The sequence below is a fragment of the Schistocerca piceifrons genome, chromosome 7 (assembly GCF_021461385.2).
Source record: "Schistocerca piceifrons isolate TAMUIC-IGC-003096 chromosome 7, iqSchPice1.1, whole genome shotgun sequence".
Taxonomy (NCBI): domain Eukaryota; kingdom Metazoa; phylum Arthropoda; class Insecta; order Orthoptera; family Acrididae; genus Schistocerca; species Schistocerca piceifrons.
In genome coordinates, this window is record NC_060144.1 from 230,991,197 (window position 1) to 231,135,375 (window position 144,179).

The following is a 144,179-nucleotide window of genomic DNA, read 5'->3' on the forward strand; positions in this document are numbered from 1 at the left end:
GCCACATGTCGAGAGTGACCGCGAGGGACTGGTGAGGTCTGCAGCCGTAGAGGAGTTGGCAGAAAAACAGCAAGGGGCGGACGGTGGCATGACCGTGCCGCGAGGCGTTCGGCGGAGCAGTTGGCCGTTTAAAGACGAATGTGTCTTCCCTGCAGATGGATGGATGGAGGGTGGCAGTGGGGCGGGGAGGCGTGAAGGGAAGTGAGAGGGCCTTGGTTTTCGGAAGTTTGTGATTGTAGATTGAGGAGAACAGACTTCCAACCTCCGCTCCCTCTGCAGTCTTTTAGGACATAGATTTTCCCCAGTACATATGCTGCATTATGGTCCGTTCATTACGAGTGCTGGGTTTTCCATGACAATTCCGAAGTGTTATTAGAACTGTTACCCTTTTTGTCCATCAGTTGTGGTAGTGTGTATTGGCTTCCATTGCGTGGGCTACAGTGTGGCCTTTGAGCAGACATCTATAGGGAACTCTGATGTTCAACAGCAGTAGATACTGTATGCTTAAAGGTAATAGTTCTTCTCTGTACAACCCCAGCATCTCATCAGTTGAACGTATTTCCCACCACTAATAATAAAGGTAGTATCTTACATCACTACCTTTATCCTGACAGCTTGTGGCTGTAGGGTAAAGTGTGAGTGTGTCTGTCATTAGTTTCGCGTAGTGTGGTAAGATTTTTTCCCTTCATGGTAACACCAGTTCTATTGCATCGTCAGTTTTTGAGTTTTATTGCGATTTTCTGCCGTAATTGTGTAGCCCTATCACATAGTTGTGTAATTAGACCCGATATTTATGATTAATTACGTAATTAGGGTCGATCTTTCCTTCAATATAGTACACTAACCTAACCTTCCTCTCCTGGATCTGGACAGTTTCCATATGTTGGGGTGTGCACTTGGACTTTCCGTCCAGGAGGACAAGGGTTCGAGTCCCAGAAATGGCACTGCCATATTTAATTTCCCATTAATTCCAAGCGCCTCTGACGGTTTAATTGTGTTAAGGGGGTGCACTTGGACTTTCCATTTAGTAGGACTGGGGTTCCAGTCCCAGAAAGGGCACCACCAATTTTAATTTTCCGCCAATTCCCAATTCAAAATTTCCCCCTATAGCATAGGTTAGCAGATGGGGAGGGTGGAGAGGGGAAAGAGGTGTCTGGAGCCCAAGTGCAGGCTAAGAAAAACGCATGACGTCATAGGGGAGTACGGAAGTTCTTGGTTTGGTACGGGGGCCGGCGGGGGTGGGTGGGAGTGGATGAAGGTTACTGACTGATCAATTTAATTAATTTGTATATCAGTCTGATATAAAATTGCGCTGCTACCCCCATTTCCCTACTACTAACATGTACTGTGAGTATTCGGAATAGATTTTTAATTTCATCATCTCATACTGAGATATTCTAAAATTGAGCTCTGATCATGGTTTCTTCATTGACAGTAAAAATTTGTTATAGGTGTTGTATCTGAAGTGAAGACTTTAGGATTTATTATGCTTGAAGTATGTGAAGCGGTAATTTATAGATTTTTATAACGAGGTTATCTTGAGACCATAAGAACAGAGGACAGCTAACTTTTTATGATTGTCACCCAGACACTATTGATTTATAATATGAAGTATGGAATATTGAAGTCAGGTATTGTTAGGGATTATGTAATGATATTACCATCAGGTAATGCCTTTATTGATTGTGGTTTGGTGTGTTTCTCTGATGGGTAGTATTTCTAATGGTTTGCGACAAGGTGTCATAAAACGATATTACAAGTCTATGAATTTACAGGAATATAAATACTTTGTTTCAAAAATATACATTTTTTCTCTGTAAATAGCTACATGAAGGACTGTACACGCTTAGTGTCATGTACTAGCGACTTTTTATACAAAAAAAACAATTGGGTAGAAATTGCTATTAAGTAAGAAGACTTGTGGCATTGTTTGCCTATTAATATTTTCACAATGCATTGTACATGTACTGGTTACTATATTTTAATGTTTCTATCCTCTCACACGTTAAAAGAGTTTTCGATTGTGATTATTTTCTTTTAGATGTCACTACCGACACATCTGTATAAAATGTAATGTCGATGTTCTTAAGAAATGTTTGTTATTCTTTGTCACGTGATTTGATAGCTTTCCCATACGTAATTTTAGATAAATCTCAGCTTCATTTTCTTTCACTGTACTGTAACAGAACATGTGTGTTCTGCAAGAGCAACACATTTATGGATTGACTTAGAGTTACTCTCTGCACTGTGAGAAAGTCCGACGTGTTATGAATGTTTTAATTACCACGACATACCACATCCGTTATCATTATTTTAGATTACTTGACAGATATTTGGTAGTAATGACAATACATTGTCTTTTGTGGGTGGTCTGGGTCTGAGTTTATTAGTTTATTATGGACAAGCACTGCATCCACTGAGTCTGCTCTTGGTCGCCTCACAAACTGTCATGATTCAAGGCTTTCACTTGATAACCTATGATAAAGTGCTAAAAGACACTTCAACACGTGCTAGGTACAGCTTCGTGTACGAGATCCACGAAAAGACAATGTTTCCATACACATTTGCTACGACTAAAAGACAATGTAATCACAGTCAGTGTCACAAGCTTTTGTGCGAATAACTACAGAAATAACAACCCTAAAATATCATTTTTCCGCAACTGATCACTTCGAATGCGCCTGGGTACCAATGTAAACAACATTTGCAACTTTCCTTGGGGTGCAGCTGAACACGAAATGTGCAAAGCTTTTTGCATAACAATTGATGTGCGACTGAGCACCACTGCTTACAAAACAAAAGCATTTTTCATGACTTCTTTACAGTGCGTAAATGCATGTCACACAAACACGCACACACACACACACACACACACACACACACACACACACACACACACCAATATAGTATATTCCCTAATCTTCTCATGTTTATCTACGATGTATTGTAATACTTCCTAGATTACTACCGGTACTACTTTTGTGTAATATTATGTAGTTGAATTTTTCAGTATAATTGTAGGTGTTGGAGAAAACAATTCCTTTATTCCCACATATATTTAGCAATAACTTAACACTAGACGTATGAATGAATTGTGCAGACATGAACAGCACGGAATAACTAACAAAAGCTAAGTCAAAGAATAACTATATCACTGCACGTAATTTACACTTCACGGAATATTTATGAAGCACTGTACACTTGTAGGGATCGATTGTCAGAAATAGGGCACTACATAATCTTTGCCATATGCAAAATTCATCCTGCAAAACTATGGCCAGAGAGGCCGGCGGATACCGAAACAGGTCTATTGGGAGTTTGTTACTTGCATTTCTGTAATCTTTACATGCTTTCGAAATCTTAAACGCTACACGAAATTGTTGAGTTGCTTATTATTCGCGCAGTCTTTGGTCAGAGTAGCTACGTCACTGGAAGATGCGCTTCTTTTGTCATCGCTGCTCGGTAGCGAGGAGCGTGGGAGTTCTGCCGTTAGAGGAGTAGTAAGATATGCGCCGAGCAGAGGACTCGTTGCAATGTAGACGTTAACATAACACATCTGTGTTTAAGTTAAAAGATCTGTGTCTTAATATTGTGAAACAAAGGAGAAAGATTCGATTAGTGCTCTAGAATGAAATCAGACGTAATGAAATTAGAAAAGCATGTGAAGAGGAATGAAGGGAATATTTTTTTATTTAGTTGCATCTCAGTCGCACGTAGTTGGGAATCGTCGTTGACTGAGAGATCCATATCAGGGACCTTCAGATTTTTCGTTCAGGATTGCGCAATTTTCACTGTAAGGTATTTCTCATGTTTATTAATTATTTGTCTAACATTTGTGAGACAAAGAGTTTGATCAATGTTGCCCTTTGTCAGTGATAATGAGTGCTGCAACATGAATTTCAGACTAGTAATAATATATCAGATAACTTAAAAGCAGTTTGTTAAATAAATATTTTACCCCTAGCGTCGCCTACATCCTCGATCCAAGTAATTTTTATTTAAAAACTCTCTCTCTTAGTGGTATATATAAAATAGTTGTTTCCTAGAGCATTGCACTAAGCTCTCAGCAACTGTAGTTAAAAATTTGCACCTGACGCACAGAGAGCAGCAAACATCGCGTTTCCAAGCGATTAAATTACGAGATAAGAAATTTTCGTTTCAGGATCAGGTTGCTACGAAAATGCTAAACGAACAGGGACCATTTCATCAACAACATTATTAGGGCAGATCATTGTGAAAATACATTCACAGTAATTGTTCAAAAATGGTTCCACCGAGTTCAGTGCATTTAGTTACATGTGTATGAACAGATTTAGATGCTCGTTTCAATTTCACAGGGTTTTCTTAATTTCGTATGCTACATTCATAATGCCAGCAAGTAATGCCTCACGTGTATTGACTTCATCCTCATAAACTATATCATTCATCCATCCCCATACACAAAAATCCATTGGTGTGTAGCCACAGGCGTGTAGCACCATGACCAATGGGGGAAAAGTAATTAAATGTGTAGTAACGGCGTTGGTGAAATGTGGAGGAGCGCCGTCATGTTGAAAATACTTTTGCCATCACGTAGCGAGTGGAACATCTTCGAGCAAGTGGGTCATTTCTTCTTGAAATAATCGTAAGTACCTCTCGCCAGTTAGACGTCCTGGGAAAATGAATGGTCCAATAAAGTGTGTGCTAATTACACCACTCCACACATTTATGTTAAATCGCTGCTGAAAATTGCGTTGCACTGTTGCCATGTGGGTTTGCTTCAGACCATATGTGCTCGTTATGTAAATTGTTTATGTCTCTCGAGTAAACTGTGCCTCATCAGTAAGTAAAATGTATTTGTGTAACTGTCGATTAGTATTTAACCAGTTGCACATTTCCGAGCGAAGGGCAGGATCTGCTGGATGTAAATAATGCACATTTTGTTTATGCTAAGGATACAGATTAATGTACTTCAGTGTACGCCATACCTTAGATTGTGAAATGCCCAATCGTTGATACGTCTTGTACTGGTACCCGGGATACGTTAAACAACGTCCACAATATCGTCTTTGTGGTGTCACCGCCAGACACCACACTTGCTAGGTGGTAGCCTTTAAATCGGCCGCGGTTCGTTAGTATACGTCGGACCCGCGTGTCACCACTATCAGTGATTGCAGACCGAGCGCCGCCACACGGCAGGTCTAGAGAGACATCCTAGCACTCGCCCCAGTTGTACAACCGACTTTGCTACCAATGGTTCACTGACAAAATACGCTCTCATTTGCCGAGACGATAGTCAGCATAGCCTTCAGCTACGTCATTTGCTACGACCTAGCAAGGCGCCATTACCAGTTACTATTGATATTATGAATAATGTACCGTCTAGAGCGACGTTCACCATTTATGGATTAAAGTTAAGTATTCCACCAGCTATGTCCGTTTTTTCTAAATTCTAATTTCCTTGTCCTGTTCCAGACCTCACGCCAGCCGGTGTGAGCTAAAACGCGTGCCTTTCGGCTTCCTCTTGTAACCCGGTGTTGGCTCTCCTGCCAACCCACAACAGTCTTCACGTAACGAGCGTTAGTATTGATTATGAACGCTAGGTAGAGAACCTGTCTCTCATAACATTCGAAATACTCAACTAATGGTTCGTGCATTCGGAATCCTCCGAGTTGTATAACGTACGCGATAGTCGTTAACTACAGCCGTAGTATTATCACCACATTTGCCATAAATAAACACCATATCGGCTTATTCCTCTGTCGTAAATTTGAAAGTCATTCCCATTTCATAAATAATGTACAACTACAAAAGTAACTATGTGCTTTCACTTAAATACATCGTTGTTATTATGTTCTTTGACTGAACAATACAGAACACTAATTCGTTTCGTGATTCGGAAACGACTGAAACAATTCACTATTGGTTGCCAACAATGACATGAACGTTTCTACATTCTTAATGGAAAGTAAACAAATTTTACCTGCATAATAATCTTTGCTTCTCTGGATGTTCTGGAAAACTACTGCAGATAGACGACTGGGACGTGTTTTATTAGATTCACCAGACTAATAACAACTAAATAATGGAAATCGTGCTTTACTTTTGACTTCCTACAGTTTTGCGATGGCTTCATATTAGTGAAGTTTGCTAAGTTTCAGGTAAAACATTTTATTAGCCGTAACTCTGTAACTAAAACTTTGCAGACCTATGTTTATGGGAACTTTCTCTTTAGTTTAGCTTGTAGAATAACATACCAAAATATCTGAATATCTTCATGAATAACCCTGTTGTTGTTGTTGTTGTTGTGATCTTCAGTCCAGAGACTGGTTTGATGCAGCTCTCCATGCTACTCTATCCTGTGCAAGCTTCTTCATCTCCCAGTACCTACTGCAACCTACATCCATCTGAATCTGCTTAGTGTATTCATCTCTTGGTCTCTCCTTCAACGATTTTTATCCTCCACGCTGTCCTCCAATAATAAATTGGTGATCCCTTGATGCCTCAGAATATGTCCTGCCAAGCGATCCGTTCTTCTAGTCAAGTTGTGGCATAAATTCCTCTTCTCCCCAATTCTGTTCAATACCTCCTCATTAGTTATGTGATCTACCCATCTAATCTTCAGCATTCTTCTGTAGCAAATAACCCTGCATAAGTCCGTAAAATTATTTTTGTCGTTATTGTCGTGCTAACTAACCGCTACCGATGACAAAATGGATACAACGATTAAATACTATTACACGTACACCAATATCCGTTTGAGATGAGAGATATCATCGCCGGGTGTAAGACTGGTTCTTGTAACTACAGAACGCCTTATGCAATTTGTCTCTTAACACGCAATATGAAATTAAATTAATCCTACTGGAGCACTTAAACTGTGGAACGAATGGTAGCGATGGAAAGGGTACGTGCCTCCTTTATAATGTGCAGATCTGAGCAATGGCTGTAACAACATACAAATTCAATTAAAGAGAAACAAAAATATCTGGGCAGACCATACAGTCTACGCGATCGAAACAGTGAACGCTGATATAAACTTATTGTTATTTAAATTGAAGGTGGAAGGGGATACAAAGGAGAGGGAACGAAGTGAATCAGCTGGATAGGGGCTTCATGCGGAATAAGCAGCAACGAGTGAAAAGTTTCGGCCGGCCCGAGTCTCGAACCAGGAATCTCCTGCTTACTGGGCATTTGCGTTAACCACTGAACCACCCGTCAAAAATGTGCCGACTATCTCGGCACACTCCCCGACAACCTCACGTACCCACCAAGCTCCACCAATCTTCAGTCCCATTGGACATTCTGCATGTTTGCTAATTTTAGATTTCCGTTGGAGGTCGAACGTCAATATGCATCTCCACTGAAGTTTGTGCTGTCATTGCCCATCGAGATAAATCAGTTATACCAAAATGTGGCGTCTGTTCTTCCCGACATGTCTGAAATAACAGATACCACGTGAAATCCTCAGTTGTGATACATACTGTGTAAACTGAAGGCGGAGGGCGGAGAAATGAAAGAAAAGGAAAGGAACAAATGATGAGGAATCAGTGGCGACGAGTGAAAATGTTTGCTGGCCCGGACTCGAACCTGGGAATGTCAGAAACAACAGACACCACGCCTTAATATAATAATATATACATTTCTTTTGTAATGTATATTGTGCCCCAATAGTAAACATAGCTCTGAATAGAGCACATCTAGTAGGCGAGAGTCGTATACCTACCTCAAAAGCGCAAAGCATCGAGTCATTTAGTATTTGTACTAAAGTGGCAAAATTTGGGTCAGACGATTAACGTGCCTTTGCTGTATTTCTGATGCTCTGTAATCTCCTTGAAAGAAATTTGCTGTCTTGGCTCATCTGTCTCTTTGCCCAGTTATTCCTCGAGTGCTTTGTACACTCTTTTGAAACAGATTCACCCGCTCCACATACCGTTGTATTCTGAAACATTCATCCGAATAGAAATTCTAATTCGACTGTGCGTATCGATCTCTTAGCAACTGCGGTATTTCATGTGTAAAATCTGCAAAAAGGCTAAAGATAATTATACAGAATGCTGGTACCATGAGAAATGTCATTTCACTGCCTTCGAATTAGCACAACACTGCATCTATTTCGGTTGTTATTGGTTGGAGGAAATGCATTACTACAGCAATTTTGTTACTCTCACTGTCTGTACTTTACAATAAATATTCCTTGGACGAGAAAACTGCTGCAAAAATACTACTATCTAATAGAGCCAGTTTAAATAAAGTAATGATTTTTTTTTAAATGAGAACTGGCTGTCCATGGAATTATATTGATTTATAAGCCTATATCAATCATTCTTTTAGCATTATTCTCTTTGTAATTTGGAGTATTTAGCTAAGCGATGAGTAACATATAGCGTTGCAGTCGTTGACAACTATCCTTTTCATCAGAACCAACGTTGCTAAACATCCGACTCAAGCGTTTACAGCAGTTTTCGAGTGGAACAGGCGAGAGTATCGAAACGCAATGGATAAGAAAGTCACTACTGATACCATTGTATAAAACGCACATACTCACGAAGTTTGCCTCCTTGAATCTCCGATAATATCTTTGAGTAGCACTTGTACGATAGAACAGAGGCTATCCCTAATGAAATCTATTGATTAACTGATGATAACAGAAGATAATCTAACTTAATTTTTTTGATGTTTTGTAAACATCTTATGAAACTACATTATATATAGATGTAAGTCTGGAACAGGTCACATAGAGGCATTGGACATTGCCAATCATGAGGTTGCTGATCGCCTTTGCGGCTGTGCTCGTCGTTGCTTCGGCACAGACAGCAGCTGACAGATTCCCAGATGACTTCATGTTTGGAGCTGCGACAGCCGCTTATCAAATCGAAGGAGCCTGGAATGAAGATGGTGAGTTCAGAACGACTAACAGTATTCCTCAGCAAAGTAACGAAGAACAAAGAAACTGTGTGTTACAACACGTTCCATTATTATTTTCCTGTTGTGGATTCACAGCCTCGACGCAATTGTTGAATGTTAAAACAATTTTAAGCATCTACCAAAGGCTGCAAATTTCCTTATACTGTATGACATTTATTGTATCGTATATTACATTACATTATTAGCCAGTTTCGGCCCGTACCTATTTTGAAATGCAGGTCCTGTCTAGTGCGACACTAGTATGCGTCTGTGTGTGTGTGTGTGTGTGTTAGTGTGTGTGTGGCTGAAGGAGGGGGCAGGAACGAGCTTCTCTTCTCATGTAGAAAAAAATAGTTTTGAAACTTGAAACATATGCGAGTATCACGGACGCAAGTGCCTTTGAAAGTGGTCACACGCCGGAACTGACCAGCGAATGAAAGTAATACACGATGCAACAAAGGTTATCTTGTGTAAAGAATTTGGCAGCCTACGCTGAATGCTTAAAAGGATTTTTACCATGTAAAAGTTCAGTTAAACAAGTCATCGTGTTGTGTTACATACTGTACTGTTCTGGCATATCTGTATAGGGAAGGGAGAGAACATTCAAGACTACCTTTTCCACAACCACCCAGAATATACAACAGGAGACACAGGGGACGTCGCTTGCGATTCTTACCACAAGTACAAGGAGGACGTGCAGATGCTGAAGGCCATCAATGTAAGTATACTTTCCAAAACAAAGAAAACTATCTTCTGGATTACGAAAAACTGGTGATTTATTCACTCTCCTTATGTGCCACAGAAAGTGTTCTGTAGCTGTATAACAGGGCAGTTTTTCTGGAAAACGGTTGTCAGTTAATTTTCAGGTGAAGTTCCTTTGAGTAAACATCTAACGGCGAAATAAATGCTGAACCTCAATTATGTGGAAACTAGTTGAATCTAAGAAAGTCTAATATGAAGGGGGACTACAGTTGAGGAGTGATGTGTTCTCTAGAGCTACATGAGAAAGACCCCTGGATAATATTATCCAGGGGTTAGACGAATAAAATGAAATACAAGCAACTTTCCAGCAGCAGTTTCCAATTTTATAAACTAGACAATGAACAACAAAGTAAAAAAATCGGTAATACAAAAACGAAAGGACGGAGGTTTATGATATGTCCCGTCAACGACGAGTTTATTATACTTCGGGGTAAATCCAGAAACGGTGAAGGATGCTGAAGCAAAACTACCGCGTTCTTTCTAAAGAAACCATTGTAAAGCACTAATTGATCGATTTGGGGAAACATGGAAAACGTAGTTTCGCAGAAAAGGGTATTTGAATCCCGCTACTTGTACATACGAGCCAGAGCTTCAGACAGTGTGTCACAATCCCTTTCTTCCGGAACTTCGTACTCATCTTCATAGGTGGTCGCATTAAGTCTACAAAAATGGAAGTACAGTGCTTCTGCATTCCTCACTGTGTCGAGTGTGTGCTTCTGCCCTATAAGTGACAGTGATGAGGGCTTGTAAATTGTCTTGGTTTTTCCTGTTACTACGGTCGATTATGATAATGAAGAAATGATAATCGAGTAGATCAAATACTGTCTCACAGCCTATTCCTATTCCATATTGCCGAGGAAGACTAGGAGCTTCAACGTCTCCGTGAGAATGTCGTCGACCGTGAACGTTCAAATGGCAGATACTTGAAAAGTTAAAAAGAATGCTTAAACACGAAACGAATTGCAGTGAACAATTGAAATTAGGAAGAATTTCGAGCACGTATTGTCGCTGGAATATTTAGGGGAGGGGGGGGGGGAGAAAATACTCTTCAAAATAGCAAAGTAAACGGTTTTCGCGAAGAGATTCTCTTATACTCAACAAATCTCAACTATTCTTGTGAATAGGGCTTAAAATATGAGAACTGTTATTTATCGGGAACAACGTAAAATGCCCATGTGCAGACATAGAAATGACAGGAGCGGAAATTCGAACTGCATATCTGATTTTCTGTGATTCATTTCATTCTTACAGTAACAAATCCAATATCATTTTGAAGCTGCCATCGAAGCCTATGTCTTCTACTGAATGTCGTTCCCAGATGAAAACACAATGGAATTACAATTAGCGTTATTCACCATTATTTCCACGTTTGTTTAGTGGGTCGGCAAAATGGAAATGTAACTTACATCCATTACCTACCAAATAATGTGGTTGCCTTCAACATTTTCTTTTCTCCGTTTCATTCTTCCACATTATTTTATGAAGCTCCACACAACCTGAAATTCCTACTGTGCTGTAAGTGTTTTTAACTTCTTCCGTTCTATTGACCTTCATTCACATTAAGGATAGATATATTTCTTTTTTCAGGTCGTGATTGTAATGTATTCCACATAAATTGCTCCTCATCGACAGCTTCTTTCATTCTGCAGAAGAACTGCTGTTGTAACTGTAAAAGATTGTGGGTATTAATTACCAATCCACGTCTGTATATTAAAAAAAGAAGAAAGAGAAGTGTCATAAATGTTCGTCGTGCAGCCATATTTGCAAATAACACTGTGACTGTAAAATGAGTCGTTCCAAATCATTACAAGTTATCACGGGACATGCATCTAACTAACTATGCCTGTCTTTGTATGTTTCTTCCATCTGTCACGCCTTCCTTTGTCGTTTCTTAGAGCCAAAACGTGACTTCCACACAGCACGACAGGCATAGTCATTACTTTGTTCAATTTCATAATAGCCTTTCTTCTTCCTTAGTTATCATTCGCTAACAGCGATGCATTTGGTTGCGTTAGTCAAAATGGTACCTAGTTCTCTGCAAAAGTTCCCCCTGAACATGTACCGAGTGATAACTTATTACGCATACAGTGTCACCTAAGCTGCGTACTTCGTTATTAATTTTGTAATGTTCACTTCCGTATCCACTAACCAATTTGATATTTACAAGGTACCCTTCTTGTATATTACACAGCTCAACCTCTCACATTTTTCGTTTTTATCGCCGTGTATTTCTAAATTACTGTTCATAGTAAATATAGCTTTCCACAATGACAATCAGTTTTGTGAGGTCATTTCATCGCATATTACCAGATATACAAAAATAAAAGCTGAATTTATCTTAAATGTTCTGGATTTTTTTGCGTTTCTAAGAGAAAATGTTAAAATATTTTTCACGCCTGACCAAGTTCTGTGAATACAGTTTATTGCACTATGAAGCTGCTTTCTCCAATACTGGTTAAACTGTTACAATCTTAAATTATTTTTATTCCGTAGTTTAACATTCATATATAAACTAACGATCAAATACTAGCTATTAATAGATAACCTTTCTTTGAAGCTGATAATACATTGTGATTGAACAGGCGAACGTATACCGCTTTTCGATTTCCTGGTCACGAGTGTTGCCTACCGGGGACGTTGACGTTATCAACCAGCCTGGTATCGACTACTACAACAACCTCATCAACGAGCTGCTTGCCAACGGAATTCAGCCAATGGTACGTAATAAATAATATTTTACACAAAGTTAATGTCGTAGAATAAACCTCTGTTGTGCATGCAAACACTTCCAAATACTATAATGTAATTGGTACTTGGAATCGATGAAACTATGAATAAAGTGACAGTTTTTAAAGAGCTACACTACTGGTCACTAAAATTGCTACACCAAGAAGAAATCCAGATGATAAACGGGTATTCATTGGACAAATATATCACACTAGAACTGACATGTGATTACATTTGCACGCAGTTTCGGTGCATAGATCCTGAGAAATCAGTACCCGGAACAACCACCTCTGGCCGTAATAACGGCCTTGATACGCCTGGGCATTGAGTCAAACACAGCTTGGATGGGGTATACAGGTACAGCTGCCCAAGCAGCTTCAACATGATACCACAGTTCATCAAGAGTAGTGACTGGTGTATTGTGACGAGCCAGTTGCTCGGCCACCATTGACCAGACGTTTTCAATTGGTGAGAGATCTGGAGAATGTGCTCGCCAGGACAGCAGTCGAACATTTTCTGTATCCATAAAGGCCCGTACAGGACCTGCAACATGCGGTCGTGCATTATCCTGCTGAAATGTAGGGTTTCGCAGGGATCGAATGAAGGGTAGAACCACGAGTCGTAACACATCTGAAATGTAACGTCCACTGTTCAAAGTTCCGTCAATGGGAACAAGAGATGACCGAGACGTATAACCAATGGCACCCCATACCATCAAGCCGGGTGATACGCCAGTACGGCGATGACGAATACACGCTTCCAATGTGCGTTCACCGCGATGTCGCTAAACATTGATGCCACCATCATGATGCTGTAAACAGAACCTGGATTCTCCGAAAAAATGACGTTTTCCCATTCATGCACCCAGGTTCGTCGTTGAGTACACCATCGCAGGCGCTCCTGTTTGTCATGCAGCGTCAAGGGTAACCGCAGCCATGGTCTCCGGGCAGATAGTCCATGCTGCTGCACACGTCGTCGAACTGTTCGTGCAGATGGTTGTTGTCCTGAAGACGTCCCCATCTTTTGTCTCAGGGATCGAGACGTGGCTGCACAATCCGTTACAGCCATGCGGATAAGATGCCTGTCAGCCTGTCATCTCGACTGCTAGTGATACGAGGCCGTTGGGATCCAGAACAGAGTTCCGTATTACCCTCCTGAACCCACCGATTCCATGTTCTGCTAACAGTCATTGGTTCTCGACCAACGCGAGCAGCAGTGTCGCATAAACCGAAATCGCGATAGGCTACAATCCGACCTTTATCAAAGTCGGAAAAGTGATGGTACGCATTTCGCCTCCTTACACGAGGTATCACAACAACGTTTCACTAGGCAACCCCGGTCAACTGCTGTTTGTGTATAAGAAATCGGTTTGAAACATTCCTCATGTCAGCACATTGTAGGAGTCGCCACCGCCGCCAACCTTGCATATATGCTCTGAAAAGCCAATCATTTGCATATTGCGACATCTTCTTCCTGCTGGTTAAATTTCGCGCCTGTGGCACGTCATCTTCGTTGTGCAGCAATTTTAATGGCCAGTAGTGTATCACAAAATCTATAAGCCATTGCCGACAACTGATTTTTCCCTTCGCTCAGACAGGTATTGAGGCTAAAATTCGTCATTCTGTCAGATTATCTAGTTCACTATCTAATTGGACATAGCGAAAATTAAGCCCCATGCTTCTTGACAGAGCGTAGGGGGACGATGCGGGAGACCAGCACCGCCGTACTAGGCAACGTCCTATTGGAGGAGGTTTGCCATTGCCTTCCTCCGACCGTAAAGGGGATAAATGATGACGATGAAGACGACACAACAACACCCATTTATCTCGGGGTAGGTGAAAATCCCTGACCCCGCCGGCAATCAAACCCGGGACCCCATACTCGGAAAGCGAGAACGCTACCGCGAGACTACGAGCGACGAACATTTGGGCATAACACATATGTAACTCATTTCTTTTAAATAAAAGACTGAAAAACTATGGATATGATTGTGACACTTAAGACTCTTCGGACCACACGTCTAGAACAGCACATCCCACAAGAGTTCACAGGGTCATGGTCAAAATTAGGGGCGACTGTTCCCAAAAATACTCCCAGAAACAAATTACTTCTGCGCGTCTTTGACAGTACCAGGAAAATCACAAGCGTTTCAAACCATGTGGATGTATGTTACCTTCTAAGCAAGTCAACAATATACCAATGTGAACAGAAAGTAATCAATCTTGGCAACCATAGAAGAAAACGGTACTGGATAGTCCATCGAATTAGTGAGAGTGATATCAGAAATGTAGTTTCTGTTATTTCGTGGGGTAAAGTTGAATGACACTGACTTCCAGTACAGTGCTCAATGAATCCAACCGAATACAATAGCTGAACGGATTATTCTCAAAACTGTTCTAGAGGATAGAAAACAGCAAAGAAAAATGTGTACGCATTAGTTCCACTATCAAACGGATGGCACAATTAGTAAGCAAATGAGATGGAGTAAACTGAAGGAAAATTATAGATTAAGCATCGTCGTCGACGAGCCGTGTACAGATATGACACCAAAATGAAATATGGAGGCATTGGGAACGATTGAAATAATCGCTGCAGTCGATTTACGGAAACGCTGGGAAATTTAACGAAGTCCATCCCAATCCTGATTCCAATATCTTAATCAATGATCCTTCGCCCATGACGAGTGTCATTGTAGTGTTAATAGTTAGGTAGTGGGGCAAGAGGTCCGTAGTAGTCTTGTAACAGCAGCAAACAGATTTCTTAATTGTCGGGTCTAACAAGGAGTAATAATCAATGTGCGGAAAATGATGGGATTAACTGGCCTTATACAATCTTATACGAATAAGAAATGGGCAGATGTAGAAGTATAGATAAGCAACACAACATTTAATATTCCCAATAACTGTGAGAGCTATTTTAATTTTGTGTAATTTACGAATCTAGTGTATGGACATCCTCAGAAGAAGAGAAAATGGTATCACGTGATTTTAGTTCGTATTTTGACTATGGTACTTTCATGTAATGTATCATCAGTGACTGTTTCAGATGAGGTGTTTTGACGAAAGCGTGTTTGCTTAATGAAGGCTTTGTGTTGCAGAAGTCAGTCAGAGAATGTTTGTTGTTGTTGTGGTCTTCAGTCCTGAGACTGGTTTGATGCAGCTCTCCATGCTACTCTATCCTGTGCAAGATTCTTCATCTCCCAGTACCTACTGCAACCTACATCCTTCGGAATCTGTTTAATGAATTCATCTCTTGGTCTCCCTCTACGATCCTAAATTGGTGATCCCTTGATGCCTCAGAACATGTCCTACCAACCGATCCCTTCTTCTAATCAAGCTGTGCCACAAACTTCTGTTCTCCCCAATCCTATTCAATACCTCCTCATTAGTTACGTAATCTACCCACCTAATCTTCAACATTCTTCTGTAGCACCACATTTCGAAAGCTTCTATTCTCTTCTTGTCCAAACTATTTATTGTCCATGTTCCACTTCCATTAATGGCTACACTCCATACAAATACTTTCAGAAACGACTCCTTGACACTTAAATCTATACTCGATGTTACCAAATTTCTCTTCTTCAGAAACGCTGTCCTTGCCGTTGCCAGTCTACGTTTTATATCCTCTCTACTTCGACCATCATCAGTTATTTTGCTCCCTAAAAAGCAAAACCCCTTTACTACTTTAAGTGTCCCATTTCCTAATCTAATTCCCCCAGAATCACCCGACTTAATTCGACTACATTCCATTATCCTCGTTTTGCTTTTGTTGATGTTCATCTTATATCCTCCTTTCAAGACACTATCTATTCCGTTCAACAGCTCTTCCAAGGCCTTTGCTGTTTGACAGAATTTCAATATCATCGGCGAACCTCAAAGTTTTTATTTCTTCTCCATGGATTTTAATACCTACTCCGAATTTTTCTTTTGTTTCCTTCACTGCTTGCTCAATATACAGATTGAATAACATCGAGGATAAGCTACAACCCTGTCTCACTCCCATCGCAACCACTGCTTCCCTTTCATGTCCCTCGACTCTTATAACTGCCATCTGGTTTCTGTACAAATTGTAAATAGCCATTCGCTCCCTGTATTTTACCCCTGCCACCTTCAGAATTTGAAAAAGAGTTTTCCAATCAACATTGTCAAAAACTTTCTCTAAGTCTACAAATGCTAGAAACGTACGTAATGCCTTTCCTTAATTTAGCTTCTAAGATAAGTCGTAGGGTCAGTATTGCCTCACGTGTTCCAACATTTCTACGGAATGCAAACGAATCTTCCCCGAGGTCGACTTCTACCAGTTTTTCCATTCGTCTGTAAATAATTCGCGTTAGTTTTTTGCATCCGTGACTTATTAAACTGATAGTTCGGTAATATTCACGTCTTTCAGCACCTGCTTTCTTTGGGATAGGAATTATTATATTCTTCTTGAAGTCTGAGGGTATTTCGCCTGTCTCATACATCTTGCTCACCAGATGGTAGAGTTTTGTCAGGACTGGCTCTCCATAGGCTGTCAGTACTTGTAATAGAATGTTGTCTACTCCCGAGGCCTTGTTTCGACTCAGGTCTTTCAGTGCTCTGTCAAACTCTTCACGCAGTATTGTATCTCCCATTTCATCTTCATCTACATCCTCTACCATTTCCATAAAATTGTCCTCAAGTACATTGCCCTTGTATAGACTCTCTATATACTCCTTCCACCTTTCTGCTTTCCCTTCTTTTCTTAGAACTGGGTTTCCACCTGAGCTCTTGATATTCATTCAAGTGGTTCTCTTTTCTCCAAAGGTCTCTTTAATTTTCCTGTACGCAGTATCTACCTTACCCCTAGTGAGATAAGCCTCTACATTCTTACATTTGTCCTCTAGCCATCCCTGCCTAGCCATTTTTGAGACGTTTGTATTCCTTTTTGCCTGCTTCACTTACTGCATTTTTATATTTACTCCTCTCAGCAATTAAATTCAATATTTCGTCTGTTACCCAAGGATTTCTGCTAGCCCTCGTCTTTTTACCTACTAGATCCTCTGCTGCCTTCACTACTTCATCTCTCAAAGCTACCCATTCTTCTTCTACTGTATTTCTTTCCCCCATTCCTGTCAATTGTTCCCTTATGCTCTCCCTGAAACTCTGTACAACCTCTGGTTCTTTCAGCTTATCCAGGTCCCATCTCCTTAAATACCCACCTTTTTGCAATTTCTTCAGTTTTAATCTACAGTTCATAACCAATAGATTGTGGTCAGCGTCCACATCTGCCCCTAGAAATGTCTTACAATTTAAAACCTGGTTCCTAAATCTCTGTCTTACCATTATATAATCCATCTGATACCTGTCAGTATCTCCAGGCTTCTTCCATGTATACAACCTTCTTTTATGATTCTTGAACCAAGTGTTGATTAAGTTGTGCTCTGTGCAAAATTCTCTCAGGCGGCTTCCTCTTTCATTTCTTAGCCCAAATCCATATTCACTTACTACGTTTCCTTCTCTCCCTTTTCCTACTACCGAATTCCAGTCACCCATGACAATTAAATTTTCATCTCCCTTCATTATCTGAATAATTTATTTTATTTCATCATACATTTCTTCAATTTCTTCGTTATCTGCAGAGCTAGTTGGCATATAAACTTGTACTACTGTAGTAGGCGTGGGCTTCGTGTCTATCTTGGCCACAATAATGCGTTCACTATGCTGTTTGTAGTAGCTTACCCGCACCCCTATTTTTTTATTCAGCATTAAACCGACTCCTGCATTACCCCTGTTTGATTTTGTATTTATAACCCTGTATTCACCTGACCAAAAGTCTTGTTCCTCCTGCCAGCGAACTTCACTAATTCCTACTACATCTAACTTTAACCTATCCATTTCCCTTTTTAAATTTTCTAACCTACCTGCTCGATTAAGGGATCTGATATTCCACGCTCCGCTCCGTAGAACGCCAGTTTTCTTTCTCCTGATAACGACGTCCTTCTGAGTAGTCCCCGCCCAGAGATCCGAATGGGGGACTATTTTACCTTTGGAATATTTTACCCAAGAGGACGCCATCATCATTTAACCATACAGTACAGTTGCATGCCCTCGGGAAAAATTACGGCTGTAGTTTCCCCTTGCTTTCAACCGTTCGCAGTACCAGCACAGCAAGGCCTTTTTGGTTAGTGTTACAAGGCCAGATCAGTCAATCATCCAGACTGTTGCCCCTGCAACTACTGAAAAGGCTGCTGCCCCTCTTCAGGAACCACACGTTTGTCTGGCCTCTCAACAGATACCCCTCCGTTGTGGTTGCACCTACAGTACGGCTATCTGTATCGCTGAGGCACGCAAGTCTCCCCACCAATGGCAAGGTTCATGGTTCTTGGCGGGGGGGGGGGGGGAGTCAGACAATAGCGCGGATAAAATATAGCTCTAAGACAAAGCGTCCTGCACAGCAGGAGCCTAACGTTGCTTTCCAATCAACGGATCATCTCAGCTCTGCGCTATGTACATACCCCATTGTAGAGTGGAGATTGAACCAAAAGTAGCACATAATCTGGTCAACAGGACCTGTACACCAACAATTCTTCTCCTGTTCAAGAGAACTATTTGTGGCACTAATTTTCTTGACAGGCTAAATTTGAACAGATACCCCAGTCCGACTCTGTTAAAGGGGCGACAACCTATTTCTTTACCAGGTTTTCTCAACACTTGTTACCCTCTCTTCCCAGTCTTGGAACTTGGGCAACAAGTACACTAAAAGTATCAGAAAATGAGCCAAGGTTACAGATTTAGGATATACCCCGTAATGTTAACCACTGACCCTGAGACATATTACACACTGAAATGACATTCTTACATCGTACCCTACCGAAAGTACACTCACTGGGACAACGGTGGTTACTTTGGTTTGCTCTAGGAGCACATGAAGTGGAACTGTAAAATTTTAGTTCACTTAATTACAATATAGATGTGAAGATCTACCTAACATGTATAATTCATTTCTATGGGAACGTTCTGACTATTTACAACTGTCTCTGAACTGTAAAGAATCTCTTGATACGCTCACTTTTACAAGTCTCTTCACTGGAAGAATGACCGACCTAATGATTACGCAAAATTCATCCTGCGACATTTAATACACAGATGGCATGTCTAAGACGACGCTGTCGTCTTGATCGTTGACTGCTAACTTGGCCGAGCCATAAGTAGACCATCGATTACGTCAGCCTAGCGAAGCCCTAACAGACGTACCTCCGACTGCATTTCTCATGCGTCATGCGGCATGCAGCAATTACACATATCTGTGGTTGCCAACCTTGCTCTAGCACACCGCTCTTCAGACGACACCACACCTGTCAAACAAGATTCTGGTCCGTAAAGGGAGGTCCATCTGGGAAAAGTAAAGATCTAAGATGATTTCCAGTCTAGCACAAGATTTTAATATTGAGTAGGTAAATATACGTGCTATGGTAAAATCTTTTTCTCGTAGAAACATTCCAGGCTGATAGTAACTTGAGCTGTGAAATTTTTTTATGATACCACGCCCATCTGTGTAGGCTTCGGGAACGTAACCGACTATATGGATGCATTACAGAATGATCGACGAGATTTAGTGTTCATTTATGCACATTTACGCAGACTGTGAGCAGTTTATAGGTGAGCAGACTTTTTTCCATCGAGGAGAGCTACACCCTCTGAATTCAATACAGTTATATAAATGGCATCAAGACGGAGCTGTTTCGTAGATCTATTTGTGCACCAGTACATAATGGATTATGAAAGCTACACAGTGAAATGTGTCCGCACAATATTTATCCACCATTCATTGCGCTGTTAAACTCCATTGATCGTTCTGGTTACCTCATCTTTGCACACAAGACTACGTTCTGCAACGATTACGAATTTATATTTAGAAAAATTCCCTTAACTGCCATTACTAGCCTCATGTTTCAAATCATTATATGCCCCTCCTTATCGAAGTCAGTATCCTCGTTGCTATTATAACATCCGTTAAGAATCATCCCAAATCTCTGAAACACAACTTATGAAGAAAAAGACATAAAATCCATCAACAAACTACCAGCCTTAGTCACTTCTCCAGAATCCCCAACACTTCAGGCATAATTACATGATTCTTATTGTTGCTGCTGTTGTTGTTATTATTTTTGTTGTGGTCATCCGCACGAAAACTGGTCTGATGAATTCTAGTCCATCCCATGCAAGCCTCATCATTTCCGAATAATTACTTCAACCCACATCTGTTTGAACCTGCTTATTGTACTCATCTTTCGGCCTCCCTCTGCAGTTTCAAGCCTTCACACTGCCCTCCTGTAGTAAACTGACGAATCCATCCTTAATGTCTCAGAATCTGTCATATCAATCGATGCCTTCTGTTACTCAAGTTACGTTACAAATTTCTCCACCGAGCGAGGTGGCGCAGTGGTTAGACACTGGACTCGCATTCTGGAGGACGACGGTTCAATCCCGCGTCCGGCCATCCTGATTTAGGTTTTCCGTGATTTCAATAAATCGCTCCAGGCAAATGCCGGGATGGTTCCTTTGAAAGGGCACGGCCGACTTCCTTCCCCATCCTTCCCTAATCCGATGAGACCGCTGACCTCGCTGTCTGCTCTCCTTCCCCAAACAAGTGGTACTGGTACAAATTTCTCCCCAGTTGTGCTCAGCGTCTGCTCGTAATTTCCGCGATCTACTCCTCAAATCTTCCTCATCCTTTTTCCTAATGACGTCATTCTCCTGAGTAATCACCGACCCGAGATGTGAATGAGGTTACTACTCTACCTTCGGAATATTTTCCCTAAAGGTTTCCATCATTACTTACCATACAGCATTTCACAAATTTCACACTGCAGTATGCCATCTACAGGTAACTATGTACCATTGGGATCTTCCTCAACCGCTGCAGTACATCGGAGGCTGGCCTAACGAGTTGCTGGCAGACTACTTCGTTGAATACGCCAGGGTACTGTTTGAAAACTTCGGAGACAGGGTAAGTAAAATGTTTCAAAACGTTTATGTGCTAGTCTCGCATTTACTTCGCCTAGGAGCATAATTGTAGTGTACGGTTCCTTAGGTGAAATGGTGGGTCACGTTCAACGAGCCAGCTACCTTTGTGCACGGCTACACAACTTTGAGGATGGCCCCTTCTCAGCCCGCCAAAGGAATTGGCGACTACCTGGCGGCACACACCATCATCAAAGCCCACGCTCGCGTCTGGCACCTGTATGATGAGCAGTTTAGAGCTTCGCAGAATGGTCAGTACCTGAAGACAATTGTAATATCGCTTGAGGCTCTTAAACATTACATTATCTCATCAAATGCTGCCTATTAGTAGACATAAATATAAGTGGGTCGACTCTTCATCTTTATGAGGGCTTCAACTTTGTTATGGTCACTTTCAATGAGATCTGTGAGTGTCTATGGTATTACAGTAACATATCCCAACAGACAAAACCTGATAAGGTAGTGGTGGTGGACATTAGGTTATGAAGTGAAGCCCACATTCTGACTCATCCAAAAGAGTTGAGGACAAAACTCTTGGTGGGCTAATCCATTGCACGAATGTTATCGGTCATAAACCATTCCCACAGAGATGCGGCGTTTTGACATGGTGCACTGTCAAGCTGATACACTCATCGTCTCTGAACTATTTCTCTACTGCATGAAGTACACAATACAGTAAAATTTGTTCATATCTCTCCGCGGTTGGCATTTTATTAAGTGATATTAATTGGACTGCACCAAAACCACAAAAAATATTCCTGTACGCTAACAATATCCCCTCCATAGTTCACTTTTAGAACCACACATATTTATATTTAAGTTTCCCCAGGTATTCACCAAACCCAAACTCTTCCATCAGATTGCCGCTGCTTACAGCGATTCATCACTGCAAATCACTTGCTTTCACAAAAAATTGTGGATTATTAGGAGCTACTTTGCCATTGCAGACCACGCTTTTTAACTCACTCTGCAGTCATGGTCCTAGATGGACTGATGGTAGCAGTCTGGAGTGATTACATCCGCTGATTTCTTTTCTTTTTTATTTCAATTTATTTTCATTCCGTTCGTGCCCGTTGGGCCATTTCAGAATGAGAAAGACGGTACGACAGCGTATTGGAAACCAAGTTCTGGTCAGGTACAGCGATACGAACATTAGGACAATGGAACAACCAGTGTCCGATCAGAGAAAATCTCCGACTTGGCTGATAAACGGGCCAGGGGGCCATCGTTTAGCATCCCCTGATTTCAAAAGTGGTTCAAATGGCTCTGAGCACTATGGGACTTAACTTTTGAGGTCATCAGTCCCCTAGATCTTAGAACTACTTAAACCCAACTAACCTAAGGAGATCACACACACCCATGCCCGAGGCAGGATTCGAGCCTGCGACCGTGGCGGTCGCGCCGTTCCAGACTGTAGCGCCTAGAACAGCTCGGCCACTCCAGCCGACCGGGCATGGATGTGTGTGATGTCCTTAGTTTGAAGTAGTTCTAAGTCTAGGGGACTGATGACCTCAGATGTTGAGTCCCATAGTGCTCAGAGTCATAGTTTTCTATCATTATGGGGGGGGGGCTGGGTTTCCATCCAGTACATGACAGTAAATTACGTTACAGTGATACTAGTGGACTACGTGAACGTTCTTGACGATCACCTGCAACTTCTCTTTATCCAAATCCATGATATGCAGAAACGGTGCTCTGTTGCGTTCCAAACTTAAATAGACACGCTATTAAGCAGATGGTTATAATGTATAGCCTCGTCAGAGCCGTGCAGATCATGGAAGGAAGAGTCGTACGAGAATGTACCCTGCTTGATTGTTGTTAAAGAATACTCACGTGCTCCGTCGCCGGTAAAATTAGAGTCGTTTATACTGAAGTGTTTCGTGCTGACAACAGTGGCATCGTGGCACATGGCCTGCTCGCGAAAATGTTAAGTGATGGGTAGCCATATTGTTCCATTATTGTTCGATCGTTCCCCTTATGTCGAGGAGATTTGTCGGGGCCTGGTCAGTGGCACAGACATCTTGCTCGAATGCGTCTCTATAGAAGCCCCTACTACACTGAAGGTAAAACTACTTGTATCATTACAATCTTTCCACATACGTCAGTCATGCCTCAGTGAAGTCTCATTTAAGATGGAGATGGTAGCCAGCATGCTGTTTTGCCATCTGACCTGCTCACATTTAAATGGGTTGCCGGACAATACTTTTAATCGATGGCGTGTGTAAACTGCACTACTCCATGTCAAGGAGTGAATTGACACCCCACTGTGAGCAATGATTGGAGGAACCAATTTCTGTGGTGTGAAGAGTTAATTATCAGTTACTTTTAGTCCTATTGTAGCAACCTAGTGTTCGTGTAGCTTTCCTCACAGAATTATAACTAAAATCTTGTATGAAGGGGATGGAGCAACCACTTGACACGGTGAAGAAACGTATATGGACCAATATTTACGGTACGTTAACATTCCTACCAGGCGAATATGGTGCCTCAGTTAGCTGCCAGAACGATGTGAGTTTGGTATTTATTGCCCTACTTTAGCTAGACGAACCCATATCATAAAGTTGTCTTGTAGCAAACGTGTAGTGCAACTCATCACTACAGTCACCACTGAGTATAAACAACGGTGGCATTTGCTTTTACTGTCAAGCATCCATCAGACAGAAAGTATGTTGGGACAGTACGGCTACCCACCAACTGCTGGTTTCCGTCACTAAATCTTAGAGTATGTTGCAGCACTTGAAGCAGTCTATACGGTGTTTCAGTTCGCTGGAAACAATGACGACGCATGTCATCAACAATTTCGTGCCCTCAGAAATCAACATCTGATGGCAATTTGCTTCGAATTAAGGCACTGACAGTATCTGCTAGACAAAGTAAGACGTGGAACAGATACTGACCGCCCAGTCTCGAAGATCGGACAACCACGGAATGGCGCTCGTTAATTTCACTGATGTCGGCATGTTGCACATTCTGCGCGCCACTAAGACGACATAGGAGTGCACGAAGTATCACGCCGTCGACGTCATGCTAACATATTCTAACTGTCGTGGCCAAGGAGACATCTTTTTACAAACGAGAAAATATCTCTATCTAATTTTTAGTAAGTCTAAATATCAAACGAATAGCAAGAAGGTGTTATAATTAATGCAAAAGGCCAGGATTTTTTGCAATGGATTAAAGAAAGTGAAATCTACATTTAAAGAAAAAAAGATGGCGATGAATATCATTTCTCCGTGAATAAAGTTCAGGTCAGTTAGGCATATGCTCCACGGAGAATAACATGCATGAGCTTGGTACTTTTTATGCTCGTAGTTACCTTAGTGTTCTCCCATTCCTCCATCTGTGTACTTTACAAGTTTCTTTCTATACTGAAGTGCCAAATAAATTGGTATAGGCATGCGTATTCAAATACAGAGTTATGTAAGTACCCGGAATACGGCGCTGCGGTCGGCAAGACAACAAGTGTCTGGCGCTGTTGTTAGATCGGTTACTCCTGCTACAATGACAAGTTATCAAGATTTAAGTGAGTTTGAACATGGTGTTACAGTCGATGCACGAACGGTGGGACACAGCATCTCCGGTGTAACGATGAAGTACATTTCTGAGGTAGCGATGAAGTAGGGTTCTTCCCGCACGACCATTTCACGAGCGTACCGTGAAGATCAGGAATCCGGTTAAACATCAAATCTCCGACATCGCTGCGGCCGAAAAAAGATCCTGCAAGGACGGGACCAACGACGACTGTAGAGAATGGTTCAACTTGACAGAAGTGCAACCCTCCCGTAAATTGCTGCAGATTTCAATGCCGCTCCATCAGCTCGTGTCAGTGCGCGAATATTCAAAGAAACAACGATATGGGCTTTCGGAGATGAAGGTCCACTCGCGTACCCTTGGTGACTGCACAACACAAAGCTTTACGCCTTGCCTGGGCCCGTCAACACCGACAACGGACTGTGGATGACTGGAAACCTGTTACATGGTCGCACGAGTCTCGTTTCAAATTGTATCAAGTGGATGGACGTGCACGGGTATCGAGACAACCTCATGAATCCTTGGACCTTGCTTGTCAGCAGGGTACTGTTCAAGTTCGTAGAGGCTCTATATTGATGTAGAACGTGTGCAGTTGCAGTGATATGCGACCCGTGATACTGGTGACACGTAAGTAAGCATTCTGTCTGGTCACCTGCATCCATTCATGTCCTTTGTGCATTCCGAGGGACCTGGGGTATTCCAGCAGGACAATGCGACCACCAACATATCCAGAATTGCTACAGACTTTTTCCAGGAACAAGCTTCCGATTTTAAACACTTTCGCTGTCCATCAGACTCCTCTGATATGAACATTATTGAGCATATCTGCGATGCCCCCTCGTACTCTTAAGAATTTATGGACAGCCCTGCAGGATTCATGTTGTCAGTTCCCTCAGCACTACTTCAGACATTAGTCGGGTCCATGCCAAGTCGTGTAGCGCTACCTCTGCTTGCCCACGGGGGCCCTACATGGTATTAGGCACCTGTACCAGTTTCTTTGGCTCCTGAGTGGAATATTGAGTATGGAGTCATTCTCAAAGATATAATGAAATATCAAGTGACTTGGAAACACTGTCGCATCATATTCTAGTGTATTCGAACACTTGTACGCAAAATAATAGTTCGTTAAAATGATAATAGAAGAGACAAAATGGTTCAAATGGCTCTGAGCACTATGGGACTCAACTGCTGTGGTCATAAGTCCCCTAGAACTTAGAACTACTTAAACCTAACTAACCTAAGGACAGCACACAGCACCCAGCTATAGAAAATCCCTGACCCCGCCGGGAATCGAACCCGGGAACCCGGGCGTGGGAAGCGAGAACGCTACCGCACGACCACGAGATGCGGGCAAGAAGAGACAATTACAAGACAAATTTTGTTCAACCTGGGTTATTTAAAAGTTTCACTGGGTAATATTCAAGCTTATAATTTGTGTCAGATATCCAGGCTGTATTCGTAAAGTAATCATCCTCTCCAGTTTGAACTGCTTGCTGGGCTAAACAATAAGCAGAGGCCAGTAGGTACAATATTTGATTTAACCCAGCTATTACGTTCGGATCTATATGACCTGAAATGGTTATAATTTTCGCTTCTTATTATTTAAATATCCAAATAACCTTGTGAAATTTTGTAACTTTTTCTGAAAATGCAATGGCAGTATGTGGTTAAAAAAGTTTTAAAGCGTTTTAAGCCATCTGGTCATAAACCTCGAGAGTTGCACTCAAACTGTTCGGGTCATTGTGACCCGACATTAATATGATTACTCTAAATTCAAATACTTTCTGGTAGTCTCTTATTTTATAGTAGTAATGACTTTCATTGTTCATACATACTCTCAACATTCAACAAGTCAACAAAGGCACTGCGTTTACAACAATGGAAGTGTCATTACGACTTGTCAACTGTTCGAATTATCCGTTTTCTCTACTCAGTTTGTATTCTCCATAATTTGCAATGAGTCTGAATTGTGACATAATAGCGATTACATCAGTTACTGGCGCTGAGTTGGAAGAATCGATAAATATCTCAACAGACGAAAGACATGTTCTCCATAATTTGCAATGAGTCTGAATTGTGACATAATAGCGATTACATCAGTTACTGACGCTGAGTTGGGAAAATCGATAAATATCTCAACAGACGAAAGACAACTTTCCGAGTTCGAAGATTATGTCAGTAATGCATCAGAAAGTGCGTGGTCCGATGACATTGACGACAGGCCTCAGCTTGTTCAAAGTAGTGTACAGACTTCTGTTTTTAAAAACTGAAACCCGTAATGGCAGTTGCAACCACCAGCACAATACAGCCGTCTGCCTGCTTCGAACTTCGTCGGGAGTACCCCGGGAGTTATCAAGTATGTCAGCAGCAGAATAAGTGACGTAAGAAGTTCATTTGGAGTATTATTTTCTACAGCACATCACAGTGTAATAATAGAGATGTCAAATACTAAGCAGCAACGAGTTATTGTGAACAATGGAAAAACATTGATGATTATCTTTTTTTCGCATACTTAGGACTCCTGCTCCTTGCTGATCTGTATCCCTCACATGAGAAATCTACAAAAAGTTTGTGAAATAAGAATACTGGGTGGAATATATGTCGAGCAACAGTGTCCCTAGGAACATTCTGTAAAATATCGTTCGCCTTGCGAATTGATAGGAAATCCACAAGAGAGGAAAGACGACATACTGATAAACTCACCGCAATTTGAAGCATCTCGAAGAATTGGTTAGAAGTTCTTCCTACACAGTATAATCCAGGGGAAAATGACAGCGTCGACGACCAGCTTGTAGCATTTACAAGCCGCTGTCCATTCTAGCAGTACATCCCATGCAAACCGGCAAAATATGGGGTCAAGATGTGAACTCTGTTTAGCGACAAATCTTCACGTATACTAAAAGCCCAAAGGAGAGTGGAGTGCCACCAGAAAAAAATCAGGGAATGAAAGAAGTTGCTGATCTTACCTGTGATTCGCGAGGTCAGAATGTAACACGTGACAATTCTTTTACTTTGTACAATTTGGGACAGCTGCTCCCGAAAAGGAAACTGACAATTTTATAAACCATACGTAAAAGCAAGCCAGAGACTCCACAAAATATGACCGACAAGGAGGTTCATATCTTCTCATTTTAATTCGCAAATGACGCTACGATGGTCAGTTATATCCTTAAGAGAAATAAGAATGCCGTGCTACTGAACACTCTCCACCGTATTGGGGAAATAAGCGCAGGGCTGATAAGAACCCAAGAATGGTTTTAGATTATAATTCAACAAAAGGGGCTGTAGACAAGCTCGATCAGCTAACAGGTACATATATGTGTAAAAGAAAATATAATGGATGGCCTATGACAGTTTTCTACAATATTCTTGCTGTTACTGCTTATAAAGCAAATCTCTTGTGGACTTCGATTGACCCGTTGAGAATGGTCAGAAGCATCCAAGATCCTGAAGGAGTGGCATGTGTGGCTGAATAAATATCAACAAGAAACTCAACTAAAAGTGCACGCTGTATGTTCTGTCCTTCAGGCAGTGACAATAAAATGAACATGTTGTATGGAAATGGTAATAAACATTATGCAAAATACACGTTGATTATGGCTCACAAATGTTCTAAAAATAAGCATGAGTAGGATTTTTTTTACCATTTTATTATGTCGCGTCATACTGATCTGTAAAGTATCTTTGTGTAGTAAAAGAACAGCAGAGTTAAAATGTTCATCTTATCTTATGCGTATGTTGGATACTTTAGAACCAGGGAAAGGTCCCCCAGTGGTTCATCAGATATCTAGCAATCTGGAAACAGAAGGTAGTGCTCAATAAATGTGGAAGAGCTCTGAACCTCACTAGAATTTCAGGCTCGTGATTACATCTATTATTTCTTTTTGTACATGAAACAAGTTTCGTTCTCATAGATGACAGTCGCACCGCAAATAATTTAACTAGTACTATAGTAAGTAGTTGATTATTTGGAATAGAACATGTTGGATCAGTTTCAGTCAATAAATTCTAGAAAAAGTGAAATGTTAGTATGTACTTAGAGTTTTATGTAAACAGAACATTTTAAGTTCCTTTCGGTGTAAAATATAAATTTTTACGAAACATCTTGCATTATATAGTAATGGGCAGAAATGTCAATCATAGAATAGTGTCTTCTTCTAAAGTATGAACCGATAGGAAGTAAGTAATCTCTCTTGAGCTTACAAATGAAGCATAAATGTTCTGAGTAAATTATTTGTTAAGGCACTTTTTTGAATTACCCTATAATACTTATACACAATAATATATATATATATATATATATATATATATATATATATATATATATTGTAATTATGCCAAGAAACACACACGGTGTCTTATCCGAGAACTCTGAATACATAAAAGTTATATTTGACACACTAGCTGTACTATTTTGTGCATCATGTCAATGACTATACATTATGGTCTATAGTAATATAATCTGATAGCTATATAAGTCATTGTCTCGATATGTTTTACAGGTAGCGTGGGAATTACGCTTAATATGGATGGGCTTGAGCCAATGACGAACTCGACAGAGGACGTAGAAGCTAGTGAAAGAGCACGACAGTTTCAGGTGGGTACTGCAACTCTGCCGTCAAGCATTTGCGACTTTTCAGTGTGTTGCTAGCCGCTTAGAGGTTGCAAAAGATACTAATCACTTCACATACATGGCCTATAAATAAAATAATGATGTCTGTTAGGAAAGTTAATGTGTAATTTGTTCTGCAGCTGGGTCTCTACGGACACCCTATCTACACTCAGAGTGGTGATTATCCGGCAGTGGTGCGACAGCAAGTGGATGGCAACAGTGAGGCTGAAGGACGACCCCGATCAAGGCTGCCAACCTTCACACAGGAAGAGGTGGAGTACATTAGGGGTGAGTATCGAAATACATAGCACTTGATGGGAATCGAGATCGATAAATGTTATCCCGCACTGTCCAGAAATGATTCTCCAATAAATTGTTCTCACATGTTCTTCATCTTAGATCATTAGTACCAGCGACATTTTCTGAGTGAATAATGTCACATCCGAAAATGTACGGTAACAGCTACTGCTTTCCGAAACTCTGGAACTTCTCAGAACTCATAGGCATCTTTGATACCAATATACTGAGTAGAACCACGCCCGAAGAGAATAACAATAGATTATTCGTTAAAACTTCGAACAATAATCAATTAAAGGAATTTGTTTCACAGTTTGAAGCTGTATGATGAGAAAGTATTCTTAATAAATTTTAAGTGCCAAGTAAAAGAAAAGAGAAGGACTTTTAAAATGTCTCCAAATAGCTTTCGGGAAAGTAGCCGTTCGACACCATCAATAGGTGCCGATATTTTGACAGGTGAAGACCTCGTGATCCTCAGGGCGCAAATACTAATAGAGGGAGCTGAGCAGCGAAGTTAAAGACATCGGTATGCGGGGCGTATGCAGTAATACAACAAACAGGAACGGTAAACACTAGCGCCACTACCGTGAAGCTATCGATATTGAATATTTCTTAACAGCGGGAGAGCAAGTAGCGGGATTCCCAGCAGAATGATAACGGAATCGCCCATGTCTATTCAATTCTATCTCTATCGACTCTGTGCCTCTCGTTTTGTGCTGTGAGACGTGTCATTGTTTATTGTCCAGTTGGAATAACGTTTCTGTCTAAAGTTTTGTTGCGTAAAACCTCTTTTTTTGTGAATAGTTGGTTAGTATTTAGTACAGTCTTCTAAAGAATCACGTACACATCGTTGCCTTTGTGCAGTGGCGCCGCCTGATGACTAAAACTGAAATCACCCTACATGGGCGCTAAAGCGAACCGGCTCAGCCGTCCTGAGTTGTCGTTGACGCATCTTCTTTATTGGTCGACTTATATCTGCTCCTTATTGATGCTATGGATTTTTTATTTTGCACGTTTTATATATATTTGACAGACGAGTTGTGTGATAACCGTCTTTCTTGTTTGCGTCTTTGCCCTGTCCTGCTGGCCTGCTTGGTTCTTGGTGCTCATACAGTAGTATGACACAGTATTCTTATCTTCCCTACTGAATGATGTGGTTGAATGTGCGTGATAACATTTCGTGTGATTACGACCCTGATTTTTATTTGTTGATGGAACACTAGCGCACGCAACAGATGACAAGATACACACACAGGACCAACACACTCAGTAACTGCTAGCTTTCTTTCAGGCCTGCGACCATATCCCTAATGAGTTATCAAAAGAATGGAAGCTAGTTGATTTGTCATTACTTACTAAGATAATAAGGGGGTTCTTACTCTTACAGTTATGGATCTCAGCTTTTGAGACGACAGGTAATTGTGTGACTGAAATTTTACTGCAAATTTTGATCTTATTATTGAACATAATCTGGTATCACTGGTCCATACTATTATCGATACTGACAAGTATTGAAGCAGCTAATTGCTCTCGTATTATCAGCCGATCAGGTTTCACACTATAGGGAGGCTGAAGGGAATTCATTACGACAGACCAGGGCACAACCCTTCCATTCATCGCCACGCTGAAGTACACCGCGATGCACAACGCGAAATGACGCTGCTACACAAATTAATGCACAAGCGCGACGGCAGAGAGCTTTGAAGCTAACCATAGAGATGTTTGAGCACATAATTTTCAAGTACGCTCGTGAGACGAGCGAAAGAGGTGAAGTTTGGTTCGCGAACTGTATCTAGTACGATATACAGCATTTCACATGTTACCACCTTCCAGACGGAGCGTCTACGCACTGCGTCCTGTCCTCAGCACGTCCCAGCTACTTACTACCCGACACGCTACCGGCCGACCATACTGATCGTTGTTCGAACTGCCACGTTCCTATTGGGTGAACGCCAGCCTCCGCCCTCTGCAATCCTCAGAATCGATCTTTCCGAAGTGCCTCAAGCAATCCCTGTGTTTAACATCCTTAGTTTCTCTTTTGAGAAGCGTTCTGCATCTGCTGACAATCCTTTTAAACATCCCTTCACCTTTCTAAGCCCAACACATTCACACAGCATGCCCTCATACGTACTGGAAAGATACAGGAAGACGAGGAAATGTGACACATTGAAACGCACTTGAAATAAAAATATTTAGTTACGTCCTAAATGTCCTTTAGCTGTGTTATTCATGAAGAGTACTCACACTATCGCTTCACAGTGTGGAGAGGCATTATTATGATTGGAACAAGTTAACAATATGTCGATGAAACTGGTGTGTTATTATATTTTTGGGAAGTGTGTAATTTTTATTATTCAGATAATACTGCTTCTTGTATATAATTGTTGTACGATCACGCAGATTACTATATGAACGATATTCTATCATTACAATATAGATCTGATGACGGCAGCTAGTTACTATCAAAACTAGTCATGAAATAAACTTTTGAGATCAAGCGATCTTGGTTTCTAATAGTATAAAAGACTGACTTCTTCAATAAATATCAGTGAGTAATAGCGCACACTGTTCAAGAATCACAAGTGGAGGAGGTAGACTTGGAAAAGGCCGGTAGTTATGGCAATATTTAAATTAGATTACGTCGTAGTCAGACAGTGATTATTGAAACAGATACTGGACAGTAAGATGTCACAGAGCAGATAATGACTCAGATCTCAATTTAGTAATGATGATGGGTAGACTGAAGTTTAAGAGATTAGTCAGGAAGAATTTACCTGTAAACAACAGAGATAAAGAAGTAGTAAGGAACGGAGATATACGCTTGAGTTTCTAGATACTGGGATAAGGAAAAGCACAGTAGGCAGTTCAGTTAAAGAGGAATGGATATCCCTGAAAAAGGCAATCATAAGAGTTGGAAGGAAGAACACAGGTATAAGGAAGGCAACAGCGAAGAAGCATGTAAACCAAAAGAAATACTTCAGCTGATCGACGAAAGAAAGAAGTACGGAAATCTATAGGGAAATCCAGGAATAAGGAAATGTAAGTCACTTATTAACGAAGTAATTAGGAAGTGCAGAGGCGTTAAGGTGGAATGGCTGCCTGAAAAATGTGAAGAGAAAGAAGTGATGGTCGGAAAGACTGACTGGCATATAGAAAAGTCAGAACAACATTTGCTGAAATTAAAAGCAAAGATGGCAACATTAAGAGCGCCAAGGGAATTCCGCTTAAATGCAAAATGGAGGGGGAGGGGGGGGGGGGGAGGAAACGGATAGTTGGAAGGACTAGATTGAAGCCCTCTATGAGGGGTAGGACTTATCTTATATGGTAATAGACGAAGAAGCAGTAGTCGGTAGGGATGAGATCGAAGATCCAGTACTATAATGAGAGTTTAAAAGAACTTTGGACGACTTAAGATTAAATAAGGAAAACGGGATACATAACAGTCCATCTCAATTTCTAAAATCATTTGGGCAAGTGGCAACAAAACGACTATTCACGTTGACGTGTAGACTGTACGAGACTGGTGATATACCACAAGACCTTCGGAAAAGCATCATCCACACAATTCCGTAGACAGCAAGAACCGACAAATGCGAGAATTATGGCACAGTCAGCTTAACAGCTCATGTATTTAATTTACTGGCGTGAATAATATACAGCAAAATCTGCAGTTGAAGATGTTTTAGATGATGATCGGTTTGACTCTAAGAAAGGAAAAAGCACCTCAAAGGCAGTTCTGACGTTGCAGCTGTAATGGAAGACAGACTGAAGGAAAATCAAGACCTTTCATACGATTTGTCCTTCTAGGAAAATCGTTCTACAGTGTAAAATGCTTCAAGATGTTCGAAATTCTGGAAAAAATGCAGATAAGCTATAGGGAAACCAAATAATGTAAAATACGTACAAGAACCAAGAAGGAGCAATAACACTGAAAAACCAACAACGAAGTGCTCGGATTAAAAACGGCGCAAGGCAGGGATGTTGTCTTAATTTTCAAGAGTGTATTAAAATTTAAAGGATTTCAGTAATACGATTCGCTGATGAATCATGAGTGAAAGTGAAAAAAATGCCATGATCTATTCAATGGGACGAACCGTCTAATAAGTACAGAGTACTGAGAGTAAATCGAAGAAAGGCGAAGATAATGAGAGGAAGCAGAAATGAGAACAGTGAGAAACGTAAGATTAGAGTTGGGTAAAGGAGCTCTTGTGATAGGCAGCAAAATAACCCATGATGGACGGAGCAAGGAGGACATAAAACGTTGACTAGCTCTGGAAAAAAAGGTATTCCTGGTGATGAGAATTCTATTAGTACCACACATAGGCCTTAATTTGAGGGTTTCTGAGAATGTACGTTTCGAGTACAGCATTTTATGGTAGTTACACATGGATTGCAGGAAAACCGGAGCAGGAGAGAGTCGAAGTATCTAAGATGCGCTGTTGTAAATGAATGTTGAAAATTCGGTAACTGATAAGGTAAGGCTTGAGGACGTTCTTCGCAGAGTCGGCGAGGAAAGGAAATTATGGAAAACACTTACAGAAACAAGGGGCGGGATGACAGATTACCTGTTCAGACATCAGGGTAAACTGTCGTGGTACTGGTGGGTGATGTAGAGGGTAAAAGGCGTAAAGGAAGACAGAGATTAGAATATAAACAGTAAAGGCGTAGATTGCAAGTGCTACCCTGAAATGAAGAAGTAAAGAAGTTGGCACAGAAGAGGAATCTTGGCGGGTGGCATCAAACCAGCCAGAAGACCAATGACACAAAAAAAAGGATCTTGATAATTCAGTCTCAACGGTTTCATTAATAATTCTATGCCAGTAGCTGGAACTGCATTTTACAATCTCTGTACTGTTGTGTTCCATAGGAATGCCAGTGTCAAGGAAATATTCATCAACAGGACATATTTTTCGGTTGTTGTTAGCGCATGTGACACACATGCTAAGCACCCCAGTCCTCCGCTATCCTGATGGTCCGACCAATATATGACGTACCACAACTGCAAGGGGTACTGTAGACACCCGCATTACGCAAACCAAGATCGTCGCTTAGAGATTTTAAAATGGGCCCTAATGATGGGTGGTGGTCGAAAAACACAATCCACACTATGTTTCTGCAGAATATGACCAATCCTGTTGGGAATAGTAGCTACGTAAGACAAAATTGCCATAGGTTTTGCTGCCACCTCGTTCATTTCGTCACCCATTCTACTGACTGTCGGCTGTGAGAGCAGTCTACGACCGTTCTGGCGTAAGGTGACTTCTAGATGAGATAATTCAACAGACAAACTTTCAGCGTCTGAGACAAAGTCGGTCTTGTTGCTTTTGTGGTCTTCGGTCTAGAGACTGGTTTGATGCAGCTCTCCAAGCTAATCTATCCCGGGAATGTTTCTTCATCTCCAAGTAAGTACTGCTCAGTGTATTCATCTCTTGGTCTCCCTGTACGATTTTTACCCTCCACGCTGCCCTGCAATACTAACTTGGTGATCACTTGATGCCTCAGAACATGTCCTAACAACCAATCCCTTCTTCTAGTCAAGTTGTGCCACAAATTCCTCATCTCCCCATTTCTATTCAGTACCTCCTCATTACTTATGTGATCTACCCATCTAATATTCAGCATTCTTCTGTAGCACCACATTTCTAATGCTTCCATTCTCTTCTTGCCTAAACTATTTATCGGCCATTTTTCACATCCACACATGGCTGCACTCCATACAAATACTTTAAGAAAAGACTTCCTGACACTTAAATCTATACTCGATGTTAACAAATTTCTCTTCTTCAGAATGTCGGCCTTATGACCCAAGAGACAAAGTTTCACATCACGATGATCAGGGTGGTGACAAATACGATGCTGAAGTTCAAAATTTCCACACTCTCTTATTGCATCTGTGCCTTGAAAAGGAGAGTGTGTGCATCAGACGAAATGTCGGCGTTTTTCGATTATGACGCCGGTGAGCGTTCCAGTAAGTTGTCCGAATATTTCTCACGCCGGAAGAATCCTCTACAAGGAGGAAATGTATTGTCGCTTGAGGAAGGATTGGCTGTACTAGACTGATATTGCAAGGTGTTCTTCAGTTATGTTACCTTATCGCGACCTCAATGTTGATCCAAAGTTGTGCATAACACTAATATCCCGGCGCTAATAGCATCAAGCAACGTGTTCGGTCAGATCTTGTTCGTAACACGATCCATTATGCTGGCCGAGAGTCTGTCTCTCTCTTTCTCACCGAAGTAGTTGCTTTAAAAAAAAGGAACTACTTCGATGAGAAAACTGCGGCATTTTCCATGGATTATCTGGCCTTTGTTTCTTGGTCCTAGTGTGACTGGGAATTCCGTTCTGTAAGTGCCTGGCATTGGTCTATGTTTGAACGTTTCCATGTCTCGGAATTTAATACATCTTGACGTACTGTAATCAGCCTCACAGAGAACGCTTTGGACGAGTCATCTTTATCCGTACCAGGGGTGTAAAAATTTGCAACGGTAGCTAATCGTTTACCAGACGCTTATTAAACAATCTCCTCAGGCTCCAATGTCATTTGTTGATAAGAGCACGTTCGTCCATGAGTATTATAGCAACACCTGAGAGGGCTTCCTTTTGTTCACTGACGGTGGTCCTGATATTATCTTGCCCTCGAACGAGAGCTATTCTACAGTGGCACTGAACAAGAAGGGTTACGGTCAGGTGACGCAGTCTTTACTCTCTAATCCAGTGAATCGCCGGCTTGTGCAGACCCAACAAAAAAGGAGGAAGACTAACAGCCTCCTGAAGAAAAGATCCTTGTCGCGAGACACTATCCGAAGTCTTCACTGTTATTGTGCTTTTCCCCGCCAGACCATGCACCCGCGTGAAGATCAAGGAGCAACTGGTTATTTTCAGCTCTATTCTCAGTTACACTGGTACTGCAATATACCGTGTTGCAAAACACCTTGTTAATCTGTTGAGTTCTCTTAGTAGTGCATCATATCAAGAACTCGGCGGATTTCTTTGGTCGATTGGACTAATTGCTTATGAATGAAGCTGATATTTTCATATGTTTCGATGTGGATCTCTTTTCACTCCGGTTCCTCTGTTTGATTCGTTACAGCTAACTGAGGTAAAATGCTGTGTGGCTAGGGCCTCCCGTTGGGTACACAGTTCGCCTGGTGCAAGTCTTTCGAGTTGACACCACTTCACCGACTTGCGTGTCGATGGGGATGAAATGATGATGATAAGGACAACACAACACCCAGTCCCTGAGCGGAGGAAATCTCCGACCCAGCCGGGAATCGAGGCCGGGCCGTTAGGTATGACATTCCGTCACACTGGCCACTCAGCTGCCAGGGTCTGACAGCTAACTGAGGTTACCTTTAGTGTTGAATTAACTATCCTACATCGACACGTGTTGGCTTCCACTTACCTTTAGGGGTTTGGTGCCTCAGTCTACAAAAACGCAACCCTTACAGCATCGCTTTGTTGTGAGTCTGTCTGTCGTCTTGTCTGTCCGACTCTTAAAAACCCTTTTTTCTCAGGAACGAGCAGCCGCATCAAGTTCACATTTATGTCCCACATTGAGATCGATGGCCCCTCGGTGGAGGAAAAAATTTAAGCATTTAAGTCAATCAAAACATACAGCCATTTATGTCACAAAATTTGATACTCGATAACTCACCCATCAAACTCTATAGGGTACTTCCCGTTGACCTATAATTATGAAATTTTGCGAGAAACAATGCTCCACAGTACAAAAAATGAAAAATCACATAATTGTTAATTTATAAATATATAACAGAAAAAATATTTTTGTTTGTTTTTTAATCCGTCTGTGTTTGTTTGTCCGTCTGTTGGGACCCTTCTTTATCTGGAACAATTTTGTGTGTCAAGCTCAGGTTTACGTCAGTTACTAAGGTTAATGGTCCCTTGGCGATTTAAAAATTGTATGCTTCTAAGTCAGTGCAATCAAAATAATTTTTTTAATACTCGAAAACTTACTCATCAAAATCTATTGCGTATTTCTCGTTGACCTAGAATCATAAAATTACACATGAAGCTGGGTCCACATTACAAGTATAGGAAAAAATCCGAAATTGTTAATTTCTAATCACATAACACGAAAAAAAAAATTTGTCATGGTTTATGTCTGTTTGTTTTTTCGCCAGTTAAGACCATTTTACTCTGGAACAGATTGGCGTATCAAGTTCATATTTATGTCTCATGTTAAGGTCTTGGCCTCTTCGCGCTGTGATAAATGTAAACTTCTAAATCAGTTCAGTCAAATGATACAGCCCTTTATGCAATGTATTTTGATAGTCGAAAACTCATTCATCAAAGCCCGTATGGTACTTTCCGTTGATCTAGAATTAAGAAATTTGGCAAGAAGCAAGATTTCACAGTACAAGTCAAGAAAAGCTCCAAAATTGTTAATTTTTAATTATATCACACGAAAAAAAAACATTTTTGTTGTCATTTGTTATTCAACTTCAGACCGGAAATTGCAATATTCTCAGAAGTCTATGTATCCGTGGGACCGCTATCTTGCCAGGATCATATCATGAATATTCTGAATTCTCTGAATGGATAAACTGCCTCTACAAATAATTAAGTTTGTACGGAACTCTCAGTGCACTTGCCCAATTTTTGTTCATTGACCAATGCTATGAACAGACAATTAGAGATGCAATGGGGAGCACTTTGTCTCCTATTATTGCCAATCTTAGAAAATCGAGGAACGTGCTCTTAAGCCGGCAGCACTAACACATGTGTGTTTTCTAAAATACGTGGGCAATATTTTCGTTGTTTGGTATCATGGAACCGCGATTTTACACTACCTTTGGGAGCATCTGAATTCAATCCACACGAAATTCACTTCGCTATGGAGATGGATGTCTTGGTAATGAGAAATGCTGACGTTATCTTGGGTCGTGCTGTACACAGGAAGCCAACTCACACTTTTTTATCTTCTGGCTGGCTGTTGTCACCAGCTGCTTCAGCGTAAGAGGGTACTTGGTACCTTGATCCACACGGCCCTCTTCATCTCAGTTTCTAAAAGCCATATGAGATATACTATCTCTAAGTCACCTTTCACCATAATGGTTATAGTGACAGATCAGGAGCACTTTGTACTATCGGCCAATCGTGAATTGGCAGAACGAAAACAATAACGAGGAGACAACAGATCGGAGGCATTTTTGGTTCTGTTGTGTGCTGTCCTTAGGTTAGTTAGGTTTAAGTAGTTCTAAGTTCTAGGGGACTGATTACCATAGATGTTAAGTCCCATAGTGCTCAGAGCCATTTTTGAACCATTTTTGCTTCACGCACAGACTTTCCTACAGGACTGGCCATATTCTGCTGGCACATGATGTTAATTGTGCTTTGACCACCATCTAAGTTTAGGGACCTTTTATGATCTCGTGATCTTACTTTTCATAGGGCGGGCATCTACCACATCCGTTGCAGTTTATGTCGTACACTGGTCAGACCTTCAGGACAATGTAAGAATAGTGAATTGAACATAAGCGCCACACACACTTATAATACTCGATTACGTCTTCTGTTGCAGAAGCAACAGAGGGACAGATATGAATGCTACTTGCTCACCCGTTGGGGTGACTGTTGATAACATCCGACGTGTGTCATCTTCAGTTGTGTGGTGGCGTTAGTGCCCCCCCCCCCCTTACCGAGGTTTCAAAATTCCTTTTCCAACTCTCTCTTGTTCCATCTGTGCCTTGAAAATGACAGGGAAGAAATTCAACTTCCACTTAAAAAAATTGGAGCATTATGTTCTTGCAGTCTATCAACTTCCAGGATGATATAAAATTTTTTGGAGTCTGTCACCATAATGGTAATAATGGCCTCACATTTCCAACATTATCGTTCTTCTTGGGATGTTAGGTATGTATCCCATACATATTTTTTTCTAATTTCAGTCATTGTGCAAAATAACTTTAGTAGCAGTTAGCCTCATTGAGGAAGGTAAACTCTACACCTACATTTACGTACACACGCCGCAAGCTACCGTACGTTGCGTGGCGGTGGGTACCCTGTTCCACTGCTAATTATTTCCTTTCCTGTGCCACTCGCAAATAGAAGGAAGGAAAAACGACTCTCTGTGTGCCTCTGTATGAGCCCTAATTTCTGGTAGCTTATCTTCGGGGTCCTTACGCGAAATATATTTAGCTTGAATAGTTCTGTAGCCAGCTTGGAACGCCGGTTGTCTAAATTTTTTCAACACGTCTCCTCGAAAAGAACTCGTCGTCCCTCCAGAGATTTCCATGTGTTGTTCGAACCTACCAGTAAGAAATCTAGCAGCCCACCCCCGAGCTGCTTCGATGTCTTTGGTTAGTCCGACCAGGTACCGGTCCAAAACATTCGAACAATACTCAAGAATAGATCGGACTAGCGTCCTGTATGCGGTCTCCTTTATAATGAACCACAGTTTCCCAAAAGTATTCCAATAAACCAAACCCGACCATTCGCATTTGTGTTCCATTCCATATCGCTTTGCAGCGATACGCCCAGATAATTTAACGAAATGACTTGTGTCCGAAAAATACGATTTAATTTTTCCTACTCATCCTCATCACCTCTGATTTTCCACATTTTAGAGCTAGCTGCCATTCATCACACGAACTGCAAATTTTGTCTAAGCCGTTTTACACAATCCTACAGTCACTGAACTTGCAATCCTTCCCGAACATCACAGAATCATCAGCAGATAACCGAAGATTGTTGCCCACCGTGTCCGCCAGAACTTTTACGTATATAGAAAATAATATGGAAATGCCGTGTGCCTAGGGCCTCCCGTCGGGTACACGGATCGCCTGGTGCAAGTCTTTCGAGTTGACGCCACTTCGGCGACTTATGTGTCGAAGTGGATGAGATGATGATGATGATGATGATGACAACACAACACCCACTCCCTGAGCAGAGAAAATCTCCGACCCAGCCGGGAATCGAACCCGGGCCCGCTGGTACGATATGCCGTCGCGCTGACCACTCTTCAACCGGGGGCGGACGTAGAAAATAATAGAGATTCTATCAGAGTTCCGTGGGGCGCTCCTGACGATAACCAGCAATTCTGGATGTGTAATATGCTTATGTACGGAGGGTGAGTTTCTACAGGATCTGGATTTTCAAGACCGCCGGTACGTCATAAAATATGTCGCCCCGAGACGGGGAATGTATGTCAGTATAAGGATAGGTTCTATGAAGAAAATTTAACGGAGGAACTGATCATAGATGAATTTTTCGATTATTAGGATTGAAAATCAAATAGTTTAGAAATAAGAGGCAATTGGTGACGCTCTGCCATTATTTGACTAACATACAGAGACGAAAATTTTGTATACAGGACAATTTTGCTAAATAGGTATAAGCTGTTGGGAACAGTCCATAAACGATAAGAAGTATAATAGATCACATGAATGTATGGCCGCGAGTGCATTCGAATGGAGGTACGTGCACTTGAAGATGAAGTTTTTTCACAGTGTAAGTTTCCATGATTGAAAACACACATGAGAACTCACCAACTTCGTCTCAACTAGTGTGGTATTTCATCCTCCTGACAAAGATGAGTTGGTCGCAGCACAGTTTTAGATGTTTCAAAGGCATTTGATGCTGTTGACCATATGATTCTACTATAGAAGTTAGAAGGAATTAAGGGGCGTTGGTAGGATGGTGTGGGTATGTGGATCCGTGCCGGAGGTGGGTGGATATGTAAACGATGTAGACAGGCAACTTCATGTTGAAACCTTTTATCAACAATTGTAAACAAATTTAGAGCAGTGTGTTCGCAACAGGCAGACAGCAGGTCGTGGACAGTGACCCTCGGACCCAGGCGCGGTCCGCGGACGCGCAGACACAGGCGTTTTTCGATGCGGGAAGCGAACGGCTTTATGTTCCCACTGCTCTGTGGCTGTCGATGCTGGCTACATCGGGACGGCAGACCAGCGACGGGTACTGAAAGATAGGAAGGCTTGGACAAGCAGGACTGCTCCGGGTGTTGAACATAGGTCTCACACTTCGGGAAGCGGCTCTGCCAAATTGGCTGGACCTCACTGATCGTCTCAAGCCACTTGGCCGTGGCAAAGCGGCTTGCTGCCGGGATTCCAGGCAGTCACGAAGTTCACGTTCTGGAAACAGCCGTGGTGTCTGCGTCATTGGTACAACGCTGGCTGGCACACACACGACGTCATATTACTATATAACTCTTCGATGTGCTTTCCTGGGGGATTTCAATACCTCTGCGTCGTTTCAAAAGCCCTCGCGCTTAAGACCATGCTGTCGTGTGCCCACAAGAATTTTTCATTGCCATCGTCATCATCGACAGGCCACTCATGTGTCGTCATTTAGAAAGAGGTCGAATTGACACTGAGCCAACAGTGAAGGGTTGTTGTTTCGGCATGAGTCCGGTTGCTGCTGCTGGTTATGCCTTTTGAATGTGACGGAGTAACATATCGTTATATTTCCTGCCCGTTGTACTGTACTGTAAGCATCTAGCTACAACAGAGGCACTGGTGTATCAATCACTGTTACAACATTTTTACATTCACCTGCATAAATTCCCTGTAAACAGTTCTTGTCTAACATTTCCTCTTCATGTCTTCCTACCATTCTTATACTATATTATGGACACTGTTTCACTCTTACAATGCTCAAGCACGGAGTACCTTCCTTTTCGCACAACTCTACGTCACTGACTGAGACTGAATGACTTCTTCGTTGTTGCCGACACAAGTACTGCGGACTTGTTGGTTGAAGGAACGTAAATGTGGGATACGGGCAACTCTTCGTTTGAGGTGGTAGCGCATCATTACTTCAATATGACACAGGCAGCAGACGTGGATGTTCCTATGGTGGCGATCTCTAGTTCAATATTTTTTAACATGGTCGAGCAGGTGTTGCGGCGTCACATGACCATTTAATACAGCTATCATCTGATCCAGTGAAGCAAGAAATGTGGAGTAGAGGGTGGAAGTTAGTTTTTGTTTCGTTATGATCTCGAAGGGTGGATCTGGCAGGTAGATAAAGAGTAGTTGATGTTTAGGGGTGTGGTTCCAGTGACAGTGACAGCTAACCGGAAAGAAGATCCTGAAGTGTCACATGTACCAGTTTGTCAGCAGCCATTTTCCCTGCAGCTCTGTTCGCTATATGCCGTATAAACAACTTTTCTTGCAGCTGGTGCAAATAACAACAGGTTTTGGTGCTGACAACAGGAAGTGTGCTGCTATCTTTTTGAAGAGTTCGGCCTTACTTACTTCAGAGTGCTTCTGAAATATACCACTAAGTTGTTCACCGTAATATCTAGGGGGATCCACTTTTCTTTAACGATGAACTAAGCCTTTCTGAATGTCGATGAAGGAATGATCATCCCGCAAATTATCATTGCACATTACATATGATCAAGTACCTTCTGCGGAATTCAAGCGAGCTACACTTTTAACAACTGTTTGCTACTCCAGTTCTCTAAGCTTGCGGCTGTATGCAAAACATCAGAGAAGACTAAGACGTATTTCCCTGGTTTAAAAGTAAATGGGGCAACAAATTAGTCGTACTATCCTCAAGACGGGAGCAGACGCGGTAGAAGTAGACCCTTATTCTCTTTCACCCTTTAAACCATGTATTTCCCAACGCAATGATACATAACAAGATTGAGCTTTCGCTACCTCACCCGGAATACGCTGAATCGTCTCTTGCGTTGTCACTCTTGGATCGACAGACATTTTTCTTACTACTACCACCGCATGCGCTAAGTAACCCTAAACGGAAAAGAAACGAAAGGTAGAAAAACAACCACACAGCCTAAAAAGGAAGTCTACAGTTACTTGAATTCCTCCATCCTCAATGTATTTTTTTCTGAGAAGAAAGTTACTCCAAAAGCTATGCAATGTAAAATGCTAACACCTTCTTTTATTTCTGTGCTCAACATCTCACTTGTTATAGAGGGATGCTGACTCAATTTTGGACGCTAGGAAATGGGAAGTTGTTGTGTGGAAAATATGTAACAAAATATCGATGCTATGGTAATGACATCAGTTGGTAGTGTGTGTAGTTCTACATTATAAAGCCATGTGTGAGAGGAGTGGGTGGGAATGAAAAATGAATGAATAGTGTAGTACAAGCATTTTACATTATTACATAACTCCATTGTAAAACAGCATTGTACACAAGGGATACACAGACTGAGGTAGCGGTGTTGTAAACAGACTGTGCTTGTATTCGGGAGGTTGGAGGCTCCGACATGCATCCGGCCATTCTGGTTCAGGTTTTCTGTGATTTGCCAAAATTACTTCAGACAAATGCCAGGGCGGCATCTCCTATAAGGGAACGATCGACTACCTTGTCACACCAGTCTGTAAGTATGCATAACGTTATTTTTTGTTGTTCTTAAATTGCAGTAACAAGACATTTACAATATGCTAGAAAACGAGATCTATGGATCAATAAAACTACTATTACTACAAGACATTATCACACCTCTGTGAAGGCAGGAATAAAAAACTGTTTTGAGAGGACGGTAAGTTTCGGTACGTCATGTGTCAGTTACATGAGAGTGTGGGTGGCGACAATGACGTTGCCTTGTATTTTCTCTGACCACCAGTTGTCAAGGAAAAATTCAACAAATGTTCACAAAGAAACAATTTAAAAAGTGCATGTTTGCAGAAGTGGTAACAGTTGGAAACGAACAGATTTTATATTATCGTGACAAACAAGCAAATTACATAGAGAAGATTTCTCAAAATCTTGACTAAGATTGCTTTGGAGTCGGTTGCCCTGCACATCTATTCGCCCAAATCAACACAACAACTTTCCACCTTTCATCATTAAGAACATAAAAAACTCAACAAACAATGCTTTACATCCACACGGTAACAATTATTGAACTACATGTAAAATAACGTAAATTATTTAGAAACTACGGCGTAGACATACTTTATTCAACGTGTAAACGTCACTACAGGTATTCGGATTTAAGTTACGAAATGTTCAATATGCCTGCCGTCATTGGCGATGATGTGGTGCACACGAATAGCGAAATTCTGCATGACCCGCTAAAGCGTCAGAATATCGATGGTGTCGATGACCTCCTGAAATGCTGGTTTCAGCTCAGAGATGATATTGGGGTTATTGCTGTACACCTCGGTTTTGACATAGACTCACTAAAAGGAGTCGCATTTTTGGAGATCTGAAGAATATGGTGGCCAATAGAGGCCAATGTCTCTGGTTACTCCAGAGCCAGAATGCGGTCCCCAAAGTGCTATATCAGGACTTCAAACACTCTCATGCATCGATGGGGTCTAGCTCCATCTTGCACGAACCACATCTTGCGACAGTGTCACTTTGGATAAGGGGTATGAAAACGTCTTCCAAAACCTTCACGTACCGTTCGGTAGTCACGGTGCCATCAAGGAATATCGCACTGATTATTCCGTGACTGGACATTACTCACCACACAGTCACCAGTTGATGGTGAAGAGACTTCTCGATCACGAAATCCGGATTCTCAGCCCCAAAATGGGCCACTTTTGCTTATTGATGAACGCATGTAAATGAAAGTGGGCTTGTTCGATAAACCAGACCATGCATGCATATTAATTCCAATCATGCCCTCCCTCGGTGCAGTTTGAATGTCCTAACGCAAACCGTTCAGAAGTTATGGCTATTGTATTTCATAGAGTTCAACAGTTGTCACCCTGTAAGTAGAAGGTCTTTCTCCGATGTTAAACATTGTTACAGCAGCGTTGTAGACACACACGCTGCTTTAAAGAAATAAGAACAATGGCCGTCCAGAAATTGAAGTGATGCGATTAAAAAAAAATAATAATAATAATAATAAAAAATTTTAAAAAATCTGATAATACAAACTATTAGAAATCTGATCTGCACTTCACATTCCTTAATCTTGGTATAGCACGTAACTATCAACCATTGCAATAGTTGTGTTCTGTAGCACTCTGTGCATGTCCTTTACCCGTACAAAGCGTTAAGAGAAAGAGTAATTTCATCCACTTCCATTTGGTGTTAATTTAGCGCGTAGTGAACTACAAGATACGATCTCCGCTTCGACCTCAAGCACCTACTATAATCTTTAACACGTCATTGGTTCCTTCGTAATGTACCTGTCTTTATAATACACGTAAATTATTATTCATATTCGGTTTCCACAGCGCCGTTGCTGAGGCATGGAAGAATGCGTTACATGAGGGAAAGTCAGACAAAACTGCAGAACTTTGTTGTTAATGTTAGAGCTGTCGTCTCAGTTTATCAGGAAACTGAAATAGACAAATTATACCTTGTTACAGGTTCAGCGGACTTCTTCTCAATAAACCACTACAACACGACTTTCGTGACGCCAGGACTCACGGGCGATTCACCTTCCAAACTGCGTGACATGGCTGTAAATAGATCAGAGGGTCAGGTAAGTTTAGTGGAAAAACGTTTGAGGCAGGCAAGTGTTCATAAATTGGTGAGAAGTGACATGTTCACCTCGAAGGTAAAATAGATCGAATGTTTGATAATCAGATATTTCACTGGAAAATTGTCATAGCTGAAATCATCGAGCTTGAACTCGTGCTGTCCTATAACTCTTCACTTTTAATAACACAATATGTTGCCGAAAACAAGGTCTTCCAATTGGAAATGGGTTAGCTGGAACGTAGCCTGATATATTTATTAATGACGTGCAAAAATTTTTTAAAAATAAATTCTCAAACCGTAAACATCACGTAATTTACTATAAAAGTTATGTAGGTGGTATGTTGCTTATGTCAAAAGGTAGCGCAAACTATATCGATGCCTTTGCACGACAACTGTGTCGTATAAACACCAAAAATTTATCGTATCACTGAAACAAAGGACAATAACTCTATTAACTATTTGGACCTGACGATCTCTTAAACTAACAATACACGTAAGTCAGAACTTATAGGGAGACGTAAGTGCACTTGTAATATTATTCATGCCAAGTCCTATCGCTCACTGCGTCATATAGGAGAACTTTTTGCCTCTATGATACACCAAAAGATATAGCCGTGGAAAACGAGTACACATTCATCTTTGTCTTGAGACCGTACAATAAGATAAAGAATAGGAGCGTAACCATTCAAGAGCACAAGAAGCATTAAAAGCAACAAAAATTTGCCCCGATGAGATACCATGGAAAAAGCGTTTCTACAGCTGGAGAAACAGCTTCAAAACAGAACCATCAGATGCGCCTTTCAAATAAATAATACTCTAACAATTCTGCTTAGGTACAAGATGGGTAACAAATCTAATTTTGTATTAGAAAGACAGTTAGGTTTTTCAATATCAGAGTTAGGGGAAATGGACATCCGCAGAACAGAACTGCATCTGGACATAGATATCAATATGAGTGTTTTACATACTCCGGCAAAGGGGGGCCTATGGAACACTCTGGAAGAACTAAAGGTCTACAGCTACTAAAGGCGACACCATACTAAAATTCTAAATTAACAAATCGAATAGTCACCGGACGCTGAATGTCACTTCAGGACAGGCTACTGCAGTTCTTGCAACTCCTAATGTTCTGAAACTTAGCCCACTCATATAGTAAATATATCTTTATAAAGATGGAGTGAAAGGTTTTTTAATTCGTTCATGTAGTTGGGAAAAAGAAAAAACCAAGATCTGCCAACAAGTCTTATGTTGCCTCTACTTTCTGAATGCAAGAAATATTAATAATGTCGGACTTCTTCCAACTTTTTTCTCAGAAGCTCAGTGTCTCGTGCTCCGAGAGCTTTCAGAGCTATGTCCTTTTGAAAAAAGAGCTATGTACTTTTGAAAAAAGAGCGCAAGATTCTCCACAGATTCCATTACTAGAACTTTTATCTGCACCCAACACCAACGGCGCTACAGTTTTCCAAATTTTGTGAAAAATGGCGAAATACGTAGTTTCTGAGTACTCCTATTTCCGTTTCTGTTTATGAAGTAGAAATGTATTACATACAACGTTTCAGATTGGAAATGAACATTTCAGTTTCTGATTACAATTACTTCATCTGCAACGGGGTGAATCTTAGGAACGGTGAGACAGATTCTTCCAGTTTGTAACATCGTCAACCATTTCCTCAATAATTTCCATAAAATATCCTTCAGTTTCGTCATTTAAAATACTCTGGTACGTTTTCGGGGTAAACTAGACTGTAGTTGTTGCCAACGGACGCAAATTTCAAATCTGCTTTTCTACAGGACCACGCTCCGCCTCATCTCAACTTACATGAGCACGCAACAACGTGAAGAACTCACTCAGGTGCTGAATCTTGCCGCGTTATGACGCTCGGACCTTCAAGAGGTTTCCAGTTTCCTATCCAATTTTTTAATTGCTGGTATTTCCGTAAAGAATTATATTTCTCAACATCTTCTGTGGGTGCGAAGATTCAGTTCGCTCTTTGTGGCAAACTTAGCCAATAGCTGTTACTGCAAGACGTCAAGTATGTGGGAACTGCTGACAGCTCCACTTTACAATGGGATAAAAAATTGTCCTCCAGCTGTTATTAATTCTTCGCTCGTAGAGTCTGCTTTCTTCAACGTGCCATGTGCTGAGTTTAGGTGTTATTTTCCTCCATAATATTCCAAAACTTCGCTTTTTCTTAAACGAAAGCAGAGGATGTTCTATACATCCACTAACAGCGTGATTGGACAAAATCTGTTCTTCCGAATTGGTCTACAAGTAGGTAAATATTGCCTCCATCCCTTCATCTATTTCTGTTGCAGGTAGGTACCCTAGTTGAGTGACCTCAATACGGTAGTTTGTAGGGTTGGGAGAGAGCGCTAGACCTTGGGGTATGGTGTATTTTTAATATTTTGGAAAACGAATGGCGACTTTTAAGTAGCCATAAAAATTCTAGTTCCGTTCCACTAACCAGATTAATTGTGACTTTTAAATCATTTTCGTGACAGAAAAGTACTTGACTACACATATTTTTCTTTCCCTGAAAGCTAGGGACGCCTCTACCCCCAACCCGCACCGCAACCCCCCCCCCCCCCCCCCCCCCGCCACCGCTGACACCGCCGCCCCCTAACCCCATGAGTATGGGTGTCCTTCCCATCTTTCTCTCAAGTAGTTGAACTACGTTGAAATACACTTCTGTAGCAAAATATGTGATACTACCCACCTGCAGCTACCAAGTCATTCACGTTTTGAATTTAATCCACCTCTTGTTGCCAAGTTCATCACCAAGTCATTTAGCTTATTTTGGTATTGTAGATTGAAGCTGCAATGTCATTCCTTTCTTAACAAAATTTCACTTGGCATGCGGCAATTTAAAATACTTTCTTAAAAAGTCATCAGGCTTTTCTTTTGCAAATAAGATGCACTGGTCTTTGAACTTCCGTTTTCCCTGCCACCGACGTGACACGCCTGTTGGTTCCTTAGGATGCCGAATGCTAGTTGCTATAATTCCCCCATGAACGTACTTTTTATAGCATAATTCATGCTTTGTCACTTTACTAATCCTTTTCAATAGCATGTGTAAGCAAATTCCTTGCTGCGTTTAACACTATTATCCATTAGTGTTCTCAGTCCTTTCTTTATCATAACAGATTCATCACTTATCATATTTTTTTAACTAATAAACGTGAATTATCGGTATACGGACTCACTTTCAGCATCACAGTGTCACTAAAATATACCGAATGTAATCAATTACATTAATCCACGTACCTTATTATTTTGTGCCAATAGTTCTGAGTGTGATGTAAAAATTAGAGAAAATTGCGCTAGGCGCGCCATGGAATAATGCAATGTTGTCCGCTAAATAAACGTTCCTACACACTTTGTGTTATTACTGATCATTAACGTCATTGTTTGGTAGATCATTTATGACACCTGTAAGCACTCTTATATGCAAACAAGAAAAAAAAAAAAAAAAGGAATTCACGCGATCCCTACCTGACTGTGTTACTATGTAGGTACTGACAGTAATCTGCGCGATGCGATATATACTGTCCGTGCACAAAAGTCCAGTTGTAGTGTACAACACAACGTACAATATACTTCACTATATAAACAGAAAGTGAAATAAAAGTGCTATAAACTTGGTATTTTTACTATTCTGCACAAAATTTTAAAAATTATAATTTTGTGACGAACTGTAAAGCCATTAGTATTGGATGTAGAGAAACAGTTGTAGCAATCAAATTTGTTTAGAATTTTGTGCACTTTTAAAAAGGAATTAGGCGCTGAAGCCCTAGGTGCTCATGGGTCTGAGTTTTCTCGAAACAACTATAAAAAAGTTAGACATTTTCAAAATTTTTGGACAATAGGAACTTCAACCAACATGAATTTTAATTGTAAAAATTTCCATGGGGTCTTGCCACTGTAGGTGTTGATTTTAGTCTTTGACTATGCCTATTTTGGGAAACTATTTTATATTTGTTCTGAAGAAGGTGTTGATACCCACGCTGAAACCTAGGTAAACACCAGGTAGTTTGTGCAATCGAGGTGGATTCTTCATAATTATTTCGATACTTACGATTGCTGACGCGCTGCAATGCTGAAAGTTCTTAGCATAAATTTTGTTGACAAAACTTGATTTCCAATACTTGCCTGTTTAGTCTCATGAATTATTGACCTAGCTTTGAAGCCTGCAAGTCTGAACTCATATCTTTATTTAGGTTTTTAATTATCTTTGGAGTTTTGAAATCCAATTAGATATGAAACCGTCCACAAATACCAATAAAATATAAGGAGTAAAAATTAAGATTCCTGTAAGGAAAGTATTGACTGGTACACGGCTGGGCTCGGTGTAATGCTCGCTCATTGCAGAGTTCGACCACTTTGATGCAAGGTTTGTAAAATTAATTAATGGCTGTTCGCAAGCTTGCTCGCAGGCTTATCAGACTCCCAATTTCTCCACAACAAAATATTTTTCTGAAATCTTAAACGAAGATCTGAGAAATAATAAAGGGGCTCGAGGAATCTTGTTCAGCCTCACCATGTGTTCGGAGAGAAATTTGTTAATCAATCTTCGGCCATAATATTAAAAAATTTCCTACAATGACAATGGCATCGATAACACTGAATCCAGTTACATTTGTGTCTCTTCTACAAAATCAGAATAAATGATAATGGTATTACGAGATTATTGTCGATAAAGAATAGAAACTATAGGACACAGTATGGAAATCAAATTCGCAGAGTGCAACAGATTGCTACCGAACAAACAATGTTACTCCGTTTAGTAAAATGGCGCACTGCTTAATGCATACTTGATTTACAACCTAAGTGTAACATAATAAAAATTATCATATTTCGCCCCTCCCCAACCAAATGCGATCAGAACTTTTTGAGGTATGAAATGCTTCAGTGTCCATTCCGTGAATTTAACAATCGGCTGAAGGCCACATAAACAATCATTGTCTTAAGAGTTTGCAGTCGATAGTAATATTAATTAGTGTTTCTGTTCATATTTTTCTCTTACTCGCAATACTCTTACTCATAAATGTGCACATCCATTCCTTTTGTACCACTCCGAGGATGATCGTAATGACGGGAACCGGTTATAGGGCAGAATAAACTAATTTGTGAATAAAGACTGTTTTGGTTTTCACGTTCAAAGAAACAAGAAAATTATGATAGCACATTTGCTATTAATCACGGCTTCAGCCGTATTCAGATGTACCATTCTCTTTCTTACTTTCATCTGTTGGCATACTCTCTTGTTAACAAGTTTTGAAATACAAAAAGAGGTTGTTGCGTTGAAACATTGTAGGACGGCAGAGAATGACGTGGGTTATGAACTAGAACAGAAATGGTCTCAATCCCTGAAGCATATGATTATGATGACATATTGTCATTTCATTCTATGTAATTAAGAAAGTTATCATTTTTCGATAGGCAATTGTCTCAACTTTGGTTGCAGCCTTTCATCACTGGATTTCGTCGACGTCTACGTAACAATAAACTGCCCTCAGTCAGCTACAGTGTACCTAATTAAAAATGTAGAAGTACATTTAATTATTTTAAATCGTTCCATCCACACGTATAGCCTAGTGCTCGTGTTTTACCTTTTCTGTTGTCTTCTCACACTTTTTTGTTGTGAAGTTTAGTAACTATTTCCTTGTTATTACCTTAAACTTTTCTGTTAGCCCAGTATTGCTTAATTTTCCTGCTCAGTTCTGTTTTGCATTCTTCGGTGCACTTCTTCATCTTACAGTGGTTATCTTTTGTATGAAATAATACAAATGGTCTGGTTTGTTCAGTTAAGTGGTAGTCCCATCTGTTGTTTATTATATCTTGCCTATTAAAAAATTCTGCAACACCTCTCCCTATTGCACAAAAAGTTCTGAAATTTCCAGCTGCATCAAGTGAATTACACCAGCTTTCAAAGAATCACGCTTTGCGCATTGTCAAGTGATGTGACTGCTATTGTGTTCGTGTTATGCCCTTACATACGCAACTGCCGTCTGGTGCCTGCAGCATCGCCGTATATAGGATAACGCTGGCTCGTCATTCGATGTGCCCGTTTTGACCGTGCTATCGCTGGATCTCAAGTCGCACTGATCTGCTGGCCAACGTCTCTATTTGGGGTGTTTTGAGTGATTTTTATTTCGATGACTTCTTCAAGTACAGGGACCCAGGTGCGCAAGGTTTCGCCAGATTTTACCGACTGGCCGTTTTCTAAATCGTGCTTAACTAAAGCGGATTTCTCGAGGTCGCATAAGCGAAACAAACTCTCTTGCTCCTTCCTGTGCTGTAGACCCCAGGTGCTGTGAGACCTCCTGTTTCTTTAACTGGTCTCAGTAACTGACGGGTTTTTTCCAGCGGCCTGAAGATCCATTTGATCTTGTGTCATCTCAACAGCTGCTTATCTTGCCCGATACGTAGACAGAGACAGGCAAAAACCAGTTTCTTTTAGTGCTTTTCCTTGTTGTCTCATTCAGGTTCTTGCTTGAAGTAACTTCGTTTACTTGTTGAGAGTTACAGGAGTATTTGCTCAAGACCGTGGGTAGGTTGCTCAGCCCGTGGGGCAGGTTATCAGACTCTGATACCATTTTTACATAACGCACCAATGTTTGCAAAATTCACGAAAAATTTCACGAATATCCTATCGCAGCTCGCACTAGCAACGTCTCGTTCTGTGTAATTAAAGAAGCCGTCGAAATAAAAATCTCCGATAGCACCCAAAATAGAGACCGTGGCCCACAGCTCTGCGCGGTGTGTGATCCAGAAATCGCGTGGTCAAAACGGGCGCATCTAACGTCGAGTCAACGTGTACACATATAAGGTGATGCCGCGAACACCAGTGACGTCAAAGCCGGCATTTGGAGTATGTAAGGGTGTGCCAGCAGCCACCTGACCGTCATGTCGAGGAGTACTTTGCCAAAACACCGTGCAATTTTAATCACTTGGCGCTACTGGAAACACAAGAACCATTTTTTTCAGTTTTACTGCCACGAGTCTCTGCATTCTTATAACTTTCTTTGTTGGTGTGATCCAGAAGGATCCAGTGACTTTACGTTGTCGACTACTTTGAAGATATTGTAGGACAGTCTATGATTGTCCATTCTCCACAGATGTCCATAGAAAGCTATACGTCTTCTTTTGACGGCATCGGTGACTTTTTTTTTCTTGGTGCCCATAGAGTTCACAATTAGGTTCATATATTTGTCTCCCGTCTGATAGGATCCTACGTCGCACTATCTTTCGAAGATGTTTTCTTTCTTGTAACTTTAGGATTCTTGGTGAAGTGTTCCTGGTTAAGGACAGGCACTCTCCTGAATAGAAGATGGGTCTGACTACTGTGATATTCTGTCTTACCTCGATATTCATTGGTAGATGTTTTTTTGGTATATATCACATTAAGCCCTGTAGATTTGCACCAGTGGTCTATGGGTAGCGTCACTGATTAATAATCAAAACGTCCTCAGTCCCGGGTTCGGATCTCACCATGTATTTAATTTGGATTAATAATCAGCATTGGCGGTCAAAGACTTCCGGTATTAGAAGTCACCCTCGTTCTGCCAATGACCTTGTCAAAAAGGGCGAAGGAGCGGACAGAGGTTCAGGGCACTCCCTTGCCCTAGGGGTGGGAAACTGTCCCAAAAAGCGGAAGACTCTACAGTTATCAACGGCATGAGGATGCAGAAGGCAATGGAAACCACTGCATTAAAGACACGTAACGTGTACCGACAGGAGATGTCGTCTGTAATTGAAGATGTGTCATGATGATCTCTCCACTGGCAAATGATTCCGGAAAAGTCCACGATTCGGATCTCCGGGAGGAGAGTGCCAAGGGAGGGGGGGGGGGGGGGTGACAGTGAGAAAAGGATTGAATAATCAGCGAAGGGATAATGTTCTATCGATAGGGGTGCAATGGCAAAAGCTTCAACGTAGTAGGGAAACTATAAAATCTGAAAAGGGAAATGGAAGGGCTGAATCTAGTTATAGTAGGGGTCAGTGACGTGAAATGGCAAGATGACAGGATCTCTGGTCGTATGAGTATAGAGTAATATCAACAGCAATAGAAAGTGGTATAAAGGGAGTAGGATTCGTTATGAATAGGACGGTAGGACAGAGAGTATGTTATTATAAACAGTTCAGTGATAGAGCTGATCTTATCAGATTCGACATCAAACCAAGACCGACAACGATAGCTCAGGTATACAGCGTGTTAAAAAAGGTACGACCAAACTTTCAGGAAACATTCATCGCACACAAATAAAGAAAACATGTTATGTGGACATGTGTCCGGAAACGCTTAATTCCCATGTTAGAGCTCATTTTAGTTTCGTCAGTATGTACTGCCCTTCCTCGATTCACCACCAGTTGGCCCAATTGAAGGAAGGTAATGTTGACTTCGGTGCTTGTGTTGACATGCGACTCATTGTTCTACAGTATTAGCATCAAGCACATCAGTACGCAGCATCAACAGGTTAGTGTTCATCACGAGCGTGGTTTTGCAGTCAGTGCAATGTTTACAAATGCGGAGTTCGCAGATGCCCATTTGACCTAGAACGACGAGGACACCTGCAATGGATGAGGCAATTCTTCGTGCAGTTGACGATAACCCTAATGTCAGCGTCAGAGAAGTTGCTGCTGTACAAGGTAACGTTGACCACATCACTGTATGGAGAGTGCTACGGGAGAACCAGTTGTTTCCGTACCATGTACAGCGTATGCAGGCACTATCAGCAGCTGATTGGCCTCCACGGGTAGACTTCTGCGAATGGTTCATCCAGCAACGTGTCAATTCTCATTTCAGTGCAAATGTTCTCTTTACGGATGAGGCTTCATTCCAACGTGATCAAATTGTAAATTTTCACAATCAACATGTGTGGGCTGACAAGAATCCGCACGCAATTGTGCAATCACGTCATCAACACAGATTTTCTGTGAACGTTTGTGCAGGCATTGTTGGTGATGTCTTGATTGGGCCCCATGTTCTTCCACCTACGCTCAATGGAGCACGTTATCATGATTTCATACGGGATACCCTATCTGTGCTGCTAGAACATGTGCCTTTACAAGTACGACACAACATGTGGTTCATGCACGATGGAGCTCCTGCACATTTCAGTCGAACTGTTCGTACGGTTCTCAACAACAGATTCGGTGACCGATGGATTGGTAGAGGCGGACCAATTCCATGGCCTCCACGCTCTCCTGACCTCAACCGTTTTGACTTCATTTATGGGGGCATTTGAAAGTTCTTGTCTACGCAACCCCGGTAACAAATGTAAAGACTCTTCGTGCTCGTATTGTGGACGGCTGTGATACAATACGCCATTCTCCAAACTGCATCAGCGCATGAGGGATTCCATGCGACGGAGGATGGATGCATGTATCCTCGGACATTTTGAACATTTCCTGTAACAAAGTGTTTGAAGTCACGCTGGTACGTTCTGTTGCTGTGTGTTTCCATTCCATGATTAATGTAATTTGAAGAGAAGTAATAAAATGAGCTCTAACATGGAAAGTAAGCGTTTCCGGACACATGACCACATAACATTTTTTTTTATTTGTGTGTGAGGAATGTTTCCTGAAAATTTGGCCGTACCTTTTTCTAACACCCTGTATATGCCGACATCGCAAGCTGAAGATGAATAGGTAGAGAAAATACGAGGATATTGAAAGGGTAATACGGAACGTAAAGGGAGACCAAAGTCTAATAGTTATGGAAGGCTGGAATGCAGCTGTAGGGGAAGTAGTAGAAGAAAATTTTACAGGAGAATATGGACATGGGACAAGGAATAAGACAGGAGAGAGAATAACTGAGCTCTGTAACGAGTTTCCACTAGGCTAGTAAAAGCGAAAACTCTGTTCAAGAATCACAAGAGGTAGAGGCATACTTGGAAAAGGCCCGGTGATACAGGAAGATTTCAGTTAGATTACAAATACATCAAGGTCAGACAGAGACTCCGAAATCAGATACTGGATTGTAAGGCTTACCCAGGAACAGATGCAGAGTTAGGTCACAATTTAGTAGTAATGAAGAGAAGACTGAAGTTTAAGATATCAGTCAGGAAGAATCAATAAGCAAAGAAGTGCGATACGGAGTTACTAAGGAATGACGAGACACACTTGAAGTTTTCTATGGCTTTATATGCAGCGATGAGGAAAAGCTCAGTAGGCAGTATAGTTGAATTCGTGGCGGGCGGCATCAAACCAGTCAGAAGACTGATGACAAAAAAAAAAAGAAAAAAAAACTGTCTACTTTGAACATTCCTTTGATTGAGATCTACCAATTTACTGAGATCCAATCGCCAAGATAACTGACGCTCATAGTCCCTTGATGTGCATCTAGTAACACTTTTGTATTGACAACGAATTTAGTTTTTCTGACGTTAATCAATAGACCTGTTTTCTCTGCTGTGAATGGCTGTGCATGGCAGATCTTTGCATGTCATTTACCAGTAAGGGCAGGTCATCAGCAAGAGGTAGGAATTGGATCCTCATGGCTGACTCAGTGTTTGCTGTTAGAAATCTGGTCCGTTTATAACACGACCGGCAGTGATGCTACAATCAACGTTAAAGCTCAATCTCTCCATTCCAAGAAGCTAATGATGTATTCACTTTTGCTGGTAGCTTCTAGTAAGCTAACATTGACGGGTTAGAGTCAGAACAGATATTAGCGAGTCACGGATTGCACAGACTGTTACCGAAATCATAACTTATTTCAAGTGATTTAACCATATTCAGTTTGAGTAACATTCCGCGTGCCACCATGCGACATTAATCGCTTCAAACTGAAAGCTAAAGATCGTCACAAGGCGGCGTGGATAATTGTACTGAAGCTGTTATTCTAAAAACGCTCGTCTGACGCGAGCGCCTTTAGCAAGCGGATTCGACCAGTGACGACTCACACACACGTTGAGTGTTGAACTGAGACTCAGCAGTACCTCGAGCGTACCCAAAGCAACAACGTACTGCCAGCGGCGATGGTTACTCTAAAACGCTGCACCGAGCTAAGCCAGAGGAAGAGTTCACACAGAATAACGCGGCTGGCAAATAGACAGTTGGCAGGATACGTCTGGGGAGGGCAGTAGTGCTGGGGGGAAATGACGAGCGCTCGACGGGAGGTCCCATTCTAAATTGAAGAATACAAAGTACATTTTTGTAATATATATTAAGTGGAACCCTCGATGCCCGCACTTGCGTGATGACCATTAAAAAATATCTACTGTCACCTCTGCTTTCATTAGTATCTACAAACAATTCTACTAAAAATGCAACAAAGACAGGAATTTAAATTCGCAAGGTTTGTTAGCCATTTGTTATTTACAGAGCAACATTTTGAGTAGCGAATTTTGAGTACAACCTGCATTTCTCTCTCTTACATATTAAAATTTGCTTCTTTTAGCGAAACACAGTGCATTTTACACAATGTCAGCTTACTAACATGTTGTGCAGTGATTTATTGATTTTATTAAGTGAGGAACGTAGGAAGAGTAAGATGAATAGCTTATAAAAGGACCGTCCTCAGTATAAAAATAAACGCGTAATGACTTCATTTACGTTGTTCCAAAACCCACACCATCTCTCGTTTCACCAGCAATCGATGGCCCTTAAAGATTACATTCTTTTATCGAAGAAGTCTGTGGTTAATGTAATAACATGTTAGATAATGAAGTTTTGCGTGACCACGCGGCAAAATATTCTCCTCTTTGCATGCTATCACTTGTCAAAACCTCATTTCCATCTCACAAATCGTTTTTGAAATGTGGGGAATGTTGTAGATATTTCATTCTGGTTTTAACTCTGAAATTCGCGATCGCGAATGAGTGTGCTGCATTAAATTAAGTTTCTCAAGATTGGCGGCAGTTACAGGTCTCCAACCAACACTGAAGAAAAATACAATCTGTTAGCTAAATTTCATACGCAGCAATATTTTATGTAATATGCACCAAATGCAAAATGCAAAAACATAGTGAGTCCTATTTTTCCTTGCAAACCTTTTCGAATCTTGCGTAGTGTCATAGGTTCAGCGTAAATATTACAATAACTGTTACTATTAACGAAATGATGGACACATCATCATGAAACTGACATACAAAGTTAAAAGCAATAAGAACATGATTTTTTTAAAGAATAGTTTCTGTAAAATCGCATGAGAAAGACTACAAGGCATGCGTCTCTATTCTGTCATCTCAACGTGCCGCAGACCAACCGAAAGCTGGCAAACTATTTCGGCCTCACCTTCTCAACAAAGGAATGAACTCGCCTAGCACTTCAGACGAAAATTGTTTACTGCGTCCTAGTCTGTTAATATTGGCAAGGGAGTGGTTCTATTCATGTATTCGAACAGCTTATTTGTTGCTGTATTGATGCATAAACTTGAGGTCTTGTTTTTGTTCAGTGAGGCACCACGATGCTCTGAAACATCCTTGATGTTCCCTTAACTCATTGTCTTCCTGTCTTGTTCGTTTCGTTCCAGAGTGTTGGAAAATATTTTATAACTGCAAGGAGAATATTTCACTCCAGTTACCGGAGTCTGTTTCCTTCCATTTTAGGATTAAGTACCTCAGTCGGTATAAACAGAAACCTTTTAGGATGACTTTGTTGATCATTATTCTGTCCATATGTCCGACTGTTGAGAACCCATTTTCGTTTTTAATATTTATATTCGCATTTTTACTACTTTGCGAATTCACTGTTGTAGGAAAGAAACAGAATTTAAACTTGCAATTATATATCTGTTGGGGTAAAACAGCTGGGGTAAGACAGCTGACAAACTGTTTAATTTTGCCTATATGATCCTCTTATAATATCTCATAAACAGGTTAATCTAAGAATAAATTCACCCATCTTCTAGATGATGTACACATATATTTAGGCCCACTGACCACTGATTCAATCTCTTCATCCTTTTATATTATAATATATGACCACGCATTGGCAATGTAGATCGATTTGTGTGCCTCTGATGCTTTAAAGTTGTATTTAACTCTCATTTAATTCCATAGCCACTGTGAATGTTAATATTCCATGTCCATGTAGCCTTCTGATTTTCCCATAATTAGCAGTGATCTAAGATCATTGCATATTTAACAAATATGCAATAAAAAATAAAGACTGCCCAAAATATAATATGGATTAATAACATAGATAGAGGAAATTAAGGAGCTGCACAAATCATATTACCGAACAGTGTACGAAATTTTCTCGATAGTACTATTATATAAGCGAAATGTATATTAAGATAGTTATATTTTGGGACTTGTAAAATTTGGCTATTTTCGCAAATAAACCTATTCCTTGTCTCTGACTGGATAACTATTAATGAATTACTCGAATTTACTTCATTACCATGAATGCAATAGTGGTGTCCATAGTCAATTGAAGAAATGTTTGAAAATCTGTGTAAGTCTTACAAAAGGTGAATTACTGACGAATTAGTAGAAGAAGTGATTTACAAAACCGAAACCCTCCCGTTGGCAAGTTTTAAATGGGTAATATAAGTAACTGGTATGGAAAACTTCAGTATTTGCCCTTGAATATTAATTATTTTTGTTGGCTTTTATTGCCTTCTAAATATGAAATAATTTTATACTCTAAGTTACGAGCTTCGAAACAAACAAGTATATAACATAAATTCGTCACAACATCATAATATCCATTGCACAAAATAAAGTACATAAAAGAAATACCTAACTCTCGTAATAATTGTAACATGTCATTTAACAACAACATCAATTTATGGATTAATTTAAATGACTTTTCATCAAAAGATTACGCTATGTACTCAGTGAAACTAACAACTACAACATTCAAATATTGTGTGCAGTGTGCCTTAAGTACCACGATGAACAATTTCACAGAGAAAACAGAGACTAATGTAGGAGATATAACACAGCCAGTATCATATAAAAGTAACATGAAGACACTAATAAATGTAACCAATGAACTGTATAAAATTTCTAAATGTTGCCTTTGTACATAAGAAAGATATATAATAACAGACTCAGCAGAAATTTTTGCATGAAGGCTAGGAATATTTATGTCTTAAAATAGTAATGTGAAGATTACAGATATAAGAATAAAAAAAAATTAACGAGGAAAGAAAAGAAGTAATTCATGTTATTGGTGGAGCACAAGACATGGACAGATGTGTTTCCTCAAAAATGATAGCCACAACTACGTTTAGATTTGCAAACACCAATATCTTACAGATTTTGTTATGTCCTCCAATAAGAATGGGGAGTAATGGGGATGGAAAAAATTGGAATATACAAAAACTGACTGTTATTCAGAATTAAAGCAAAAACCTCTCTTTCCCCGTCCTGTGTCTAAATCACGATATAACCATACAAACTGTCTACCAGATGTCCGTAAAATCGCGTTCTGAATGGAAGATGGCATTCAAGTCAACGGATAACCATGACAACGATGACGTGAGGACTCCTATGAAACGAGGTAGTTTTTTCTGGGTAGCTCCACATCCATAATCTCTGTGTACACAGGCCAGATGATACAGTATGGCACATAGAATATACTTACCAGACTCTCTGCAGTTGAGAGCCATAGGGAAAATGTAAGCAGAGCAATAGCAAACTGATTTGGTTCAATCGGCTCTAAGCACCATGGGACTTAACATCTGCGGTCATCAGTCCCCTACACTTAGAACTACTTAAACCTGGCTAACCTAAGGACAGCACAAACATCCATGCCCGCGGCAAAATTCGAACCTGGGACCGTAGCAGCAGCGCGGTTCCGGACTGAAGCCCCTAGAACCGCTCTTCCACAGCAGCCGGCCAACTGATTTGGCCCAGTGGCTTAATATGGATCGTTCTGTTGTTTCTCGGATTTGGCGACAGTTTATAGAGACCGAAACTATATTCTGACGACCAGGGCAGGGGCCGATCACGTGTGTCAGTCAGGGTGGGTGCGTGAACCAGGCGCCTGTTACAAAGACACATACGTGGCAACACTGTTGGTATCCCCATAGTTCATCTGGGCGGTCAGTTGCTCAACAGTTGCACCTCTATTCACCCACACATATTTCCGCACCATAGTTAACCCATGTCATCTACGGTCCATGGTGCACCACATTTGCCGCTGTGCTGGTTTTGGACAGCGTCCTTTTGCCATGCATGATGTACCTATACCACTGTGGGATGTGAACAGTTTATAGACTTAGTCGTTTTGGAAACGCTTGCAACCTTGCCTTGAAGGTCATTTATCACACCCACTCGGACTTCGGATAATAATGGCTTACTTTCCACATTACAGCAACGATTGCACTGTTTTCCGCCTCTCCCGACGCGCTTTATATAACCTAGTGCTGCCATTTGTCTTCTAGGAATCGTTATTGCACGTTGATGTCGAGCATATGCAGTTGTCACAATAGTGCGACTGGACCTTGTACTTTCAAAGAAAAGACAGGAATTAGTGTATGTAAGTAACTAGCCAATGTCAGGTAGTAACTAATCAGGAGATAAAGCTTACAACAAGCTTAATATTATATCTGCGCATCCATTTTGAAGAAGCAGGTGGTGACAGAAATAATGTCTCTCTCCTTTCAGCGATTACCTTGGGGATTTCGGAGTCAGCTAAACTGGATTGCCAACGAATACCCAGGATATCAAATCATGATAACAGAGAACGGGCTCTACAATAACGGAGGAAGGAACGACACTGATCGCATCGCATACTTTCATGTAAGTAGAAATTGCTACAGTAATATAGCAGAGAGTTTCGTCTTCAGAAATTCATTTCTCTACCTATAGTGTGCTGCATTATTTCTAGGCATACCTTGGAGCTGTACTGGAGGCGATACACATTGACGGTGTTCCGATTATCGGATACACAGCTTATGGTCTCATGGACAACCTGGAATTTAACATGGGATTCACGTGAGCAATTACAATATTTTTATATGCTAAAAGAAAGAACATCAACTATACGTGGTCTGTGAGTCAGGTTTGTGTTAAGTAATCAAAATGTTTTCGTGCCCTGGTTCGAAACTCGTCATTGCTTCAGTATTGATTAATGATCAGCGTTGGTGGCTGAAGCTTTCCGGCATAAGAAGCCATCCTCATTCGGCGCACGGCCTTATCAAAGAGGGCGGAAGAGCGGACAGAGGTTCAGAGCACTCTCTTGTCCTTGGGGTGGGAAACTACCCCTAAAGGCGGAAAAATCATCAAATATCAACGGCATGAGGATGCAGAGGGCAATGGAAACCACTTTATTAAAGACACATAACGTGAATCCACAGGGCATGTGGCCTGTAACTGAAAATGTATCATGACGAACTCTCCATTGGCAAAAGATTCCGGAATAGTTCCCCATTCGGATCTTTCGGAGGACACTGGCAAAGAAAAGGTGACCATGAGAAAAAGATCGAAAAACCAACGAAGGCTAATGTTTTACTAGTCAGGAATGGATGTCAGAAGCTTTAACGTGACAGGGAACTGTGTTTGGTCTAAGGTAATACTTTCTAATCTTATATTAATTGCTGTTGTAATAAAGTTTACTGCACCCGGAATTGATGAGACACCTGCTAAGTGTAATGAAATCATGGCTAGATCTACAGATGCATCTCAATGTGCGATAGCTGACAGAAAATCTGATAAGAGGAATGCAGAGGCTCCATCTCGATGCAGTAGGGGTCAATGAAGTGAAATGGAAAGACAAGGATTTATGGTAAGACGATTGTAGGGTAATATCAACAGTAACAGAAAATGGTATAACGGGAGTAGGATTCGTTATGAGTAGGTAGGAGAGTAGAGAAAATAGCTCAGTATGCTCTACAGTTGAACAAGAGTGAACATCTCTAATATGGGCAGCCACAGAAGTTGGAAAGAAAAAAGTACGAACAAAGAAGTTAACTGCAAAGAAACCTTGGGTAACAGAATAAATACTTCAGTTGATCGACGAAGGAAGGAAGTACCAAAAAAATGTTCTCGGAAATTCAGGAATACAGAAATACAAGCCGCTGAGGAATGAAATAAATAGGAAGTGCAGGGAAGCTAAGACGGAATCGCTGCATGAAAAATGGAATACATCGAAAAAAATGATAGTGGGAAGCATGTACTCAGCATATAGGAAAGCCAAATCAACCTTCGGTTAAATTATAAACAGCAAGGATGATAACATTAAGAGTGCAATGGGAATTACACTGTTAAATGCAGAGGAGAGTGCGGATATGCGGAAAGCGTACATTAAAGGCCTCTACGAGGGGGAGGATTGTCAGATGTATATTATTGTATTGTATTAAAGCAGGGACCTAGAAAAGACGTAGCTCTCCATGGTTCACAACCCCACAACAGGGCATAGCAGTCCACCTACTCCACCGTCGCTCTACACCGTATCCAGAGTTATTGTGCAGTTTGGCCCCAGTGGACCGCGCCCCCCCCCCCCCCCCCCCCCCCTTCTTCGCCCCTTATGCGTACGCGGAATCGGTGTTTGCGCAGCAATCGCTGACACAGTGTAGCTGAGGCGGAATAAGGGGAACCAGTCCGCATTCGCCGAGGTAGATGGAAAACCGACTTAAAAACCATCCACAGGCTGTCCGATACACCGGATCTCGACACTAACCCACCGGACGGATTCATGCCGGGGACCGGCACGCCTTCTCGACGGGCAAGCAGCCCTTTAGACCGCGCGGCCAGCCGGACGGTCCTTTATCTGATGTGATAGAAGAAGAATTTAACAGAGCTTTGGAGGGCTTAAGATCAAACGACACAGAAGGAATAGATAACATTCCATCAGAATTTCTAAAATCATTGGGGGAGGTGGCAACAAAACGACTATTCAAGTTGGTCTGTATAATGTATGAGTCTGACGACATACCACCTGACTTTTGAAAAAATATTATCCACACAATTCCGATGAATGCAAGAGCTGACAAGAGCGAGAATTATCGTACAATCAGCTTCACAATTCATGCATCAACGTTGATGACAAGAATAATATACAGAAGAATGGAAAAGAAAATCGAGGATGTGTTAGATGACGATCAGTTTGGCTTTAGGAAAGGTAAACGCAGCAGTTCAGCGGTTGACAATGGATATAAGACAAAAGAATAATCCAGATACAGTGACAGGTTTTTTCGACGTGTAAAATGCGTTCAACAATGAAAAATGGTGCAAATGTTCGAAATTCTACGAAAACTAGGGGTAAGCTATAGGCAGATACGGGTAATATACAATATAGGCAAGAGGCAAGAGGGATTAATAAGAGTGGACGATCAAGAACGATTTTCTTCGATTAAAATGGTGTAAGACGAGGATGTAGTCTTTCACACCTGCTGTTCAATCTGTATATGAAAGTCGCAATTGTGGAAATAAAAGAAACAAGCAGGAGTGGGATTAAAATGCAGGGTGAAAGGATATCATTGATACGATTTCCTAATGACATTTCTATCCTGAGTGCAAGTGAAGAAAGATTACATGATCTGCTGAATGGATAGACCAGTCTAGTGAATACAGAATACGGATTGCGAATAAGTCGACGAAAGTAATAAAAAGCAGCAGAAATGATAAAAGCAAGAAACGTAATTTCAGCATTGCTGGTCAATAAGTAGATGAAGTAAAGGATATCTGATACCCAGCCAGCAAAATAGCCAGTGGTGGACGGAGCAGGGACATCAAAAGCAGACTAGCATTGGTAAAAACGACCTTCTGGTCAAGATAATTCTACTAGTATCAAATATAGGCCTTATTTTGAGGAAGAAATTTCTAACAATGTATGGTAGCGAAACATGGTCTGTGGGAAAATTGGAACAGAAGAGAATCGAAGGATTTGAGATGTGGTGGTCTTGACGAATGTTGAAGATTAAGTGTACTGATAGGGTAAGGAATAAGGTGGTTCTGCGCAGAATAGGAGAGATATGCAACATGTGGAAAACACGGACAAAAAGAAAAATGGTTCAAATGGCTCTGAGCACTATGGGACTTAACTTCTGAGGTCATCAGTCCCCTAGAACTTAGAACTACTTAAACCTAAGGACATCACACACATCCATGCGCGAGACAGGATCGTAGCGGTCGCGCGGTTCCAGACTGTAGCGCCTAGAACCGCTCGGCGACCCCGGCCGGCGACGGACAAGAAGAAGGGACAGGATGATAGGACATATGTTAAGTCCTCAGGGAATGACTTCCGTGGTAGTAGCGGGGCTGTAGAGGAGTAAAACCGTAGAGAATGATATAGATTGGAATATATCCGTCAAATTGAGGACATAGGTTTGAAGTGCTTCTCTGTGATGAAGAGGTTGGCATAGGAGATGAATTCGTTTCGGGCCACATTGAACCAGTCAGAAGACATGATCGAAAACAAAGTAAAACAGAAAAATTGAAGCATATTTACTTATCAATAAAGCACTGGGGCTTCCTGTGAGCTCAGTACAACATAGTGTAAAGTCGATTATTCCACCATTTCTTATTAAAAAGGTCACTTCGTTAGTGCGAGATGATAGAAGATTGGGAACAGAATCACACGAAGTGAAAAAGAGTGACGTGCTCTACATGACTGATTGTATTGGCATGTGTTGGTGTATTAACTAATTTAGCATCCAATATCATAACGTTAAGCCACTACAATGTCAATAAAATATCTTCCGTGGATTATGTGAAAGCCATTAGGGAGTTAGGACGGGTTATAGTAACACAATAAAACGACTATGAAACCGACATTTCGACCATGTGAACAGAGATCATCCTCTGTTGGAGAAGATTTTCTCCCGGACGGGGGCTCCTACCAAAAAGGCCGAGACTTTCGTTGTATGAATAATCTAATTTTTGAAAACTTGTCGGCCGAACAGCCAAAAGGGTTTTATTCGAACTGACACCAGACGCGTAAGTGTACCTGATAGCAGAAACAAAGTCGATATTTGGACTAGCTGTGAGATGCAGGGTGATTTCGAGATGACGTTCGAAACTCTTAGGGATGTTGGCGAACCGTAAACGTGTCTGTCTCAGGTAAGGGCCCGTGGTCTGTAAAGGACCAAATCAAAAGTAATAAGCAAAAATAGTTTTGATATATCTGACAGTGGAAAATATATGCAGGTACTGTTATTGCTAAAACTGTGAGGCAGGCAACTCCTTCAGCACTTGGATGTTGGGATAATAACTCGACTAATCGAATGCAGATGGCGTGTTGTGTGCCGACATGAGCGGTTCTGATATACTTGTCTGTAAGCTATACAGTGTCTGTAGTCTGTGTATGAAAGTTGTACTAATGTCTATTAACTCTAACCATGTGGAGTTGTACAAAATGACGAATTTTGGAAAAATTATATTTGTATATGGCTATCAAACGGAAGCATCAGGGAATCGGAAATGTGCAGGACCAACCAAGCGCTTAGAAGACATCCCGCTCATACCATATTTGTAGTGCTGTTCCCATCAGTTGGTACCACTGTCCAACGACCACGAAAGACGACGAACAACACGGAGTTAGAAAATGCAGTGCATGTTCGAGTGGATGAGGCGCCTCCAACGTAATGTCGCTAGTTGCACGTGAAATGACTGTAGAGAAGTGTGAGGTGAGTATTACCGGAAATGCAGCTATATCCCAGCATCCACAGAAAGTGCGTACTTTGACTCCTTGCAGCTTCGGACGTCGTGTCGTGTTTAGCCGATAGCTCACGCACTGCTTTACAGACGATTCTCACGTTCCAGGGTATGTATTCTTCATTGCTGAAGCCTATTTTATCGGAGATAGAATCCAAAAGACATTAGTCATATCTGAATCGATAAGGGTCCCCACGCTAGAGTTGGGAAGAGCCAACAGAGACCGAGCGGGGTAGCGCAGTGGTTAGGACACTAGACTCGCATTCGGGAGCACGACGATTCAAATGCGCGTCCGGCCATCCTGATTTACGTTTTCTGTGATTTCCCTAAATCGTTGCCGGCCGGGGTGGCCGAGCGGTTCTAGGCGCTACAGTCTGTAACCGCGCAACCGCTACGGTTGCAGGTTCGAATTTTGCCTCTGGCATGGATGTGTGTGCTGTCCTTAGGTTAGTTAGGTTTAAGTAGTTCTAAGTTCTATGGGACTGATGACCTCAGAAGTTAAGTCCCATAGTACTCAGAACCATTTGAACCATTTTTCTAATGTCCTCTTCCTCCTCCTCCTACATTAACAGGGATCATCATCCAACGTGTGTGCAGGCGTTGTCAATGATTACATAATAGAAACGTTTCCCCTTCCTCCCCGCTGAAATGCTCCAGTGAATAGAGTGTTTATCAGTGTCATACCATCGAGATTCCAGGAACATATCCTATTTGCAATTGTTCAATGAATGTGGTCCCCATATGATAGAGCCCCACTTCACTTTGGACTGAAGAACACCTTTCTCCGACATTCCCTGGAAAGTGGAGAGGCAGAAGAGGTCCTGTTTCGTGGCCAGCACGTTAACCTCAATGCAATAGATTTATTCTTATGGATCAATGTGGAAAGTCTTGAGTACGAGAGGCCTATAGTGACTAAAAAGCATCTCCTACCAAGATTTCTCGCTTCCTTTGACGCTATTAACACTACATAGGGGATATTAGAAGTGGTACAACACAACCTGCGCATCGTTTCCATGATTACACTGACGCTGCGGGACACCTGTTATAAATCTAGCAGCTTTTCAAACTTGTACAGGTAAATGATTTTCAGTACCTCCGACATCAATTGACGTGTGCTGTTACTAGTCCAACACGGAATGTTAACTGCGGGTACTGGGGATTTCTGATCAGATATTCTGTATGTCATGATAAGGGAACGTAAAGCTAGGCCTTTAGTTTGTGCGCTACGCAGCTTTAAGGGGGAACCTGAGTAGATTTTCGCAAATACTTGTCTAGTCGGTCTTTTCCAGGCTGGAGTGCCTTACCTCTCGTTGGTACATTCACCCCTCTTCCATGAAAGTATGTAACATCTTCGAGGAATCAACCCGTGTATTATACCTGATGGCTTGTAACATTTCTTTATTGCTTATACATTTTTTAAACATACTTCGGATGTCTCTATTTATTTACTTATGTTCCGTAACATTTCTCGTATCCTCTAATCAGAACAGTCTCATATACACACTGGTGAGTCAAAGCATTACGACCACCTGCTTCCTAGGAAGTTATTTCATCTTTGGAAAACAACAGAGCAGCGATTTTGTGTGGTATGACTTAGACAAGGCCCTAGTATGTGGCACAAGATGCCTAGCGATCCCCTAAATTATTACAGAACTCAATTAGTCTTTGTACTCTCTCATTCCTTGTCCCAAGCCCATATTCTCCTGTCAGCTTTTCTTCTACTCCTTCCCCTACAACTGCATTCCAGTCCCCCATGACTATTACATTTTCATTTCTCTTTGAGTACTGTATTACCCTTTCAGTATCCTTATGTTCCTTCTCTATTTTTTCATCTTCATCCTGCGACGTCGGCATGTATACCTGAACTGTCGTTGTCGGTGTTGGGTTGCTGTCGATTCTAACAAGAACAAACCTATCCCTGAACTTTTCACAGTAACAGACTCTCTTCCCTAGCTTCCTATTCATGACGAATCCTAGACCCATTATACCTTTTTTTGCTACTGTTTTTATCTCCGTATACTGATCTGACCACAGATCCTTGTCTACTTTCCATTTCGCTTCACTGACTTTTACTATAACTAGACTGAGGCTTTGCATTTATCTTCCAGATTTTCTAGCTTCCCTACCAAATTCAAGCTTCTGACATTCCACACGCCGACTCGTAGAACTTTATCCTTCAGTGGATGCTGATTATGAAGGAAAAATTAAGCGGTGGCGGATTTGGGAACCGAGACTGAGAACGTTTTGATTATGAATCAAAAAACCTACCCCTAGACTACGGGCATCATCGTCGTCTTTAGTTTTATAAAATATTTTTTTCCTAAGAATTTTATTTTTATTACTTATTGTTACTGTTTTTTATGGTAAGCTACGAAATAGTGAAAAATTACCCCTTTCTTGTTGCATTTTATGTCACTGAGCGTGTTTATTTTTATTTATGGATCGTTATGTGAAATATCCCTCCTCCAGAGTGATCAGAGACTGTTTAATTCCTTGGTGATCGTGATTTTATTTACATAATTTATTTACATTCCGCACTCTGCACAGAATAAGAAATTTACTGACTACTCTGCTACTATATTTGATACCGTATAAACTACTAGGTTTGTCATATGTGTGTTTGAGATTAGTTACGAAAGATCGCACTTTTTATTTCCTTTACATGCTTCAAAAATCTGATGATACTGAGTGCATGAACTAACTAAACTATTAGAATCCTATCTTATTCTCCAGCACAGCTGGTCGGTTGGGCGGTATATTTAATTCTTTGTGCTCAAATATTTTCACATAACAAGACCTCCGCCACCTACCTGAAAGGCGCCTAGTTTACGTGTGAGTTGTATTGAAACATGCCCTTAGAAGAATTTTGAAATATGAAACGTCCCCTTAGAAAAATTAAGAATGACTGTGCAAGTAAACTTTTACGTTATTTGATACAAAGACAGCTGAGTAAAAGTGAACGTACTCAGACAGTTCTCTCTTTCCTCATTCTGATCATCACTAAACTGATACACAATATCTTGAGCGCAACGCAATCTGACTTTAAAAAATCCCTACAAAAGAATGGTCCTGACTAACAATAACCTATACCTTTCATGAATCACTTACCCCACAAAAATCTTCGTTACTCGAACTACTGCAATATAGCGAGCGCCAATACTGCCAGCTAAATAAAAGATTCTAACTACTGAAGACACTGCATACGGATAGGCATGGTTAGCAAATGAAAAATTTTGATCAGAAACAAACGATGTATTTACCTGAATAATGTTCAAAAGTCATCATATATGCATATGTATCAATTCATGACATCCATCTTTACAAATTTCCTTTCTCTGGCGGACACACATCCAGATCGTCAGCTTATAGCAACCTCTCAAACCTCTGGCATCCTTCTCTCCACATCCACCACTGCTGGTGGCTCACCTCCAAGTGCACAATGCTACGCGCTGTTCACATCGAACTGCCCAACACTACACAAGCGAATATTCCAACAATGAGTCCAAACAGCCACAGACTGCACACAGCACAGTCAGTGATCTTCATACAGAGCACTACGTGGCGTTACCAACATAAGAACCTAAACTGCCTACTTACAGTATTCCCTCGTCCAACTTCTGGTGATCATTCGTGAGCGTCTCATATAATTTTCGACGTTATCTGTGATGTGATTTACATACATTGTGAAAGGTAATGGTCCTATATCAGTTTCCTGGAGCTTCCTTGAAGTTACTTTTATGTCTGAAGCCTTCTGTCCGTTCGGAACGACATTTTCTGCTCTTTTTGCTGGAAACACTTCAACCCAATCATACAGTTGGTCCGCTATTCCGCATGCCCGTATTTTGCTCACTAGGTGGCAGTATGGAAATGTATCCAAAGGATTCTTGGAGTCATGGAATAAGGTTACCACCTGGGCGCTGTAGCTACAGCTTTCTGGGTCTCGTGAACCGACAGAGTTAACTGGGGTTTACGCGAAAGTTGTTTCCAGAAACCATGATGGTACCTATAGACGAGATTTCTGGCCTCCAGAAATGTCACAGTGCCAACGGTCTTGCCGCAGTACCAACACCGGTTCCTGTCAGTTCACAGAAGTTACGCAGTGTTAGGCTTGGGTAGCACTTGGATGGGTGACCGTTCACGTCCGCCGAGCGCTGGAGGCAAGAGGGGTGCACTCATCCCCTATCAGGCCAATTGAAGAGCTACTAGACTGAGAAGTAGCGGCTCCGGTCACAAAAGCTGATAACGACTCGGAGAGCGGTGTGCTGGCTACATAGCCGCATCCAGTGACGTCTTCGGCTGTGGGTGAAACGGCGATCGGTGGCGACTTTTGGGCCTTACGAGGCCTATTCGGACGGAGTTTAGAAATGTCACAGCACGTGCTTGTAGTTTTGTGTGTACGACGACCCGTCTTGGACCTGTGGTTTCTTCCAATCATCAGGAACACTCCGTTCCTACAAAGACCTACTGTACACTGCTGTTAGAAGAGGGGCAAGTTCTTTTGCACACTCGGTGCAGCATCGTATACGTTCCCTTCTTGAATGATACGTCCAAATAACGGTTTTTGATAAACTGCCATATGAGGTACAAATTATATGATTTTCTCGTCGTGGTCATTACGCGCGATGCACTTGGGAGGAATTAATACCCTTGTCCCATTCCTCTAGAATCGTTCGCTCTTAGATTTTCAGAAGGTAGCTCTCCATGATAGACTACACCTCTATTGAAGCGTCTGATACTACGATTTGCAGATGTGAGACGTTCACGTGACATAAAGTGTTGCTATTTGTTGCATCTCCAGTATATATTCTATTAATCCATCTTGAGGATCGCAGACGTACGAGCAGTACTCTACAACCGATGGAACAACTGCTATGCAAGCGGCTTCTTTCCTGGTGCAACACATTTCCCTATGATGCGTCCAATTAATTCCAGCATGCCCTCTGGTTTTCCTACAAGTAGTTTTAGATTGGTTTCCACTTTTCTTGCTGTGCTCAGTAATTTATCTTCAGTGGCACAATCTAATAGTGAAGGATCTCTATGTCTATTTGTGCGCAGTACGTTAAATTTATTCAAATTCAGGGGAACTATGAGTAGTTGCTTCAATGGTCAGTGCTCCGGAAGTCATTTTGCATTTCGCTACAGATTTCTGGTATTGCAACCAATCTTCAGACAGCAGCTACGTCGCCAATCAACCTCTGGGAGCTTCTGACCTTGTTCGCTAGGCCCTTTACGCGTATTGTGTAACGGCCCTATAACACGCATCCGTAAAAGAGATATTTTCCACTCTTCGAACGTTCTTCATAGGATTCATTCGTTCCCGAAAATCTCTGTGCCTTGTCGTGTGTGTGGGTGATAACAGCTTCACGCAATATTGGGGGTGTGGTTCTGCATGTGATGACTAGATGTTCCATGTGTTGTCTGTTACAGTCTGCAGTAGTCGGCGTACAACTATCCTATCGACAATTCGTTGCCTACCACAAACAGTCCACTATGGAGGCGCTGCTTCCTCCTCTTATCGAGCTGTTCACGGTTTGCCCTTGACTCTGTGGCACTTGAAAAGCTAGAGACGGCCGACTCTTAAGAGATGAAGAGTTCCGTGCGTCACGTTCCCATTAATTAGATATTATCAAACCGATGATATCTAGCTTCTTGTCCAATCTTCTCTCGTCTGTTTCCAGTCCTGACAACATCTCAAGCACGTGACATGCCCATCTGGTCCACCCTCTCCTACAAAGCACGTAACTCTATATCCGTTTCTCATGGGGGCCCTTTACTATGTAGTCTACAACCCGGATCAACAGGGTTTACAAAAGTAAAGAAAACGACCAGATGACTACTCAATCCATCAAAACGACTGTTTGAACTTAGGTTTGCTTAAATGACGATAGAATATTACAGAACTTATTTGAACTCAATATGTTAAATCGTTAGGTATAATCTGTTTGTAACAGTACTACGACTCATTTATCGGCATTTGTGTCACATTAGGTTATCTTGTGTCATTTTCTTATGCGAACTGCATCATAGAAATTTACCGTGGAATTGTGTTTTGATTAGTCACTCGGTTGTTCTCATAATCGAAAACTAAACAACACAGTGGAGACACAGATTGTGAACGTCGTCAACGGTGCACACACCCCTACAATACTAAACACGATTGTGCATCCACTGACAATACTGAGAGTGTCAAATGGGAAGAAGAGGGTGCAGTAACTCATTGAAGTTGCAAATAGTTATCTGTTGAGTTCTACGGCAGCTGAAGTAATCCATGGTTCAGAGATAAACCTCTTTCAGCTGTATATGATGTTTTATGTCTACTGGAGTATGACCAGTTTCGTGATATCAAATCACATTTTCAGGAGAACATGCGTCAGTAAAACATTAAACAGTCTATCTCAAAGGTATTACGATTACCATATCCTAGTGCTCAGGCCGTATTGCAATATAGCCAGAGCTGACTGTTGCCTAGCCAGGCAGACGTTGATAGTAGGAAACGAACACCATGAAACTTCCTGGCAGATTAAAACTGTGTGCCGGACCGAGACTCGAACTCGGGACATTTGCCTTTCGCGGGCAAGTTGGTAGAGGACTTTCCAGCGAAAGGCAAAGCTCCCGAGTTCGAGTCTCGGTCTGGCACACAGTTTTAATCTGCCAGGAAGTTTCATATCAGCGCACACTCCGCTGCAGAGTGAAAATCTCATTCTGAAAAGAACACCATGTTTGACGATGCACTATATTCCTACGCAGGTCACGTGTCCGTAAATGAGCGAGGTCTCCAACCTTCTGCACGGCTGCTACTGACGCCGCACAGTCACCAAGCTATGGTCACCAGGAAGCCATTTACCGAACAACTTAATCTCTCTGAAATATTTATGTTGGACTGGGGCCCAACTGATCATTTAATTTTCATAGTTTAGACTTTCCTCCCGAGTGGTCATTTAAGTTACTTCATTTGGACTTTGCATTCTACATAATTATATACCCCTGTTAGTTGAGACTTGGCAGTTAAACGATCATTTAACTCTCCTAATTTGGACTTGTATTAAAAGTGCTCGCTTGACTGTATAATTTGGAGTTTGCATCTATGTGATAATTTGGGACGTTGTGTAACTCACACTTCGGTTCTTCATGTGAGCAAACTGTATACACTGTTTGTTAATTTTGATAGGACTGCCATTGCTAATTACGTAGCTACCTGTAGAAACAGTGGAAATTTAAGGAGTGCAATCCACTACTCATTAACAACCATCACAAAAACCGTCAAGAAGCAAATATTTGGATATACCTCAAAGGAGTTTGTGAGTACCATCATCTACCTATAAATTTGCTTGTACGACTTACTTCAATGACATAATAATTATTTCTGCTCATTTTTCCAAACGTCAAAATAGATGGCAGTCATTTTCGAGCTTTCACCAGTGAATTAATTTGCTATAGCAACAGATTTCAGTTGCTTCCGTATATTCCCCACCAATTGTAGAACTATTTCCTTTCCACCTTCCAACCTACCCCCGTCGTCCGACAGAGTGGTAACCTGTCGGACCTCTAGCATTCCTCAGCTGCAGCTTGTAAATGAAGGGGCGATGTTTACCCATAAGTTTGAACCACACATCCTGAAGTTACTTGCAACGAACATTTGTGTAAATGGACAATCAGTCTCGAATAAATATTCGTGGAATCGTTGCTGATGTAGTTAACACAGGCATCTATCTAAGAGATACTTTCAAAATAACTGAAACCTTGAAAGCCAATATTAATAGAAGATATACCAAATATATCAGAATAACGGCAAACGTTACTCGGATTTTCGATTTATCTATGAAAATACACTTAAACATGGAACTGAACTTTGCAGTACCACTGACATCACAATTCATTAGCCACTATGACTTAAAAGCTATTTTGAACTGTGCCACATAACCAGGGTCATAAACCACACCATTTTTTGTATATTATGTTGGAGGGGGGCAACGGCCTAGCCGCAGTGGATCCCGTCAGATCACCGAAGTGAAGCGTTGATGGGCATGGCCGGTACTTGGAAGGGTGACCACCCGGGCCGCCAAGCGCTGTTGCCATTTTGCGGGGTGCACTCAGCCTCGTGATTCAAATTGAGGAGCTACTCGACCGAATAGTAGCGGCTCCGGTTAAAGAAAACCATCGTACCAACCGGGAGAGCAGTGTGCTGACCACACGCCCTACCTATCCGCATCCTGAGCTGAGGATGACACAGCGGTTGGATGGTCCCGATGGGTCACTTGTGGCCTGATGACGGAGTTTCTTTTATGTTGGTGGGAAATACAAATGTGGATAAAACAGCCAATCGCAATGTACCCGCCATGGTCAGTCTGAATTAATAGTATGATTTTTTTAAAGAACGAGATACCTGAACTGTTGTGAAAAATGACACCATATTTAAAAAAAAGAAACTTGCTGTATTCTTCAAATGTTCATATGTGTGTGCATTCCTAAGGAACCAAACTGCTGAGGTCATCGCTCCCTAAACTTATACACTACTTAAACTAACATATGCTAAGAACAACACACACACTCATGCTCGAAGGACGACTCGAACCTCCGGCGGGAGGGGCAGCGCAGTCCGTGGTATTTGCCTATGTTGTAGTATTCCGAAATACATAAGCTTTAACTCTCTCTAACTTCCCCGCTTTCTCTCCCTTCCTACATCAATCCCTTCAGCCCCCCCCCTCCCCCAAAAAAAGACTCTTTCTCATGCAGCTCTTGTTAACACCTACACTCCAGTGTTCGTACCGCGATTGAAGTAACGCACAATGGACGTTCAAATTACATATTTCAACATCTCAGCTACTGAAAGAAACATCTTACGCTTACCAAATATCACAATGCTACTTCCCCACACACACTTAACTGTCAAGATTGATATGTGAAATATGACTGTGATCTCTTATATTAAATGCCCAATGGTATTTCCATGCGTAAATTGCTATAAGGCCTGTAACTGCACAAAATGCTTGTTGGTTAAAATACTATGATGGACACAGTTATAGCTGACATACGATAAGACATTCCGGATTCCTGTCAGCTCCTGGTGGAATGTAATTAATTTATAACTTATGGCATGATTTTGTAATCTAATATTAATTTCCACAATGCCAATTCCTGTCTGAATTGTTCTATAACCGTACACATCCAGCAAGCTAAGTAACTACGAGTATGTAACATTTCATCCCAGGCCTGAATGAGAGTGCCTGAATATGCACCATTTCAGAGGCAAGAAAGTAATGCGTCATGTTCTACACTAGAGAAATATAAATGGATCTTAAATCTACATGCATTGATGTTTCACTGGTATTCAACAAACCGACAACACGTTTTTCTAAACTTCAGGACAACACAGCGTTTAAAAATATTGCACTTTTGACGATGTGGTGAATATTGGCATTTCGATCGTAGGCAACTTGAGACAATGTTACACATGCTATAAAGACCAGACTATGAACACCTGACTTTTTCTAAGATTTTAGATAATGCATCACGTCACCAAGCTTGAATTTAGGGAGGAAGAAGGTAATGCATCATGTTCTGGCCTAAAAAATTATAGTCAATCATATTGGCGGGCTAGGATTGCTTCTTATTAGATTTTATTTTCGCCTACTAAGGGTTAAGAACAAAAAACTGCGGAACTGTGGACAGGACGTATGGTCTGAGGGTTTCATACTCAGTTATGAGTAATAATAATAACAACTTCTTGTGGCTCAATTGCTTGGTGCGAGTCTTTCTATTGGGCTCCCCTTTGGCGACTTGGATGTTATTAACCTACCGCAGTTATCTAGCTAAGGTAAGGCGACTTGTAGTGCAAAGTCGAATCTGAACCACGTGTTGTTTGTGGTGACTCCTCACATCGTTGAGAAGTGAAGGATAAGTTAAAACTCAGATCGAAAAATTCGTAGTCCTACCACGACCAGATCCCGCGACTCCTCGTTTTCCCGCCACACGTTTCACTCCTAGACCATCAGGACTGACATGTATATCGATAGGTTTTGCAAGTGACTTTGTGGGTATAAAGCAACGCGGCATATATGGCCATATATGTGACTGCATTTACTTAGAATCTTAAATTATTTACATGACTAATTAACCATAGACTTCAGTACGTGATATAAATTTCAGAGTATTGCCTCTGCTGCTTTTGATGTTACCCTGTATTCGTCCTACCGGAAATGCTTATCCTCTCATCACTTCACTAATACCCACTTTATCTAAATAGGGTCTTTGCATTTGTCTTTCCAGATGTCCTAGATACCCTACCACATTCAGACTTCCAAGTCCCGACTTTAGAAACGTATCCATTTCTCAGGTACACCTCCCACTGGTCAGTCGTCTTCCGGAGATACGAATGGAGGACTACGTAATCTTTCGCCAATGGAGATATCATCACGATAATTGTGCATCTTCATTGCTTTCGCAGCGTAAAGACTGTTCCATAAAATTTCGAGAGTGAAGTCGCGTAAATTTAGCTTCTTCTTCTAATATTTCGGCTGAATACCGTCCAGCTATCTTCAGAGTGAGCCGAGGTGACTAACGCTCCAGCACATGTTCCGTCCTTTTGATCTCGAGGACCGAACCACTGCGTATGTGGCCAAAAATGAAAATTATGCTGAGTGACATTTCATACCAGAAGATCAGTAAAGACTCCAACCAGGTGGTAAGGAAGACTGCTTTCCTTCTGCACGCCTCTCCCCTTCCACCAGAAGTTGTACGAAGATTGCAACCAAATGGTGCCGTTCCTCCAAGGCTTTATGGATTTCCAAAGATCCACAAGACTGGTGGTCCTCTATGTCCGATAGTGAGTAACATCGGATCTTCAACCTATGACTGTGCCAAACACTTAACGTCGTTATTAAGGCCTCTGGTGGGAAAATGCGCTCAACACATAAATAACTGTGTGGACTTCACTGACAAACTGAAATCACTCAAACTGATCAAATTTGATATGTTAGTCGATTTCGATGTAGTGTCGTTGTTCACAAAGGTTCCTTTTCCGGAATCATTGTCTCTCAGTGGAAATACTTTCGATAAAAATATTTCAGCTTTATTTAAACAGGTTTTGAACTCGACATATTTAGTATTCAATAACAAATTTTATGAACAGACTGACGTTGTCGCCATGGGTAGTCCTTTGTCGCCCTTGGTGGCCAACGTTTTTATGGAACACGTCAAGAAGAAAGCGCTGGAATCTGCTATCTTGAAACCCACAGTGTTTGGGAGGTATGTTCATGACACGTTTGTAGTGCGGCCCCAGGGTGAAGAAAAGCTGAAAGAATTTATAAATCATCTGAATTCTATCCGTAGACAAATTCGGTTTACGATGGAAATCGAAAAAGGAGGATGCCTTCCATTTTTGGACGTGTTGGTACGGCGCAAGGATGACGACACTTTAGGATATGCAGTGTACCGAAAACGGACCGATACGGATTTATATTCACGTGCAAATAGCTGCCACCGTCTTCCACAGATGATGAGTACACTCAGAACTCCAGTACACAGAGCACACGTCATTGCTGCCGAGAGTAGTCTGGAGGACGAGCTTCTACACCTAAGAAGAGCTTTTGAAGGCAACGGGTACTGACCACAGCAGATAAGCAAGTAACAACAGTGGGCACAAGAAAAGCGGAAGAAGACACTGAAAGTTTTAAATCCGTGGCCTTTCTGCCATATGTGAGAAGCCTTTCCTCAAATATAGGACGGATGCTCAGGAAACACAAAGTGAAAGTGATTTTTCGCCCTCCACCAAAGACCAGCTCTGCCGGGTTCCGTTAAAGATGATTTGGTGTTTCGAAAGCCTGGGGTTTATAAGATCCCCTGTGAGTGCGGCCGTTCATACATCGGACAGACGACACGTACAGTCCAGGAGAGATGCACAGGGCACCGCAGGTACACCCTTCTCATACTACCAAATAATTCTGCGCTGGTAGAGCACTGAATTGACACTGCGCACTCTATGGTGCACGGTAATGTCGAAATTTTAGACTCGACTTCATCTTCCTGAGACTCAGTAGTGAAAGAAGCAATTGAAATTCTGTTGGCGACGAATTTAATTAATAGAGATAGCGGCCTCAGCTTGGACAAATCATGGAACACGGCAATTTCTGCATTTAAATCACAAAGACGTCGCGACGGTACAGCTCTCCGTGACACATCGATATCACCGTGTGGATCGACTGCGCATGCTTATGTTACACCTCGTTGCCGCCTATCAACGTCTCTAGCGCCTTGTGTATCTTTGGCTGCATGCGCAGTGGTGCGGTCTGTGGGTTTGTAAGGACAGAGCAAGTTCTGGAGCTTTAGTCACCTAACCTCATTCCGAATAAGGCTAGACGGTATTCAGCCGAAATATTGAAAGAAGAAGCTGAATTGATGCGGCTGCACGCCCGAAATTTTATGGAAAGATCACGATAGTTTTTCAATCACAAGCCACGTGTCTTGTGGATATAAAAAGAGTGTCTTTAAAGCAGTGGTTTGTATTGCCTTTTGCTTCCTCATGAGGACAAGAGATTGCCCTGAAACTCTGTGCGCCCTTCTACCTTGTCTGACAATGAATGTGAGTATATCCTTATATGAGGAGTCTTTGGATGCCATTTCTGACGGTTTTCATCAAAATTAAACTTTGCCTGGATTCTAATACAGGATCAAGGGTAATTAGGTTACAAGTGAAGACGATACGCCTATACCAGGTCATTGTTTGAGAAATGATTGACTGTGTTAAGTTCTGATAGTACGTTAACTGCAGACGGTCCACAAAAAGGGCATTTCGAAACCAGTCACCATGAGAATTACGGTGTCACGCTATTAAAAGCATAGTGTGTCCACGAGTTGAGTTGTACCTCCATAACAGTAAAGGGCAAATCTTATTAGAATAAGTCACCATAAGAATAAACCAAAACTGAGCTACAGCGATAACAAACGAACGTTCCTCCATTTATATTTTTTCCGAAGTGCCCCATTACCATACAAGCAAACTTATCAAAGACAATAACTCCGTCTTATTAGACAGGAAAAAGAAATTAAAACGAGTCAACTTACTCCAAAGAGAAAGTATTAATTTACTGAAGAAAAGGAAAATATTAATTCAAATAGCACATTGCGTTGAAGGGGTCGCCTGAAGGAAGTCATAAGTCTTAATTTACACAGAATTATACTGATAACTTTACCTATTGTGTTTTAGAATGCACCAAAAGCCGGTAACAAGTAGTCTTGTATATGCAGCTAGGAAACGGTATATTATTCAGCTGTAAAAACTATGCAATTTTATAAACTGTTCTGTCTCGGCGGCCGGAGTGGCCGTGCGGTTCTAGACGCTACAGTCTGCAGCCGAGCGACCGCTACAGTCGCAGGTTCGAATCCTGCCTCGGGCATGTATGTGTGTGATGTCCTTAGGTTAGTTAGGTTTAATTAGTTCTAAGTTCCAGGCGACTGATGACCTCAGAAGTTAAGTCGCATAGTGCTCAGAGCCATTTGAACCATTTTGAACCATCTGTCTCGGCGTATTGATATTTATGTCTTGGAATTGAACCAAACATAAGGCATGCAATACCACAAAACATCCTCTTGTGCCACGCTGTGCAGCCGTGCGGTCTACGCGCCTTGCGACGGTTCACGCAGTTCCCCCCACCCCTGTCGTTCTCTTGTGAGTTATCCCTTTCTTTTACCTGCCTTTGGTTATAAGGAAAGCTCGAAATCTGAATAAATTTCCCGTGAATACCATGGCATCTTGATGTACGCTAACGGAAAATGAGTTAGTGTTAAACAAGGAGCAAACTTTGTATCTCAACTTGCTTCCTACGTTTTTTACTCACCTTGTTAATTACTACTGACGTGTCTCCAGCATATTCCCCTAGCTCTGAAGCATTGTGGCTGACATACACCGCGTGGAGTATCGGAGGGAAGGGGCATAACTTTATTTCGCCATTTCACAGTGTCTGTAATATGATCAAAGTTATTGTTGCAGTGCTGCTGGAAGTAAGTACAAGCTGGGTGCCTGTCACATTCTTGTACAGTCTAATCTTGCTGTCTATCTACAACTAACTAGTCGTTGCTGATGTGGTTCTTAACTCAACCAGTTCTTCTAACATATTCTTTGCGCATGCACTACCTGTCTGATGGTTCTGTCTCTTGGCATACTGCAGTATCTCTACCAAAATGAACATGACATTTAACGGTTCAAGGATTTAGGCACGATAACAAATTCATACTGCGAAACACCTAGTAATAAATGTTACCACTTAAACTCTGATGCACGCAACCTAGATATTACATTCAGAAAAATTTCTGTTTGCAATCTGCATGACAGCGTGGGATTCAGTGTGAAACTATATACACTCGTGTAAAACCATTTAACAAGATTTTGGCATTAGTAAGGTAAGAAATTTTAAACTCAACTTGTTACTAGACTGAAGCTTGAACACTCGTTATTAGTTTAGTGTTTGGATGTGCCTAGTGTCTGAATGTGTGAAATACGAAACACTATCCCGAGGTTGATAACCATCCCTACACTATTCCTAGATAGTTTTCAATCAGTAAAACATACTTAGTTTTGATAGCTTCTGGTCTGTGTAATTGTACTCATGCTCTCATGCAATGTTTGTGATAGCACATATTAGGTATGCATCTATGGATCGTGACATTTGTTTAGCTGAACACTTACTTGTTTACTACGCAGGCGTAAGACTGGGCTGTACGAGGTGGATTTCAGCAGTCCAAACCGGACAAGGACGCCCAAGGCATCGGCCTTCTTCATGGCAGAAGTCTTTAGCAGCAAGCAGCTGCCCGACCCGTACAACCTGTAGGAGGTTCCGCGCTCGAAAAGCGAGACTGATAAGCCATCATATCAACGTACTGTTTAATATGATCTCTTGTAATAAATGAATTGTCAGCAACTATTGAACATATATATTTCCAAGCACTGTCTATGTAAATAAATTTCTGCAAATGAGCAGTTGTACCTTGCAGTTTCGGACATGGCTGTCTCTCAGCAACCATATCTACGTTTTAACGGAGAAATAACACAGTCAACCGTCTGAAGTTCTTCATTAGAAGGTATACATACCAAACGCTGGAACACTTTTAATTTTTAATTTTTGACTGGAGCATGCATGCATGCCCACTCGCAATCTAACTTCACAGTTGTTAAAATTTCATTCAGATGAAGTCATCGTTCGAGGTGACGAAACCTACGTTAATGTATTAAAAATTATTTGCAGCCTGTTGGCTGTGTTATTTCTCCGCTGAGCTGTACTTTGATCTCTTTCTTCCTTCCACTTTGCTAGGTGCGGCGTGGAGCATCAAGAGCTGACAAAAGCTGCACCCCACATGAAGTATAAAATTGGGGAAAAGAGAAAAATGTTTAACCAGTCGCAGAGTGGTTACATGCAGAAAATGTGTACACACAGTTTCATTTGCCCTTATTTTTTCACACTCTTACAAAAATCGTAATCTATAAAAAAATATGGGAACACGGCGAAGAACGCATACTTGAGTATAAATGCAGATGTTAGCCAGGCCTGCCGGTTTTCCTGTTCTATTTGACCACGAACGGCAGCTATGCAACGACTTCGATACTTTGCATGTGTCTGTCGGGGTCCAACCAGTGTTTTGTATACTGCTGCGACTGCATTATGTTGCAGCAAACTGAATCCGGACGTGGACAAACAATCTGTGCTCGTATGGTAGGTGTTCCCGTAAGCAAGGTAGACTGAAGATTTATTTCGTCGTCCGCTGTATCACAACGCGATCGAAAATGTGTGTTGAGTGATCGTGATAAGCAGTTGGTGAAGAGGATTGTGAAGAAAAATCAGAGATGACAGCTGTGTGAGACACGGCAGAACTGAATGTCGCACACGCGAACCTAGAAAGCACCAAAACAACACGAAGGGCACTCCATAAGCAAGGAATTCCAGGGCGTGCTGGAATTCCAAAACCATTCATCACTTATACTAGTGCCCATAAGAGGAAAATGTGGTGCCGAAGAAATAAAACGGGGAGTGTGGAGAAATAGAAGAAAGTCATTTGGCCGGACGAGTCTTGTCTGACACTGTTTCCAAACTCTAACCGAGATTACGTGCCAAAAGTGAAACATAGGATGTGTTCGTGAGGATTTCAGCAGACATATCATCGTGTTCCATGGGATCCGTGCGTAGTTACCAAGGTTGCATCAGTGACAAGGATTACGTTACCATTTTAACTGATTCGGTTAATTCCACAGTACAATGCTAGTTCCCAATCGCTGATGGTTCCAAGACAACAGGGCTCTTTTCCACACAGCTTTAATCATCCACGATTGGCTTTGTGAGAAAGACAATGAATTGTCGCATCTCCCCTAGGTACGACAGTCACAAATTCTCAATAATATTGAATCTGTAGGTCTACTTTCGTGAGAAGGATGGGTGATCATTATCCGCTTCCATCATCATTACCTGATCTGGCCACTATGTTGCAGGACGAATGGTATAAAATACCCTTGAAAATCATACAGTACCTATTTTCAACCATTCCGAGAACGTATTGACCATAGTAATGTGTTTTTTTTTTTTTTATATTTCTATTCTGTTTGGATTGGCTCGTGTAGGAAATGTCCAACAGGTAACGAGAGGTAAGTGGCTGAAAATATGATGATTACAGAAAAATTCGTTTTATGTCCAGAACACATTCCATTAAAACATGTGATTAAATAGACCTAAGTTTATTACATTAACATTACCAACTATTGTAGGAAAATTTTACTATATTGTTACAAATATTAGCACATCTAATACGCTGCTGATTTTGACACTTGACGCGTAATACCTCTGTCCACAAAAATCTCACAGTTCTAAAAGGAACATATGGGTGTCTTGTGTTTATTGGGCAGAAACAGGTTTCAGAACACCAACTACCAAGAAGGCGTACCAATTCGCCATCTACATCTCAACCCGCTTACATGAAAAGCATAGGCCACCAAGTCTCAACTAGGTGTTAACTTTACCACGTCTATCACAGAAGTGAGAAAGATTCATGGACAGATGCTACATTCTGCTAGGTGGAGGTTAAGCGCGCCAATCAGTCACATGGGCAGTAACACAGTCTCGAAACTTTTGAGACTGCTTTTTAAAAATGCTTATATTAACTTCTGGTTTCTCTGCTGAGCCAGACTCGTGACTCTAATCAACTGCTATTTCTCTCTTCTGTTAATTTTAACTATTAGTGACTACCCTGATTAGGTCTGTCATCTGATTTTGTGAGACAGTATTTGGTACGTAGCGACTGCAAGCTTACTACTGGAAGGATTGATAGGTGTCCTTGCTGCACTCGGAAACCTACCTGCATCGAAATGATGGCTTTTAGAACGACCATTTCTAAGAATGTACGGTGCCTTTGATCTGAATGTGGCACTGTTGATAGCTGGTGTCATCGCCTAGCTCAGCAAAAAGAACAATAACTATTAGGTTACCTTCCATTCGGAAAGCGGTTGCACTCATCGACTGTTATATTGACTTGTAAACTATAGATTGCAGCAATCAGTCGTCCTTTTTTAAATTTTATTTTGCAGATCTAGACATCGGCTAGAAGCTAGTCATTCTCAATGCTAAGAATACAAGAAGTACATAGTCACATGATGCCATAACAAGTTAATAAAAATGGCTTAACTCGTATGGTTTGTATATTAAATACTACTATTATTTACGCTCAAAGCATTTAAGTCCCTGTTGATTGGGCTTCACCCACAGTTCAATGAATACTACTGTTTGCGGAAGGCAGGCTGTGTGGAGAACATATCGGTTGGTTACATGGCGCCATCTACATGAACTGTGTACATATAATTCAAGGGAAGTCAACCACTTCAAATTTACATGAGAATCACATGAAATGAAACATAAGTAAAATTATTATATTTTTCTTTATTGTTATTTCACTCCCCAAATGGGGCTGGGTGGCAGCAGCACAATACGCTGTCCTTCAGCTAAGAGAGTTACAGAAAAAACGTAGTCAAATAAGAAAAGAACACATAACATAGAATGGTATAAAGTGATGAATAAACAAGAACAAAAATAGATGAGTGTAAATGGTAGATTTAAAAACAACTTAGACGAGAGCCACACACACACACACACACACACACACACACACAGGCGGAGAATAAACACTGTGAGTCGACACGAAAACAAAGAAAACCCTATAGTGGGAACACAAATGAAAGATGCTGGAGACACTGTTGGTGCTGGTGGAACGTGGCACTGCACACGACACTGAAGAAACCCTGACACCACAACGAAAAACATCAAAAATCACTGTACCGAAGGGGGCCTACCACCAGGTGAAGGGAGGAGAGGGGAAGAAAAGGAAGGGGGAAAGACAGTAGGGGGAACCCAGGAAGGGTGTAGGAGGGGGTCAGTGGAGGGGAGAAGAAAAGGATCCGGAATTCTGTGACGGGGATGAAAAGGAGAAAATAAGTATATGGCAGGGAATAAGGAGGAAGAAGGGAAGGTGGAGATGAAGGAAGACAGGGAGCCCTGAGGAAGGGGGGTCGAAAAAGGAGGGACTAGATTTGGTAGGGGGGGTAGATGGAAGGTATAAGGACATCATCATCATCCAGGAGGGGGAGTTGGCAGAAACCACCTTGGGCAAGGGTATGGAGTGTGTGGAAATGGAGACCAGGTGGGGCACTGTGGTACAGGTGTGGCAGTGGGCTAGGGTGGGAGAGGATGAGGGAAACCAAAGGATGGGAGGGTCCAGTTTGTAGGAGCCATATAGGATGCGTAGCCGTTTAAGGAACAGGAGGAGATGGGGGAAGGGAGTCAGATCATAAAGGATCGATGTGGGGGTTGGGAGATGGATGCGATAAGCAAGGCGGAGTGCATGGCGCTCAAGGATTGAGAGGGATTTGTAGTATGTGGGGAGGGTGGAGATCCAAGTGGGGTAGGCATAACATGGCATGGGGCTGATGAGGGATAGTGGAAGAGTCCAATCCTCATGTTCGACTGGAGAGGAGTTTGAGGAGATGGAGACAGTTATGTGCCTTGGCTTGGACTGTGGGGGTCCAGGAAAGGTGGCAGTCGAGGGTGATGTCAAGGTACTTGAGGGTGGGAGTGAGGGCAATGGGGCAGCCATAGATGGTAAGGTAGAAATCTAGGAGGCGGAAGGAAGGGGTGCTGTGGACTACGATGATTGTCTGGATCTTGGAGGGATTGATCTTAAGGAGCCATTGCTTGCACCAGGTAGTGAACAGGTCAAGGTTGGACTGGAGGAGAAGCTGGGAACGTTGGAGGGAGGGGGCAATAGCAAGGCAGGCGGTGTCATCAGCATACTGCAGGAGATGGACAGGATGTGGGGGCCATGGCATGTCTACTGTGTATAAGAGGTAGAGGAGAGGGGAAAGGACAGAGCCTTGGGGTACATCTGCAGAGGGATAAAAGGCGCAGGAGTTGTGGATGGTAACATAGGAGGGGTGGTGGGAGAGGAAGGAGGCTATCAGGCGAACATAGTTGATGGGGAGGGCGTAAGTCTGGAGTTCGAACAGGAGGCTAGAATGCCATACACAGTCATCGGTGCATTCAAAGTCAAGGGACACAAAGATGGCAGACTGATGGGAATTGTGGTGAGTGGAAAGGAGGTGTGTCAGGTGAAGGAGGTAATCATCGGCAGAGAAGGACAGTTGGAAACCACATTAGGTCAAGGGAAGAAGGTGGTGCTGGTGGAGGTGGTGGTGAATGCAGCGGGTAAGGATGGACTCCAGGACCTTGTAGAAGACCGATGTGAGACTAATAGGCGATAGGAGGGGGTATCATAAGGGCGTTTAGCAGGCTTGGGAAACATAAGGATCCGGGAAGTCTTCCACATGTCGCAAAATTCTTTACATTGTAGTCTGACATGTTTCATATTTGCAAGCAGGTAATAGAATTTCCATGTTCACTCCTTGTGAGCACGTTATTATTATTAAAACATCTAAATTGCGTCAGATGGGTAAAAGTTTTTAAATTCTTTAAAAATTTATAACACACAAGAAGACACATGCTGTATACATCTATTAGTTGATATGACTTAAATATATTTATCTTTATATTATATCTCCATTTATTAAAACATAATAAGTATATTGTTCACCATATTTACTAAATAGTTCATATATGGCGCCAAATTTCATTCAGATTCATGGTTGGTGCAATTTGGCTATTCCGTTATAGATATAGAGGGTAAATGCAAAACAACCAATATATTGAATTGCTGTTATTAATACTATATATGCATCTGACCTAACGTATCATGAAAGTAGAACTTTTGGTTCAGAATTATAATCATTGTACTCATACAGTATTGTTCAAATGGCTGCTACATATTGGCAAGATGGCAGAAATCTTCTAACAATTCCCAGAACTGTGCATTTTTCATAACAACCTGATCAATAATGAGGTTGCTCTCGGTATTTTTGTGATGGCAGAAGATCTCAAGCTCTTCTAGGAGGTCGAGGAACCTGCCCTTTTCGATCTTATGCAGCAACCTCACATTGGATGGCAAAGTCGGCACCTTATGTTTTGTCGTAGGTAAATGGCCACACATATTCGATTTCTCTGTGGTATCTTTTCTTCCCAATGCGACGTGTTCCAAAAATCTGATTTCCAGCCTCCTTCCTGTTTGGACACCGTAACAGGCACTACAGTCTGGGCAATCAATTTTGTAAACTCCAGAAACATGAAATATATTTTTACGTATACAGAGTGTTGCAAAATACATCCTAAGCTATTTTTGGTACCAAAAGACACTATCATATTGTACTTTATAAGGATAGTTGTAATCCTAGTGCTCATATTTCCGTAGTAAGGTAAGCTGACAAACTTCATACGTTCTTTAGAAGCCGTATTATTATTGGAAAGCATCATCCTATTTTTGTATTTATTAGCTATGTTCTTATATTTAGTACCTATAAAGTCACGTGGATAGTTATTTACTTTTGCAATGTGCCTTATTGTTGCCATTTCCTCATCGTGTTCGTCTTTTGACTACAGAATTTTAACCATCTGATTGATACCAAAATTGAAAAACGCCTTTCTATGTTGAACTGGGTGGTCTGAAGTAAAATCGACAATGACATTGGTACAAGTCTCTTTACGAAATATACCAAATGTGTACCTGCTATTTTCATTTCGAATTGATAGACCTAGAAAATTAATAGATTTATTTATTTCAGTCTCACAAGTAAATTTAATTGTCTCAACCAAATTATAAAATTTGGCTACTCTGGTTTTGATGATATAATCGTTACCCTGTATTAGCAGCAGTGTGTCATCGACGTACCTAAACCAGTACACAATTTTGTCCGCTAACAAAGCATTTTCATTGAAGAATCTGTTTTCTAGATAATTAATGAAGATGTTCGCAAGCATTCCCGATATTGAGCTCCCCATAATAAGACCATCTTGTTGGGAATAAATGCTCCCATTAAATTTAAAGTAGCCGAACCTCAAAACTATGGTAAGGAGCCAAATGAATTCATCTTCTTCCCTCACAGAAAGCTTGTTTTGTTCCATTAAATTACGCTGAATGATTTGCAAGTTTTTGTCAATAGGTATATTTGTGCATAAGTTGACGATATCTAGAGAAACAAACTTCATTTCATCTATTATTCGTGTTTTTCTAATTTTATCTGTAAGTTCGAGACTGTTTTTGTTTGTAAATTGTTTATAGAATTTATAATGAGCCAGCTACGTTATAGAAAGGACTACTACTAACATCTACCACCGGGCGTGTCGGATAACTTCGTATAGCTTTATTTGAGCTCTAAGCATGGGTGCCATAGTGTTCATAACTTTTAGCCTCGATGCCTCCCTTGGTGATATTATCTCACAGCAAGTTTTTAAGTGATCTAGGAATTTCTTCTAATCTAGCAATCTCTAATACACATCTTATCGAGTTTCTTAATCTTATTACCTTCAAGTAATTTTTAAAATTTTGACAATATAGACGTCTTTAGCAACGATCACAATTGTTCCCACTTTAGCTGCCTTAGTTACTATGGTGAAACCTTGAAATTGATATTTTCAACGACTCTCTTCTCTATTATAGAATGAGGATAGCTTTATTAACCTCATTAGTAATAATCTTGTTAATTGCTAAACAGATATTATTCTGATCAAGTTTTGGTATTTCAGTAAGTCAATCGCATACTTAGCGTGGACTAGCGTGTCTTTTATAGCCTTACGATCCACTTTCTCATTTATGTTATACTTCATACCCTTACTAAGCATGTCAGTATCACTCTGATCAAAAACAATGTTCGTTAAATTCAACACTCTTGGGAAGAAGTTAAAATTTGACACATATTCGTTATTACTCGCTGTTGCCCTATTTTCTAAACTCTGAATTTTATTATGATGTATTTCCTGTACTATATATCCACTATGTTCCTCAAACCATGTAGCACTGAATCGAAAGTTACAGGTGAAAGTACACTAGCGAGTTCAAAATGTAATCTGTATAAACTATCACTGATCACCTGTTTTTTACAAACAGAAACTTTATCTCATTTTTCATTATAACTATTTCACATTTCCTCCTACATCTTGCCATTTGACTGTTTGCATTCTTGTTATTGAACTGTGGATGTAGATACCTCGGCGTGAGCTTCTTAGAAGTGCACATTTTGTCAAATGCTGTATGCTGGATGGTGACCGCCCACTTTATCTTGAGCTTGTTGTACCTGTAAAATACAGTACTGGCCAAGCTAGGAAAAAGAACGCAGAAACTAGTTACCTAACTTCTGTAACGTATCTTAATAGTTAGACAGGCGAGCACTGTACCATTACAATAGGCATGTCATTAACTGTAGTAGTGCTCCTTTGAATATTGAGACTTTATTTTGATGTTACTTAGTGCATGAAATGTAATACATACATCAGCCAACACCTTACACATGCAACATTTTACAAAATAATTTAGCAATTTTGTGTTTTACGAAAACATAGTCATTTTACAATCACCTTTTTCCTTTTCTTCACATGATTACTGCAGTTGGATGTGAGGGGATCAGAAGCAAAGGGGTATAAGAATTCGTCTAGTTTTGAGAAAACTGAAGTCAAGGTTCAGAAAGTTTCAGAATTCTCTTGAGATTCAAAATTGGAATCTCTAAATATTTGTGTATGTTAGACATAAAAATACTTTTTATCGTTTTGTGTTTGCACATTGGACTAAAAGTTTAATGTAAGTGATCGGTTTTAAATCAGAATTCGTAACTGTCTGTATTACTTCTACCATACTGCTTCCAGAATACTGTAAGTCAAGAAGAATTTGATTTATGTTTACAGTACAGTGCTTTATTACTGTTTTTGTCAATTAATTTATCATAATGTTTCTATTTAGAGCTACATGAACCTCAAGGCTATTGTGGCTTACAATAGTGCAACGAAATGACAAAGAATACTGTTAATACATACCCCAATATTGAAAATATTTTGAGCCACCTGTGTCACTTCTCTCTTCCAGTGCATCATAAGAAGTCTATGTAGGTAATATACAGCATAAAAAATCAATATAACCTGCCAGAATGTAACTGTCTCATGAGTTATGGTAACTGGTTTTCTGTTCGTTCACCACAGAGCAGTACAGAGTGCAGAGATCACTTTTATCCCTTTGTCAGAACTATTTTACTCGTCTTAACATGCATTAGATGCACTTATCTCATTTTTGTGGGAAATTTCACATGTATTTCTTTGCTTCCGATCCCCTTCTATGTGGATGGGTGTTCAGTTTCTCGTAGTTCTGTGCTGAAGAAAGCTCTTGCTACAGGTTACAATATGAATTTTTGCAGAAAGTACATTCTTGATTATGTTTCCAGTGCTGCTCGCATTTTGCTTGTCTCAATACATCAGTTCCAGTGAGACATTCCTTGAAAACGGTGTTTGTTAATTCTATCAAAATTGCTGGTTATGAATTTAGTCCTTTGTAGATCTGTAAAAAATCGTTAAAAAATATAATTTTATTGAATTACTGTCAACTGAGGTTTTAAAAATAGATAACGATTCACAGGTAACATCTTCACATTAGCTGGTTAAGTGAATGACTTGAAATTCATTACCTAAGACAGGTGATTAATAATTCAGGAAGGTGCTTTTTCTTCTGTATATTTTTCTGCTTCTTCGATACCAGTTCCAGTTTTGACTTTAGAGCAATGACACAAGGATATTTGGAGTGTATGTAAAATACTGTTAATTTTTCTTTCTGTATCACAGAGAGGAAGGTAAAAACCGACCAAACAAACAAAAATACTGTAGATATAAATTTTACTGCATCAACACCACAACGTTTCGACATTTAATTCTTTGCTGATACACGATAATTCTGAAATTATACATACACAATTTTTATAAAAATTCATTCCAATGTTCTCTAGCTTATGGAATGCAATCTACAAGATCATGATCATCGCTATAATCATTAACATCAGTTGTTGAACACTATAACTGATATAGTACAGTAAAAATCACGATACAATGTATTTAAAATAACAATATTCCGTCATATTTAATGTTTACAAACTGTGTTCCATTATTAATTTCGATTAAGAGGAACTTGTGCTGGTCACTTATTCTCTCTCTCTTTACAGAACGCGTAGTATTTGATATCTACAATGCATTTATTACTATATGATACAAATCGTAGGAATGGTTACAAATAGGCCAATCTCCAAACACATTTTAGCCTGCACATATTTTTTCAGGTTTTTTTATGAAAGTAGAAGTATATACTAAAATGTAGATCCGTTTCTCCCTGTAATGGCTGAAGCAAATGTAAAGAAAGTGTGAGGACATTACTGTATTCCAACGAAAAGAGTTATCACATGCACGTAATTTATTAATTCTACATAAACAATGTTTTTAGAGAAGAATAAGCATATCATTGCAAAACTCAGCACGTCTCATACGCTGTTGCTTTAACAGTGATTCATTGCAATTCTATCCACTAAGTTCACAGTTGTACATGACACATAAACGTGAAGTCTGCTGGGCACACGAGTTTCAACACAGCAGCCACCAAAGTGGTATACTACTCCATGTTATGCAGTCCGCCAAGCCTACGTGAAAAGTCAAATCCACCAAGTCTCCACTAGCTGAGAAATTTATCAGCCACCCAGGAAAGAGAAAGAGAATTCCAGCAGGTATGACGTTCCTCTAGGTCAACACTTCTTAAGAAACGCCATCCAATCACAGGTTAAGATCTCCCACTCTGTCTGGCATCGCCACTACTTTTTAACACTGTCTTGCATTAAATTCCTTTTTTGGTCCCTCAGACAGCGTTGACCCTATCTTTAGCTTCTAGTTCTCTCTCCTGAAAGCTAATTTTAATTATTAATGAGTCGCTCTATGTGGCACTGCGATGCGATTTTCTGAAATACGTTCGCTACGTTGCGATTGCTAGCAACTTACTGGAATGAACGTTAGGTGTTTTTGCTGCTTGTAGAAACTCACTCACGCCAATATTATATCCTTTAAGGTGGTGATTTCTGAGATTGTCAGGGTCTTTCATCTGAAAATGCAGCCAGTGGGAGCCCACTTAACTTGCCCAGCCCTCCACAGAGAATTCAACTGACGGAAGCCAAGTGCCTACCTCCTTAATGCACTTCAGCAAGTAGACGAGGCTAATGTACTGTTGCAGCACACAGAGTAATTAAACGTATAAGCAACTTTACTATAGAGATTCTGCGACAAATCCATGTGACTAGTGCCTGAAGGGATGTTATGATATCATCAGTAATTTCGTCATCCTTATCTGTGATGTCATCATGCCTCTCAATGATGTCACTGTCCTTATATGTGACATCAGCAGTGACATCATCAGTTACCTTGAATTCAAGATGTAATCATTGAAATCATCATCCTTATCAGTGGGAAGCTAGAAGATCACAGTGCAGTATTCAAAATTCTAAGATGGGGGAAAATCCAGTTACATTAGTGGAAAGATAAAAAAAAACCCTTCCCATCCCCACCAATCTCCAAACAGTCACAGTGCAGTACTATTTACGTCTAGCCAATCATAGAGCAAAAGATCCAAGATGGCGGATGTACTCCATTAGTGTCAATCGGAAATACAATACCATAAATTTTTCTTATGGAAACAGATTGATTGCGAGCTTTGTACAACCTCCGTTCCCTCTTTCTTTCCAATCTGTCAGAGGGTTGTATTAGAAAATGGTGTCAGATTTATAGTAAACCTCAACTTAAAAGTCTCTTTATTTTCTTGAAAGTCAAAAATATTCATTATTTCCAACTGAAAAGTGGTGACTATTTACAATATTTACGTTCAGACCAATTGTGTACTGTATACCATGTCTCCTCCTATTCCGAAGCAATCAGAGTTAAAAATAGTGCCAGATGTGAAATAAAAAGTAGGAAACTAATGTAAGCTGCACCGACGTCTCACACATCTGATTGTACCCATCTTTCCACCTATATATCGTCATTAAATCTAATCTCTGTGAAGAGAAAGGATCCTTGAGATTTACTATGATCCATACATTTGAAATGAGATAATGTTTAAAGAAAAACTGCACGAAGTAAATCAATATTGTACACCTCAAGAACCCATTTAACTTTAGGAAATTTCAAAAGCAAACCTCTATATGAGAAGTTTCCCAATCCTGTTGCCAGCAAATGTGGCCGAACGGTTCTAGGTGCTACAGTCTGGAACCGCGCGACCGCTACAGTCGCTGGTTCGAATCCTGCCTCGGGTATGGAACTGTGTGATGTCATTTGGTTAGTTAGGTTTAAGTAGTTCTAAGTTCTAGGGGACTCATGACCTCAGAATTTAAGTCCCATAGTCCTGAGAGCCATTTTGAACCAATCCTGTAAAAATTCTGATAATAAAATCCTTTGATAGTGGAAAACAGTAAAATACACTGAAGCTAATTTGATAAGCAATGACACAATATACTGTAATTTTGCTTACAATTAACTGTAAAACCCAGATAAATTTGCATCTAAACATGAATGAATGGAAATACGTCGTTAAGTGTCATCTAAAGAAAGATCGCTTACTTTGACGGCTGTCAGATTCAAAGTTACCTCTAATACGCTAACTTTAAGCAATTGCGAATAAGCTACTTCTTTGTAATTGGTGTGTGTAAGTAACTTCAATGGCGTATGTCTCATCTTACGCATCTGGCCATGTTTCAGCCGGCCGGAGTGGACGAGCGGTTCTAAGGCGCTACCTGGAACCGCGCGACCACTACGGTGGCAGGTTCGAATCCTGCCTCGGGCATGAATGTGTGTGATGTCCTTAGGTTAGTTAGGTTTAAGGAGTTCTAAGTTCTAGGGGACTGATGACCTGAGCAGTTAAGTCCCATAGTGCTCAGAGCCAGCCAGTCAGCCATGTTTCACAGTACATCACATACATTCTCCTGCCTAAATACTGTATATACACATCAAAGCACACCTTCCAAAAGACCCGTACAACGCCGGAAACGACTAATACAAATACACTGAGAAGCAAATACAAGAAAATGATGGCAATAACAACTGTTAGTGGTGGGCGCAACAGGTGGACAGTCTTTACAATATACTACTTTTATCTACAGAGAGAAACATTAAGAGATAGTCTATTACAAAGCAGAAAGAAATTAAATTGGTTACAATAGTGCTTCTTGAAGAGAGGAATGGTTTTGAGTCTTACCTGTTCTGGTCGGTGTGATGTGGCGACGGTGGTGGAAGCAGTTTGAAGTTGCTAATATGAATCCTGTAAGATCGTTCAGTCGTGTCCCTGGCATTAATATATCCTCTTTTTTTTTCTTACATCCTGTTTCCACTGGCGGTGGTAATAAGATGTGTAGCATCTATTTGTCATAGGCTGGAACAAAATAACTGTCTATGCAGCACCTGAAGGACGTATTAGTTCAGCTGCAACATTCACACACAATAGTTTGGCCCAGTCCAGGTGAAGTGTGTAAATTAACTTTCCGTTTGCTATAATTTGCCAATTCGAAGTTAGACACTCCATCTACAGTTAATATACATCGTTCATGATAACACCGACCCCGTGAAAAAGTCACTTACGCAGCAACACAGTTCACAGTTTCCACATTGGCTGTTAGTATTTCACCATACGTCATACATTGTAGTCAGGAAAGTGAGCAATTTTAAATTCACAGCTTATGTAACGCAGCTCAATTCGAAACCAACGACAGTACTGTCTGTCCACGAGTGCATTGTCACTGCCACAAGCATCATTCTGCAAAAACCAACAGCGTTTGCATAATACAATTTCCGTTTAGAATATCTATCATAAAGTCCAATTTCAAACCGGGCTAACACACGAATGTCCAGTATTAATTTCACATTAAACGCACAGTACTTGCTTTCGTACCACCACGCTCATGCCCCATCCGCGACTGTCTGCATCACTGATAGACCCGACAACTATTCATACCTTCCTCGCTCCTAAGTTCTGACAATCCTTCTGCCTAAGGCATTCTGTTTCACACAATACAATTAAGAGAACTATTTGAAAGGTAATCAGAAATGAAGTCCAAGTTCTTACATAAGGAACTTGTGTAGAAAATGGCACAGTAAACATAATCACACACACTTATATTCTGCACTTCATAACCAATGAAAAATATTCTATGTGATCAGAAATAGATCTATGAAGTACAAAGTAGTACAGGAAAGGAAGAAAAGTATATGTATTAATTAGTCATGGCATCACACCTCTCAACTTTTTCTTGAAAAGAAAACTTTTTTCACACGTTATTTAAAATATTCGTGTTACATTCTTTAAAGTAATTACATATATTTCACAAGTCTTTACTTTTTTAAATATAAAATCTAGTTGAGATACATAACTAAATTTTCTATCATGAAAAGGTGGTACACACCTCTAGCTGCAATCTACAGTTTACATTCAATACAATAAAATCAAATTGCTATGGATCACCAAATTTTGCAGTCAAGAAAAGATATTAACCACCTCAAATGACAATCTATAATTTATATTATTTACAATGACATTGAATTACAGTGGTTGACTAAATGTTTCAATCAGAAAAATGTGCACTCACATAAAATTACGATTTACATCCATTTATGTTCCTACAGGTTTTTGTTTTATTTATAATCAATATTATATCACATAGGGTAATTACCCGGTCACTATACTGGATAAGTCACCAAGTATCAACCAATTATCGTCATGTACGGAAAAAGGAAGTTTGTGTTCCCCAATAGTACAAACAAGATGATTTTTGGATTAAATTGTGCCCAGCAGAGTCGATTTTTCATTGTCATTTCATGAAAAACGCAGTAACAATCATGTAATCAATAAATCATTTTGCCTATGAACGTTTCACAACTCTTATTCTCTCCATTATGCGTTATGTATCAGCTTCTACAGCCTACATTTTTGCTCTCAGTCTCATGAAGTCATTAATTATTCTCCTGACAATTCACCATCCGTTATACCAACTTTCTTTTTTGTTTACATGGGGGATGCCATAAATGTTGTTCTAAGGGTATACTGATATATATATAATCACTAGAGCACACAGTTGTATCATAAATATTTGATACTCTTACATGATATATTAGGCTACCTGTATGGGTGAACCATATTATAATTTTTTGGATGAAATTTTTTCAGCTTATAGTAATAAAAAAAATCTACAAGTATTGGTTTCAAAATATCTAGACTAGCCATTTCCATGGCTAGATGCTTGTAGATAACAATGTTGAATTTGCTTATTTCAATACCAATTACGTTTTCTTTGAATACGATGCTGCACTACATATTATGTCTGCGAGGAGAGCAAGAACTTAGTGTCTCCCTTCCAACGCGTTACTATTTTCAAGTCCTGCGTTTTCCACATATATTCAACAGGTTTGATAAAAACGCCATTGTTCATCAAGTACTTTTTTCGTATGACATCTTTGCACTCATATGCGTTTCAGCGTTGATGTTAATACCTATATACTGTTTCACTCAGCCTAACTAACAGAATGACAATACACAGTGAATTTAGTGGAGAAGAACTTTTTTCTTAAGGTACTGCTTTAAGTTTCTACGTTGAACCACATAATCTTTTTTTATTGTACAAGATGGTATTGAATTTCTTTGGAATACCTGACGTGCTGTTTGCAACGTGGAACAGATTTATTCACTCATAAAGGTAGATCATAGGGGAGACCATGTATATTTTCAGGGAACTATAGATCAACTTCTAGGATGTAGTCTGCGATTGAATAATTGAGTACGTTCATTCATCAAAACTCTTAACAGACATGTATGAAAACTCAAATTAAGGTAGGTGGTGTATCATGGTCCCAGTACACAGCCTGTTATCACCAAGATATATAAGAGTCATCTTTATATTGTTCATAGTTAGCCATGTACCTATTGTTCGCAACTGCATATCTATGGGAGCATAAGAATATCACCACCGATGACACACTCAACGTATTACCGTTGCTCAATATGTATAATAAGTTGCAGATTTTCTTTAGTTGTTTTCAGCAACAGGTCCCACGCCCAATCAGATGAGGTCACATAGTAGGCAAAACCTAGTTCGTTAATATAATGTGTACGGATGTATTCATACACATCAGCTACAGACAAAATATCGCTTTTTAAATATATACCGATGATAAAAAACGTTATGAACACTCCACACCGTGACGGCGGATGCAACATTATGGCGTTGTGGGCACTTGACGCGGTAACAGAACTACCTAAGTGGAGCAGACACGGACTAGGTATCATCCTAGAGACGATATGGGCTGCAAATGGTGAAATCCTTTGAGATAACAGATTATTCTTACGCAGTGGCTGTGAACGAATATCTCCAGAAAGGCGAAGATGGTCGAATGTTTACGTGCTACTGTGGTGAGCATCTACGGATAGAGGTAGGGCAGTGGAACTAACACTAGACGCTAAGAGTTTAGAGGTCCACGAGTCTTCACACCACATGGTGTTCGGAGGTTTTTCTGCTCTGTAATGTAGGATAGTGCTGATCTCTGGCATCTCTGCCGAAACACTACAATGCTGGTACACCACAAGTGATCCTGAGGGCCTCAGTTCGTAGTACATTTTTGAACACAGAGCTCCGCAGTAGACCACCCTTTCATGTTCATATGTTGTCCCAACGAGATAGTCAATTATGATTCCAAAAGGCACGGAACCGATGGGTCGAGGGTCAATATAAACATGTCGCCTCTTCGGATGAATCACATTTTTGCGACATTAAGCCGATGGCCGTCTCCACAAACGCCATCATCGAGGCGAACGGCCGCAGGCTGATGGGAGCAGTATTATGTATGCTACAGGATACATTCTCCTGCGCTTGCGTGGTACCTGTGGTAGTAACCGAAGACACGCTGACAGCTGCGAACTATCTGCATCCCTTCCTGCTTGATGTATTCACCGACGACGACGTCATCTTTCAGCAGTACAATTGTCCGTGTCTCGGAGCCAGAACCATGCTGGTACAGTAGTTTGAGGTGCAGTATAGTGATCTCACGTTGATGACTCGGGAACCAAATTCGTCTCATGTAAACCCTGTGGAACCTATCTGCGTCGCTGTCTACCTCATCATCGCGTACGCAAATCAGCGGCCCGTTATTTGCGTGAATTACATGGTATATGTGTAGACGTCTAATGCGACGTACTTCCACAAACTTACCTACGAACTTTTCGATCCTTGGCACGCAGAATAAGTGATGTATTTCATTCGAAAGACGGACAAAGAGTCTATTAAGCAAGTGGTCATTATGTTTTGGTTCATCAGTGTATTTGTGTGTATTCTCCACAGGTGTTGCAGTCATCGATAGCTCACTGCTCAGCAAGCTTTAGAAGGTCTCATTCGGTTTCTCCATCGAAACGTTTTCAGCAGTTATGTGCTCGTAGGGAAAGACAGCTTTCTTGTTGATTCAGCTGAACTGCTCGCTGTTGGGGAAACGTTCACTTGTTATCTTTAACTCTTCGGGCATTAAATTTGAGACGAATTATTCCAAGGGACCTAGAAGTTGAAGAAATCTATAAAGTGAAGTTTTATGTCGCTGCTCTATCTCATAGAGACTTAGCGATTGTTTTGATTTTTTTCCATACATTCTGCAATCATAGAAACGTGGCGTGAATTCATCTTACCTTTTTCTTTTAGTTGTTTGCAGATGTTCATGATTATGAAATGTGCGTTCTGATTTGTTATATAGTGAAACACAACAGTCACTATAATCTTAGATCTATAAAATACGCGGCACCACCAAATATGCCTGTAAAATGGCAGTGTCACATCTGTATTCGTGAAGTGTTTTTTGTCACAAATTTCTGCCGTTAGAAATGCTTCTTCCTCCTCGGTGCTAATAATCATGGGCCTGTTCTGCAACAAGTAATTTTTTTTTTTTCGCTCAGCAATCTAATACAGATGATTGGTAACCTGTCTGCATCTCAGTACAAGTGAAACTCTGAATACTCAACTATGTAACTGCAGTGCACTTAGAAAGCTATAATATATGTCTATGAGCATGAATTGCGTTATCAACATCTGGCTGCGATAGGCATTCTATGTCTGCATAGTTAAAATCAGTAATTTCAATTTTTTGTTATATCACTCGAATTTAATGACACGTTTGTCTACTTTTGGCATCATACATCAGCTCGGAATAGTGAGCAGTCAAATAAACACGCTGCCAACTTCTGTTTAGAATGGAGGAACCACAAACAGTGTTAACCCACTACAAGGAGCTATGACAAGCGATGTTATTGCCTCGTGCTAATCTCGAAAGGTGTTTAATGTAGCAGAAATGGTAATTTTGTGAGTTTCAAACAGGCAGCAATACGAAATTCACATTCCTCTCATGGTTAAAATGTCTCGACACATGCAGTTGAACCAACTGACAATTTTTCTTCTTGTTTTTTTTCTGCTCCTCCTATAACCATCCATTCTTGCTCAGTTTACTGTATGCTACACTCAACAGCTATCTTTTTCTCAATTATTACCACATGGTTCAGTGCACTGCGTGTTGAAATTGTAGGAAAAATTTAATTTCCTTACATTTGAATGGTATTTCGACTCTAATTGGGCCTTGTTAATTACATGATATAATTCTGCTACATTGGACCATTGTCCTTTGACTTGATGTTAATGACTGCATTTTTATCTGTAATTATTTTATGGAGTTTTATGTCTACTCCTGCATGAAATTTTCTGTTTACGTCAATGTCAAATCAAAATTTCATGATTTCTTTCAATGCCCACCAGGAATCGCGAACTTTATAAATTTCCACCTGTTGTAATAGTCGCTCCCTGACATCAGATGGGTGACATTCAATCACGTCATCAGTTGGCAAAAGTGACATGTTCTTGGTGTTCATATACATTTCCATAGTCTCACCTGACTTAACTAACCAGTTCAGCTACAGCACTTTGAGAACAGCGGGAAACGAATGACAAGAAATACTCCAGGAACATGAGTGACAGTTACGTCCCTACATGTTTGAGTTGTAAAAGCCAAATCCTTGCAGACCAATCTTAGACAGTCGTCACTGTTCTTAACACGCTTTTCGGGTGGCTCGCCGATAATTACGTAATGCAAACGCGTTTTTCATGACACACGATTCAGTGGTAATTCAGTACATATATTGGGAACACGAAATAATGCGATTTAGAAGTAACTGGCTTGGTTGATTATTGTGTGACCGTGAGTTTTAAATATCTCAAGCGTGTATTGGCGAATATGACTTCACAAGTAATATGGCAAGCAGGCTCTGTATGATTACTACAATTAGTAGTTGTTTCAACGATATAACCGTAATGACGACCAAACGGAGCTCGCCCAAGCCAGCATAAAGCAAAGTACACTGACACTTCCACATGATGGTATTAGCGTTAGAAAAAGTCAAAAGTACACTTCAATGTCTCTATTTGATGGTAATTATTATTACCATGAATGACTTACACATCTGCATACGTCTGTACAGATAGAGGCTGGTAGGAAAACAAGTAAAGCACTATCACCAGAAGGAAGAAAGACAAAAAAATATATTTGGCAGAGATATTTTCTTTTCATAGTTTTCAACTCAGAGTGATTAGTATTTCAAGTTCATGTATTATGTGAGTCTCCGTCTAATAATAAAAAAACCTAATGATCGAACAAATCATTACAAATGTCAATGTAAAATAATTCACAAAAAAATTTACTCTATCTTCACAGCCCGTTTCATTGCGGCACGAAAATGATTATATTTACTTCGTGAAATCAACTGTAGATACCTTTCACTAAATTAAAGTAACCATGGATCACAAATATTTGGCAGAATAGATGGATTACAAAATTTTCATCGTCACCAATGTTAAATTTCTCCACCTACAGGTCCATAACAACATATTACATTCACGGGCTTAATTGATTATTGTACTCCATTCAGCTGAAGCCAGCATAAAAATACCAAGGGTAAAAACTGTAGCAGGACTTTCAGACATTATTAGATTCATACAAATATTCACTACGGCCTGAAACTAAGAATTTTGCTTTATCATTTGTTAAACTCTAACTGTATATCTATATACTTAGGCAAAATAAAGTTTTACTATATTTAACATGCAACTCACACCAAAAATCTTAAATTTTCAGTACATACCTCAGTCACATAGGTACCACAACTAAAAGTTATGTTAGCCGTTCAGTTTCTATGATCACTTATTACATGACAAAAGGGTATAAATTATATGGCCCTTATGACACTTTCTTCCTTAAAAAAGGTTTTGGATAAATAAGGCCTATCATTTATGTCAATTCAAATGGAAGTTTCAACTGGAACTGACGGTGATGACTGCGTTGCCGACAACGGAGGACTGTAGGGACGCTTGCATGACGTCATAGGACCCATCGCCTGGAGCCATGAAAATCCTGGTAAAGCTTTCGGAATCAGTGGAGAGGGTATCTAGAGCCTGCTCAGAACAGGGTTCCAGGAAGTTATGTTTCCCACATTTGGCGAATCATATGAAAAAAAACATAGGAGTGAAATGGAAAAGCTGCAGACACAAGAAACATTCGGATTGATTAAGAAAAATTCATTGTAAGGTACAGTTACTTTGTTTTCTGTAAATGTTGCTAATGAACATCACTTGGCTTCGAAATTTGTAAAGAATTCTCCTGAGTTTCACGTGAGGCAGGAATATCACTTGATGAGCATGACAGCTGCAGCATTAACATAACCAATTTACCGTAAACATGTAGTCAGTTTTAAAATGTCTTCATTACTGAATGGTCAATCTAGAGATAAACAGCCACTGGCATAGCATGCAGTGTCACTGTGTTAAGTTTTCTTAGTTTGTAAACTCTCTGTTTTTGTTCGCTTAACGTCAAGAATATTGACGTTTGCATCAGAATGCCTACTACAACTGAATTTAAACCATCGCACTGGACGGCATAAGAGTTCAGCTTGCGCCAAGCTGCCATCCTTGCCGATACATGCATAGTTCGTGTTGCTTTTCGTAAAGTTATGGACAAGTTTGTGTGTCATCAGCGATTTCGCAACATTTGGTGTTATCCACAGGAAGAAGCGAATACCTTTTCTGACCTCAGTCACGGTCCATCTCCGCAGTATTCCAGCACCAACAAGTACAACACACTTTCATAGTCAACTACCTTTCCCTGTAGGCGACTGTTTACTTCGCACCACCACCTACTACCGTTTCACATTTCATTCATCTTCACTAAGAGTTCTGAAAGTGCACAGCACAGTTAATAATATTGATACTCCTCTTCTCTTTATTTATAAAATATTTTGTACATGGTTAAGCAACACTCACATGTAGTTTAATATTAATTGACTAAAAATTCAGATAGTGTCTCTAAATAGAAAAACAACTATTTAAATATTTATAATTTTCTTCTCTTGTGCCGTGAGAATGTACGATTAACAAAGAAGTAATACCTAGCATTTTTATGTTATATAGTCTATATTGAATCCTCGTCAGCTATACACAGCAAGGCAATGTAACTCACTCAGTTACTAAGGAGTAATTTAGCAACTCTGAATATACGAAACAGCACATTACAAGCACCACTACGCACAGATACTATTCTCAAAGAAAGAAGACAGAAAAGAAAGCCCTCACCGCGAAATTTGAAGGGTAAAAATCTATTTATTTGAGAATCTTACATACAATTCCACAATATCTCTTTCTTAGTAACTTTATAATATATAAGAAGTAGAATACCACAATGAAAATACTTTAACTGGCAATTATCAGCTAATGTTTCTGAGCAAGAAACTTTTTCTGCAGTCACAAAGATAGCACCTTTTTTATTAGTAATTATTCAGGTGAGATATCATTTACTTACTACCAACAAATATATATATACTTATTCACAGATTTACAGAATAGAGAAATGTAAATATCATGTGCTTCTCTAATTGTACATCTCCATCCTTATCAGGACTTAGATTATTCTGTAAGTTCCAAAATTTCTAGCTAGTGGAACATTTTTAGCACATAAAGAGTAATGTTGACATTTGATAATTAACATTAACGAAGAAAACCCCTATTAGCAATTGTTTATTAGATTACATGCTGTATCAGTCATTCAGCGTAAATATTAATGTATCAGATTATTAGACAGCTTTGGTTTTCCATGAATAGATTATCATTTTAGGTTTTTACTACCATCTTACTGTTTCCTTTCACTGAGAACAGCTGTTTTCAGTGATCACATCCTTTTCCTATTTTCTTTTTATTACTCCCTCTATTAAAATTTATGTATTGTCAACATAGTTAATTTATGATAGCATAATCTATATGAAAATATAGCAAAATAGTCATTGCTTTTTGTAAATACTTCCATAGTTACATCACATTATATTACGTGTACCAAGCGATTTATCAGACTGTAGTTAATCAGTTAGATAACTTCAATTGAACATGGTTACTTACCGCTATAATTAGAATGTGGGGACATTACGATCCCTTACATTGTATAGGAAGAATACTTTCACATTACGGCTCGCTGAAACCTTCAGGCCAAAGTACACGTACTTATCTCAGCGATCACCTCAGTTAACCTCACGCTTTCATGAGTGTTTGCCACAATATTAATTATTTGTCCAGGTCTTTGAGAATGCTATTACTCTCCTGGAAATTGAAATAAGAACACCGTGAGTTCATTGTCCCAGGAAGGGGAAACTTTATTGACACATTCCTGGGGTCAGATACATCACATGATCACACTGACAGACCCACAGGCACATAGACACAGGCAACAGAGCATGCACAATGTCGGCACTAGTACAGTGTATATCCACCTTTCGCAGCAATGCAGGCTGCTATTCTCCCAGGGAGACGATCGTAGAGATGCTGGATGTAGTCCTGTGGAACAGCTTGCCATGCCATTTCCACCTGGCGCCTCAGTTGGACCAGCGTTCGTGCTGGACGTGCAGACCGCGTGAGACGACGCTTCATCCAGTCCCAAACATGCTCAATGGGGGACAGATCCGGAGATCTTGCTGGCCAGGGTAGTTGACTTACACCTTCTAGAGCACGTTGGGTGGCACGGGATACATGCGGACGTGCATTGTCCTGTTGGAACAGCAAGTTCCCTTGCCGGTCTAGGAATGGTAGAACGATGGGTTCGATGACGGTTTGGATGTACCGTGCACTATTCAGTGTCCCCTCGACGATCACCAGTGGTGTACGGCCAGTGTAGGAGATCGCTCCCCACACCATGATCCCGGGTGTTGGCCCTGTGTGCCTTGGTCGTATGCAGTCCTGATTGTGGCGCTCACCTGCACGGCGCCAAACACGCATACGACCATCATTGGCACCAAGGCAGAAGCGACTCTCATCGCTGAAGACGACACGTCTCCATTCGTCCCTCCATTCACGCCTGTCGCAACACCACTGGAGGCGGGCTGCACGATGTTGGGGCGTGAGCGGAAGACGGCCTAACGGTGTGCGGGACCGTAGCCCAGCTTCATGGAGACGGTTGCGAATGGTCCTCACCGATACCCCAGGAGCAACAGTGTCCCTAATTTGCTGGGAAGTGGCGGTGCGGTCCCCTACGGCACTGCGTAGGATCCTACGGTCTTGGCGTGGATCCGTGCGTCGCTGCGGTCCGGTCCCAGGTCGACGGGCACGTGCACCTTCCGCCGACCACTGGCGACAACATCGATGTACTGTGGAGACCTCACGCCCCACGTGTTGAGCAATTCGGCGGTACGTCCACCCGGCCTCCCGCATGCCCACTATACGCCCTCGCTCAAAGTCCGTCAACTGCACAGACGGTTCACGTCCACGCTGTCGCGGCATGCTACCAGTGTTAAAGACTGCGATGGAGCTCCGTATGCCACGGCAAACTGGCTGACACTGACGGCGGCGGTGCACAAATGCTGCGCAGCTAACGCCATTCGACGGCCAACACCGCGGTTCCTGGTGTGTCCGCTGTGCCGTGCGTGTGATCATTGCTTGTACTGCCCTCTCGCAGTATCCGCAGCAAGTATGGTGGGTCTGACACACCGGTGTCAATGTGTTCTTTTTTCCATTTCCAGGAGTGTATTTACCCTTGAGTTCATGTGAACTAATTACGGGCTTCTACACAAGACAGAATTTGTTTTATCCCATAAAAATTTCACAGAAGTTATAAATATCTGTCTACTTATCTATCGTTTAAATTCCATACCTGGTGGAAAATTGATTTATTGGTCCCTTCTGTGCCGTCCCAGCGACAATTGTGCTGTAAGGACATTTAAAAAAATAAAAAATAAACTTGGAACGAGAAGTGTATATCGCCACGAAATACCTTATATGTTTCACCGACCATATAGGTGGCGTAAAATTTTCCCATTTTACACTAAATAATAAATTTAGTCTTAGTATCAAGGAGTAAACTCCTTAAATGTAGTAACTTCTATGCCAGTAATAAAGGAGAAGAACGCTCCTGGATTGTTCTTCGCTTCCCCTCTCTTCGCTTGTTTCAAGTTAACATCAAGCAGACATATTGTACCACGAAAATAATGTAAGCATTAGTACTGTTAACCATGATAATATAGTACGTCAAAGTTTATATGTGAATCATTTTTATGTGACCCCTCTCTCATTTTCCTTGCATGGAGTTAATTTTTCTTAAGACGTTTACAGCACCCCAATTTTAGCGGCGGCTGCGTCAACGGACGCCATTTGGCGTCGTCGTATACGGCGAAATCATAGCAGATGCGCAGAGATCGCCCGTTTTAACATTTAACAAACATTTCTTCAGAGCAATGAGCCACAGCGGAGAGCAACATTAGTTTTGAGATTTTGCTCTTCAGCTTACGCAGAGAGCCAGGATTCGACCACCAGAGCCTGAATATGATGGTAAGAGGAGAATTCTTCGAGTTTTGTGTACGTCCACGATAATATCAATATCTGAGTCCATGTTCCTGAAGTACAAATACGCCGAAGCTAATTATAATACTGTTACATTTCCATTTTCGACTACTTGTAAGTTAATCAGTCCATTATGTTGAATGATTCTACTACTGACTTGCGAGTTAGTCAAATATCAAAGTGTGTATTTAAGACTCTTTGAATGATATATTTCAAGTAAAAATCAATCAACAATTTTGGCTTATTTGACGACACAGTTACATTTGCGCCTGTTTTTAAAGCCACCAAACAAATGATAAAAATGTAAATAAGTAAATAAATATATTCCTCCCGAAGAGCCAATTCATTTCCTAGGTTACAACGTACTTAGCAAACTGCATTGAAGTAGCTGTTAGTACCGTGGCAATCGTATCCATTTCCCTTACATAGGCTAACCTAATATTACAGTGGTCGTTAGAAATTTCTTCTCTCACCATAACAAGCGCATTCCTATTGATTCACAGCAACTATTTACTATTTTATCACGGTTACGTATTAATAATAATGAGAACAACATTCTGTAATATGTTCATCTTTCTCTTTTATCGACCCGGCCTAATCTTAATGCGAATAGTTCAGTTGTTTATCAGATGTAGGGTCAGTTTATGGAGACCGAGGGCCAATCATGTGTGGCTACAGAAGCGAGGACTGTTATTTGTGAAGTGTTGGCAGAAGAGCCAACACCGTTTTGCTAGAGGAGGCCGAAATGCACGCTTTTAAGTCACGCAGATTGGCGTGAGCTCTGGAACAAGGTAAAGTAATTATCCTATATAGAAAAAAACGTAGTTCTTGGAATACTTAACTTTAATCTATAATTGGTGTACATCGCTCTTGACTGTACATGCTACACAATATAACTGGTAATGGCGCCTTGCTAGGTCGTAGCAAATGACGTAGCTGAAGGCCATGCTAACTATCGTCTCGGCAAATGAGAGCGTATTTGTCAGTGTAGCTTCGCTAGCAAAGTCGGCTGTACAACTGGGGCGAGTGCCAGGATGTCTCTCTAGATCTGCCGTGTGGCGGCGCTCGGTCTGCAATCACTGACAGTGGCGACACGCGGGTCCGACGTATACTACCGGACCGCGGCCGATTTAAAGGCTACCACCTAGCAAGTGTGGTGTCTCGCGGTGACACCACAATTTGGCTGTATGGGCACGTATTACCACTGAAGTACTGCCAGATCCCTGGCATGTGAGCTCGTTGCATCGACTGGACTTGTTGCGTCGAGGCAAACGGTGTGCAGAAGGCTTCGGCAGAATGGGATTTACTGTCGGCGGCATGACGTATATCTACCTCTGACAAGTCTTCACAGAAGGGAACGTCTAGTGTGAGTCATCACCATGCCATCTGGATGGTCGATCTGTGGGCCAATGTTGTTTTCACAGATGAGTCTCTATTTAGTCTGGAGAGCGACTCCCGATGGGTTCGCATCTGGAGGGAACATGGAACACGATTTCGGGGCCTAAAAGTTGTGGAAAGAGACAGAGACCGAGGAAGATCTCTAATGGTGTTGGCAGGCATTTTTTTTATCACTCCAACCACTCTTCATGAAATTTTATGGGTGAATCGGCAAGGTTTAACTGCTCTCAGGTATGGTGACGAGTCCTTCGAACCGCATTTGTGGTTGTTGAGGCCTGCAGCGGGCCCAGACATCGTATTGACTGACCATAATGCTCGACCTCATGGAGCACGGTTGGTTGACACTTACTTGGAAATGGAAGATGTCGCACGCAATACGTGACCTAGTCGATCTCGCGATCTGAATCCCATAGACCATGTCTGGGATGTACTAGGGAGATGCCTTGAATCATGTCAGCATCCACCATCCACCCTCCAAGTCTGCAAGCAGCTTTGCAGGAAGAATGGGTGTTACTGTCTCAACATGAGACTGATGACATGGTTCACAGCATGTCCTGACGTTGTCATGCCTGTACTGCTGCCAGAGGTTGTCACAACCATACTGAGCACATTGACCAGTTGTCGGGATGTGTGTGCAAATCCATCAAGTTGGGAAAACAGAGAACAGCTTTGTCTACCGTTATGGGTGTTGTAGTCGTTTGTGTTCTGCATTGCTTAGTTTGTTCCTACTTTATTATTACCTGTTTATACTGTTTAGAGGCAAAATAAACGCAACGTGGCAAATTTCCTTTTGTTGCTTTAATTTTGGACACCATTGTAACTCTAAACGATCGATAATAGTGTGGAACTGAAAGTTTTCACAGTTTACGGACACATTTGTGACCCAGTAACCCGTAATTCCTACTTGAGTCAAACAGAACACGTAGAATCTAAAATATTCTTGAAGCTTGTCAAAAAATATAAGTTTTCAGAATCTTTAGACTTTTTGGAGCCTGAAATTCTAACAAAATCCTTTAGTGTCTGAGAGTGGCAACACAGGTATGTTCAGTGGTGCTCTACTCAAAAGCAGAAAGTTCGACACTTTGCGGTATAAGAAATTTTTGACACCCAGTATGAGGCTTCCAAGAGAAAGAGCACAGTGACGCCGTCCTTTTTGGGAGTAACTGCAATTGATTTTGAGAAGGGTGAGTTACCCTCTTTCATATTTTACGGGTTTAATGTTTCACTGGCGTGTATTACATGTTGGTGGTCATATGTCTTAGATTATGACGATAGTCGTCCGGTTTGGATCATAAAGTCGGCTGTATATTTTGTTTCTTATTCAGATGTACATCTGAGTATTTATCCTGATATCATGATATGGGTCGTGTTCCTGTAAATAAAGGCTCCTGTTCATCAGAGAACGGTTTGCCTTTCACAGATGGTGTCGTAAAGTTCCTCATCAGCAGACATTGCGCCGATGTAATGGGTTGAAGTCCAACTCGCTCTCCAGGGCCTCGTGATGGGAGAGAATATGGCACACCTGATGCAGATCCGTCTGTCGGATGCAGAAGTCTAGTTCGACAGCCACTTGTCAATATTCAAGTCCAGCAGGTTGTGTTCGGCGTAGGTTTCACCTTGTCCCTTTCTTTCAACCAGAAAAACACATACAGACCATTACACTGCACAAGCACTCATCACTGTCATGCATACAACGATTGATGCTCTGTAACAGGTCATAAGAAGATTGGCAGAACTACTCCACTAGAATCTTTCTCAGGAACGTGGGATTCACGGAACTGTTCCAAAATCTTATTTCCTTAGGAAGAGACTAATTTTGAACCCTTGTTCTAAGAAATTCCTTTGGACATATTCATCGATTCTTCAGAATGCTTCAAATTGCTCTGAGAACTATGGGAATTTTCATCTGAGGTCATCAGTCCCATACAACGTAGAACTACTTAAACCTAACTAACCAAAAAACATCACACACATCCACGCCCGAGGCAGGATTCGAACCTGCGACCGTAACAGTCGCGCGGTTCCAGACTGAAGTGCCTAGAACCGCTCGGCCACAGGGGCCGGCGATTCATCGAGGGTGAGGTTTTAGGGAAGAAAGGTGCTGCAATTAGTACACTGTGTTAATACATAAAAGAAAATGCAAAAAATTACTTGGATTTTACACTGTGGTGAGATTTCGGTCCTTTTAAATGGTCTAGTCATATTAACGTCACCACCTGCCAATAGCCTGAATGATCACCTTTTGCAGAGCGGACTGCAGCAAGGTGGCCGGAAGGGAGTCAATCAAGTTCTGGAAGGTACATCAGGGTTGTGGAGCCACACTGATTCGTGTCGTGACCAGGTGCGTTAGATTTCTCGGTTGAAGATGTATGGTGCAAAAGAGCCCGATGAAGATGGTCCCATAGATTCTACATTTGGCATGGACCCAGTAGCTTGGTGGCCAGGGAAATATGCTAAACTCATCCTGGTACTCACTGAACCACACACGCTCACTGTGAACCGTGTGTCACAATGTATTGTCCTGCTGGTAGACGTCATCCTCAGATAGGATATAAAAAACTGCATGTAAGGGCGGATATCGACCCCAAGGATAGACGTATACCGGTGTGCATCTACTGTGTCTTCCAGAATGATGAGATGAACCGGATTAATGCCATGAAAACATTCCTCAGACCATAACAGTTCCCCCTCCGATCTGCACGAATTTTGCAGTGACGTACACGCCGATGGCCATCTCTCCAATGAAGCCTTTAAAAGTGATTTATCTCACAAGGTCACCTGTTGCCAATCAGTGGACTTCATTGAAGTGTTAATTCCAGCCTCTGTCGCCAATGAACGGCAGTCAGTACAGGTGCATGAACCAGGGGCCTGCTGCACAGGCACATACGTGGCGACACTGTTGGTACCCCTGTGGTTCATCAGGTGGGTCAGTTGCTCAACAATTGCAGCTCTATTCACTCACACAAACTTCCGCAGCCATTGTTAACAGACATCATCTATGGCCCATAGTGCACCACAGATGCTGCAGGGCCACTTTTGTATAGCGCCCTTTTGCCATGCATGATATACCTTAACCATAGCGGTACGTGAACATATTATAAATTTGGCAGCTTCGGAAACGCTTGCAACCTTGGCCTGAAGGCCATTTATCACGCCCGCTTGGACTTCGGATAATAATGGCTTTCTTTCCGCATTAAGAGAACGATTGCGCTGTTTTTCGAGTACCCCGACAGGTTTTATCGATCCTTATGCTGCTACCTGGCATCTGTCAGTGTTCATTGTACGTTGACGAACATATGCAGTTGTCACATTAAGGTGACTGGACCGTGTATTACGAATAGAAGATAGGGCAACGCCAGGTTGTAACTAATGAAGAGATAAAACTTCTTACAAGCTTAACATTACATCCGCGCCACCGTTTTGAAGAAGCAGGTGGGGATATAAGTAACGTCTATAGCACGTATTTCACCTTTCAGCACTTTCCAAGGGGATTTTAGAGTCAACTAAACTGCATTGCAAATGAATACCCAGGACATCAAATCACGATAACAGAGAACGATCTCTACAATTCCGGAGGACGAAATGACACTCACTGCATCGAATACTTTCATGTAAGTAGAAATTTCTACAGTAATACAGCAGATATTTTCGTCTTCAGAAAGTGATTTCTGTGCATACAATGTGCTGCAGTATTTCTATGGATACCTTGGAGCTGTATTGGAGGCGATACACATTGACGGTGTTCCGATTATCGGATACACAGCTTATTGTCTCATGGGTAGCCTGGAATTTAACTTGGGAGTCACGTGAGTAATTATAATATTTTCGCGTGTTAAAAGAAACAACATAGACAATACGTGGTCTGGGGATAGCGTCTGTGTTTAGTAATTAAAACGTTCTGATTCCCTGGTTCGGAACTCGACACTGCTTCCGGTTTCATTAATAATCAGAATTGGCGGCCGAAGGCTACCGGCATAAGAAGCCATTCTCGTTCTGCCAACGGCCTTGTCAAAGACGGCGGAAGAGTGCACAGAGGTTCAGAGCAGTGTCTTGACCATAGGGGTGGGAAACTCCCCATAAAGGCGGAGAATCAACAGTGATCAACGGCATGAGGATGCAGAGGGCAATGAAAACCACTGTATCAAAGACACATAACGTGTATCCACATTACAGGTGGCCTGTAATAGAACAAGTGTCATGATGATCTCTCCATTGGCAAAAGATAGCGGAATAGCCCCCCATTCGGATATGCAGGACGACGCTGCAAAGGAGGAGGTGACCATGAGGGTAAAAAAAAAACGAATAACCAACGAGGACTAACGGTCTACCAGGCGGGAAGTAGATCGTGGTAGGGAGGATAGAAAATCTGAAAAGGGAAATGCAGAGACTCAATCTAGATATAGTAGGGGTCAGTGAAGTGAAATGCAAAGAAGACAAGGATTCCGGTCAGACCAATATTGGCTAATGTCAACAGTAGCAGAAAATGGTATAAAGGGAGTAGGATATTAAGGTAGGGCAGTCAGAATATCTCAGTGTGCAGTACAGTTGAAGAGGAACTGACGGACATCACTGAAAAGTGCAGTCACAGGCACTGGAAAAGAAGACATACGAACAAAGAAGGTAACTGCAAAGAAAACTTGGGTAACAGAAGAAATACTTCCGTTGATCAACGAAAGAAGGAAGTACAAAAAAAATGTTCAGGGATATTCAGGAATACAGAAATACTAGTCGCTGAGGATTGAAACAAATATGATGCACAGGGAAGCTAAGAAGAAGTTGCTGCATGAAAAAGTGAAGAAATCGAAAAAGAAATGATAGTCGGAAGGATTGACTCAGCAAATAGGGAATTCGAAACAACCTTTGGTGAAATTAAGGAAAGTGAGGGAGGTGACATTAAGAGTGCAACAGGAATTCAACTGTTGAATGCAGAGGAGTCCGGGGTTTGGTGGAAAGAGTATATTGAAGGCATATATCAGGGAAAGATTTGTCTGGAACAGGAGTCGACAGAGAAGAGAACTTCTGAGGACTTAAGACCAAATTACGCAGAAGGAAATGATAACATTCCATCAGAATTTCTAAAATCGTTGGGGTAGTGGCTACAAAAAAAAAAAAACTATTCATGTTGGTGTTTAGTACGTATATCATATACAACAATTCGGAAGACTGCAAGAGCTGAAAAATGCGAGAATTATCGACAATATGCTTAACAGCTAATGCATCCATGTTGCTGACATCAATAATATAAAGAAAATTGGCAACAGGATAACGTAAAGCCACAACAGAAGAAATTCTGACGTTGCGGCTGGCAATGAAAGAAGGACTAGCGAAAAATCAAGACACATTAATAGGCTTTGGCGACGCGTAAAATGCGTTCGACAATGTAAAATGGTGCAAATGTTCGAAATTCTGCGAAAAATATGGGTAAACAATAGGGAAAGACGAATAATATACAAGATGTTCAAGAGCCGAGAGGGAATTAATAATTAGAGTGGACGATCAAGAAGGAAGATTTCGGATTAAAAAGGGTGTAAGACAAGGATGTAGTCTTTCACTCCTGCTGTTCAGTCTTTATATCAAAGAAGCAATGATGGAAATAAAGGAAATGCTCAGTGGGGGGAATAAAATTTATGGTTAAAAGATATTAATGATATGATTCGCTGATGACATTGCTATCCTGAGTGAAAGTGAAGAAATTTACGTGATCTGCTGAATGGCTTGAACAGTCTAATGAGTACAGAATATGGATTACGAGTAAATCGAAGAAAGACGAAAGTAATGACAAGTCGCAGAAATGAGAAAAGTGAGAAACTTAACATCAAGATGGTATATGAAGTTAAGGATCTCCGCTACCTAGGCAGCAAACTAACCAGTGACGGATGGAGGAAGGAGATCAAAAGCGTACTAGTACTGGCAAAAAGGGCATTTCTGGCCAAGAGAAGTCTACTAGTATCAAACATAGGCCTTAATTTGAGGAAGACATTTCTGAGAACATACGTTTGGAGCACAGTATTGTATGGTAGTGAAATATGGATTGTGAGAAAACCGGAACAGAAGAGAATCGAAGCACTTGAGATGCGGTGCTCTTGACGAATGTTGAGAATTAGGTGGACTGATCAAATAAGGAATGAATAGGCTCTGAACAGAATCGGAGAGGAAAGGAACTTGTGGAAAACACTGAGAAAGAGAAGGGACAGGACGAATAGACATCTGTTAAGACATCAGGGACTGACCTCCATGGTACTAGAGGGGCTGTAGAGGGCAAAAACTGTAGAGGAAGACAGAGATTGGAATACATCCAGCAGATAATTGAGGACGTAGGTTGCAAGTGCTTCGTGGCATAGGAGGTGGGTTTGTGGCTCGCTGAAACCAGTAAGAAGACCTATGACTAAAAAAAAGAAAGAAAAACAGACAAGGCACAAACAAATTTATTTATCAATAAAGTCCTTCCTGTGAGCTCAGTACAACATTGTGTAAAGATGATTATTCCACCATAACACACGTCAATTCGTCGATGAGAGATGACAGAGGACTGGTAACAGAGACAAGAAAATGAAAAGCAGCGACATCTGCTCAACATGGCTGCTTGTATTGCCTTGAGTTGGTATACTGGTTTAATTGCCATCCAATATCATAACGTTTACGTCTCTACAAAGCTAATGAAATATTTTCCGTAGATTACGCCAAACCTATATGGGTGTTAGGACGGGTCATAATAATACAGTAAAACTACTATAAAACCGACTTTTCGACCATATGAACGGCGGTCCCCCTCTGTTCAAGCAGTTTCTTCTCCCGAATACGCAGCTACGAAAACGGTCGAAACGTTCCTTATATAACCGTTTCAATCTTTGAAAATTGGTCAGCCGAACAGCCAAAACCGTTATATTCGAATTGACACCAGCTTTGTAAATGTACCTGATTACAGAAGCCGATATTTGGAGCAACTGCAATACACAGGGTGATTCCGTGTTGATGTTCCAAACTTTTAAGGATGTTGGCGAACGGTAAACGTGTCTGTGTCAGGTATGGGTCCATCGTATGTAAATGACCAAATCGAAAGTAATAAGCAACACTCTGACAGTGTTAAATGTATGCAACTGCCGTTGAAGCTAAGATTGTACGGTAAGCTATCCTGTCGAACACTTAGCTGTAGATGTTGGAATAACAACTCGACTAATCCAATGCAAACGGCATGCTCTGTACTGACAAGAGAGTCTTGCTATACAGCACCTGTAATTGAGTGTAGTAGCTTGCAGTCTGCGTATAAAATATGTACTAACGTCTATCAGCTCTAACCATAGGGAGCTGTACCCGATGGCGGATCTTGACGACATTTTTTTCTTATATGGGCTATCAATTGGAAGCAGCAGGGAAGCGGAAATGTGCTGGACCAATTATCCGCGGAGAAGACATCCTACTCACACCACATTTACAGGACTATTCCCGCCATTAAGTTAAACTCAGCGATTGGTACCACTTTTCAACGACTGCGGAAGACGACGAACAAAACAGTCTCCCGAGTTAGAAAATGCAGTGCTTGTTCGAGTAGGCGAGACGCCTCCAATCAACTGTCCACAGTGGCACGTGAAATGACTGTAGAGAAGTGAGAGGTGAGTATTACCAGAAATACAGCTAAACCACTAGAGAAATTACCGAGCGAGGTGCCGCAGTGGTTAGCACACTGGAGTCGCATTCGGGAGGACGACGGTTCAATCCCGTCTCCAGCCATCCTGATTTAGGTTTTCCGTGAATTCCCTAAATCGTTTCAGGCAAATGCCGGGATGGTTCCATTGAAAGGGCACGGCCGATTTCCTTCCCAATCTTTCCTTAACCCGAGCTTGCGCTCCGTCTCTAATGACCTCGTTGTCGACTGGACGTTAAGCACTAACTACCACCACCACCACTAGAGAAATTGCATACTTTGACTCCGGCTATCTTCGAACGTCGTGTCATGTTCGGACGATGGCTCACGCCGTGCTTTACACTCGCTTTTCACGTTCCAGCGTACCTATTCTTCACTGATTAAGCCTGTTTCACCAGAAATGGAATGCAAAAGGCTGCAGTCATATCTGAGTCGAAGAGAATCCTCACGCTACAGTTGTGTAGAGGCAACACAGACCTAGCGAGGGTTAGCGCAATGGTTAGCACACTAGTCTCACATTCGGGAGGACTAAGTTTCAAATCCGCGTCCCGCCATCCTGTTTTAGCTTTTCTGTGATGTTTCCTTCGAAATGGGACTGCCGCTTTCCTTCTCCATCCTTCCCTAATCCGAGTTTTTGTTTCGTCTCTAAAGACCTCATTGTCAACGGGACGTTAAACGCTAATCTCCCCTTCCTCCTCCTACATTCACTCAGATCATTAACCAACGTGGGTACAGGTGTCGTTAATGAATACATAATAGGCACGTTTCCCCTTCCATCCAGCTTAAATGCTCCAGTGAACAGAATATTTATCAATGTAATACTATCTATGTTCTCTGAACATGTTCCACTTGTTATTCGTCAACGGATGTGGTCCCAATATGACGAAACCCCACTTCACTTTGAAGTACAGCTTTATCTGAAATTCCTGGAAAGTGGATAAGCAGAGGAGGTAGCGTTTCGTGGCCAGTACGTTAACGTGATGTCGCTCAAATGGATTTCTCCTTTGGATGCATATAAAGAGTCTTGGGTACGAGAGGCTTATAGTGACTGTCAAACATTCTCACTGCCTGTGGCACTATTCGCGCTACGTCGGGGATATTAGAACTGGTGAAACAGAGCTTTGTGCGACGATGCCATGCTTACACTGATGCTGCGGGACACCATTTCGAACAACTTTTGTAGAAGTAGCAGTTTGTGAAACTTGTACAGTTAAATAATTTTCAGTCCGTCGGACATCAAGTGACGTGCGCTGTTACTAGTGCAACAGGGGATGTTACCTGTGGGTATTGGGGAGTACTGAGCGGAAATTCTGTATGTCGTGACCAGGGATCGGAAGGCGGGGCCCTTAGTTTGAGCGCCACGCATTTTTAACCTGAGTAGATTTTCGTTTATACATTTCTAGCCTGCCTTTTCTAGACTGGGGTGCCTTATCTCTCGTTGGTTCATTCACCCATCTTCAATGACAGTTTGTAACAACTTCAAGGCATCAACCTGTAGATTATACCTGATAGTTTAGAACATTAGAACTTTTCTAGACTGGGGTGCCTTATCCCTCGTTGGTTCATTCACCCATCTTCAATGACAGTTTGTAACAACTTCAAGGCATCAACCTGTAGATTATACCTGATAGTTTAGAACATTAGAACTTTTCTAGACTGGGGTGCCTTATCTCTCGTTGGTTCATTCACCCATCTTCAATGACAGTTTGTAACAACTTCAAGGCATCAACCTGTAGATTATACCTGATAGTTTAGAACATTTCGTTAGTGTTTATTTCTTTTTTTTACGAGTTTTTGATGTCACTATTTATTTACTTCTTTTCTTTAACTTTTTAGTATCCTCTAATCAGAGCAGTCTCATTTATACACTGCTGAGCCAAAGAATTATGACCACCTAGCATGTTAGTTCACCTTTGGAAGAAAATAGAGCAGCGATTTTCTGGATATGATTTCGAGAAGGCATTAGTAGATAGCACAAGATATCTAGTTCATTTAACGAGAATCCCCTAAATCACACACCGATGGTTTATAGGGACGAGTTGGCAAAAAACTGCATCCCAGACGTCTTCCATCGTGTTTAGATCAGGAGAATTTTGTGGCCAAGACATCGGTTTCAGTTCATTGCAATAAATTTAAAACAACTGTAGCATGATTCTGGCCCTATGAAACAAACAGTTATCTTCCTAAAAGATGCCGTCGCCGCCAGGGAAAGCATCAAATACCAATTGATACAGATGCCCCTCAGTAATGTTAAGGGAGTTGACAGCTGCATTGGTGGCTTCGATTATTACGACAGGTCACATGATAGTCCAAGTGGATGTCCCTGTGGCATAGTCCTGCTGTCGCCAGCTTGCTCCGTGGCGTGGTGCATGTTTCGAGCAGTCGTTGGCTGGCTGAGAACGTACCTGAACACGACCGTCGATCCGGTGTAGCAAGAAAGGTGACCAGGCAACGCATTACTTCTCATCGACATTTCAATCTCGATGATTTAGTGCGCACTACAATCGTAATTTGACAATGCTGCCTGCCTGATATGGTCAATCAAAACGTAATAACAATTTTAGAAACTAGGCCAAGGAAACGTGGAACGGCGAGGCAGAGTTTAGGGAAAACACCTTTCACACTGTAGTTCACGCACGAATACCAGAAGTTAAAGTCGGTCACTAAGTAGTCGAGAAACGACCAGAACGAACGATGATCCACTCCCGAAGAAGGCAAATACCTGTGACCCTTTCGTTCTGAAAACCGATGGAGCCTCCTGTCAGAGCCCGTCCACCGACTGCCTTGCATCGATCACTTCAGCCACCGTACTGTCGATCGCGCCCTCTCGCATCCACTGCCGCTTAAATCGAGCTGCTGCCGCCATGCCAGCGCCTCCACCACAACAAGAACATCTCATAAGCCAACAAACAAAGGACAGACTGACACCAGAATTCGAAGGAAGATGAGGCACAAGGCTCAGGTGCAGCATGGGAAGACGTCGGGACAATCTGTTGCAGAGTCCCATGTTCAATAGGTTGCACCACAAGATCCGCTCAAAAATATCAGAACTGTGCTGTGGTGTCAGACTTTCCATAGACCACCACCTTTCCTGCTCTACAGGGCAGCAACTCTTTCGATCTCCTCGTTCAGCGGTGAGGAACAGTCTCTAAAAAGTCGTGTGCGTATGCAGATTTTGGTTTCTAACAGCTTCCCTGACTTTTTTTACTCGTAAATCGAGTGCCGTGATGGTATCTTTCACAGACCCATGTTCCCTTTCCTTTCCGTACTTGCACAGTCGGAGCTTGTTCTCCATCTGTAACAAGCTCATCATCAATTAGACATTGATTTCATCAAAGCTTACTGGGAACTAATGTATTTAATTCCTTTGTGTCTGATTCATAGTGGCTGCAGGACCAAACGGTGTCTGTTCTTTCGTACATGCCAGAGAGGACGGACACCACATACATAATTAAAACGAGTGAGACTTACGATCACTTCAGTGTGGATGCACACCGTGCTCTAATTCTTACGGGGATGGGCGAAATGCAGCTAGTAATGGGGATAATTGGCAATGGGCACTACATTACTAGTTTGTATGTGTAAGCTGGCAGTTTGGGTCTGACTGGAGGCCTGCTATGGTAGTCCACACAGTTGCGATGACCACTGAGTTTAGCTGGCGCATTGGTCAGTGCATGTGCCCAGTCACCAGGAGATTCTGGTTAGAATCCGGATCTGGCACAAATTTTCTACTTTACGCATTGATTCCGTCAGTGCAAACTGGCAGATAATTTCTTTAACTCCTTCGTGTCTTAAATACTTGCATTTTTTCTTTCCACATGGATGTGATTTATTTTCAGTCTGCACAGAATCACTTTCTCATAGCAATTTATCATTATGGCTCTGGTGCAAAAACTGAGTGGATCAGGGGCTGCTTGGGAAGACACCTTCAGAAACTGGGGTTTCTGGGCCACTACTTCCTCCTGGGATTTCGTTGCTTCCGCTTTCCCTGGAAATAGTTGCACTTCGCATGTTTGTGCATCAGTCTTCTCTGGCTGGGCAAATGACTGTTTTCTCTTAGACACTTCTGTACGTCCCCGAGTGACATAAGAGAAGGAGCTTTTCCATGCTCAGAAACTGTTTATACATCTCGCGCCTTAACTTGTACCCCTGTACTCGTTGTCCCCAGTCTTACTGGATAAGGGTGAATACCTGCCACACGTACCTGGGTCATTACATATACTTTGATCTGTCCATGCTCAGTTACAAAATAGCTATGTGGTAAAATATATGCAAGTTCTTTTCCGTGACATCACGTAGTTCCGCAGAAAATTATCTTCTACTACATGCAACCATGTCAAAAATTGTCGTCGCGATAATAAACACTGAAAATTATTTGTTTATCCCATGGTAAGCTGCTGCTTGTAATGGGAGTAGATACCGTTCTCGCATAGTACATATAGCGATTTAAAAATACGCAGTGCCAGAAATGAAAAATGTTATAGATGAAGTTCTGCAATACACAACAAGAGTACCTTGTAATTATCAAATAAATGTTTGGATATAGCAGTGGCGACACTTGTGTGTGCCTGTAAACCCGTGACAGTAACATAGTCGTTATGATGATGTTTTTAATAGTGCAGGCCTTACGTGAAATGTATGTTGTGGGTGGCGGAATCCATCTGTGGTCAGCTTCAAATGTCAGTTCTCAACAGTGTCCCTCGAAAAGAACATCATCTTCCCTCCATGGATTCCCATTTGACCTACCTGGTTAGTGTAATCCGAATATTGAAAAAAAAATTACTCACCATGCAAAGTGACTCTCATGATCAACTGAATTAATTAGCCTATTAATTTGACATCAATGACGTGCCATGTGGTAGGTACAAGAGATGGCTACGGCACCATGGAATGATTCTTGACAGGCGTTCCTTTTCTTTTCGTTGCGCCCATATCTTTTAACGAAATTTAAATCTCCCACCTACACAGGGCGAGAGAGGCTCTCACGATTTGTTTCGTAAATGCTAACGTGATATAGCATCGCATTGCTAAAACGGGACCTGCCATAGTGTACAAAACAGCTAGTCCTCTTGAATTATAGCTTGTTGATGTCTCATGCAAAATTATTGTGATTTTTCCAACATGTAAGCCAATTGGGTGAAAGATTATATTCTCTAAAATTACATATGAGCCTGAAACGTTTGTAATACATGCTTGCATGGCTGTTTATTTACAGAGACTGATTTGAATGTGAGAGACACTCTCAGGTCTTATAATTTGTCAATCAAGCTGAAAGAAATTTCTTAACGTAGATGTATTTCCTTTGGAGTTTAAATTCTCACTTTTTCTTTACTCCAATGATGATTTCGAAATAATGAGGACATTCTACGGTGATCGGTAATTCTCGCAACGAAATAGTGGAAGTTACTTTCCGCATTTTACACAGGGTGTACATTTCTCTGGTGATACTCTGTAATGGGCTGCAGCGTACTCCGTTCGACGTCGCAAAATAATGAGATGCGAATTTTATCCTGCAGTCAAACTTAATAACTATATCTATTTTGCTCATAAAACAAAAAGAAGATGGACTGCGCCTTATTTCGTTGTAAGAGCAGTTACTGGCTAGGCTACTAGAGGCGTGGTGACTGAGTTCCATAACAGGTCATGTCTGTCCTTTAGTCAAGCAACCAGAGACATGATAGCCTTCATCTATCATGGTTTTGTTCTGAGGGACGCCAGCGTCGCGCTCTATTGTATGTGTAGCTTTTGTCGGCGTCGATAACGCTGACTGCCCAGACACATGCCTGTGGGGTTGCATTGTACTGAAGGCACAGTGGTGTGAGGCTGCTCTGTGGTCTGTGGTCGCTTTAGGCGGAAGGCTTCCTGTTTTCCAAGCAGCCGACTCTGAAAAAATCATCTAGAACATTCTCTGAAAATTCGTTGTTGTTCCATAGGAGTCCAGTCTTTCCGGGATATACATTTAACTTGTTGCATCAAAGAGTTGGGGCTGAGGCATGCACTTGGGGTAGTTGATCTTTTTTCTTCTATTGTTTAGGTTGACTATCACGTTTTTTTATTGCCGAAGGACCAGCTGCTCACTGACTTTCTGGGATACGGTGTTACAGTTAACGACCAGGGGTACATGGCCACCTTTCGAAAACTGAATCTAAACACTCAGGAATGTTGATGAATGGCCTCACTGCGTTTCAGGATAAATATTTCCACATGTTTCGACTATACTGCAAAAGTTTCGCACGGAAGCCCTTACACATCCTTGAGACGATTTTCATATCTTTGGATCCCTAAAAATGGATATTCGCGGACGTCTATTTGCTACAGATCAAGAGGTGCACGTATAGGTATGGCCATTGTTCTTCAGGCAACAGTAAACATTTTTGCAGGTAGACACTGACCATCTTTTCTCATAGTGTGATTAATTTGTCAACAATTTTTGTAATTACTTGTGGAACTTAAGGGGAGTTGGAACGCCCTATCCCGACAACGTTACATTTAGTGACTTGGCTTCCCTCTGTTTCACGAACCACTGCAGCCGTTAACATGAAACTTTTACAGTACATTAAACTGCATGTAATGTGTCTACTGAACTACAATAATAGCATTTTAGCCTCCGCTTTCGGAATTGCCATTTTTTTATTATAGGATTAAAATTTTGCGTACTTTTTTATACTTTAGCCCAAATTATTTTAATTATACATAACATTATGTTCTTCTTTTAGTTCATTAGAATTAGAATATGTATGGTATGACTCCCAGAAAATTTTAATACTCTACTCGAAGTGGTTTCTGAGATTTAGGGAAAAATGTAACAGAAAATGTAAATTTTCACCAAGGGCTTCTAAAGTTTAAAAAGACTGTAACTCACATAATATATGCTTAACTTTTTATTTTTAGTCACTCAGAAGCACCCTGCACCAAACTGTATATGATACTCTTGATCTTTTTCCTAGTTTTTTCTTCTTCTCGCCTCTGGACTCAGTGGCCAACCGTGCTGCTTACTCTGCTTTATCAGCGCGAACCTTGTCAATCCGTTCAGGATTTGCCAGGTCTCTGTAAACAGATTTTATGATATCCATGACTGCTGCTGGAATGGAATGTTTATGGCTGTATGAACTGTTTCAGTACTGGGTAATTGCAATATGAATCAGGTCCAGGAGGGCAAAGGTGGTGTATTGGTTTTTCATCAGTTGACACTCTGTGGAAGAAGGTAGCCCATAGTGTCTGCTTCATTTTCAACAAATCGTCGGTATTATTTCTAATGGCCATTCCTTAATACTGCTGTAGTTCATTAATCATTTTGTCTGTCAGCGTGCCTATTACGATTTCCCATCATAAAGTTTCATGTCTCTCAAACTTTCTTTAAACTTCCTCAACCTAGTGCCCATCCTCTTCTGGACATGACCAACACATTCCAGTTTTGTAATAATCTTCTCACCATAAGGCTGAGCGGCTACTACACTGTTATATGCTTTTGAGTCTCCATCACTAAGAACTTAGTGTAACACACTCCCCTTTCGTTCACAGATCGATTAAAAATTTCAATAGCTGCAGAGGCTTCCATACCACCACTTGTTCCTTCATAATTTCTATGACAGATATGCCCTTCAACATTCCCTGATTTACAGTTATAACAATGTTTGTTTAAAATCTGGAAATCTATTACCTTTCCAGTATCCACACTGGTCACCGTAGCACCAGAATTTTTAGAACTGTAGCTGCACTTCTGCCATGTGCCATCAAAACTACTGATATGTCAGTCACACCACCATTTATTTCAACAGCTTCGTTTGCAGCACCTTTCATTGACTCACATGCAACAGATTCCACAGCAGCTCCAATAAATCCTGCATACTTGTCGATTTTAGAAGGTGGGCATGGCATATTCATTATGGCACACACTGTTTCTGCTGCTGTGTGTCCTTTGCCAATAGCTGTCAATCTATAAAACCATCTAACATTTACTTCAAAATAATTATCTTTACACTTATCAGAATTCCAAAATTGATGACTATATTTAACTGGCACAAATAATCATAAGTTTCCTGGCAAGTCCATTTGATATAAACTAACTGGACCTCTACATATTTTACAACACACACACTCAGAAAACACCCTTGTTAGGATGTGTAAATTTATCAGAATATAACCTAACCTACCATTTACATCACTTTCTTTATGAGAAAACTGTGTATCACAACGTTTTATTTTAATCTTCGAAGCACTAACGCGTGTTTCTCTAGATACTGACGAATTTGCGCGTATTTTATTGCCTGTAACTTCACACGCCACATGTTGAACGCAGTGTTTCCCTTTATTCCAAAATCTATTACCATGAAATCCACGTACCTTAAAAACGCTTCGTTTTGGCGTCATGCTTCACTTTTTCAGGGATTTACCAATTTATTCGTCACTTTTCCTCGGAAAAACGTTAACACTTCGACAAACAACGCGTGTTTATACTACGAAATGATACGATACTGTTTTTGACAGCCGTACCAATTCAAACACGTAATTTAACCTTTATAACACAGCAATCCACAGCCTTCTATATAAAAAATTACCGATTTCATTAGATCTTGAAGCAATGCACCTAAAAACTTTAACATTTTCAACTGGTGTAGATTATATTTAAAAATGAAATAAAATACTTCCCATGTGAGTATATATGGAAACGACTAGCATTGTATCACATAAATCGTATACGCAGTTGAAAACTGCTCGCAATGTGTGTATAGTGTCAGCGCTTTCACTCACTAATGTATATATACAGCACTTGCCTTCCACTCACATGACCACACATTCGTATTCGTTAACCTTTTCATATAGTACCTCAGATTCAACATCTCAAATCTCTTTACTCACCAAAGCATATCAAAAAGCCAGTTCGGGTTGGTCATTAAATTTGCCACTGTAGGATGCCCACTAGTGGATTTACATTGCCTTCTGTTTTAATTTGAAAACGTGGTATTTACTTGGTGATTCACACAGCTGCGTGGAAAAAACGTTTAGCCTCAAAAAATACGTCGGGTCATGATGCAATTAGAAAGATATTCAGTCAATCACACACTACGCATTATTGTGTCATCTTGTCTTTTAACCACCATTTTCCCAACAACGTTCCTTATGAAGAAATTACTATTTCAAAGCCTCGAATCGATGTAATTTCATTTCGTTAAACATCAGTCATTTGTAGAACGTAAGTAGTATGGTTCTGCGTAGCTATGTTGCAGTTGCTGATTTACGCTGAGTTACCGATCTGCCGGATGCCGTCTTTTTAAATCTTTGCAGCGCACATACGTTACTCCATCAACACACAGCATCTAATGATTGTCTGTCAGCTCCATTTAAAAGTTTTCGGCTTACGTAGGAAAACGGTGACTCAGCAATTCAGAAAAACCTTCGTGGTTTAATGAATAACATTTAAAAGCATTAAACCACAGTGATCCACTCCATTGTACTCGAGAATTGGCAAATGTGATGAACTGTGATCATTTCATCGTCGTACATTTGCACACAATGGAGAAGGTTCAAAAATCGGGTGTATGGGTACCGCATGCTCTAAGCCAAAATCACAAAAATCGCGTGGTGGCAATATGTGCATCTCTGCTTGGTCGTCATCAACTGACTTATGAACAACACCCAGCATTCCTATCCCGTATCGTCACTGGCGACGATAAATGCATCGTAAGGAAAAGAAAGGAACGGTTGAACCCAAACAAAGCAGGAACTCCCCGTATAAAGACATTCGCGCATCCACAAAGGATAATGTTACGCATCCGGTGGAACAGCGACGGTGTGGTGTACTACGAATTGCTTCCTCGAGGTGTAACCATCAATGCTTTTATTGTCAACAAATGAGACATCTTGCAGACTCAATGCAAAAACGACGGCCAGGAACACAGTGTGAAGTGATGCTAGTCCCCTATAACGCCCGCCCGTATTCCGCTAGACTGATGAAAGATATTATACAGGAGCCCGTTTGGGAAATGATACTGCTCCCACCTTATTCACCTGATACTGCGCTGTCGGAATTTCACCTTTTTCGTTCCCTACCGAACAATTTTCGAAGAGCTTTCTTTCCTGATGAAGATGCGCTGCAAACCTGGCTCGTCGAGTTCACCTCATAAATGAATGATTTGTACAACGACGGAATCGAAAAGTTACTCCAGCGTTGGCAGACTGTTCAAACCAGTGAAGGAGAATGTTTTATTGATGACAAGTGTCTGTTATGTATCTATGTATATCTGACTGCATCTACATGCAAGCAGGTAACACGTGCAGTAGCTCAAACGACGTGCAAAACATTACAAGACAAAATATGCGTGTACCAGACTGCACGAAAGACAACGCGTTAGCTGACGCAGTGCACGCAAGGTCCAGCTTGCATGACATATCAGTACTGCTCTTACAGACTACATGTGTATCGCCACTATATCAAATGATATGCTGTCTATGGCATACCATCTGCGACGCAGTAAAGAGCATTCAGAACAGAATTTTAGGCTCAACTATGCAGGCGTAGATAGCTGCACACACACAAAATGCCTTTTTAAATGTTGTTGTCAATTTTTATTCTCTTTACTGCCCATATATTCAATGAAGTTTCTGCAAAATGGATTCTTTAACATCGATTCGTGGAGGGATAGCTGTGGAATAAAAAATCGACATACTTTCAAGTAAATACCTTCTATATTTCTTTTGATCAGCCCATCTGTTGACAAGAATCCCAAGGTGTTGAGCAGCAACGATAGTGATTTCACCTGCTGCTGGGAGAAATACTGAGCATAATAGTATCTTTAGTGAAATTTAAGATTCAGCATTTCCTTATCATTGTAGTTCAGTTAAGATCTAATTGTTAATAGATTATCTCATGATTTTTGATCTTTAACAATTATAGGTCTCACAACAGAGGAAACTGATGATGGTGATGATGACGATCACGAAACAATGCCGACACAAAAGTGTAATGAGAAAGCGAGGTGAAGCGATGAGAGTAAGTAAATCTTTCTTGAAATTAAAAATATCTCAGATTTTATATTTACTTCCGACGTAAGATCGTCATTTTTCAGGAAATTAACTTCTATTTTTGTTCATTACTTTAACAGTTAGAGATCTCGCAACAGAAGACAGTGATGATTATGATGATGATGAAGGAAATTTTTTAAGGTAATACTCATATTTCAGTGTTTATGATTGCACAAGGTGTAAAACGATTGGGACTATAAGGCTAAGTTCATTTTGAATTATTGCATAAATGTAAAAAAAATTATAATAATATTTATGTAAATAGTATTTATTGTTTTGTGCGCTTCCTCTCACCCCACCTGTGTTATAAAGTTATTGCCTCAAAGTAAGCATTACGGAGAAAAGAACGTTGATAATGATGTTGATGATGTAGTAACATTGTACGCAATTTTTGGGTTGTCTCGCATTCATATGAGATCAAATTTAACGATGAGGCAGAGTGGAAAGAATGTTACGATATATAATCTGATGTAAATCAGGGAGACGATGTTGATGATAATGAGGCTCACATGGAAATATTGTACACAAATCCTTTAATACTGAGTGCACACATGTGAACTGAAATTTAATGATTAGGAAAAGGTGTAAACAGAGACAGGCAGGAAATCTGTTTTGGTGTGAAAATCGGAGGTATGGAGAAGAGACAGGTATGGTAATACTTTATACAATTTCTTGATGTTGTGTACATACATCTGACATGAAATTTCATGACTAGGCACTATAGTATTTACAGAAGTGTACATATCAGAGACATGATGGCGTGCCTGATGTAAAAATCGGAAATTTTTCAACTTGGTAACAATTCAGGTAAGGCTTACATAACTTCTTTGAAATACTGTTGTATACCTGGTCATCTCTGAACTTAGAGGGCTGTATATAGTGGTCAGTCTGTTCCGTTTTAGTTAAAAACAGTTTTGTGCTATTAATGCCGGTTTCTTTTGAACGAATGTAACTTTCTTAATCTCCCCCAGCGGCATGTGCATTTTTATGTTTTCCTACCATCACCATATTGCATTTTTTTTTAAATTCTTGCCATCTCAATCTTGGATTTTTTCTTCAGGTTTCCTGCCATCTACCTTTTATTCCGTAATTTCCTGCCACTATCATTTTTCATCTTTAAATTTTCCCTCCACTGCTATCTCGCATTTTTCAAAGTTCCTGTCAGCACCATTTGCAGTTTTGAAAACTTCCCGCAATATATGCCACCTTGATATCATCACGTACTCAAGATAATGAGATTATCCGCGCATCTTATGGGCACATATAAGACATTCATGATCATATAATAGGCATTGATGACCCTGAAAGTCAAATGAAGATCACAGTGCGCCACATAATTGGTGGCCATATTACTCACCATCCTCACCACTTAGCCTACGATGTAGTGGTTTCAAATGTATTCTACCAAATACATCGTTGTCTTGAAGCACGGGGAAGCTAAATCGAGTTATTTGAAGTATTATTGCACAGGGTGATTTTCTCCACAAACTCTTTGTACAAACTCTAGGGACTGATCGATAACAGGATACCGAACAAAAAGGTCTAATGACGTCCGGAAATGCATGGTTTCCATATTAGGGAGCATTTATTCAATCATACATTGTTACAGACATTGTGGTCTAATACGGGCTGTACCATGCAACATCAGTTGAAGTATGTGTTGAAAATGGTTTCCATGTGCCTCAACGCATGCGTGTACACGCCGTAGCATGTTCTGTCTCACGCGTTCCCATCGGCCAGGCTGCATCCGAACAGTCTCAAAGGCGGCATGAATACGCTGTTCCAGCGTCCCCACATCTGGAATAGGCTCTGCATACACGATACTTTTGAGATGGCCCCACAACCAGTAATCGCACAGGTTGAGATTCGGTGAACGAGCAAGTCGTGCTACTCCCTCGCCCAATCCATCGACCACGAAAGACTCAATTGAGATGCCTCCGCACGTTGACGGCTAAAAAATGGTTCAAATGGCTCTGAGCACTATGGGACTCAACTGCTGTGGTCATCAGTCTCCTAGAACGTAGAACTACTGAAACCTAACTAACCTAAGGACATCACACACATCCACGCCCGAGGTGGGATTCGAACCTGCGACCGTGGCAGTTGACGGCTAAATGCGCCGGAGCACCATCATGTAGCAGCTACATAACCCTTCGAATCATCAATGGCACTTCTACCAGCAGGGGTGAAAAATTCACCTGCAACAAACGCCGATGTTTCGGGCCTGTTGTGTGACGTGGAAGGAAGACTGGTCCCAACATACGACCGCCAATTATCCCTGCCCACACATTCCGGATGCACCGTTGCTGATGAATCGCTGTCACCATACCATGGGGTTCTGCATACTATTGCACAGATGACTGTTATGAAAGTTGAAGGTACCACTCCGCATAAAGGTGGCCTAATCTGTGTGTAGAATAGAGGACACATATCCCGGAATTGGGGTTGCGTGGTGAAGAAACCAGTGACAAAACTGCTCCATAAGTGGAACATCTGTGGCTAGTATGCTCTGCACACAATGTAAGAGGTAAGAGTAGTAACAATTTCATGGAGAATGTTCCACATGGTCGTTGGGCTAACCCTGTACTGGCGGGCCAACTGCCTGGTATTGACACGGCAGTCGCCTTCCACAGTATTAATCACATTTTCCTCCACGTCTGGTGTCTGAAAATTTCGGATACATCGTAGTTGATGTCCTGCTTCCTGAAACGGCCATGTCTCAGACAAACGTCGAAACACTGTTGCTAATGTTGAATTCTGCGGTTGTTGCAGGCGTGGTCTCCTGGTACAAATTTGCTGACTGCCGCCCGTTGCCATTTGCCTTTCAATAAGTAAACACCATCTGGGCAAGCTCTCTGTTCGAATATGGAACCATTGTGTACAGCGTTGTATCACATCCACTACGAGGTGAGTCAGCAAGAGAAGTGAACCAGACAATTACTACAGCAAGAGAAGCGCTAGGGCATGACGTATGAGGAACAGTACCACCCTCTAGGAGGAAAACATGCATAATGTAACGGTGGCTGCATGGTACAGCGTGTATTAGACCGCAGTCTCTGTAACAATGTATGATTGGATAAATAATCTCTAGCACGGAAACCATATATTTCCGGACATATGTTCATTAGACCTTTTTTGTTGGGTATCCACTCATCGATCAATCCCTAGAGTTCGTACACGTAGGAAAAAATTATCTTGTATGTGTTTTGCCTGTTCTTTCAGACATGTCCGAAAGAACAGACACCATCTTTGATTGAGATACCATAAATATAATAGTACATGCTCCTGATGGCGATGTTCCTGATGTGTACGGATCCACATTGCATCTGAACTCCTGCAGGAATCAGGTGAAGCTGCGAGCAATATGTAACATGCGACAAGTTGAGAACTTGGAAAGAATGGGAAGACTGTTTGGGTAGCCGAAGTTGGTAAGACAACTACTAGTGTGAAGCGGAAAATCCGGATTCGAGTACCGGTCTGGATAAAAATTTTCGTTTGTCGCCATTGATTTCAATGCTCGATTGCTGCTCAAATCTGAGTTTTTCTTACATCATGTATATACGTGGCCTATGAACAAGATTGGTGTTTGTTCTTACACACATGTGTGAAATAAGAGACAGTAAACATGGAATGATGCAAGTTCCTGACGGCAAATAATATCTTCAGTGCGGACGCACGTTATGTATGCACCCTTGTGGAAATTAGGTGAATTTACAAGCAATGAGTCTAATGGACCGTGGGAACTACATGTGTAGTGTGCAACAAGGTGAGCATTTGAGTTGGACGGGAAGTGTGCTCAGATAGCCTCAAAAACCGCTTCTCATCGGCTGCCACAGTCGTAGACCCGGCCCAGCCAAATCGAAGAGTATGGGCGCGAAGTATCGATATCCAGCTGGGCCCAATCGCCAGTTATGCTCGCACGGCACAATTACCAAAAACAAGTCAAAAACCTGCATTCATTCTGTAGTGCATTAATCACCACAATCTATGAGTTATAAGACTTCTTATTTGTCAAGGGAAAATCATGTGCCAGTCGCAGATCAATACATGCTATAGGATTCTGTAATACAATTTCTGGTTAAATCACACTGATGCAGATAAATTCATTCTTGTTTTCGCCTATGAATGACAACAAGACAATCCTACATCTGCCTGTTACTTGATGGATCCTCGGATCCATAATGAAACTTTTTTTAAGTTAACCGTCAATACTCGCTTGCAACAACTTCAAAGTTTCCTGTTCCTCACCAATTTCACTTCCTCATGTTATGCTTTGACTTTATGTGTATCGCGGTTCTTACACTTGTATAATCTATGAGATCTTGTTCTCACCACTTGAGGCGGCAGCGCCGTGTTCCTACGATAGCCTGAAAATGTTTTGTGGTCAGCCAGAAAGCGATGGAGAACACGTTGACAATAGTTTCCAGTCTGCAAGTTGACATTCTTCTTTGGTTCACTGAAAGAAATGGATATGAGTTCTTACTGATTCAGTTACATCCAAGAGAATTTCACACGATCAACGTAGTAATATTTCTGATAGTAATAAAAAAAATGGTGTCTCTATCATAAACAGCACTATGAGCAGTCCAGAGGCTCCTCTACGGTAAGTTCCCTTTCAACGAATTTTTGCCCTGACTTCTAATAAAGTTAATTGCTGACCATAAAAGCGGAAAAAAATGTCACCACTTGCCACGCGGTTTCGTTAACATTACGGGCGGCACACAAACAGTTACTTCCGCGAAATCTAAGCGATCTAGGATGGTGTACAGTCCTCGCGAATTTACCTCGTATTTGTGCCATAGTAATGCGTATAGTTGCAGCCTGGCTGTGACGTCATCCGAGGCAGCGCGTAAGCCGGCTTTCGACTGAAGCGGACCGATTGATAGCTGGGTGCGAAGTGTCGCCACTGCCTCTCCTGCCGTATTTATATACGGCGCATCGGACGACCGAAGGGAACACCTGCCCTCATCTGTTGTATGCCCAGGTAGCCACTTCTAAATGCCCGCTTTCTCGGACACATATTATTTTACAATCCTGTCATAATTCAATTTAAAATCTTCGTAATTTTTATTTGAATGGAGTAACGTTGACTTTAATCTCAGAAAAAGTTTCAGTTCGACTGCATTTAAACTTTGCCCTCTATAATTTTTATAACTCAGCTGACTGTAGAACGTGACCTCTGAACTACATCTTTAAGAGTATTTGTATTGATTGGTATTTGCGTCAAAGTCTTGAAATAGCTCTATTATTTAATGGGTTTCATCACGTGCTTTAATCAAAACTTTCTATCGTTAGTATAAACGATACTTAGTCTATTACAAATAAGGGTGTTTTTGTTCCACATTTAGTTCTTCCTAAATTGCTCGAAAACTATTAGAGGTAGCTTAATGCAGTCCCGTATTTAATGTTTTTATATTGAAAAGAAGCTTCATACGAATTCTCCTATCTCTGTGTCTCATGTTTAGTGTCTTTAGTCTTACGTTAGAACGCCGGTGTTGACCAAAATATAATTTCAGCCAAGTTGAGAGTTGTAGCAGTTGATTTTGACATGCATTTTCACATTCCGGTCAATTTTTGGCATGCTAGCTTTATTATTTAATTCCACTTATTTTTTCTTAAAACGATGCATTTAGGAAAAGATAATCATCTGATCACTCAGAGATTTGACAATTTAAACATTGATATACTGTAGCATATGCTGACAAAGTTCGGAAAGCTTGTTTAATTTTTAATTTCATTCTTAAATTATGGTGCAATACTTGTATGCTACACACAGACGCGTTATGATGACGTGGCGCTAGTATTGAACTGGGGTAAAAAAAAGAAAGTGTGAAATCTTATGGGACTTAACTGCTAAGGTCATCAGTCCCTAAGCTTACACACTACTTAACCTAAATTATCCTAAGGACAAACAAACACACCCACGTCCGAGGGAGGACTCGAACCTCCGCCGGGACCAGCCGCACAGTCCATGTCTGCAGCGCCTCAGACCGCTTGGCTAATCCCGCGGGGCGAACTGGGGTAAGCGAGGGAACTGTCCCACAATAGACGCAGCTGATCGCCGCCATTTGCAGGGATGAATCCTTAGTAATGGGGTTGTGATTTGAAGTATATGAGACGCAACAAGAGCAAATTGAAGCACAAATTAAACACATGTTTGTTTAAAAAAGTACTGAGTATTCGAGTGTATTTTAAAAGTATACTTAAAAGAATGAAGTTTCCTAATTTCCGAAATACGTCTGCATAGAGACGCGAAATTTAAGAATGTAAGGCCCTTTCCTGACAAGGTAGAGCGAGTTTGCATCGAGTTATTTGCATTTGATAATTACATGAAACTTTGAAATTAGCAGACAGTACGATTATTATTTAATTTTCCTGTCAGGTTCTGTTTGCTTTTTACTGATTACTGTGCACATTTTGCACGCTTACTTTTGTTTAGCACAGTATTGTCTACAGTCGAATTTTGGTATGATTAATTGTAATAACCCATATCACTTTAAATACCGTAGGAATTTCATTCGCACATTAGTTTTTGACGCTGATAGCATCTCTGAAAGTGGTTGAGTTTGCAACATTTGATCAAATATTTGACCATTGACGAAGTATAATCACCACCTGACAACACATGTTAAGTATCTAAACGCAGTTATTCGACCTACCTCTGATTCATACTTAACATATACTTGATTGCCTTGGTAACCTGGAAAAGGAACGTCCAAAATTATACACAGTGACAGTATTTCCACACTATTTAACCTAGGCCTATATTGCACGATTTCCAGCACACTATACCTTTTTCAAATGAGTTGGAAATCCAAATACTGTCGGTACAGCATCGTCCTTCAGTTGACATCTATTTACATAATTTTCCATGTAACAATTCTCTTCAAAATGAAGAGAGCACAGCAAATAATTTGCTGTCGGTTGGAAGTTCTCTCTCCGAGTAGCAACTATTCATTTCCGATTTAGAAAATCATTTGTAAGGGGAAACATAAACAAAATCAAACGCTCATGATGTATTATTTCTCAATGAAAATACTATATACAAGTAATAGAAAGTAACAAACAACCAGAAATGACTGACCTGTGAAATGTAACTTTGTTTCCGTCTTCGTCATTGTTTCCATTATACTGTTAAAATTAAAAGCAGCGCATGAACGAACCATGTTTACGCAATGTTGCCCTGCAAATGGCGGCTTCTATCACGTTCAATGTGGGGACGCGACACTAGCGCCAATGCGCGGTCTAGTTTTTATTTAGTAAGTCTATGGTCCCGGCACATTCACTCAACTCTGTATCTCTTAAATGATACAACTCTTGTTCAGCCACAGCCAGTTACAGTACAACGATACAAATTATTTAGCAGCCTCGTTTCTTGATCGCTGTGACAAACTAATGTCTTGGCGAGTTAGTTTGCTCTTGACCAATTTCTTGGTGACTGTGAGTCATGTGACTGAATGTTGTTCATACTTCGTCAGCTGTTCAGACTAGACGCTTCAGACTAGACGCTTCCTGCTGTGTTCTGTTGTTTGTGAAGAAGCTGCTTTTCGTCTAGTGGAGGTCCACACTGTCGATCAGACATTGTAATGCGTAAGGAATCGGGGGACACCAAATCAATCTATTTAATTTGATGAACGTTGGTTTCTAATCCCGAAGTTAGTTTGGGAACGCTTGGTTGTGTTACTCCGTACGTAAGTATCCCACCGCGTGTTTCCGAGCAGGCTAGTAGGGCAAAGCTTGCTGTCACTGGCGGTTTGGCAGCTGCTTGTTGTGTCGCATATTGCTTTGTATCGTTGGCAGCGCTACGCTGGATGCTCGCCTTGTTGTTAAATTAACTACACGAGTCGCAGCCACTCTGACGAACGGGCAATCGATTACAAAGCTGGCACTGAGAATGACAAATGGTAATTAGCTTCCAGATGCTGATAAACGTAGGTCATCTTGTGTGGAACTGCTCACTGCTGCTACGAGGCTTTGCGCTGCATCACCTCACTCAGATAGGGCAGTGGGATGTGCGTAGGGAATTCAAATTTCAAATGAGTGCTCTGATAATTAACTATTCACTGCTTTTGGAATTCTTGCATACTCAAAAGGGGAGACAGCACCATTTCAGAGCTGGCCGCTGCAAGTCGAGAGCTAAAATATGTTTAAAGTATTGCAATGTAAACCTACTCATTTTGTGCTGTTTGCACGGCCCAATGTCATTTATTTTTTACGAAAGTGTCTGTTGAATGACTATTTTCTATTAATTTCTCGAGTCAGGTCGCGTGATATAGTTTGTTCTACCAGGTGGTACGTATATTTGTGCATACACAAATGGGGAGGCAGGAAACATTCTGAGTATCTTCAAAGTATCGGGGCTTATCTGTCACTACCTATGAGAGTAGTCTACGCCTTTCAGCCCACACACGCGTACCAACCTTTCTTATTGTCCTAAGTATTGCACCATAATATTTCAGTAACTGAAACGCAAGTAGCTAGTGGAAAAACATAGCGACAGATTCAAGAAAGGAAATCAGGAACAGAAGAATAAATACTGTGTAGCATCGTCGAAGACGTCTCGTCACGTAAGGTGTTCGTAGAGTTTCAATGTTAGTGTGTTAATTAAGTAAATCGTATTGTAGTTAGACTAACCAATGGTCCAATGAGGTACTTGGTCGATTTCTTACTGTTTCTTCTCATTCGATAGTTTCTCGTACGTTACCTACCGTAATCTTGACTGTAGCTCCAAAAAACTCTTGCAGCTGCACTGTTCGGAAAAAAATTCAAATAAGTTTCGATTTCACTGGACGAGCTTATTCGATTTGAACAAGGACCAGTGTAATCATAATGGAAAATCCTATTAAAATTGGACATATTGTGATGTTCAACAGTGATATTTACTCTAGAGTTTAGAACCGACTTTCGGCTTCCTAGTCAACCTCAGACAACGTGTTATTAAAAAGATAGTCCACACAACATCAAGGAGATTTTACAGCAGTACAAAGATTCTACACTTAAAACTTCCGGGCTGATAGGCCGTGGTCGAAGTACAAAACTCTCTCCTGACGTTTCGTCTCCGACTGCGGGAGACATCCTCGGAGGTAAAGCGGCGAACTGCGAAGAGAACTCGAGGAAGCGCTGATTATTTAAGCAGTACAGAGGGCGCCACAGTCGATCACGTGGCGTCGGCTGTGAGACTGTCTCTGGTAATGCCAACATCCTCGATTGAAAGTACTCGATCGTCAAGCTTGCGGTGCAATGCTGACATCCAAATTTTATCCGGTTTAACACCTTCGTCTTTCCTGTTAAAATTATTACGATGTTTATCAATCTCGATAGCCTCTCTATACAAGCGTGCATAATAATGCGAGGTTTTTGATATGACGCTTGTCTCGCTGAATTTTATTTCGTGATCACCTTCCTGGTAAACATGTTCCGCTACGGCCGATTTATCCGTGTGACCCAGGCGGCAATTCCTCTTATGTTCAACAAGACGGGTGTTCACACCTCTCTTTCTGGTACCGATGTAAACCTGTCCACAACTACAAGGAATTTTATATACCCCCGGTGCAGCCAAAGGGTGTCGTGCATATTTTGCCGCCTTTAAAATTCTTTTATTTTCCTAGTGGGTCTGAAAGTAGTTTCCACCCTAAACTTGCCTAAAACTATCCCAATGCGATCTGTGACCTTACTAATGAACAGAAGAAAAACTTTACCCTTGGGCGACTGTTGTTCGTCGTTGCTCCTGATTCTCTGCCTAGAGCGAAGTGGTCAATCTATATCCTTGCTAGAACAGCCATTGTTCACGAAAGTTGACCGTAGATATTCAATCTCATCTTTTAAATAAACAGGTTCACAAAGTTTGTACGCCCTGTCTACCAAAGTTTTCATTACACCTCTTTTTTGTCTATGGTGGTGGTTTGAATCTTTATGTAGATAACGATCAGTATGTGTGGGCTTTCTATAGACCTTATGGCCCAACGTTCCGTCCCGTCGTTTAATCACAGACACATCCAGGAAATTCAATTGCCCATTCCTTTCCGTCTCCATAGTGAACTGGATATTCGGATTAATGCTGTTTAAATGTGTCAGGAAGGCATCCAACTCCTCTGCTCCGTGTGTCCATACTACGAACGTGTCATCGACATAGCGATACCATCTGGCTGGTCTCTTACTGGCAGTCTGCAACGCCTGTCGTTCAAAAGTCTCCATCAATAAATTAGCCACAGCACGACTGAGAGGACTGCCCATAGCCACCCCGTCAATCTGCTCATAAAAGTCATTATTGTATTGAAAGTAGGTTGTGGTGAGGCAGTGTCGGAATAATGCCACAATATCGGTAGGAAAAATATCCGCTATGCATGAGATAGCTTCGTTTACCGGAGTCATGGTAAATAACGACACATCGTCAAAACTGACGAGGATATCATCCGGGCCCACGCTCATTTCTTTTAACTTGTCAATGAAATGAGCTGAAGTTTTAATATGACTGTCCGTCCTACAAACATAAGGCTGCAGCACTGAGGCAAGGTGTCTAGCTAACTCTTGTGTTGGTCCACCTATAGCCCTGACAATTGGCCTCAACGGAATCCCAGGTTAATGAACTTTGGGTAAGCCATAAAGTCTAGGTAGGTACGCTTCTGTTTTACAAAGCAGCTTCTTATCGTCGGAGCCAAATGAAGACGCTTTCACCAGTCGATTTCTCGTTCTTAAAATCTTCATAGTCGGATCTTTCTGGAGTTTTTTGTAATTGGAGGGAACCAAAATATCATTGATTTTTCCATGATAGTCCTTACTGTTCAGAATGACGGTGGCATTAGCCGTATCTGCATTAAGAACAATAATGTTTTTATCTGCATTTATATTCCTCAGCGTCTTCCGCTGAGACTCAGACAAATTACTTTTAGGTGGCTTACATGTACGTAAAATCCTAGCCGTTTCCATCCTAATTACGTCAGCGGACTGCTGTGGAAGCTGACGGATACCGGCCTCAATATTTGCTACAATATCCTCTGTGGGTACGTTTTGGGGCGTTACAGCAAAATTGCCTCCTTTCTCTAGTACAGAAATTTCAACTTTTGACAAATCTTTATCAGACAGGTTAATAACAGTTCGAGAATTGTCCTCAACTGAACCTCCCGAAATGTTGTTCTGTAAGGCCTATCAGCCCGGAAGTTTTAAGTGAAGACAATACCGGCCGTGAAAGCTTGCATTGTATGAAGTACAAAGATTGTTTATCCAAAGGCACGTAACCTTCTATGAGTATATATAAACACGAAAAACACAAATACAGAAAGAAGATACAAACCGGTATACTAATACAGTAACGAATCAAAAGTATCTGGACACCCGAAAGTAATGTGAAATTGAGCGCTAGATGTCTTGTGAGGTAGAACAGACCGAAAGAAGAAGGCGGAGAGTATCGCATTGTCAGTACGAAAGCGGTAAGAACCGCATCAGCAGAGTTCAGTGACTTCACTGGATGTCACTTGAGTGCCTGTGTAAAACAAATCGATCAATCCTAAAACTGCACAGGTGGACTGTTTCTGATGTGATTATGATGTGTAAGGGCGAACGAACAACCACAGTTAAAGCAAGAGCACATCATCCACTGGCGAACACTGAGCGTCGAGCATTGCGGAGAGTTGTTGCAAACAGTCGCATGAAGTCAGCGGAAGAAATCACTCATGAGTTCTAAATTGCTACCAGCGGTCCAGGTAACACAATGTCTTTATGTAGGGAATTAAAAACAATGAGGTACAATGTTCGAGCAATTCCTCATACCCCATAAAAAGAAAATGGCTCTGAGCACTATGGGACTAAAGTTCTGAGGTCATCAGTCCCCTTGAACTTCGAACTAACCTAAGGACATCGCACACATCCATGCCCGAGGCAGGATTCGAACCTGCGACCGTAGCGGACGCGCGGTTCCAGACTCTAGCGTCTAGAAAGGCTCGGCCACCCCAGCCGGCTCATACCCCATGCATTTCTATACGCAATGTTAAGCCACGCTGGAGGTTATGTGAAAATTAGGGTTTGGGGGTGTTTTTTAGTTGCCAGGGTGTGATCCCCTTATCGTGCTTCAGATAATGGTAAGTGAGGAAGGATATGAACGCATTTTACAACATTGTGCACTGCGTACAGTTGAGGTAAAAAGTTGGGGGAGGAAGGATGAGGAAGGAGTCAATGGGATGTGAGTGGTGTACAGTTATGCTGTTCACAACAGGCATATTATCGTTATCTTACGATGGAGAAAACGTTAACTACTTGCTGCTACTGTAACAATGATGAGTAATAGAACTGTATTTTATCATTAAGGATTAATTCAGGATAATTGGTAGCCAGAATTTTGGGTAATGTTATTTTACTGCCTGTAATTGCCATTTGCAGAACATCGCACTTGACATCATAAGAATGCCATTCCTTCACAGCATCTTGATAAAATCTGGTATATTTTGTTCCTGGTCTCCTACTCATTTCTAGTTCATTCAGTCTTGTAATTATAGTCTTTTCTAACAGAAATGTGCATAATTTGACAGAAAAGTTGCAGGAAATTCTAAAAATTCCATCTCTGTTCTAAGTGTGCAACCTTGATTTACTGTTCAAAACAATGTGGGCAACAGTATTCCAAGTATAGAAAAGTGGAGTACATTTCTTGGATTTTAGTTTGCTGGCAAGTAGTCTATGTGTGCGGTACTACCTACATTTAGCGCAGATGATCATTTTTTGTCAGTTTAATTTAGTGCCTCTGAGGAGTGTACCGATCGCAATTTCTCCCGTGTTTCGTGTTTCGCCTGAGTATGTAATCAATTTCTTTCATTTGTTACAAAGATATTCGCAGTTCGGACATGTGCTACGTTCAAGTCAAAAGTTGAAGAGATATGCGATTTTGCTTGACAGTTGCCTATTCCCAATGGCTTCAAATAAAATGCTTATGTTTCGTCTACTTCAATCTATCTCGTGAACACGAACATAAATTGGAATTTTTGAGACTACATACAGTTTGTGGCATACGATTCACCGACCGAAATCAAAGTCTGTTAGCGATCACTGCAGCCGAAGCTATATGGGGCAGTGTCTTACTGCAGTTGGTTTGCTATTCCTCTCCTCCGGCCTGTTAAGATATCTCTACACCGTCTCTCCTCAAGCCATCCGAAAGTGTGTAGTGGAGGGTACTTTGTGTACAACTGACAATTCCCTCCTCTCCTGTTCCAGTCGAGAATAGTTCGTGTGAACAGCGATTGATGGCAAGTCTCTGTGTTAGCTCGAATCTCGAATTTTTCCCACCTGTTCTTTTTGTGAGAGGTACTTGGGAAGAAGCAATATACTGACTGACTCTTCTAGGTAAGTACGTTTCCGGAATTATAACAGTAAATTACAGAGTGAGAACCTCTGTCTTGCAGTCTCTGCCACTAGAGTTCGATGAGAACTCCGTGACGCTTTTGCGCTTGCTGAACGAACTTCTGATGAAACGGATTTTCTCTATTTCCCCTATCATTCCCGTTTGTAGCAGATCCCAGGCTAACGAATAATATTGAATTACTGGTCGAAATAGAGTTTCGTCAGGTACCTCCCTCGTTGGTGGACTTCACTTCCTGAGAATTCATCAATGAATCTCAGTCTGACATCTACCGTAACTGTGATGTTTTAGGTACATGTTCCACTTTAAGTCGATCTTCGCTCTTAGATATTTAATGGATGTGACTGCTTTCAGTGATTGTTCTGTAATCGTGTAATCACACAATGGTGTGTCCTTCTCCCTGTTCGTACTCATTATGTTACATTTGTCAACTGCCAATCCATGCGCCAAGCTTCGTTCCTCTGCAACTATTCCCTTATTTCACTATTTTCTAACATTGCGACTCCTCTGTATACAACACCAACCGCGGCCAGCCTCACAGAGCTTCCGTAGTTACCCATGTGGTGTCACTGCCAGACACCACACTTGCTAGGTGGTAACCTTTAAATCGGCCGCGGTCGGTTAGTATACGTCGGACCCGCGTGTCGCCACTATCAGTGATTGCAGACCGAGTGCCGCCACACGGCAGGTCTAGAGAGATTTCCTAGCACTCGCCCCAGTTGTACAACCGACTTTGCTAGCGATGGTTCACTGACAAAATGCGTTCTCAGTAGCCGAGACGATAGTTAGCATAGCCTTCAGCTACGTCATTTGCTACGACCTAGCAAGGCGCCATTATCAGTTGCTATTGATATTGTAAAGAATGTACAGACAAGAGCTACGTTCAACATTAATGGATTAAAGTTAAGTATTCCACCATCTGCGTCCGTTTTTCTAAGTTCTAATTTCCTTGTCCTGTTCCAGACATCACGCCAGCCTGCGTGAGCTTAAACGCATGCCTTTCGGCTTCCTCTATTTATACGGGTTGGCTCTCCTGCCAGCCCACAACAACCCACATGGTGCTTTAGGTCTATTGTGAAATGTAATAGTCGTGTCATGACCTCTGAGAAATTCTCTCCGTTAAGAACAATCAAGTTTGCATGTTCAGGAATGAACTACGCTAACGAATTTTTCTTCGCCACTGAAACTGCAACTCTCAGAGATATCCATGATGCGTCTTCAGTGTAGCGGTACTAGCCGATTTTGGCGTGTATTCTGTCGTTTTTGCTGTATTTTGAAGGTCGCCACCCTGTCGCCAAAATACTGCAGATGAAACTCTCTTGTGTTAAAAGTATTCCAGCGGACTTCGTCCAGGTCGAATGAAATTGCACTAACGTTCTTTACAGACTTTGGTTACACTGACAACTACGTACTCCTATAAAAGCTGAATTATAGATATTTGAGGATAAAGTTCACCTGCAGTTCCGGGTATACTCGGTGCTCCATGCTCCCTTGATATTATCAAACCTTGCCCCCGCGCAATTCAAGTATCTTGTGTATCAGTATCCAAACGGTTATCTAGGTGAATTTTATCGCTTTCGATTATCTATGCAAGGAGAACACTTGAAGTCTGGTCGGGCAGTAACTCTCTTGAGTACCTACAGCGTTATTAACCTTTGTGTAAAGTTAGCGTATCGGGTGCCAACAGACAAGGGAAATAATAGTACTGGGCCGGCCACTATTTCAATCTCAACCCTACATTACGCCGTGTAATGAAGGCATTTTTTCCTGACATCTTAGTTCCCTAGCTGCAGACCGTTAGTTCCGTTTCTGCAGTCAGGGCATTCGTTTTGCGTTCAAGTCGTAGAGTTACGGACAACAGCGCATACACCTTGTAACCTCCCCCTCACTTATCGACCTTAATGACAGTGAAAAATTAAACCGCGTGTACCTAATGGAAATTTGGGAGAAACAATCGTCACCGAAGTTAATCTGTCGGTAAAGAGGGAGGAAAGGGTTACATCTAAATGAAAGGAAAAATGCAAATGAAACTGGTGGAAATTAATTTTGAAAAGGGGTAAAGTTAACGAAGAAAGTAAATGTGCGGCCGTTACGTTAACAACTAACTAGCGGTAATTAGATATTTGAGATTTGGGGGAAATTACGGTCGTCAGTCCTAAGGACAATTACTATAGTAACTGAAAAAGAAAGGTAATTACACATATAATTAGCACTAGAAGCGTGGCAACTGAAGGTTGACACGTGTAGTGTGAAAACTGAAAGTTTGTCAGAAGTAATAACTTTCGCTGCACTCTGACTTAATTTAGCAAAAGAATTAATAAAACCGGAAAACTGAAAGTTAATTTAGTGACTGAAATTAATAAGAAGCTTTCTTTCTTAAGCACATCGAAATTCAGTAAAATACGGTTAGTCTTGGACTACCTCAACAATCATTTCAAAAGCTACTTGAATCTACGCAATTTCGAAATAAGAGATTTAACTTTGAACTTCAATTAAATGATTCTGAAAATTAACAATAGTAAGATTTAGTACGCACCAAGCTGAGCTGCAGTCACAGGTAAGCTAACATACGGTAACAAAACTCGCACTCTTAATTTGTGCTTGTGTAATCTAAGTATTGTAGCCAGCTATGAGTACTTTAACTGAACTTTGAAATTAAAGCACTGAAATGGAATTATGCTGGCGTTCGAATTTCAACGACACTCGGGTTCATTTCGGAAAAGGAAGGGACCCTGCTTGGTAATGTAATTGGGACAATGAGCAACAAAGGTTCATGCTAAGTAGCTGTAATTTTGTGATGCAACAATTTTAAAAGTTCGAAAAGCTGAGGTCTGCCATACAGTTCTAAAACTTTACGTGCTTCCAGTCTTCCTTGTTGGTTGATTGAAGGTTTGAAGCCGTCGATCGAGGATGTGGCGACAGTCACTCATTGTCGGCCGTCGCTGTTGCAGAAGCTGGATGTTGGCGCGCCTTCTTCTCGACACGGTCACCAGACGAAACGGGCTCTTGATGTGCGCCCGCTAATGCTTCCCGTCCGCGACACCATGTCCGAAACTATCATCGCAAGTCGAGCGCAATTACATGCTGCCAAACCCCGAAAGCGCGGCAACTCGCGGGAGCTTCACACCACACACCTGCTCCACTCGCTACTCCCGCCAGACTCTCTCTTGCTCTGCCCGCGCTCCACGCGGCAGAGTTAACACTACCAAAGATCCTAAACACTTTCGTTCTCCACACGACCTATCGATGTAATCGTTCGATAGCAGTTTTCCCTAGGCAAGACCCAGCGTAAAAATACAAATAATATTTACGAAACAAACCAATTATACATCGACATAAGTGCATAAATATATATATACAAACAGTAAAACAATTACAATATATAAAGAGACAGAAATGTCATATCTTGAGGTAACAAAACAAGGAAAAAAAATAATAGTACAATAGATGGAAATAGGAGGATATGCATTTCCGGCGTTACACGTGCCCCACATTGTCTGAGGATGTTCCTGTAACGTAAACATACTCAGAAAATGTCCCAAAAAAGAAACAGCGGAAATGCATATGCTCATAACTTCAAAAAAATTTAGCATTCGTTTAATTAACAATAAACCAATTTTTTTTAGACAATAATAATTGAGTGGAGACACTCCTAATCTTATTCCACTCTTTCATCTTGAACAAAATAAAACAGGTTGACAACATATCAAAATTCATAGAAAACATAGAAAATGGTTTAGCTATTCCAAAATAATTAAAATTCGTAACACTATAAGAAATGGAATACTATTTGCAAAATTAATTGGAGTACATGGTCATAAAAACAGGTAGAACAAAATACGCAAATAAATAATTAAATAGACTACACATTTTGTATAACCTTTTCATAATTAATATTCTCGTCACGAGAATATATTTGACGCTAAACAAGAAAATAATGTACAGCAGATCGATAAAAACATAAATATTAACAGCAGAATTCTTCCACATCAGCTGTCCGGGAAAAAAAAAACAACTCCACCTTCCGTACTCGCAAGTACAAAGAATGCCGACAGAGCCACAAGAGCCAACAGCGGCACAAGAGTCGACAGCGGCTCGCCTCGCCAGTATTGTTGCGCCCGCGTGTGCGGCACGCTTGATCTCACTCGCCCTTGTGACGGCGTTTCCAGAACGTCCGTTTCACTGAATTCTTTAGGAAAAACTCACTCCCGAGTAATCTCAAGGAGTCCCTTAATCCTATCACAGTGGATAACTCAACACTGTCCATCATCACACGCATGTACTAGCCTGAAACTCAAAGCAGCGTCTAAGTACATCGGCAATGACTAATAAAACACACATTCATGAAATCTGACAGCTAGTTACAAAAGCATATTTACATTCCTTAATCTACTGTGACTCAGCTGAAAACTTAAACTAGCAGCTTGGATTTTTCAGTTGGTTAAAACGTCTAATCAAAAATTAAGTACTTGTTAATTACAAGTTCTTTAATGACCTCTAGGTCAGGCAAAAGCATCGCAACATGGCACATCCTTAAATCTTACACTCTGTATTACGTACTGTACAAATTACCCATTGTGTGGTATTAATCGACCCTAGGTTGGTACAATTTCAAGTCTACAATATTCCGTATACCTACTCGTTTTCCAGAGCTTGGATACTCTAAGCAATAAGCA

The 144,179-nt window shown here is 41.1% G+C and overlaps 1 protein-coding gene across 1 annotated transcript; it reads left to right on the forward strand.

The window, feature by feature from the left end:
- The first annotated feature begins 8,741 nt into the window (after positions 1–8,741).
- On the forward strand, positions 8,742–81,575 carry LOC124805579 (myrosinase 1-like). The gene is made up of 11 exons (XM_047266146.1): positions 8,742–8,877; positions 9,474–9,604; positions 12,231–12,365; positions 21,223–21,345; positions 21,430–21,610; positions 29,393–29,487; positions 29,643–29,790; positions 46,083–46,198; positions 61,765–61,899; positions 61,988–62,094; positions 81,449–81,575. Exons 1-11 carry the CDS (start codon positions 8,742–8,744, stop codon positions 81,573–81,575), a joined length of 1,434 nt encoding a protein of 477 aa, XP_047122102.1.
- The last annotated feature ends 62,604 nt before the right edge of the window (positions 81,576–144,179 follow it).

What these genes read in the sequence shown, in the direction of transcription:
- LOC124805579 (XM_047266146.1), top strand. Translation starts at nt 8,742, where the DNA reads ATGAGGTTGCTGATCGCCTTTGCGGCTGTGCTCGTCGTTGCTTCGGCA. An exon ending in AGATGCTGAAGGCCATCAAT is followed by an intron (nt 9,605 to 12,230) that starts GTAAGTATACTT and finishes GTGATTGAACAG; the next exon opens with GCGAACGTATACCGCTTTTC. An exon ending in CCAACGGAATTCAGCCAATG is followed by an intron (nt 12,366 to 21,222) that starts GTACGTAATAAA and finishes TGCCATCTACAG; the next exon opens with GTAACTATGTACCATTGGGA.